Source organism: Felis catus, chromosome A1 (genome assembly GCF_018350175.1).
Source record: "Felis catus isolate Fca126 chromosome A1, F.catus_Fca126_mat1.0, whole genome shotgun sequence".
NCBI classification, from domain to species: Eukaryota; Metazoa; Chordata; class Mammalia; order Carnivora; family Felidae; genus Felis; species Felis catus.
In genome coordinates, this window is record NC_058368.1 from 147,986,222 (window position 1) to 148,130,400 (window position 144,179).

Below are 144,179 nucleotides of genomic sequence, written 5' to 3' on the forward strand. Positions count from 1 at the left end.
TTGAGAGAGAAGGAGAGATAAAGCACAAGTGGGGGAGGGGCAGAGAGATAAAGAGAGACACAGATTCTGCAATAGGCTCCAGGCTCTGAGCTGTAAGCACAGACCCTGACTCAGGCGGGGCTCAGACTCAAGAAGCTTGAGGTCATGAACTAAGCCAAAGTCCACTCTTAACCAACTGAGCCACTCATGTGCCCCAGGAAATGCTTATTTCTTAAGGTTCTTTTAGATTTTCTCTGTGAGTGGTTAGTGGAGTCTGTGGAGAAAGAACCTCCAAAATAATACAGACTCCCACAGTTTATTAGACTCAAAGATTTCATAATGCCCTACTAACGTATACTTGGTCTTGGATCATTCATCAATTATTGTAGCTCAACTTTTCATACTGCTATGTAGTTGGGTCTACCCTTAAGCAAGCACTTCTCACATCTTTCTCTGACAGTACCATCTCTCAATACATTTTTGGTCAGTTCATTGCTGTGCAACTTCAGTGATCCAGTGGGATTTTAAAAAAGTAATTTTCATTATGAAGGTGAGGCAAGGGTGCTACCTATCTTGATATCCCAAGGTGGCAGCTGGAAATGCTGTGCTGGAATTTTGTGGTACTAGGAACTATTAGGCTTGGTTGCCATCCCGTGTTCCCCATTAATCTGGTTGGCTAAAGCTAATTAATAATCATGGTTATTGACACAACATATGAAATATTTGAATTTTATGGTGGAAACTGAGTAAGATAGTAAAAAAGAAAAGCTCAAAATATGATCTATATTGTTCCTGAAGACTAAAATTCAGGAAATAAAATGTATATTGCTTTTTGCAACACTGCTTGGTGCTTTTTCAAATGTAATGGGTGTGTATACAATTAAATGCTAATTTTTAATAAAGATCTATTATGCTCTTTAACCATGCTGAATAATGGTGACCCCTCCCCCATACACACACATACAAAGATATATAATACCCTACTAAGAACTGGCTCTTACAATTCAACATTGAACAACGTTAGTTAACATATTTAAACTGCCACCTAATTCATATACTGCTACATTCACTCACGTCAAATATACTTCAGGAACCCTGAGATACTGTTTTAACAGCTCTACGAAGTTTCCAGAATTTGCTGCTGTGGCAGAGTGATGTCACACAAACTAATACCTTGTAAAGGGAAAATGACTGTAAAGTGACAGTACAATGCATGCAGAATTAGAAATGGAATGGATTATACATTCAGAAAACCTAGTTTTAGGATCTGCCAAAACATTTTTCTTCTCCCAGAAAGTAAGAGGATTGTATTTACATAACTTACATTTTTAAAAGAAATTTAACACTTGATTCTTTTTCTTGTTTGTTGTTGATCATGAAGAGCTCCCTCTTAAGAATGTCACTCAAAAAAAAAAATACTCTGCATACAAATACTACTGGGACATCACTGATATTGTACCTGGTTTCTTTCACATTAGGTATTCGATTTTCTATAAGACAGCATTTCTTCAAGTTTTTAAAACATAAAATTGCTTTTGCATTATTGAAAATTCTAATTTGAAAATGTGAAAACAGAATCAGAGATTAAAGGATAATGGTGATATGAATGTTTGCTTTTCTAATATGTTAGAAAGATATAATACACTATGGTGACCATGAAAATTCCTGGATTCAGAGAAAGTAGTTTACATTTAAAAGATGAATAATTTAATATTTATTTTACATTAAAATAAAATTGTACTTTATCATCTCCATTATTGAGTGTATCTACAGTAGTTTATCCATCAATACAAAATCTATATATCATTAAATCTATATCTAGATATGTATTTTCCTTTTTCTATTTCCATGATTTTAATATCAAGTTCTCAAATTAAAAATTATTTTCCCTGACTTTAGACATGAGTAATTTTTTCTTGGTTCTGTTTTCTATTCATGGGGACCACATATAACTCTTTGTTTTTTGTGTCTCAACTGGTGAATTTTGCTTATTGATTTGTTGACATACCTATAAAAGTTTTTTCATTTACAAAACATTTAATTCTCAAAAAGAAGTGCCTGCAAAGTAAAAACGTTATAAATACAAATAGCATAGAAAAGCCAAAAACATCTAATTTTGTCTTGAGAAAACAAAATTTTCTGCTCTAAAGTTGCCAACTAAATATTTGGTTTAGAAAATATTGAAATATTTTTATTCCCTGAGCACATCCTAAAATAGCTTTGAGTAGTAATCTCCATTAGGTTAAAAAAAGGGGGGGGACCTAAGAAAATAATGAATAGTTTCTGAAAGGTTGATTTTATATATTCGGGGTAGATTTTTTTTCTACTCTTATATGACTGTCAAACTTAACAAAAAATAAAAAATAAAAAAATAAAAAACTAAGCTAGGTGTCCAGGTTGTCTCAAGAAGATGAGGCTGAAGTATGGTAGATATAGCATGAAAAAAATAACCTGCCATATCCTGTAAAACATTGTTGAAGGCACCATTCTGACCTTTTTCTAAAGTATGTGCTGCCATTGTACTTCTAACATCATGGCTTGCATCATGACTGAGGATTTGTGAAGTAGATATAATTATATATAATTATAAAATAAAGGCTTGTTGGGAGAATTAATGATATTATTACCTTTATTTACCCAATGTTCTATAAAAAGTAAAATACTGACCATTTGGATACTCTACATACTTCTTCATATCTACACATATTTAATATTCTCAAGCATCTCTTAGTTTCCCATGTGTCTCACATTTTCATTCATCTTTTGATTTTCTTTCTTCAAAATTCTAGTATAATTTTTCAGGTTTTCCCTACTGAACTAATGTTATTCTCTCTAATATCAATATGCTGTTCAGTGCTTCTGTTACAATCTCTCATTTGGCAATCATCTTATTACAGAATGGTATGTGGTAAACTCACTTTACCTCTTGTTCTTTTTGTTTTAACTTCACAGATATTACGCTCTCATCATCTTTTTTAACAGTATAAACCAAATAGTGATCTTCCTTCAGTAAATCATATCTTCAACATGTCTATCCAAGAGTGCTCTCATCTTCAGTAACATGGTCCTTATACTCAGGAAGAGAAGCCCCTATCTTGTTCCCCTAACTTTGGAAGTCCCCACTTACATGTTCCAGGTATCTAGGAACCCAGCATTCCCTGCCGAAATAGGGACTTGCCTGGGTGGACAGACATGCCTATAGCAGGAGCAGGATAGAGTCGGGAGTGAGAAAAGAAGAGATACAGGCACTCCCTAATGAATGTTCTGGAACTTACAATGGAACAAGAATTTCTAATTATAATTTAGATTTAGAGATCTTTGTAGAATTATACTTTTTCAAAATAGGAGAGAAAATACATTAAAATTTTATTAGTTTGGCTTATGACTTTTAAATACTTAGACTTATGGCTTATGGACTTCAATTTGTACCCTTATTCTAGGCCCATCATAAAATTCAGATATGTAGATATCCCAGATAATCTACGCATCTGCAGAGGAAAAAAAAAAAGACTACTCATTTGGATGTTCCTTGAAGGAGGTACACAGAGGCTGGAATTATCTCTCATGCAACACACCTCATAGTACAAGGGCTTCCTAAATGATGTGTAGGTAAATATAAATACACTCTTCAGGAGTGGTAAGCTAGTCTCTTGGAAGAACGTATAGAACTTCTGCTGACCTGCACTCTTAAGTGACTCTCTGAAAGATTTATTTGTGTTTATGTTTTCTGTAACATTACTTTGGGATTCAAATTCCTTCTTCAATCAGAATCCTTTCACATGTAAGACAGACTATTTTAGATTTAAGTCATCCCTAATTTTTAGTCTTGCTGTAACTTGATCTTACTATTTCTACCCTTAACCTGCGATGATGGGCAAAAGCTTAGCAGTTGTTGAATATATGTCTCGTTTTGAGAAAAGACACCACTCTGATTAAAATTTGGGACAGGCAAGAAATGCCAAAGAAAGAGGAAATAGTATCATGAAGCTCTTTTAGTTCTAAAACTGTGTTTAAAAAATTGTTGTTCTTTGCAGTACAAGACTAAGACAGACAAGGGATATTTACAACCAAGTAAGCTAAGTAAAGATCCCTGCTAACTAAGGAGTGTGTCTGAGAAAATGGCCTTCAATAAGATTAAATATAATGACTAAGCTCTTTTCTTTATCCTAAGTTGGAGATTCTCATCCTATGCTTCCTCATTTCCAATACAAAGAAGAAAAGAATTCTGAAATGTCAAGTTGTTTCACCACAGCAACTCCTACATTTCATAGAATATAACTGATAAACTGAGTTGGTTGTTAATAACTAAATTTGCGAGTATTATCTCTATATACTCACTAATGTCTCTGGTGGGGGGTGCAAACAGAGTGCAAACAGTTGAGCTTTCTGTATCTTAGCAGCTAATTACAATAAGCTAATATTAAAAATGCCTGGAATGCCTATGTGGCTCAAATGGTTGAGCATCCAACTCTTGGTTTTGGCTCCAGTCACAATCTCACAGTTCTTCGTGAATTCAAGTCCTATGTCAGGCTGTGTACTGACAGCACAGAGCCTGCTTGTGATTCTCTGTCTCTCTCTCTCTCTCTGCCCCTCCCCAACTTGCTCTCTATCATTCTCTCTCAAAATAAATAAATATTTTTAAATGCATATAACAATTTTCTATACACACACACCACATATATACATACAAATTTTGTTCCTTCTACACCACATTCTTAGAAGGAATGACAGAATATAAATAAAGAAAAAAAACACAAAATTATATGTCAATAAGTTACCCTGCCCACAATTTAATGCATATTTTAGTCATGGAGAATACCTAAGTAATCATCAAATCATAATATCATATGCAGCAGGGCACATATGAACTTCAGCTCACTCATTGTATTAGTCATGTATATATAAAACCCGAATGAGCCAGGAACATACCAGAAAACTGAATTTTAAAAAAAGTCTGTAGTATCTGGAGAAAGGACACACTACAATTAAAAAGAACATGGGTCACGTGACTGGGTCTAAAAAGAATGATTTAGCATGGCATGGAATGAGTAATTATGAGCAAAATATTGAACCTATAACTCAGATGATCCTCTCCTCCTACGGACAGGGAACTTTGCTCAATACCTCTTTTCAGAAATGTACTATCTTGAAAAGCATTGAAACACAAAGAGACCAATATAAAAGATGTTTTATGTATATTTATACATATTACTTATTATTTCTTTTGACCATACTGTTTTTTAATGCTGTTTTATGTTTGGGAAAGTTCAAATTGATGAGTCTTGGTGAGGGAGAAATAAACATTTCTACACCCAGAAGTTAAAAGAAATCTGTGAAATCACTTTCTGAACTTCCGTTTACCAAAGGCAGACACATGACGTCAGCTCAGTTAATTACATCCAATTAACTACTGACATGGTAGGAGAGATGGAGTTATCTACCTCTTGCTCTCTCTCTGTAGCCACAATAGCTGCAAAGTTTGGTTGCTTTTATATAAGTGGAGGCAATGGAAACCTCTAGCATCTAGCTCTATTAAGCAGAAGATGCAATATTTTTTCCCAAAGATCAATTTTTAATGTTGCTTTGGAGGTTTTTTGGAAATGTAGTCTTGAGCCTTGTTCTCCAAGCCTCAAAAAATCTGAGTTGTCCTCATATCCTTGTAAATTCTTTATCTGCTAAATCACCCTGTTAGGCCTCAGTTATTACAAATATGAATCCTAACTGCAACAAAGCTATAAAACGAAGGTGAAATTTAAGGCTTGTTCTTTCTTCATCAAACAGGAATAAGTGTGCCTGGTGTTAGCATACTACAATTTACTCTGAATCAATGAAAGCTAGAGACAGCTAGTGGTATTAATGTCCACATTGGTTCTAGAAGCAGTGGCCACAAACTCTGATAATGTGGCACAGCAATGCCTGCAGTTTCAGCTGGTACATTTTGGTAGGAGTGACAGTTTCAGTAAGTGACTTTTGATCTAAATGGTTTAGTTGAAATCTGGCACAAATTGATACCAAAAGTGACAAACAAAACCGGTGGCTTTGAAAGCAAAGAGACATACAGGCACTAGCAGCACTGAAGGTAACTTTCTGTGACTATCAAAACACTCAGAGGTAAGCAGAAAAGGAAATTGCCACATCAATGGTAGTTAAGAGAACCTGCTTACTCATTATACAGTTCCTGTACTTATTAGACAGTTCCTGGTAAATCCCTGAAATATTTGAGGATGAAGGATAGTGTGGCTTTAAAGATAGACAGAAGTTCCAGTGAATTCTCTGCAGGGGACTAGAACTACAAAAATACTCTTTATTACTAAAAACAATCTGCATATTTTTATTGATTATAAAATCTCTGCATTTAGAGGCAGAGAGAGAGAGAGAGAGAGAAAGAGACAGAGAGACCTGAGAATATATTTGGTTGGAAAATAAAAGTTATTAAAGTTTTATGGGTGTCTTCCAACAACAACAACAACAACAAAAAATGGCTTCTGACCAAACTTTTATAGTGCTAAAGTGCTAAAGGGACATTCATTTCCTTTATAATTATTTATTAACAGACTTTTGCATGCTTTGTGCTGTGGTACATGTATGGAAATACATGAAGAATGGTATGCAGAAATGTGGTAAATGATAAGAGATGGCAGTAGAAAAGAGGAAGTGAGTATTACAGAAGACATTCAGAAAGGTAATCATATAAAAGAGTACATGATGCAAAATGAAAATAACTGGGTGGATGAGAAAGTGTCTTAAAACCAAAGAAATGAATAAAAACTTTCAAAAGGCTTTAATGTTTGTGTTGTCCAAGGATCTTTGAATGTTTAAAACTTATTTGTATGAACTACAGAATATATTAATCTGAGGAATTTGTATAAATGTCAAATGCAGATTTTCTATTGTTGTATTTTGTAAACTGATTTTCCTCAGACTTGCTTCTCATATGAATATTTTTCTGGTCTCTGCTTGTTGTTTATTGGATCGAATAATTGGCATTTTGATGACAAGTGCAAGTGCTACTTTCTGACTGAGCTGTTCCTATGGCATTCAAGTGCTGAATATGTTTGGAAGCCTTTCCCATTTCACATTCTAATTCAAATCACAAATCAAAGTTCTGAATATAAAGGATTATGAATAGAACAGCTCTGTATAGATTCATCACAAACTAAATTAACCCATAGACTAGAATGGAAAGCTAAGGACATCTTTCAATTAGAACCAATTGGCTGTTGAAATAAAATTCTGGCAGCTAAAGAATACAAAGCAGATTGCAGAAAATAAGCCCCTTGAGGGCTTTATTTGACATAAACACGAGTTTGTCATGTCATTCTTAGTATGTAACTATGGTGATTTCAATTACTTTTTAGCACTTTAAAGTGCTTGCCTTTTTCCAAAAATTTTCTATTTAAAAACTGTTATCTTCTTGAGACTTAATTTGTTATAATCTATTTTAGTTTTCCATAAGTTTAGGACAATGTTTTATTTTATGGAATATGCCTAAAAGTGTATTCTGAAATGAAAGTTATCTCTATCTTTTAGTGTGTACTATATAACTTTGAAAATTTAGAATTTTGCTTTGTAAAAATTTGCTTAACATATACAGTGAATTTAGTTTTAGTAATTTTTTTGAAACCTCAAGTTATCAAAATTTCTCTCAAATTACACCCATAGGCTAGTGATGCATTGTACTTGTAATTGTTGAGTTCCTGCGTACCTTTATCAGGGTATTGGGGAGGAGTAATGAAAGAAAATACATTTACTAGTAAAACAATGTCTCATTTTTAGTGCATTGAGTTGTTCTGTTGGAATAAAGAAATGTTTCCAATCACATAAATCCTTTATAAAGCTAGAAAAGTTTTCATATAAACAATATAGAAAATAGGCATCTTATGTATACTCTTAGTTTTTCATAGAAAAAAGAATTATTTTACCAAGCAGTATGTCTTTTCTCTCATCTCCATTTTTCCCTGATTATTTTACTTCTGATTCTCAGATTAGGAAGAGAGAAAGATAAAACTCTAATATAAACATTCTTGGGGCGCCTGGGTGGCGCAGTCGGTTAAGCGTCCGACATTGGCCAGGTCACAATCTCGCGGTCCGTGAGTTCGAGCCCCGCGTCGGGCTCTGGGCTGATGGCTCAGAGCCTGGAGCCTGCTTCCGATTCTGTGTCTCCCTCTCTCTCTGCCCCTCCCCCGTTCATGCTCTGTCTCTCTCTTTCCCAAAAATAAATAAAAAACGTTGAAAAAATAAAATAAAAAAAATAAACATTCTAAGCACAGATTCTGAAGGTGTACATGGTGCAACAAAACACTAAGTGAACCGAAATACTTGGAGCAACAGAATAAGTATTTACCCTAATGTTTATTGGTACCCTATAGAACTTACAAGATTTCTAGAAAAGATGCAGGATTTTTAAAATCTTTCCTGCAAATATTTTCCAAATGGTATTACAGTTTAAAATGTAAAACATTCAGGCCTGATTTTTTTTCATTTTGTTAGCATTATGCAATATCAGATGAAACTGGAGGAGTTTTAATATATTACCTTGAAAAATTAAAACATCAACATGAATTGCATAAATATACATAAATTTAAATTGACATGAAAGATATCTGATCTGAAGGTGTTTTTTTCCTTAATTTCCTTAAAATGATTATATTAAACTAAAGCCTATCAATAAAATTATCTTTGGTTTACAAAATGTAAGGTGCTAATATAAAAAATTCAAACTAGAAAATAAAGGAACATTTTAAAAATCAATGTCTACTAACTGTAACTATTTTACTTACATATATATCATTGGTATGATGAAAAATGGCAGTAAGTATAAATTGGGACTACAAAGGACAATAGCTAAAAATAAGGCATGCATAATTTACATTCTCTCATCTACTTCTAATGAGAATACTTTTATCTGATACTGATATATTCATCAGAATTTTGCAATAAAATGCAAATTCAGGGAATAATAATTACCTTGGAACTATAACTACAAATTGAACAAAAAAGAATAATATTTTCTTTTTTAGTCTACAAAGCATGACAGCTTTACACTTTAAATATATTTATTAATATATTAAGGCTAATTTAATTTTCAAATCAGATACCTGCCAGTTCCAATGCCATCTGATTGATGCTAATTTTGGTTAAATACTTCAAGAAAACTACTAGCTTTTTTATCTTTATGTTCATTCATTCATGTGGTCATTCATTCACAAAGGGGTTGCTGAAGACTTGCTAGAAGTCTAGTAGGATCTCTCTTGGAGTTTGTGTTTACTCCTATGACTCTAAGATAATGAGGTGTGCGCTAGGAATAGCAAAGGAGAAAGGTAAAAGGAATCTGGCTCTTTATGGTGTGGAGATCTACACTGTCAGTGGAATCACCAATCTCCAGACATTTTTTTTTTCCCCTGTGAGAGGAAAAAAAATTAACTTTGATTTCATTTAAGCTACTATTACTCTGCAGATTAATTGTGGCAAACAACACATTTTCTGATTTGTTGACTACTGTAAAACAAAACAAAAAAAAGGAAAGAGTGTTAACTGGATAAAGAAAGAAATCACAGAGTCTATGGAGTAATGAAATGAATCAAAGAAAGTAAAATTTAAGGGGAACAACTAAGAAAATAAAGACTTAGACTTTTTTGCTATCTTTCTCCCACCTTCTTGGCAAGTTAGGAGATACAAGGGAAATAAGTTTTAGAGTGAGGATGTTTTGAAACAGAATGAAATAAATATCAGAGTATTTGTTCTACTTAGAGGATATAGCAGAGAGGAACCCAGATCTGCTGATTTTCATTGCTGGATTAAGGGCAGGCTCCATCATCAGAGAAGAGTAAAGCTTTAATCAAAGGCTGGAGGAAGAAGATATATTCTGCCAACAATCAGTGATCTTCAAAGAGGACCTTGAATGACAAATGAGAATCTTAGTTCTAGTTACATACACTTCAATCAGTCTGCTAAAGACCCTAAGACAAGGACCCAACTAAATACACATGTCTTTTGGATAATGTGGTGATAGATGTCTTTAAAGAGGGTTCTTTATATTACCTGGAAATTCTTGGTCATCATGAAAAATATATATTCCCAGTACTGAGAAGTGTGATTAGCCCTTGGTATACACTAGAACAACTTTTGCTTAAAAAGGAGAAAAATCCATATCATATATAACTTTCATTCCTCCAAATGCCCTATTTCTGAAAATGAGGTCATATTAAAAGTCAAATTATATAGGAGTAATCTGAATATATGCATCATGTATTCTTTTTTTCTAAATATGAAGCTTATTTCATACTATAGGACTGGTTCAATAGCTATTTCAAAACATATACCAAATATTATCAGTTAATGTTCTCTAGTTCTCAGGAGGTTTCTACTGTTCTAAGTGTTATAGGAGGAAAAAAAAAGATTAAGAGAAGGAAATTCTCCACTCTACAAAGCTAAATATTTTCAAACATAACTTTTAAAATCCCCTGATTTTCTCCATTGTACTACCTTCTGGCAATCTGCTCTGAACAGTACCTTCAGAAAGTACTTCGTGCATCACCCTTTGGAGCCCTAGCAGCCTTCTCTTTGTGTTCTTCAGTGTCAGGCCTAATTTGAGGTGTTCTTTTAGTTGGAGGGGCCAAATACATCATTCCTACTACCAAGTTGTGGGGACAAGGGATCCATGCGGTGATACCATTTGGTCACTCTTTATTAAAAATTTAGGGGGCGCCTGGGTGGCGCAGTCGGTAAGCGCCCGACTTCAGCCAGGTCACGATCTCGCGGTCTGTGAGTTCAAGCCCCGCGTCGGGCTCTGGGCTGATGGCTCAGAGCCTGGAGCCTGTTTCCAATTCTTGTCTCCCTCTCTCTCTGACCCTCCCCCGTTCATGCTCTGTCTCTCTCTGTCCCAAAAATAAATAAACGTTGAAAAAAAAATTAAAAAAAATAAATAAAAATTTAGTACACTTACAAGGAAAGGGAGGAAAACAAGGCAAAGAAGCAACATGTTTTTCCTCTTTAAAATATCTTAACTTATGTTAAATGGAAAAAATATTTTAACTTCTCTGACTTGGAAATTATAATGGTGTGAATGAAGTCTTTGACCTCCTTCTATTTCATACTTGTACTACACTGCCCAGTTTTACTTTGAATTTATACTGAACACCAAGATACTGAGTCAACACCTACATACCTTTTCCCCAACCCTCATTAATTCTCTGCTTGCAACAGATGTTCCTCTCAAATATAGAAATGACCACCAATTCACAGATGAGGGAATTAGAATATGAATAAATCAATTTGCAAAGTATTTAGGAGTCAGCATTTCTGTCAATTTTCTTGAAGGCTTATTGCAATTCAAAACACACAATTTGGTTATATTGAAAATGCTGCCAATTTGATAAACAACAATAAAAGCATTAACAATTTTGTTGTTTACATTTGGTAGATCTAAATCTAAGTTAAATTTTAGTAAGACGGGGAACAGAATAATATTTTAACATTTTGAAGTCTATCATGATGATATAACATTTATCATCATTTTCATGTTCCTCAAATACAGAAACTGAACCTAAATATTACCAGGAAAATGCTAACAAGATAAAATAGCTAACACTTGTAAAGCATCAGTTCTTACATGTGACTTCATTAGCTTTCCTTACAACTTCCATAGCAACTATGGTAAAGTGTACAAACATAACTAGCCATGTGGAGGCTTAACAATAATCTTTAAACTTGCTGAATACATTCAAGTCTTTTGCCTTCACTACAGGCCTTTATTTATTTACATAATGTACTGTGTTAGGTAAGTTGCTCAAGTTATTATATTGACAAATCCATAACATTTAGAGCAACAGCATTCAGTTATTCAAATTCTACTTATGAGGCTTGTCTTAAGTAAGCTTTCTAAGTCAGGAGAGAAGAGGCACTTTGGCTTAAATTCATTTGAAACTTAAACAGCATTTACTGGTTAGACTGGCATGACGTGTTAATCTGTTATTGAGCTAGTTTTATGGAAGGCTTGTCACTTAGCTCTGTGAGAATGGGAAGAGTGAACAGTATTAGGGTTGCTATCTTCTCTAGGGCTTAACCCTCTGTTTGGGAATATAAAATGAGTAAAGTATCAGTTCCTTTCCCTGTGTGAAAGCAACACAGAAAACTCATTTAGCTGTATTGGTTCAGGCCCACCTCTAACATGCGCATATACACACCCACCACCACCACCATCACTATGTGCAATGACTCAACTTCAGAGGAATGAAGACAGATGCCTATTTCAATGACAAGAGTCAGAGATGGGGAATTTCTCATCATCTGCAGCATTTTTTTTCAACTTGAAGAACTGGATAAAAAAATCTTCAAATATGAACTTTGAAGGTCTCATAGTGAGAACACAGCAATGCAGTTCTTAACTCTTTGTCATTTATGGTCAAATATAAAATTTAAAACATGTGATTTGGCAATAATATTTACTGACATTTCTAGGTAATAAACAAAATATTTCCTTTTCTGTTATAAGCCTTTGAAAAAATATTACAAACAGCAGGTACTCATTTACAGATTTGACAGGAAAATTTCTGGCTAACCTTGGTATCTTTGAAAAGGAGCTAAATTGTTTCAAGGCTACATATGGAAATGTCTAGCAATATTTTCTGTTAGATCTTACAATAAAGAAAGCTAATAAATTCAGTGCATTTATTTCTTTACAGATGTGATCTGGAGACATTTCATGCAGAAGGAAAGTAAATGGGAATGGGGGCTTTGTGGTGATTGCTGCCAGCAGGTGGAAAGAGATCACAGTTAAGTGCATTTTTCTTTCTCTGTGTCCACCTTCTTGGGCCCAGTCATGTCAACCTGCAATTCTGTGCCCCAATGACCATTGCACTCATATCTTTTTAAATAGAGAAAATAGAAGACAGAATACTGTGTCTTTTCCTTAACTAGAAAAATATGAGTCTTCTCTTTTCCCAAGAGGGGAGAGAGTTTGGCTGATTCATTTAAGGATAAATATTTTAATTGACATTTATATATTCAATTACACCTATGAAATAGATAATAGTTATTATTGAGCAGATCTTTGTGGAATTAAAATATGTAAAATATTTTGGTGACTCTTAGTATAGTATCATTCATAAAATTCTATTCATGATGTAACAAAATTTCATGAATGTAGCTATTCATCCTAATAAATTATGAAGTAAATTATAAAGCAAGTTGTAAGAAGGTTTGATGGAAGATCATGATAAGCTATTATGCATACATTCAGGAAGTGAATGTAAGCTATTACCAAATACCTTGAATAGCAAGCAATTTAGTGTATTTATCTTAAGGGGAAACAGTCTCCATACCTTAAAGAAAGAATATTTGTACACCAACTGAATATTAATATTGCATTTGAACCAAGGAGTAGGGACACACTGCATACTAGAAGTCATTTAACCTACCTCCCTTTATCAAAGCACAAAGCAATCAAAGTCAGATCATTTTCTTTTACGTCCTTTACTATCTTGAAGAGAAAAGGTCATGTACCTTCTCTCAAAAGCATAGAGCTACCATTGCAATATTTTCAAAGATTATATCTTATGCAGTCATGAATTATTAGAGCTGAAAGAGACCGTAAATATTTATTTATTTTTTTTAATTTTAGAGATGACCACTTAAAAAGATTTACCCAAAGACATGCAAACCATTATTGTGAAGTAAATACTAGGACCGATAAATTCTTCTGGTCAGTCCTACAATATTTTTACAACATTCTACTTTTCCTCTGGCATATTTTTTTCAAGATAAGGGTAATCATTTGCATTAGTCTAGTTTGACTAAACTATGCTGCAGTAAAAGACAATCCTCAAAGACAAACCTAGTGATTTAATATAGCCAATTTATTCTCAGGCAACAATCCTGATAGGTTTAGGTAACATGCTTGGGCAGCTGCCCTCCAGCTTCTATCACACCTCCTTTGGTCTTCTGGGCTCTACCATCTCCCTGTGAGTCTCCATCACCATGACTGCGGGAGAAGGAGCATAAAGAGTTCACACCTGCCCTTCTATGCTTTGCTTTTGGTGTTAGCATCATTTTTGATTATAGTCCAAAAGACAGAATTAATCTTATTACCACATCTAACTACAAGGGTACTGGGGAAATTGTCATTCCTGTAACCAAGAAGGAGAAAACAAGTAGACTCTGGTTAAATACTAGTAATGTCTTACTAATAATATCTTCCTCACCATCTTATTTTATAAGCCATCATATCTATTTGAAGTTGGATATCCTCTGCTACTTTTTAGATGTGTAATTTGTATAATTTATGCTTCATATAGCTTTCTTCCCTACTATATATTAACTGGACCACTGGTCTTATATTAATCAGTTTGGTAGCTCTGGAACCATATTCTGATTTTCACATGGTAAATATCCACTAATGCTTTTTTAAATGAATAAATAAATAAGTAAATGAATGGTAGCTGGTCACTCAGCACTAGTTTCTTATGAGTAATTTTATCATACTGTTACTGCTCTGGCAACTTATATACATCTTACTTTGGCTTCAAATCAAATCTTCTCAGTACAGCCATATCTTAACTGGCCAATAGTATTGTCACCTCCGTCTAATGGAATTTTAGAATTCTGTGAGAAGTAATTACTTACCATTTTCCATGTATCACATGACAGTATGTAGCATTGGAAAAACAGAAATAAGCGGACAGCATAGGGTCTAATATCAAAGGACTGGAGACAGCAGCTAGATTCAAATCCTAGCTACTGTCAACCTTTGTGACCTTGGCAAATTATTTAAACTCTCTGTGCTTCAATTACATCATCTGTGATACAAGAATAAAAATAATGCAACTATTTAATAGACTTTAAAAATATTAAATGTGATACTCCATAAAACACTTTTAAAAAGCTTGAACCAGGTATGGAATAAATTATATCATACTTAGATATTATATATTTGACATATAGGTTTTCTCTCCAAAGCTACATAGTCCACCCTCAAGGTCGGGGACTACACTGAAGGAAACTCAAATACCAAGGTCAATGAATTCCCCTTAGAGACTTTCAAAAATATTTAATCAAAAGGATATTTCCAGAATATTGAAATCTTCCCAGGCAGACTAGGCATACCTTGAAATCAATGTAATTGAGCTAATTAGTTATAGGGGTAGCATAAAAGATATTTTAAAGGACTAAGATTTACCAAAACAAAGAATGGCAAGTGATTAACTTCTTAGCATACAGAATCAGACTTTTATTGAATTATGATTTTCATCTATTATTTTATGTAATACATTACTTTTATATTCTCCCTTTATAATCTATTTATGCAGAGAACACACTATACAAGTAATAAATAGACAAATAGTAGGTAAAAATATGGGAGAATTTTTAATACTTTAAAGGTTAGCCTTATATATCTCAGGTAATTTCAGCTCAGAATTGAGTGAAATAAATTCTATTAATTATTATTATTATTATTATTATTATTATTATTATTATTATTATTATTATCTTAATTTAAGTCCAAGTTAGTTAACATATAGTGTAATAATGATTTCAGGAATAGTATTTAGTGATTCATCACTTGCATATAATACCCAGCAAATTTCCTCCTTAATGCCCCTCACCCATTTAGCCCACCCACCTCCCCAGCACCCGCCAGCAACTCTGTTTGTTCTCTGTATTTAAGAGTCTCTTATGGTTTGTCTCCCTCTCTGTTTTTATATTATTTTTGCTTCCCTTATGTTCATCTGTTTTGTTTCTTAATTCCACATGATTGAAATCATGTATTTGTCTTTCTCGGACGTATTTTGCTTAGCATAATATACTCTAGTTGCATCCACGTTGTTGCAAATGGCAAGATTTCATTCTTCTTGATCGCCAAATAATATTCCATTATGTAATATATATATCTACATTCCTATACACGTATATATGCATGTAGATATATATATTACATAATGGAATATATATATTATATATACATATATATGCATATATATATGCATGTAGATATATCTATAGATTATCTATATATCTATCTATATCTATATCTATATCTATATATCTATATATCTTATTCTTTAAAATGACAATAAAATAACCTCTACACTCTAACCAGGAAGTAGAGCAACTGCATCATTTAATCCACACCTGGAGACATAGGTACTATTAATCAACACAAATATTTATGGATGAAGTAAATTAGGGTCAGAAATATTAAGTAACTTGCAACAAACACCTAGGTAGCAAATGGCAGAGTTAGAAATTAATATCATATCTACATTTGTGTACTTATTTTCAGTTAAGCTGCCAGGTACAAATAGGTTAATCATAAATATTGCCTCATGGTACACTAGTGATTGGTCTGTATAAAATGCTCTTTTTATTTATTTTATATAAGTAAAAATTTGTATATAATCAATTTATATGTATTATAACATAAGAACACAGAAACCCAACAAAAACAGAATCTAAGACTGCAAAAATATCTGTGTCATCTATCCCCATCTTGTACCCTCCTCTTTCTGCCCTTGAAGTAACCAACAGTCTGAACTCAATGATCATTATTACCCTACCTTCTTTTATATCCATTTATCTCCTAAAGAGTATATATAATAATGATTCTTTTACTTTGTAAGATGTGTGTCATGTTGCATGTAATATTTCAGATTTAGATTTTTCACTTATTGCCCATATTTAGTCGTACCATAGACTGTTACTGGATATTATATTCATTTTGAGTACTGATTATATTCTAAACAATGAATGTAACCCATAACTTCAAATTTCTACAAGTACATTTCTTTAAAAATCTGTAGCATGTTACCTAGAAATGAACAATTCAAAATATGCTAATAAGGATGAAATATTTTAAAAATTTCAATAACGCAAACAATGTAAAAGAAAAAATGCAGGGTTATCAGGCATTTACTGTTATTCATTGGTAATTAATTATGTTTTTTCCTTAAATAAGCTTATGACCTGATTACATTTGTAGATGAGTCCATTTATCTATGTGTAAACTGTATGGATGGACCAAGTGCAGAAATCAATCAGCATAATTACAAAACTTTTATCTGTGGTAAACTTCACTAAAATATTTCATTATATTTTATCATCAGATTTAAATGCTGTCTGTGCAAAGTATAGCAGACAAAATTTCAGAAGATTAGAAACTGCATGAGGAAACAGGTAGTTCCAGTTTAACTCAGGGGTAGCCTCCCCTGTAAGATCACTGTTGGAGCAGATAATAGTGTAGTCTTGGGTTTATTTGTAGGATAGATCACATGTTGCTAGGGATTACTTAGGAAGATCTCTGACAGCCCCAAATTCCCATGCTATTTTCTTATTCTGTGAAATGGAAAAATAATACCTTTACTGTGAGGAATCAATAAGAAAATACCCATAAATTTCCTGAGTGTCTCATTACACAATTTATAAGAACTGTGAATACTATGAAACCTCTGATACATATTTTCTATTGGAGGACTATAAATTTCCTAGATTAAGAAGAAGTATTGGCACTTTCAAAAATTAACTTTTAAGAATCATTGTTACAAAAGGAAGTAACCAATTGTACCAGACTGATTCTCAGCAATCAGGATTCCAGCATAAAGAATGGGTTCCAGAGTTTCAGGTCTTCACAGTATGACTTGAAGCACTCAGGATACTGCTTACAAATGGCCAGGTTCCACAGCAGCCACCCATTTATTAGCAAAAAAATTCTCCTTGGAGATTAACTGAAAGTCTCATATAGCTTCCATCCCACTTGGAATGCAGAGAAGCAATTAAGGACCATATGACTTATCCTTTCCTCCATCAGTCCTCTCCCCAAATCCAGCCCTTCCCACTATAGATAATTCACAATAGGCCTAAAAAAGGAAGAACTCTTACACACTGCATTTTGTATCTCATCTTGAAAAGAACTTTATTTTGTATTCATTGTGCATCTAAAGAAGAGAGAGCACACATAAAATAAGGGAAGACAAGGTATCCCTATGTTAGTTAGTGACATAGTGATTGGTAGGATCATTGAGGTGCAGTGTGAGGAACCTAGGTTTGCCTGCCTAAAACTACCATGAAATGCATTAAAATGGAGGTCCCCAGAGGGCAAAATAAAGTATGACAATAAAACTACTAGGTTTTATGTTCTTTTAAATTAACAGGAGAATTAAATGAAGCAAATTTAAAATGGCTTTAAAAGACTTTCAATACCATAAAGGCAAGAAGTTAGGACTTTGACTATGCTTTACTCTCCACCTTCTGTTAATGTGTGCCAGTACAAATTCCCCTTCACAGAGCACCTGTAAATCTCTGGTTAATAGGCAGTAGGATTTACTAAAAACAACTCTGAGAGGAAATTGCCTTAAGTTAGAACATTTTCTTAAAATACATCCAACTTTTTATTTTACAGAAAAATTGGGATTGTAAACTGACCTTTCACTCTTATTTTGACAAACTGTAAATTAATTCACTTGCAGTTGCATTCTTGGACATTATTCAGGCCCTTAAATCTCTACATTTTCATGCTTTCTTGCCCTCTACTCACCTCTGCAGTCCAGAATTTATTCACCTTCTTTTTAGGGTATGAATCTGTCCTATAATGAAGGGCAACCTGTTTAGAGCATGTTTACATTACCTGTGCCTAGCATACTAGAGGCACTACAGTAGCAGGAGACTCCCCTATTTATAAAGCTATGATGAGCCTAAATGTTTCTTCTTCATTCATGTGGCCCTCCAAGGGAGTGTAGCCCCAAAGAATGCATCATGCAGAACTACAAGCATTTTAACAATAGTAAATACATTATTTCTATCCTACTACACCCACCCCTCCATGTGTGGTAAATTGAGAAGCTTTTATGGTATTATAACATTATAACATTGTCTAACTCCACTCGAAACCTGAAACTTCACATTGGTTTTTGTTACCAGAATAAACAAACAAACAAGCCAACCTGGATCTATAATCCAAACAAAGCTTGGTGCAATAAAGTCCTAGAACAGAAAAATCTATTTATTCTTCCCATGATTTTTAGAAGGTTTAACTGAGGCAAGACATATCAAGTTCTTAGATACATGCATGCCTGCAACTGTAAGTGCTCACTGGGCTATTTTATATTAAAAATTATTATAAATTTTAAGAATAAATAGGAAACAAGGGTTGAGGGTTGAAAAAGTCTATGTGATCATGCTTTGTGCGATTTTCTTTCATACAATTGTTTCAATTTACAAATGACATAAAGTCTACATCTCCATTAGGAAAATAACCCTTACACATAAATTAAAATTAGTACTTCAAAATGTAGAAATGAAATGACCACAACAACATTCTTAAGGCCATGATCCTAAATTTCAACTCATTAACATTAAATCACAATTATATTTGGTATAGAAGGAAAGCATCTAAAGATTCCACTTAAATTAAGTGCACTTAGGCACAATTATCACTAGTATACAATTTGAATCACATGGGATAAAGCCTTAGCAATTGGCTTACCCACAGGCAAAATAGCAAGTGAAATCTAAAAATCAAAATTTAGATGACTAGTTTTGTACTTTACACTTAAATGCAAGCAGAATAAATTGTTTTCCAAAAGTCCATAGTATAGAGAAGAAATGAATACACATGTGTAAAGATTTTATCTAGAAACTTGGAATGAATTTAAGAGCTTAAAAACGTCAATTTTTCATCTATCTAATATGGGAACTATAATGCTAATTAATATATGAGAGTAAAGTTCTTTTTCTTTTTAAAAATACCATTTCTTTTGAACACAACAATCATATACATTTTTTTAAAAGATGACATTATACCTAAAAAGAAAATTTTTATAAAACTTTGTTTCTTGGAAGATCAAATGATAAAATTTTAAAGGCAAAGATAATTCATACAAAAGTCAATCAAATCTTCTCCCCAGTGCTGAAACCTGCATCAGAGCTGATCATCTCACATTCACTGAAATATTTCTTCCAGGGGTTAAAAAAAAAAAAAAAAAAAAAAAAAAAAACAAGCAACAAAACAAAATGAAAAAAAACCCACCTGTGCTTTTATCAGTAGCATATTCTAATTGTTCAATCTCTCTTACTGACCAAAAAAAAAAAAAAAAAAAAAAAATCTGCTTTCTTGATATAGAACGTGTAAGTTTTAATAACTTTAGTCAATTCATGTATTTGTGTTACTTAGTCTACCTTAAGAAAGCAGATTACTTCTCTAGCCTATGAAGCCTATTCCAACTATGGACTAACCAGTGGAGAGAAAACCAGGGCTGTTATCTTCCTTGATTTGAGAATGTTTGCTTGTACTAAAAGAGTCTTAAGTTTTATTACTTAGGTATTACTGGAAATCATAGTACGTTAGCATATATTACACTTGTAGTCCACCAAAACTTAGGACTTTTTTTCATATTATGTAGGTACCTATAAGTCAAGACTACACTAGGACTATGTAATAGATTTAGCATCCAGAAGTGGTATATTTCACTCACTTTGCTTCTTTTTAATTGATAATATTTTAGTGATTTCAAATCATCTAACTCATACAGGAAATTAATTTTTTCAACTCTCAATTGCTCTTTTATTTTTAGTACTGTTCCAGCCAAAATTATATTTATAAGGACAGTTGATATGTTTATTAAGGTCTTTCATAGAAATAGGATATATTAAAAACTTTTGCAAAGCTTCCTATTTTTGACTATGTAGTGTAATGCCATTATAAACATTTGTATTTATCATTCAACGTAAATGTGAAAGGATTTCTCTAGAGTATATAAGTCATATATAATACAAAACTTTTCTAGATAAACCCAAACTGTTTTTCAAATATACTCCCAACAGCATTGTAGAAAGCATTTTATTGGTTTATATCTTTGTCAACATTAGGTGTGGTCAAAATTTTAAATCTTTGCCAATCTGGTTGATATGTAATTACAACCTACTTTGGTTTTATATTGCATTTACTTAATTTTTTATAGTGTTGGCTCCTTTGCATTGGTTTATTGGCCCGTTGGAAATCATAGAGGGAAAAGAGGAAGCATACTGGTGTCAGGCAAAGTGGATTCCAGTAATGAGAAACCATTTGCTAACTAATGATTGTAAAAGATTTCCTTTCAAGATGATACAAGTTTTTGATTCATTTTCAGTTTGATTCATACATCTTTTTTCTTATTAAAATTTTGTCCATCTATCAATCCATTGATCTATATTGAATGATCTAGAACACTAGTCCTTTCTGATTATGTGTATTGGTTATATATGTTGGTTATCTATGCCTTATTTTTACTCTGTCTTTTGATAAAGGGAGATTTATAATTTTACTATGGACAAAGTTAACATATAGTTAGGAGTTATAGTTAGGAGTTGTTTTTGGAAAGTGTAATTTAACCAATGCCATTCATTATTAGTATCAGGGACTTGAACTAAAAGCCCTAGGTATGTAAAAAGGTATTCTCATAGTGTTAGAGTAGGCAGTTAAATAGTAATGAGCAGTGATGGAACCGAAATATACCTATTACTTACCAAAGGAGAGTGAGGCAAACTGGTGAGGTTGGGAAATCTCTGGGGCAAACAGGTGACTAAGGTCAGGTGTATCCTCAAATGATCCGTCCCCCATTATCATATCATTTACATTGCAGTTTTGGAGGATCTCTGCCTCTAAAATCAACATGACAGTTCTGATTAATCCAAATAAGGAAAGGGGTTGTACCTGAATTCCTGGAAAAGGCATGCCATTACCAAAAAAGATCCCACCTACTCAATGAATACTTCTCTCCTAATTATTCAAAATACAATAAAAGCTTGGAAACAAGGAATTTCAGGCAATTGTTCCCTCAAGTCTGTCTGGTCTTCTTCTAAGAATGTACATTCACATAAATAAACTTTCTGCTTGTACCACTCATCCGCTATGTCTAGTCTGTCCTTGAATTCATTCTTGTGAGCACCAAGGGACTTCTGCCGACTCTTTTAGATGGGTCAGGTCAAGTCCTCAGGGCCCAGGTATCCCCAGCAAACCAGGCAACAACAGGTAACTGTTTCTTTGGCTTTCTCCTACTTCATCATTTCTCTTATTCAAATATACTGAACCTTTATTTTTAGTTAGTAACTTTTGGGGAGTTCTCAACAACAAAAAAGTTTTGTTCTCTTTATCTTAATAATAGATATACAGCTGCCCACAGTGCTACCCAGCTGGACTAAAATTTTCAGCCTCTGCTGCAGTTATATATGACTATATTTTTATGTGGAATGTAAGCAGAAGCAATGTCTACAAACTTCAGGTCTAGTACTTACTTTTAGAGTCTGTCTGCATGATCTTCAACCCCTTTCTTCCTTTTAGGATAGGCAGAACAATCCTAGGGTACCAGGGTTACAAATTACTAATAAGCAGAGATATACTACTGAATTTTCTGGTCTCTTTCAAACTATTAAACATGAGATAACTGAAATTATATGGTTTTAAAGGTATATATTTGAGTCTCACTGTCAGAGAAATATAGTATTTAAACTAGTACTTGAATGTTTATAATAAAACTGGTAATTTTACTTTTTTAGCAGGAGGACCTATCCATGTAACCAACATGCATGTTCACCGTATTTAACTTCAGTTAACAGAAAACCAAGGTGTTTTTCAGGAAAAAAATGCAAAAGAAAGTACACTGGATCTCAAGTTAACTGGTTAGACAACCAGTTAATTCATATTAGCCAACTTTAACATGAAATGGTGCAACTATCACCTGATATCTTTCAGAGAATTATTCACAAGGAAAAAAGAATAAACTTCTTTGCAACAGCAGGTATTTTTTTCCCCGTCCAACTTTTAAGTGGTATTTGAACTGATGGGAAATTTAAAACTGTGCTATGGACTCTATCAAATAAGAAGTTGATGACTAGAAAATATGGTTGTTAAATGTCACATTACTGTCTTCTGACAATCTTCTGCCTTTTGGAGCAAGTTTTATAGCCTTGCTTCACTTGTTAAACAATAGAATGATTATAAATGTGTTAATCTAACATAAAGGATTTTAGGTTACTTTACAAAAATCTGAATAAAGCTTCAAGAACTTCAGTGGCAAAATGCAATGAAAAGTTATAAAACACTGGTGTTACTCTAAAAAGTTTGACATTAAATGTTTTATTGAAATTTTGCTGCTAATCCTTTATGAATTCATATTAAATGAGGAAGCTCTTTTATGCAAGAAAATAACCTACAGCTGTCTTCATATCCTTCCATGAAGCTGTCATTGAAAGGTTACTGATATCTTTCTATTTTACTTCAATGCATGACCAGTGACTACTGAGCTTTCAGTAACATTAAATTAAAAACCTCATAAAAGTTTTAGTCTTTAGAATGCTGATATCTCTCAGTTAATATATGAGAATATCCAGGAGGAGATGCATGTAAAAGGAGTTAACATAAACTAAAAAGCCTGCTTGAGTAACTAATTTGTCCTTAAGAGACAGTATATTGTTAGTGTCCAAAATCTTCAATATTTTTGAATATTTGAAGTTAGAAATAAGGTAGATAATCAAAAAATAAGCTATTTGGAAGTGTCAATTTTCTGGAAGAAAATACAGGTACATTTGGGGAAAAAAACGTATTAATACCTTCAAGTGGTCTATTTTAAACAAAGAAATTATTTATATTGTATTCAGACTTTATAAGGCTATTTCCATTAATTTTATGTAATATTCTCCTATTATGCCTTAATATTTTACAGGTTATTAAAGAAGCTTTTAACTGAAAACTACAGTTATATTCAATTACATTTTAAAACGTACTATTATGAGTATAATGAACCCACAGATTCAACAATTATCAGCTCATGACCAAACTTCTTTTACCTATAACCACACAGCTTTCTCCTCCTCTCATGGACATATACACTGGATTATTCTGAAGCAAATTCCATACATTATATAAGTTTATTCATAATATGTCAATATAAATAAACCTCTAAAACATAAGAACTCATTTATTAATGTATACCATAGTATAATTATCATACATACAAAGCTGAAAACTTCTTAATGTATACTATAGTACAATTACTGTACAAAATTAAAACTTTCTTAGCTTTTAATGAAAACAATTCTTATTTGAATCAGAGTCAAAATAAGGAATAAACATTGAATTTAAGTATGTGTCTTGTTACTTATTTTATATTTGGCCCTATCCCCAAGCTTTTACAATCAGACAAAGGGTCTTGAAACCTCTCAGAATTCCACAAGACTTGGGCTGATGTGAAGGAGTTTTAAAATAAAAGTTTTAATTAAATTTTATTATAATATAAAATTAATTCAGAAAAGCATTCACATCTGAAGAGCATAGGTTGCTTACTTTTTTTTTTTTTTTTGCAAATTGAACACACCTATGAAACCACTATTTTGATCAAGAAACACATTTCCCCATCCCTAGAAGCCCCCTCACAGCTCTCTTAGTGACAGCTCTTCTCATCTCCAAAGGTAACCACCTTCCTGACCTCTAATGCCATGGATGTGCACCCCCTGTATTTTAATTTTAAATTTATCTTCATGGCATCACACAGTAGATACTTTTCTGTATCTGTTTATTTCACCCCAAACCAGGTTCATGTGATTTATACATTTTGTTGTGCACAGGTCTTGTTTAGTCTCATTTTGAAATAGTATTCCACTGAAAAACACATATTACAATTTATCCATTTATCTATTAGTCTAATATTGATAGGCCTTTTGCTGTTTCCAAGACTTCACTATTATAAATATTCCCACTAAGAAAATACATTAATATATCTTTTGTTTCAGGGGTGCCTGGGTGACTCATTCGGTTAAGTGTCTGACTTCAGCTCAGGTCATGATCTCTTGGTTCATGAATTTTCATTGGGCTCTGTACTGACAGCTCAGAGCCTGGAGCCTGCTTGAGATCTGTGTTTCCTTCTCTCTGCCCCTCCATTGCTCATGCTCTTTCTCTCCCTCTCAAAAATAAATAAACATTGAAAAAATTAAAACATATCTTTTATTTCAAACGTTTCCATATTTATGTTGGCTATATTCCTAGGAGTGAAAGTGCTAGGTCATAGAGTGTTTGAGTTTTCAGCTTTAGTGGTGATCTCCAAACATTTTTCAAAGTAGTTACACCAATTTTTATTCCCACCAACAGTTTATTGAGCAGCCCAATTAATTCTCATTCTTGCCTAAAAATCATATTATCAGATTATTAGCCTTTTTACTTTGACCCAGGACTGAATGTTTCTACTACTATCACATTTAGGTTTATTTAAAATTTTTCTACGGCTCTTTAGATTAAGAAATTTATCATCTGTTTATTGGCCATTTGGGAATCAACCTGCATCTTGATATTGCTTAGGGTTCATTTTAACAAGAACATCTCATTGGTACAGTCATGTATTTCCACAAGGTGGCACATAACATCTACATATCTTCCTTTTTATATACTGATGGACTTGATAAGCATTGCCTAAAATCATTATTCTATTAGATGTTGGCAAAATATGATGTTCAGAATCATTTATCCTTCACTTTTATTTGGAACACTTCTTTAGAGAAACTTAAACTTTCCTTCATCAATTATTTGATTTTCATGAGATGTTGTTCAAGTAGGAACTGGAGGTTAAAAAAAGAGTATCATTATTATTTGCTACTTTTCAGAATAGTAACATTAAATTCTCAAGTTCTTGCCAACTTAGGAGACCTGCATTCCACTTTATTTTTCTCTAGGCCTACAAGACTGAAAATATCACCATTTCCCATCTTCCCTAGCATCTTACAAAGAGGAACAATTAATGAATTCTGACATATTTGATATACTTCAAATCACTGAAATTATTACTTTTATTGATGTTTAGGTCAGGCTGACATGACCTTAGTAGTCTTTGTAATCTCGACGGTTCTCTGCATGACAAGGTATTACAGGCTCACCCTATAAAACTCTTGTTCCAATTTTGGAATAAATAACATCCCCCCTCAAAGAGCCCTGTTTCCTTTTAGTTATAAATTACACCTGATGCTAAAAGTGCTCATCGTAAAGGCTTTAGTCATTGTTTCTAGGTCTGTTTGTTAAGTAGAAATGAGAATTATTAGTCCATTATTTATTTTTTTTTTTTTGGTAAGAGAAAATACATTATGGGCTCATCGTGACATTTCCAAAACAAATTTACATTTCAGTTATTTCATTTACATTCAGGGTTTTTTTGTTATGTTGACAATTTTGGGTATCGTCAACACTAACATAATTGCATTATCCTAATATAAAATCACTTGCAATACTTTGTGTGTGTGTGTGTGTGTGTGTGTGTAAGGTTAAGTTAAAATTTCATGGGCATATAGAAAAATGGACTCCAAAGATGTCTGTGCTCTGTTCTATAAAAACTTGTCTGCGACCATGTTACCTTCCATGACAAAAGAGATGCTGCAGAAGACAATATTCTGGATCATTCAGATGGACCATACAGTGCCTTAACAGTAGAACATTTTTAGTTGGGTCAGATTGATGAGATAGAAGAGAGAGAAATGACACATGACAAGGACTTGATCTGCTACTGTTATCTTTGAAGAGAGAAGAAGGAGGACATGAGTCAGGGCATGCAGAAGTCTGTAGAATATATGAACAAACCTAAGTTTACAGTCATCAAGAAAACAAGGACTTCAATCACGCAACCAGCAGAAACTAAATTTTGCCATAAATCTGGATGAGCAAGAAAATAGATTCTCCCCTTGGGCAACTTGGTTTTAGTCCAGTGACACACATACTGGACTTCTAACCTACAGAACTGTTAAGATAATAAATCTGAATTGTTTTAAGCCACTAATTTAATGGTCATTTATTATGGTGGCAATAAAAAACTACTATAGTTAACTTCAAATTTTTTTCTTTCTGCTTTTGGGATTTTTTTTCCATTTTGATTTTATGTACTTTGTTTTATGTAAAATGTTCAGAAGGTTACAACATAAAACAACATATTCATAGCGAAGTTTGGTTTCTCTGTCCCTTCCGCCCTTCCTTTTCTTTTTTACATCCTTAAAAATTTACATTTTAGCTTTCCAGAGTTATATTCACTCAAGTAAGAATACATAAACATTAATATTCCTATCTTAAATTTTCATTTTTTATTTTATTTATTAAAATAACATACTCTAAAATTGGCAATTTTGGTGTACAATTTTATGAATTTTAATACATGAATACATTCATTTAACCACTTTCACAATTAAGATACACATTGGTTCATGGTATCACTCGCAAAACTTTGTGCTAGTCACAACAACATCCTCTCTCCATCCATAACCCTAGTAACTGCTGATTTGTCCTCCTTCACTATATTTTTGTCTTTGAGAAAATGGAATAGCTACTTTCACTTAGTATGTAGTCAAACATGCAACTATTCTTACAACCAAAAGTCATATTCATGGGGGTTCATCTGAGAGAAATAAAATCATATCTCTAAAAGCTATGTAGAAAATTACTCATATTAGCCAATAATCGAAAACAACTCTAATAGTAGGCAAAAGAATAAAAAATCAAATTGTGTTATATTCATAGAATTGAATACCATAGTTCAATAAAAGGAATGGACTACTAATGTAACAATAATGTAAATATGTCAACATGTTAAATGAAAAAAGCCAGGAAAAAAGTTAACATACTGATAGATTTCTATATATTGCTAGTATACACACACACAAGCAAAATTATTCTATGGATGCAGAAATAAGCCCAGTAAGAATAGTGATTGCACTTTGGATGGAGGACTGAACTGGAAAGGAACGTAAGGAAGTTGCTTGAATTGATGAAAACATTCTATACTTTGACTGAGATGTCTTTAGAAAGTTGAAAAAGTTTCTCAAAATTGACCCAAATGTGCATATAACTTTTTTGGAATTTGCTATATGTAAATTACCACCTTTGTATCAAATAAAGAACTTCAAAAGAAGAAAAAACAGAACATGTCTGAGAAATTTCCAAAAATGATGATAGATGTGAAGGCACAGACAGAGAAAAATCCTAAAAGCAGAGAACAAAAGGGATATTACCTTCAAAGGAAGAACATCAAGACTGATAACTGACTTTTTAACAGAAATGATAAAAACTAAAGTCAAGCATGCTGGCATGCTTAGAAACTGGAAGCAAATAGCCACAATTCTAAAACATTAAATATTTTTAAAATCTGAATGAAATTAAAATTAAAAAATCAAATAAAAACTAGAGATATGTTGTCAATAGAACTACAGATAAAGGAAAAATATTCATGAATAAACCCATGAGAATCCAGGCAGAAATAAAGAGCCAAGTGAAAACATAAATACATTTTGACTATGGTCTTTTTTTTTAATTTAAATACATGGCAACAATAACCAGTGCTGGGGCTAAGTATTTTCTTTTCTAGTGTTATGAAATAGAGAGCACTGATACAAGGCCAAATAAATCTGAATACTCTTATGTATCTTAACTAAATTCAGTTACTAACATCCCCAAAAGCAGGATTAATTGGCTTCAAAAAGTAGTTTTCCAAATATTTAAGAGAGGAGGGAAAAAAAACAAACCAGAAACAAAAAAGACAAACGATAAGCTCACACAAATTCGCCAGAGAATTTTTTTTGAAGGCAAATCTTGAGTAGCACTTCACAAATGTGGCTATCCAAATGTCTCAGAGGGCCATGGACAGGGTATCTGACTTTATTAGACATAAGGGAAATTCTAATTAAAATCAAAATATTATACTACTACTGATCCATGAAATGCATAATATGAAAAAGATAATACCAAATTCTGGTAAGGATATGGAGCATCTGGAAATCATACACTCTTCATATGTAAAATGGAACAAACTCTTTGGAAAACTATCTTGCTAGTTTATGTTACTGCTAAATATATAGATGCCTCATAACCTAGCCATTATACTCCTAGTTATATATCCAATGGAAATGTACACTAATGCCCACCAAAAGAAATGTATATGCTTTTAATAGATAAAAAAGGGAACAATCAAATTACCCAACATCAACATATTTATCAATCATAGAATTGGCAATTTGTCATACAGTAATTGTGGTACATTCTATCAAAAAAGTATTACTCATCAATAAGACTAAATCAATTTTCCCCACACATAAAACCTTGGATGACTCTCACAAACAAAATATGAAGCAAACAAAGCTACTCACAAAAGACAAGAATCCATGTGTATCAACTTGCAAATAGGCAAGACCCTCTTATTAGAAACCAGGTGAGTGATTATTCTTAGATGAACAGCGAACAGGAGGGGTCATGATGGAAATTTCTGAGAATCTGTTTTTACTTATTCTGTTCTTTGTCTTAAGTTAAGTACTGACTATGCAATGCTTTCCCTTTATGAAAATTCAGGGAAAAATACATAAAGATTTTCTATATGTAGGTTATGCTATTAAAATGTTTACCTTCAAAAAATTTTTAATGTTTATTTTTGAGTGACAGAGAGAGAGAGACAGAGCACAAGCAGAGAGAGAGGGAGACACAGAATCTGAAGCAGGTTCCAAGCTCCGAGCTGTCAACACAGAGCCTGATGCGGGGCTTGAACTCAAAAGCTGTGAGATCATGACCTGAGCCAAAGTCAGATGCTTAACCGACTGAGCCACCCAGGTGCCCCTAAAATATTTACCTTAAAAGAAATAAATTTTATTTATACCTATCAAGTTCTCTCAAAAATATTAGCTTTTCTTTCTCTGTATAAATATATTGTTTCATCAGACAACTCCAAAATGGTTATAGGACGTTGTATTCTTGGTACTTTAAAATTATTTTTAAATGTTTACATATTCTTTTAGTTTTTAATAAAAAACTTATATCAAACTTTACAATAACTACAAATTTATACTAACCATCATACTGGATTCTATTCATTGTGCTTTCACATATCCTCACACACTCACACACCATATACACATGAGCACACTCCCAATGTGTGGGAGATATGCTACATATCAAACAATATCAATAATCCAAAAAACTGTATTTCAATAAAACAAATTTGTTACTTATTTTTAATTCCTTGTAAATTTATTTCTGATCACTCAGTACATAATTCTTACAGCTTTTATAGTAAAAGAATATAAATCCTGATAACTTTCTTCTCTGGTTATAAAGTAGTAAACATTAAAATTTGCATAAAACAGGCTATAATAATGTTTTATTATTTTGAATATATTTCTGAGGTTGAAGAAATTGGAAAATCAAGGTCAATGTAGTTATCTGACTTCATATCTGAAGACATAAAAATTTTTTAAGTGAAAATTATTTTAAAGATTTATATTTTCAACACCATAGCTTAATCATTAAACACTGCTGAATCAAATAAAAATATTCTCCAAATATCAAAGTTATCTCTTAAATCAATCTAATAGGTATATATACACGTGCATGAATGTGTATACATGCATATGTAAGTGAAAAGAGATTGTGTGTGTGTGTGTGTGTGTGTGTGTGTGTGTGTGTGTTTATAAAATCACAATTGGGCTAAATAAATTCTATTCTTCAATCACCAGTTATAAAAGCTTAAAAAAATTCTGCTTGTTTTTAAACTTGACACACATGGAATGATACATACTCCCTTCTCTGTTATTGAATGTTTGTTTAGTATTTTGCTTGTGAGAATCATTGATATTTTTGTTTGTAGCATTATTTATTTTTTTTATCTTGAAGTATAGCATTCCTTATATAAATACACTACAACTTATGTATCAATTCTCAAGTATGATCCTTCCATTTTGCAGTTTTTTCCTGGCTCTTCATTATTGCTTTATATTTTTTAGTTTTCACATTAAGCTATTATAAACTGGTAACACTGATGAAGTATTTCTTCCATAAAACTATAACCACATATTCTCAGACATGGTAAGTATATGACTGTGTGAACATTAATACTCATCATCACTGTATCAATTACATATTAAAAGAAAGTATCAAGAATTAAAATACTTAGTCACACAGTTCAAAGGCATATAAAATAATAAAGGTTTGTTAAACTTATTAACAGAAACCCAGTTCTTTTATACAAAGGAGATTTGGAGAAACGAAAAAAAACACACTTTACACAAAAATATTTGGTAAGTAACAAACACTAAATAAGTACCGGAAAAATATAGGATTTTCAGAAATTTGATGACTATTAATTTTTTTACAATAACAAAGAATCATTATCTTTTAAAAACTGTTAACTAGGCCAAAGGACACATTCTCTGAATACTCCACAAAACAAAGGCAACATTTTACTCACAGTATTAATTAGCTTCAGTACCATTCTTTTTTTTCTTTTTTTACACCCTCTCTGTTAAATTGTGCCCCAAAGTGCAAACATTAAGGCTTTGTTTTCCTTTCTGGATATAGTAAAGGCATGTGCTCTGTACAATGTAGATATGCCATAAACTTTCAAACAGGTGTTTATTTATTTTTTTAATGGAGGATCCACAAACTAAGATCTATAGAAAGATACTAAGTAATCACTGTGCACCTTGATAAAAATCAACAAAACAATGTTTGTACCAACCTGATATATACTGGAACAGACGTGGTAAATGTAAATAAAATGTGAGCAAATCAATAGATGTCACTTTCAATGAAAAAGATCTCAAGTGTTGTTCACAGTTCTTGGGGTCTTAATTGTATATAACACTAAAAGTATGCAGTATTGTGCTTCTTATTTTGTCACCTAATATAAATTTCATGTACATTCACGAGTGTTTCATATACATTCATGAGTGTTTACAAACTACCTACATTGCTACCCGTATTCTTTGTTCCCTAGGTACAACAGAATAAATGTTCCTGAGTCAATCAAAAGTCAAACCTATAACTCACAGTTGGAATCTAACTCCATTTTGACTTTTTAGACTTAGATATAACAGTCACTTATCTTTTCCCCTTTCTATCACCAATATCTCCCTCTCTCCTAGACTGTAGTCATCAGGAATATAAACATACTATAGAAACACTCACAATTCAAGATCCAGTGCTCCAATAGGCTATCGATCTATTTTGAGATTTATATATATAAAGAAAGAGAGGGGGATGAAGAGAGAGATTTAATATCCATGAGAAAATTTTGAACAAGTTCTACAACTGATGTTTGTACTTTCTCAGTGTCTGTTCACTCTAGAATCTAAATTAATCTCAATCCCATTCTCAACTTCTTCATCAAAACACTGCTACATCATGGTCTTTGACAATCTCTTTGTAGCCATAGCCACTATCCACCTCTTTTCCTTCATATTATTTGAGGTTTTAGTAGCTGTTATTCCAACATCCCTTAAAATATATCCTCTCTTGGGGCGCCTGGGTTGCGCAGTCGGTTAAGCGTCCGACTTCAGCCAGGTCACGATCTCGCGGTCCGTGAGTTCGAGCCCCGCGTCAGGCTCTGGGCTGATGGCTCAGAGCCTGGAGCCTGTTTCTGATTCTGTGTCTCCCTCTCTCTCTGCCCTTCCCCCGTTCATGCTCTGTCTCTCTCTGTCCCAAAAATAAATAAACGTTGAAAAAAAAAATTAAAAAAAAATATATCCTCTCTTAATTCTGAGAAACAGCCCTTTCCTTATCTGCTTCCTACTTCTACTCCTAATTTTCATTTTCATATCTTCATTCTCACTATTCCATTCTTCTGCAATGTCAAATTTTCTGTTAATGTCATCTATGGCATTTATCATATCGGATACTACACTTTCCTGAGAATTTGATATATATATTTTAAATATCTTCCATATCCCTGCTTATAATAATTTCCTCTGTTTGCACATGTGTAATAGTTATAACTGCTTTAATGTCCTAGTCAACTAATTCTATCGTTTGTGTTATTTGAATCAATTTTAATTGTCTCTTCATTATAAGCTGTTTCCTGTCTCCATGGCAATTGATGTTTTTTTTTTAATTTGATGTCAAACATTGTAAATTATACGTTTTAATGTGCTAGATAGTTTTCATTACTATGCATATCTCCTCAGCTTAGTTTGGGAAGTATTTAAGTTACTTTTAAACAGTTGGATTATTTGGTTCTTTCAAGCTCTGTTAGACAGGGCCAGAATAACATTCAATCTAGGGATAATTTTGTCTCACTACTAAGTTAAAACCTTATGCTGCATGTCTAGTGAATTCCAGAATTTTCTACTTTCGCTTGTATGATGATAATTTATTTCAAGCCTGGTGTAAAATACCTTTGCTGTCACTTGTAATCCTTCCAGGTAGTTCCTTCTCTAGCCTCAAGTAGTTTTCCTTAAATAGATGTACTGGTATACCTATAAGAATACTCAGCAGCCTCTCTGCAGATCTCTGGAAATACTTTCCATGCAGCTCTCTCCTTCCTGATACTCTACCTTAAGAACTCTAGTTTTAGTCTCCCCAGATCCTCAGCTCTGTCTGTTCAACTCAAAGTATCTGCCAGGCTCTTTCAGGTTTCCCAATACTTATTACATCCTGGAAACTCTCTTCTGGTAGGAAGCTGTGACAATAGTAGGGTTTATGTATTTTGTTCCCTAATTCTTACAGACCATTTACCTTTATTTATTAATCTTTAAATGATTTTTTTCATTTATTTTTCAGACAGAGAGAGACAGAGCATGAGTGGGAGAGGGGCAGAGAGAGAGGGAGACACAGCATCCTTTGCAGGCTCCAGGCCCTGAGCTGTCAGCACAGAGCCCAAGATGTGGGACTCAAACCCATAAACCATTAGATCATGACTCAAGCCAAAGTTGGACACTTAACCGACTGAGTCACGCAGGCACCCCGCATTTAGATTTATTGTATGGTGTCCACTTCAATATTTTTTCAAGTTCCTTGTCTGTTTTTTGTTTTTTGGTTTGTTTTTGTTTCTGTTTTGCATTTTCATTTTTTTAAGTTTCTTGTTGTCTTATATCAAAGGAGATATCTAGTCCCTATTCCTCATTTTTGCCAAGAACAAAAGTCCCAGTCTGAGTTCACCCTAATGCTGAGTCAGATAAATCTAGGAGAAAAGTCTGGCTTTGCAAGGGACCAAAGGATCTGAGAAGAGCTCATCTAGGATCCAAGGCTGTGCTAGTAACAAAAGGACAAGGAAAATCAATTTGACCCAGAAGAGACTGCCTAAGCTTTTAAATTGGTAAAGCACAAATTAGTTGGGTACTTATAAAATTTGTCCCAGCCAGTGGTTAGAACATACACTGAGTATAACATCTTTTTAAAGTTTTATTTCAGAGGAAGCATGTAAATCTAATAGAAAAAGGAAACATCACACTTTTCCTTCCCCAACAGGAAAATTAGAGTAGAAAATGGAGAGGTGCCTTGAAAAGGGGCTGCAAGAAGTTCCATATGTGAACTTCTAGCTCAAAACTGCTGTAAAGTTATCCATTCAATTACAAACAATATACTATGCTTTAAAGAAAAGGGAGGAAAACACCCTTTCTTCTCATCTGGGTTAATCCAGTGTGACCATAAGTCAACTAATATTTGAGAGATGACAAAATAAATAGATGGTATCAACAATGTGACATTTCACATAGTATATTATAGCAGCCATTGACTCAAAAGGACAATGAAAACATCACTGTTAAGGATTTTCTCCTCCAGATTTTGAGGCTCAGTAGATGAGGCTCATGACCTTATCACCAGGTTAGGCATGTTGGGTTATGGGAGGAAACCTTTTGTTGCTTTGAGGGGAGGAAGCCTTTGAGGTTCTGCAAACCTCCTGTAGTAGCAAAGACTCAATGTACATTTGCTTTATCTTTGCTCCACTTAGAACTTGAATTTTCTGAGACTAATTCATAAGTATTACAAGCTGTATCTATGGTTAGTACTTTCTTTTTTAATAAATGCTCATAAATCATATATTTGTAACAAGAGATTAATCACCACTCTTCTCTTATTCTAACATGTTAGGATGCATTTACATTGCATTGCTTTTTCCCTATCCATTCAATTCATTTAACCATTCATTCATTCATTCATTCATTCACCTACCCAATAATTTACCAAACATTAATACTGACTACCCACTCTCCTTTCCTATGACCTTATTATTGAAACTGAAATTTAACAAAATAATTGAAAATTCACCTTTGTTTAACTACATTCTTTTATTTAAACAATCAGATTAGCTTTTTTTTTTTTTTTTTTGTAGAAATGTTTCCTAAAACACAGCTTAGTTCATTATAAGTATATACAAAAGATGTTTGAATACAGGTTAAACTTTGGTTTTGGGGGATCAGTGTCCAAACTTTCTGAGATTCTAACCTAAGAGGGAAAGTAATAGTCTTTAACCTTGTACCTCTATCCATCAAGAGTAATTCATAGTCAGGTCTGAGGTTTTCAGGTAGCAGGATTTATCAAAGTTGGATGTACTGTCCAAACAAATCTTTAAAAGCAGCTATTCTTTATTGACTATTAACTATGTCAGGTATTGGCACAGTTTTTTTTTTTAATCTTTAAAATGGCTTCTTGAGCTAAGTACTATTCTTAACCATCATTTTGTAAATTAGAAGACCAAGACTCAAAAGAGTTAAGAAGCTTTCCTGTGTACCCATAGGACGTGTTAGAGTTGAACCCAGGGCATTTCACACAAGAGCCTGTACTCTTAACCAATTTGCTGTATTATCTCCTTAAGTCATTTATGGTGCCCCAAATCCTGGTCTTTCTATCTTTGATGGTGCTCTAGTTCTTGATTCTCTTGACGTATGAACTTGCTTCTTATTTCTTAAATCTCTTGTTTTGCGCTCATATTAATGTTATAATTTCTTTCACATCTTCAATTACTGATGACCTACTGCTTTTGCCTTTCAGGATTATCAAACAAACCAAATCAATTGGAATTCAGGCAGTTCAGGGCTTCTCTTCTAAACTCAGATGGCAACTCAGCAGAATTCTTTAAAAAAACAGATTCTCAAAGGAGTAAATTAAACAACTTTTCATATTTAGACCAGAAAAGAAAGGCTGGCATCTCATGGACTACAGCTTAATTAATATCACAGATCTGTTTCCACTAACAGTCAGGTAGGCCTTGAACAACTAGTAATTTTTAGTTAAGATGTTTGCTTACTTCTTTAAAGTCTTCATAAAATACTCCACAGCCTTCTTTTTCCTCCTCTTTAGCAGTTTACAAACTTGTCTGCATGAACTGTGGCAGAAGTCTAAATGCTGTTCTTCACATTCTCTCATGAGGTCAAGAAACCTCTCTTTATACCTACTCTCAGAACAACCTTAGTTATTAATAATTCCCTCAACTAACGATAAAGTCAACACTACTATTAACCCCAGGTTATATAACTATTGTGCTTGGATGTTCATCTGGAAAATATTTTCATTTTTAGCTTAATGAAATAGATTATTTATCTCCACGCTAGAGTCTCCTTTACCAAGTTCCTTTGGTAGGTCTTTTCATCTCTGTTTCCTTAAATCTTTTCTACATGAAATACTTAGCAATATAATAGTCATCATATTCTAAATATTTAAGAAAAAACAAGCAAATTACAAAACCCAAAACAAAAAGAATAAAAAAGTTTGTCTTGATTATGCCTATTTCTCCTTTTCCAGGGACAAATTTATTAACTGCATTTTTGAGTAGTTATTTTTTATCCTAAATATGATATCTACACAGTTTGGAAAGCAACAAAAAACAGAAATATGGAAAACACAACTCAGTCATATCACCCTCACACAAGTACAATTAATATTTCAGCAGTTCCCAAGTTTTCTTAGCAGAGCTTATTTTTAACTCAGTTTTAATCTTGTAATTCTTTGATTACAAATATTCTTAAATACATTTTAATCATGAAGTTTTAAATTACTTATCTATCATCGTATCACATATGTGTGAATGTTTAAACGTTCCAGGATTTCAAATAACTTTGAGACAATTTTTCACATTTGAATTTTTTTCCTTAATCTAGAACTCAGAAGTGAAATTTTTAGAGCAAAGTAAATGTGTCTGAGATGGTATTTAGGGAATTTTATGGTGCTATTAGGAAAGATACCTTACATTACAAGTAGATCTGATATTCATGAGAAACAGAGGTCCCACAGAAGAAGATGTCATGAAAGTCTTATAATTTCATGTAATTTACATGTGCCTTCTGATTCTGTTCTTTCCTGTACCTTAATATGAATTTCTACTGTGGAATGGTTAGCTATTGCTCCTTATGAACTTATGACTCAACAGATTTCATAATACAAGTTCATGATAAACAGTTATGTATTCTTTGTTGAGGCACTAAGCAACATGTTATATTTTTCCATACAGAAAAATAATATTTGGCAGCATGATGGCCCTACTCCAAAACCTTAGGAAACTGGGCTGAGAATTTCCTCCTGCGTTATCAGAGACCCCATACCACATTCTTATTTGCCACTTTTACTTTAGTCTCATCAGATGTGCTGGATCGTATGGCTGAGATGTCCAGAAGTTTGTACCATAAACCCGGAATTATTCCAAATCCTCTTATAATCTTAGTTCAAATCAATACTTGCAGCCTACAGAATCCTCTAATGGATCAGAGTAGTATTCTAAGTGTGGGATATGCTGCCTCCCAGCTTTAAACATCACACAATATGCTGTCTTTCTTAGTGGTAGGTGGTGAAAATGTAGACATCCACAAAGCTCTTTGCCTCATCCCAGTCCTTAGTGTTCCATTTTTTAAATATCACAATCCTAAGTCTAATATAAGTTACATGCCAAAGCTGTAATTCCAGCACTTTTCATGTCTTCCTGCCTTGACAATTAGACTCTGGCCCTGATTTTCCCTGCTGGTCTCCTTAAATGCCTCCATGGAGACCCTGTGGGTTTTACACCATGCCTTGAGTTGATAATTGGTTGATCAGAACTTACCATTTTCTTTTCCAAAACTTATTATGCAATTAACAAAAGTATTCTAATTAAACAATTCTTACTATTATTAGTATTTCTTCACATTGCTCAAGTGCTATAACAACCTCATAACCTACACTTCATTTTCTATCTATATATTACCTCAAACCACCAGATGAGATTCTTTGTAATTGTGATGGTACTATTTACTAAAGATTGTCTTTATTATAGGTAGCAATGGGGTCAGGATTTTCATCTAGTAGACAAATGACCCAGTCCCACAATTCCACTGTGACTATGTGCTTTCTAGGCCTACTCCTAGGTACTGACTTTCTCACTCTGGGTTTCCCTGAAAGTTGAGCCTGAAATTGCCACATATTGAAAATACTTTATTTGGAAGTTATCCCATATGTTCAAGTGAGGCATAAAGGCAATAATACAGAGAAGGAAGGAAAGCCAATAAAGGAGTACATTATTAAATTGGCCATTGCTATCTATTACTGGGGCTCAATCCCCTGGGATCTTGTTTAACAGTCTTATGCAATGGCTATCAGAACTATCTACCAGGGGAACAAAAGAAATGTTCACCCTTTTATTCCAATCCCACTTTTGTCAACAGTAGTCTTTTCAGGGGACATGGGAGGCTCAGCCAGCTAAGCTTTGGACTTTGGAGTTCAGGTCATGATCTCATGGCTCATGAGTTCAAGCTCCACCATCAGGCTCTGTGCTAAAAGCTCAGAGCCTGGAGCCTTCTTCAGATTCTGTCTCCATCTCTCTTTGCCCCTCCCCCACTCACATACTATCTCTTTCTCCCTCTCTCAAATATAAATAAACATTAAAAAAATTGTAAAAAGTAGTCTTTTCACAGGTAGCATTAATTCTCTAACTGGACTGCTCATGCTTGAGGAAGAAATGGTTCCTCAGACACCCCATACTAAGATCTCAAAAAGGATCAAAGGCAGTCAACAAGAACTGTGAATATCAGATTGCACCTGTGTGAATCCAGTCATAGTGAACAGAGAACTGTCTGGGATATGGGGTAACAAACTAAAGATTTGAAATGGCATGTGAGAAATATCAGGTGTAGGTCATTTTGTTCTCTTTTATCTCTCCTTCTTTTCCCTTATGGAAGACAAAAAAAGAAATATTCTACGAATTTTTTTACTTTCCTTCTTTCAAATTTTGTTTTCCTTTTTATTTCATGTGGTGTTAACATTCATTGTGTTTCTTTATTCTCATTTAAGAAAAACAGCAACTCTTACATGAACTCTGTTGAATCAAAGGGTGCCAGAATTCAGAGATTCAAGGTAGCATATGGGGAAATCAAATTACATACATAAGATATATTTTATATAGAATTTTATAGAAATATATGAGTATATTTATTTTTTAATGTTTTTGTTTATTTTTGAGACAGAGAAACAGAGAGCATGAGCAAGGGAGGGGCAGAGAGAGAGGGAGACACAGAATCTGAAGCAGGCTCCAGGCTCTGAGCTGTCAGCACAGAGCCCGATGCAGGTCTCAAACTCACAGACTGCGAGATCATGACCTGAGCTGAAGTCAGATGCTTAACCGACTGAGCCACCCAGGTGCCCTTGAATATATTTATATGTACATATATATTCAAACCTCTACAGATTTTTCTAGACTGGTATTTATTACCTTCCTTGTACATGTGGTATATTCACATTTATTTCAGTCAATTTTGACCTAGCTTGCATTCAGACTGAGCTCTTATTATCTTTTGCCTTCCTTTCTTGGATTGCTGCAATGATTCAATAATTCTTATTTCTACTTGCCAGCCATCACTCCATTGGTCATATCTATGTAATCATATTATACATTACCCCTTGATAAGCAATACTCACTGTCTTCACCACAGCCCTACCCTCAATTTGTGAAATGGTATTAATACTTTTTATAAACAAGACTGTGGTTATTCAAAAAAGGTAAATAACATAAATAAAAAATTGTAAATTAACTATGTAGCCAAGATGAAAGAGATAATTTGTATTAGTACTCAAAGAAGGTAAATATTTTATCTTATTGTATGAAAATTATTATATACTAATCTATAGCCAAGGTAAAAGAAAAAAATAATTGCACAAAGAAAGAAAAAAATGAATTAGTACCTCTGTGGTTTACTTTCTTGCTTGTGTGTGAGGAAATGAAAAATGATAACTTCATTAGATGATCTGAGTCCATTTCACCTCTAATATTCCGTATTTCTAAGTAACCCCTGACCTTGTTATTATAAGTACTCTGTTCTCTCTGACAATGACACTGATTAATAAACTGACCACTCCTTGCTGAGCTATGAGGGTGTATTCAAAGCTCTTTTGAATGAAAACATTAGAAATTTATTCTAATTAGCTTAAAGAAAGAGTGGATGAAGAGGAGAAAATGTATTGTCAGTATCTTATCCACAGGAAATCCAATAGCAGAAGGCAGTTGTATCTCACTAGTGACAGGAATGAGGAGCTCTTAAATGAGAAAATGAGACTGCCCTCTTTTAATTCTGAGCTACATGGTCCCCTTGGTCTGTATTTCTCCACATATGTGCTTCATTCTTTTCCTTGGGTACACAGATCGGCTTAGCATGCTCACAGCCAAATAAGTTATTTCAGCCAAGTTTTGTCACACTTACCAGTTTAAGTGCATTTACAGAGACTGAGTGAAATTGCTCTGTCCCAATTCCAAATTCAAGAAAAGAGTTTAGGATTGGTCTGATTTCAACTAGGCATCTGGAGAAATCAACTGAGACGGGGGGCAAGTCTCATTGTAAAAAATAACTGCCAGAGTGCAAATCTGTTCATAGAGCAGAGAGTTTTGTTAAAAGTCTATAAAGTGTGGATTGAGAACACACTCTAAACTGATTCTAGTACACATGGAAATGATAAGATTATTTCAAAAGGTGCAGACAATGGATTGCTAAAATTGATAATCTTCCAACCAGCAAATATAAAATTCACAAGGATAAAGAAAACTCAATGTGATGTATGATACTGGATTTCTATGAAAACAATAATCAATTTCCATGACATATTCTCTATTTGAACAATGAATTTTGTGTCCATATTTGTTCCATTCATCTACAGAAGAAATTCCTCCTATAAAAATGTATTCCAGGAGATTGGGGGGAAGATGGCAGCATAGGAGGACGCTGGGCTCACCGCGCGTCCTGCTGATCACTTAGATTCCATCTACACCTGCCTAAATAACCCAGAAAACCGCCAGAGGATTAGCAGAACGGAGTCTCCAGAGCCAAGCGCAGACGAGAGGCCCACAGAAGAGGGTAGGAAGGGCGGAGAGGCAGTGTCGCTGCATGGACTGGCGGGAGGGACCCGGACGGAGGGGCAGCCTGCCGGCCAAGCAGAGCCCCCCTGAGTCTGGCTTGCAAAAGCAGAGGGGCCAGACGGAGTGTGTTCCTATGGCAAGCGGGACTTAGCATCTGGGAGGTCATAAGTTAACAGCTCTGCCCAGAGAGCAGGAAGGCTGGAGGACAACGGGAGGGAGAGTTGCTGAGCCCCAGGATGACAGAGCTCAGTTTGGTGGGGAACAAAGGCGCTCGCCAGCGCCATCTCCCCCGCCCATCCCCCAGCCAAAATCCCAAAGGGAACCAGTTCCTGCCAGGGAACTTGCTTGCTCCTCTCAAATACCCAACACTGTGCTTCTGCGGAACCAACCCTCCAGCAGCGGGTCTGACTCCCTCTGGCTGCCACAGGGCCCCTCCTGAAGTGGATCACCTAAGGACAAGCGAGCTAAGCCTGCCCCTCCTGCCCCCGTGCACCTTGCCTACCCACCCCAGCTAATACGCCAGATCCCCAGCACCACAAGCCTTGCAGTGTGCAAGTAGCCCAGATGGCCATGCCACCCCACAGTGAATCCCGCCCCTAGGAGAGGGGAAGAGAAGGCACACACCAGTCTGACTGTGGCCCCAGCGATGGGCTGGGGGCAGACATCAGGTCTGACTGTGGCCCCGCACACCAACTCCAGTTATACACCACAGCACAGGGGAAGTACCCTACAGGACTGCACCACTCCAGGGACTATCCAAAATGACCAAATGGAAGAATTCCCTTCAAAAGAATCTCCAGGAAATAACAACAGCTAATGAGCTGATCAAAAAGGATTTAAATAATATAACAGAAAGTGAATTTAGAATAATAGTCATAAAATTAATGACTGGGCTTGAAAACAGTATACAGGACAGCAGAGAATCTCTTGCTACAGAGATCAAGGGACTAAGGAACAGTCAGGAGGAGCTGAAAAAATGCTTTAAACGACATGCAAAATAAAATGGAAACGACCATGCCTCAGATTGAAGAGGCAGAGGAGAGAATAGGTGAACTAGAAGATAAAATTATGGAAAAAGAGGAAGCTGAGAAAAAGAGAGATAAAAAAATCCAGGAGTATTAGGGGAAAATTGGAGAACTAAGTGATACACTAAAAAGAAATAATATATGCATAATTCCTCCAGAGGAAGAAGAGAGAGGGAAAGGTGCTGAAGGTGTACTTGAAGAAATAATAGCTGAGAACTTCCCTGAAATGGGGAAGGAAAAAGGCATTGAAATCCAAGAGGCACAGAGAACTCCCTTCAGACGTAACTTGAATCGATCTTCTGCACGACATATCATAGTGAAACTGGCAAAATACAAGGATAAAGAGAAAATTCTGAAAGCAGCAAGGGATAAATATGCCCTCACATATAAAGGGAGACCTATAAGACTCGTGACTGATCTCTCTTTTGAAACTTGGCAGGCCAGAAAGGATTGGCACGAGATCTTCAATGTGATGAACAGAAAAAAAAATATGCAGCCGAGAATCCTTTATCCAGCAAGTCTGTCATTTAGAATAGAAGGAGAGATAAAGGTCTTCCCAAACAAACAAAAACTGAAGGAATTCGTCACCACTAAACCAGCCCTACAAAAGATCCTAAGGAGAATCCTGTGAGACAAAGTACCAGAGACATTGCTACAAGCATAAAACATACAGACATCACAATGACTCTAAACCCGTATCTTTCTATAATAACACTGAATGTAAATGGACTAAATGCGCCAACCAAAAGACATAGGGTATCAGAATGGATAAAAAAACAAGACCCATCTATTTACTGTCTACAAGAGACTCATTTTAGACCTGAGGACACCTTTAGATTGAGAGTGAGGGGATGGAGAGGTATTTATCATGCTACTGGAAGCCAAAAGAAAGCTGGAGTAGCCATACTTATATCAGACAAACTAGACTTTAAATTAAAGGCTGTAAAAAGAGATGAAGAAGGGCATTATATACTAATTACAGGGTCTATCCATCAGGAAGAGCTAACAGTTATAAATGTCTATGCGCCGAATACGGGAGGCCCCAAATATATAAAACAATTACTCATAAACATAAGCATCCTTATTGATAAGAATGTGGTAATTGCAGGGGACTTTACCACTCCACTTACAGAAATGGATAGATCATCTAGACACACGGTCAATAAAGAAACAAGGGCCCTGAATGAGACATTGGATCAGATGGACTTGACAGATATATTTAGAACTCTGCATCCCAAAGCAACAGAATATACTTTCTTCTCAAGTGCACATGGAACATTCTCCAAGATAGATCATATACTGGGTCACAAAACAGCCCTTCATAAGTATACAAGAATTGAAATTATACCATGCATACTTTCAGACCACAATGCTATGAAGCTTGAGATCAACCACAGGAAAAAGTCTGGAAAACCTCCAAAAGCATGGAGGTAAAAGAACACCCTACTAAAGAATGAGTGGGTCAACCAGGCAATTAGAGAAGAAATTTAAAAATATATGGAAACAAAAGAAAATGAAAATACAACAATCCAAACGCTTTGGGATGCAGCGAAGGCAGTCCTGAGAGGAAAATACGTTGCAATCCAGGCCTATCTCAAGAAACAAGAAAAATCCCAAATACAAAATCTAACAGCACACCTAAAGGAATTAGAAGCAGAACAGCAAAGGCAGCCTAAACCCAGCAGAAGAAGAGAAATAATAAGGATCAGAGCAGAAATAAACAATATAGAATCTAAAAACACTGTAGAGCAGATCAACGAAACAAAGAGTTGTTTTTTTGAAAAAATAAACAAAATTGACAAAACTCTAGCCAGGCTTCTCAAAAAGAAAAGGGAGATGACCCAAATAGATAAAATCATGAATGAAAATGGAATTATTACAACCAATCCCTCAGAGATACAAGCAATTATCAAGGATACTATGAAAAATTATATGCCAACAAATTGGACAACCTGGAAGAAATGGACAAATTCCTAAATACCCACATGCTTCCAAAACTCATTCAGGAGGAAATAGAAAGCTTGAACAGACCCATAACCAGCGAAGAAATTGCATCGGTTATCAAAAATCTTCCAACAAATAAGAGTCCAGGACCAGATGGCTTCCCAGGGGAGTTCTACCAGACGTTTAAAGCAGAGATAATTCCTATCCTTCTCAAGCTATTCCAAGAAATAGAAAAGGAAGGAAAACTTCCAGACTCATTCTATGAAGCCAGTATTACTTTGATTCCTAAACCAGACAGAGACCCAGTAAAAAAAAGAGAACTACAGGCCAATATCCCTGATGAATATGGATGCAAAAAGTCTCAATAAGATACTAGCAAATCAAATTCAACAGCATATAAAAAGAATTATTCACCATGATCAAGTGGGATTCATTCCTGGGATGCAGGGCTGGTTCAACATTCGCAAATCAATCAACGTGATACATCACATTAATAAAAGAAAAGAATCATATGATCCTGTCAATTGATGCAGAAAAGGCCTTTGACAAAATCCAGCACCCTTTCTTAATAAAAACCCTTGAGAAAGTCGGGATAGAAGGAACATACTTAAACATCATAAAAGCCATTTATGAACAGCCCACAGCTAACATCATCCTCAACGGGGAAAAACTGAGAGCTTTCTCCCTGAGATCAGGAACACGACAGGAATGCCCACTCTCACCGCTGTTGTTTAACATAGTGTTGGAAGTTCTAGCATCAGCAAGCAGACAACAAAAGGAAATCAAAGACATCAAAATTGGCAAAGATTAAGTCAAGTTTTCACTTTTTGCAGATGACATGATATTATACATGAAAATCTGACAGACTCCACCAAAAGTCTGCTAGAACTGATACATGAATTCAGCAAAGTTGCAGGATACAAAATCAATGTACAGAAATCAGTTGCATTCTTATACACTAACAATGAAGCAACAGAAAGACAAATAAAGAAACTGATCCCATTCACAATTGCACCAAGAAGCATAAAATACCTAGGAATAAATCTAACCAAAGATGTAAAGGATCTGTATGCTGAAAACTATAGAAAGCTTATGAAGGAAATTGAAGAAGATATAAAGAAATGGAAAGACATTCCCTGCTCATGGATTGGAAAAATAAATATTGTCAAAATGTCAATACTACCCAAAGCTATCTACACATTCAATGCAATCCCAATCAAAATGGCACCAGCATTCTTCTTGAAGCTAGAACAAGCAATCATAAAATTCATATGGAACCACAAAAGGCCCCAAATAGCCAAAGTAATTTTGAAGAAGAAGACCAAAGCAGGAGGCATCACAATCCCAGACTTTAGCCTCTACTACAAAGCTGTCATCATCAAGACAGCATGGTATTGGCACAAAAACAGACACATAGACCAATGGAATAGAATAGAAACCCCAGAACTAGACCCACAAATGTATGGCCAACTAATCTTTGACAAAGCAGGAAAGAACATCCAATGGAAAAAAGACAGTCTCTTTAACAAATGATGCTGGGAGAACTGGACAGCAACATGCAGAAGGTTGAAACTAGACCACTTTCTCACACCATTCACAAAAATAAACTCAAAATGGATAAAGGACCTGAATGTGAGACAGGAAACCATCAAAACCCTAGAGGAGAAAGCAGGAAAAGACCTCTCTGACCTCAGCCGTAGCAATCTCTTACTCGACACATCCCCAAAGGCAAGGGAATTAAAAGCAAAAGTGAATTACTGGGACTTTATGAAGATAAAAAGCTTCTGCACAGCAAAGGAAATAGCCAACAAAACTAAAAGGCAACCAATGGAATGGGAAAAGATATTTGCAAATGACATATCGGACAAAGGGCTAGTATCCAAAATCTATAAAGAGCTCACCAAACTCCACACTCGAAAAACAAATACCCGGTGAAGAAATGGGCAGAAAACATGAATAGACACTTCTCTAAAGAAGACATCCGGATGGCCAACAGGCACATGAAAAGATGCTCAACGTCGCTCCTCATCAGGGAAATACAAATCAAAACCACACTCAGATATCACCTCACGCCAGTCAGAGTGGCCAAAATGAACAAATCAGGAGACTATAGATGCTGGAGAGGATGTGGAGAAATGGGAACCCTCTTCCACTGTTGGTGGGAATGCAAATTGGTGCAGCTACTCTGGAAAACAGTGTGGAGGTTCCTCACAAAATTAAAAATAGACCTACCCTATGACCCAGCAATAGCACTGCTAGGAATTTACCCAAGGGATACAGGAGTGCTGATGCATAGGGACACTTATTTTATAGCACAATGTTTATAGCAGCACTCTCAACAATAGCCAAATTATGGAAAGAGCCTAAATGTCCATCAACTGATGAATGGATAAAGAAATTGTGGTTTATATACACAATGGAGTACTACAGGGCAATGAGAAAGAACGAAATATGGCCCTTTGTAGCAACGTGGATGGAAATGGAAAATGTGATGCTAAGTGAAATAAGCCATACAAAGAAAGACAGATACCATATGTTTTCACTCTTATGTGGATCCTGAGAAACTTAACAGAAACCCATGGGGGAGGGGAAGGAAAAAAAAAAAGAGGTTAAAGTGGGAGAAAGCCAAAGCATAAGTGATTTTTAAAAACTGAGAACAAACTGAGGGTTGATGGGGGGTGGGAGGGGGGGAGGGTGGGTGATGGGTATTGAGGAGGGCACCTTTTGGGATGAGCACTGGGTGTTGTATGGAAACCAATTTGACAATAAATTTCATATATTGAAAAAAAAAGATTTATTCCAAGTAGTCATAGACGTGTGCAATACAAACTTGTAAAGCCTCAGTATCTCTGACTAATTAAATGTCTCTCTGATATAGCCAGTGGCAGGGGCACTCATGATGCTGTTAACGACCTGTGAAATCTAAGCAGCTCACAAGTTCTAAAAGCACAAATTAGGAGCTTGGAACCATAAAATAAAGACTCAGCTGTTCTTTTTAACATTTGGGTTTACTATAACCAAATTGAAATATAATAGTTATGAGCCAAATTCCTATATAAAAAACTCAAACTTAGTGTGAAATGAAATTTAACAAAGTAGATGTAATATGAATGTACTAAAACAAGTGGGGAGAATAGAAATGCTAATAGGCACTTAAGTGCATGCTCTTTAAAACATGAAAATGTAGAAAAAGTAAGGAATTCCTCAGAAAAAGTTAAAGTTATGTATCCAACTTACTATTACTGAATTCCATACATATCAAGAATTTGGATAGCTTTATGAGATTCTATTAGCATTAAATATCATATATATATGTATGTATGTATACACACACACACACATATATATACACACACACACATAGATTAAATTCAAGCAATTCTCTCCTTTCCTTTAGTAACCTGCTAATTACAGCTACTGATTCTTTTTCCTCAGTAAATAGAAGTCTCAACTGATATATCTATATCTATCAACTATATATTAGTAGCAAAGGGGAATGTGTGTGTGTAGATACATATATATGTATATATCTATATATACATATATATAGATACATGACATTTTTTGAAGATGACAGGGAAAACAAATACTTTAATAAAGAGGCTGGGCTAAATTCCCATTTTTGTTTACTGTATATAAAACATTTGGAAACTTTAGTTAGTGAGTTAGGAATACTATGGTTATAAAAATATATAAAGTATATGATAACCCCATGAGAAAGTAAAAGCTACTTGTGAAACATAGTATGATAAAATAAATTGTCTCACATATTCAAATCTCTCACTGCTATAGCATTCATCGGTATTCAAATCATGGACATACATGCAGTCTGAATTCTCTGAAACAGTATAATAGAGGAAGTATATGTAGACAAAGAAACTGAGTCAAAAGGGCTGAGTTGTCACTGGTTAAGGCTGGGGTCAGAATTTATAATCTCATGATTATCTTCTACATAAAACTGAAAACAATTTCCATTTGGATTTATAATATCTCTATTGCCTATTTTCTGAGATCTGACAATCCTATGAGAAGACACATAAAAAAATGAAAATGATAATCATTTTATGATGGCAGGCCACATCAGTGTTATTACATTCTTTATCATTACTACTTTAAGTGGCAGAGAAAATTAGTGTTTGTTTTATGAGAATGATCTTATTCTTCTTGAACTCAACAGCTTAATGTGAAGTGGAGTGTTAGAAAAATTTTCATTTTACTTCTAGTATTGTTCAGAAATAGAGAAGCTCCTGAAAACTGAATCAGTGTTGTTTGGCTGCAAATAATTTATATGTATTAATAAATTGAGTTTTGATGCTTACGTTACCGGCATTTTAAGAGATTATCTAACATTCACGCACATACACACACAGACAGGCAAAAGAAAGCGACACAGTAGCATCAAAGTCCACCTTCTCCTATATCCTACTTCCTGTTGCAAGATAGGACATTTTCATGGACTCTTCTTCTCCCTGGATATGGATGTGTTGAGTGTAACTGACACATCTTGTCTTTGCTATGTTCCTTTCAAATGGAATGGAATGTAAAATTAGACTCTTCCTATCTCCAAGAATGTCAATTAAAAGCTCAAATTCAGAGATGATTAATGGTATATGTCCCCACTTTCTAAAAGGAAACTTAGTCACATACTCAAAGGTCTCACTAAAAGGTAGCTAACTGGTCCAGTGATCATCAGCCTCAATAGCCTATATGAGAGAAGACTGGTTATTCAACAGGGGAGGAGCTTCTTTAAAAAGAATTTCGAAACCCATAACCAGTCTAATGTTTTTTTACTCTCTCTCTTAGTTATGAAGATAGAAGAAGACTGCATCTCCTATAATTCAAGCCAACTAAAAGGGTAGTCAAAAGAAGTGGTAATAGAGATTTTGATGGTTTATAAGAGGAGAAATATCTCACTGTCTACCTGAATGCTCGAAGAATGACAGAGATGTATAGGCCACACAGGTATTGGAATAGAGGATTCAGAGATATTCTTGGGAGAATTAACAAGAACCCTCTGACATTTGAGGGAGAATCATAGAGATTGGCACCTGGCTGATAAAGTCTGAAGGCAGAGGCTGACTTGAATATCCCTAAGTGGAAAGGAAATTAGAAAAAAGACCATTTGCATTCTGAGGTAGTAGGCAAAGGGTTGAATTTCCATACTCCAGCTCCGTGAAAGGCAACTGAATTTGGGTTGCTCAACAAAACTATCTTCTGGATAAGGTGATATTAGCAGGAGGAGGGAGATCACCACTGTATCAAAACTAAAGGAATATGACAAAGGTCAGTTGGAGAATACAATGGCTGTGTTAGAAAGTGGTTAAAAAGTCCAGAGGAATCTCCATTAATTGTCTTTGAAAGAATCATCTATATACTACTTAAAAGAGCCAGCATTTGAAAAAAAAATGTATGACTCAACCAAGAGAGAAATACACATTTAAAAAGGCTAAATTAATGGATCCTTATCTTGATGCTGAAATTTCTCCACACTGCTCAATATTGGAGGAGCTAAAATCAATAGATGAGGGTAAGGTCCTGGAGCTTGTAAGACTTGAGTGAAATAGATCATGTGTTCACTTTCCTACTGCTCTCAGAGAGAAAGCAATGAGGTATGAGAGCACTGGCCGGGATTCATGGAGGTGGGGTTGTGGAGAAAGAGGGAGGCTAACATTTTGAATTTAATGAGAGTTTCAAATTTAACATGAGATTTAGGTGGTACACTCTAATATGTGAAAATAAGACTGCTTTTAAAACTGCTTCATTCAATGGCTTCTGTACTCTCAAGGTCCAACCATCAGAGGTCCAACAATTTTTGGCTCAGCTGTATTTTCTTCTTTAGGAAGATGAAGTTTAGTAATAGTACTGTGGTCATTAGCACTGTTCACAAATTATTTTAGTTATCTACCTTCTCCACAATGCGCTTTGGCCAAAAACTGTATTACTGTAGCACAGTGACAGAAGGCTTAATGGACTTATTATCATTAATCATAGTTATTCTCCACTTCTTTAGTAATCAGAGATGAATATGTTGAGAAGATGTCCAGGAATGTCTGGGTCTCCAAGTCACTTGCCATGAATAGATTTAACAGTAAAACACATACCATTAGTATCTCCTAAAACCAACTTGGCTCATTTTGTCCTCTCAGATGTCAACATTAACTTTAATTTTCTTGAATTAATCTTTTTTATTGTTTTAAAAATTAATTAAAATATACTCTACCTCTTTTCTCTCATTTGTTATGTGACAAATTTCTGTTCCCTATATAATGAATCCTTCATCAATGATGACTCTGAAGCCATATATTCCATAATTAAAATTAACAAATAAAATTTCAGTATGGACATTTTTCTCATAAAGAACCTTTTTGCACTCAAAATTATTTTCATTCCTAATTTAAATAAAGTATTTCATAAATATAAAAATTTTAAAATAATATTTAATGAATAGAGTAGAAAAGAAGATATTACAATGGGTATGATATACAGGCTGCTAAAAAAAGACTGGAGTATAACAACTCTTATACATATGTTTTTTTCTAATATATTTGGATGTATATTCACATCTATATGCAGTTATATCATGTACGTGCACTGGTGGAAAAATATAATTAAAAACAAAATCTTCTACCAACTCAGAAAACTTCTCCACAAAGGCATAAAAGAAACCAATTTTGTTGCTGAATTAGAATTAAACCAGAATGTGATGTGCATCACAGGCAATCTGCTAAGAGATTGCCAAGACAGAGACAAATCTGACACTTTTATCCATGTAACCACATAGAACTCATTGCATGTATGTTCTCAAGATAATAAGAGAACTTGACAACACTGTCACACAGAGCTCATCCTAAATTCACTGAGGCAGTCACCTATGTTTAATTCGCTTACCTAAAAAAAGTAAAAATAAACTTCTCACATATTTATGACAGGAGGCAGTCTTAGAGCCAGGTGGCTTGCTGAAGTTAGGCTTCCATTCTCCCACGGAACCTGGTAATGGGGTGTCTCTGAAATGAAATTAAATGAAATGATTACATTTCAATGAGATGGTTCCCAGGCTCCTGAGAAAGGCATTCCTGAGTTGCAACACAGACACAATAAGTCTTATTTAGCTTTTAAGAGAAACTACATACATTTCCAGGACACAGGAAACGAAGTTACAAGTTATCTTAAGTAAGTACTCTAAGAAAAGGGAGAAAGAAAAGGGAGACATCTCTTCCCTTATTTCCAGCAAGGAGAATCAAGCTTCTCATTTTTAATTTATATTTGCCCTTAGAGTCTATCTGTAAGAACTTTCCTAGCCATTGCATTACAAGTAACAGCATTTCACCTTTTTTTTTTAATTTTAAGAAAAATAAAGAGTAATTTTATTCTTAAAATATTTTAAGGTTCCAGGCAAAATTAACTTTAATAAATTTATTTCACGGTAATCATTGAAATAGACTTTGCTTTCCCAAATTGTTGTTATGGTCTATTGTCAACAATGCTCATTAATATATAATTAAAAAATACCTCTCAGGGCACCTGGGTGGCTCAGTCAGTTAGGCATCCAACTCTTGATTTCAGCTCAGGTCATGATCTCACATTTCATGAGATGGAGCCCCACGTAGGGGCTCCGTACTGACAGTGCAGAGCCTGCTTGGAACTCTCTCTCTCCCTCTCTCTCTGCCCATCCCCTGCGCTTGTTCTCACTCTCTCAAAATAAATAATCTTAAAAAAAATACCTCTCTAAGCCGAGTATCAGAGTTTCTTATGGCGCAGGATGGCATTTTTATTTTTAGTTAAAATTTTTAAATATAAAAAAGGGAAATTTTATGTCGATGCATTTAATGTGCAAAATTTATGCAAAAATAATAAGTGCAAAAATAATAAGTGCAAAAACATAATAAGTGATTTTTTTTTTACAAAATTAACAGTGATGAAACCGGCACTTGGTAGGATAGAACATTACCAGAAGCTCCCCTCGTACCTGTTATTACTCACTATGCTTCATCAAAAGTAACTACTATCCTGAGCTCAGTAACCATAGGTTTCTTGTGCCAATTAATTTTTTGAAATGTATATAAATAGGATATAGGAAACTCACTCTCTTATATCTGGCTTCTTACACTTATAATCATGTTTGGGATTCTATCTATGCTGTGATGTGCAGAACGCAATGTTCATTGTCAGTGTTGAAAGGTAATTCACTGAATGAATCTTTCTGTTATCCTAACATTGATAGATATTTTGGTTATATTAACTTTAGGACTATAATGAATAACGCTAATACCAACATTTCTATATGCGCATTTCTGTTAGGTATATGCTGTAAGTTGAATTGCTAGGTAATAGGATATCAGCTCATTCACCTTTGGTTGATGGTGACAACTATTTTCTAATGTAATTATACCAATCTAACTTTCCTAAAACAGTGTATAATAGAATCAGTTTCTCTATATCTTAGGCAATAATTTTGTTTGTTCGTTTGTTTTTCATTTTATCTATTGTCTTACTCCATTTGGGCTACTAGAACAAAATACCACAGACTAGGTAACCTAAAAACAACAAAATGTTGCTGCTCACAATTCTAGAGACTGGGCAGACTGAGATCAGGCACCAGGATGATATGGTGAGGACCCTTTTCCTACTTCACTGACAGCACTCTTCTCATGGTGTCTCTACCTAGTAGAACCGGTAGAGAGCTTCATGGGGTATCTTTTATAAGTGTATAAATTCCATTTAATGAGATCTCCATTCCCAAGATCATGTCACCTCCCAAAGTCCCTACCTATTAAGATCACATTTGAAGGCTAGGGTTTCATCATATGAATTTGGGGTAGGTTATGGGAGGGACAACGTTCACAGAAAGCAGCCACTTTTTGCGTTGACAATGGTATTTCATCATAATTTTAACTTGCACTTCTCTAACAAAGGCACAAAAAGATAGAAGTAAAGATATAGATATCCTTTCGTGTACGTTTGCATGTGTATGTGTGTGTGTGTGTGAAGGATTTATTAATTTTTTTGTCTATTTTTTTCTTCTAGACTTAAATTATGAATGTAAGTTCCTTTTCAGGGGTACATATATTGCAATCATCTTCTCTAACTCAGAGACTTGCTTTTCACTCATAGCAGTGTCGTTTGATAAACCAAGTTATTAATATAGTACAATCTGCCAACTTTCTATATTTTCTGCCTTTAAGAGAAATTTTTTTACTATCCTAATTCATAAGGATATTCTCTCACATTTTACTCTAGAAGCTTTATTAGCTTCATGCTTCACATTTTGATGTGAAATTATTCTGGAATTTTTTTATTCTTTCAAATTTCCATATGGATATCTGACTGTGATTTATTGGAAGGATTATTCTCCCCAAGTGCACAGGAATACCTTTGTCATAATTCAAGATATTATATGTGTATGGGTCTTTCTTTTATAACTAGTCTGTTTCCTTGGTATACTTACTCACTATTACATGTTTACATAGTGTTAGTTACTGTAGCTTTATAAAGTATTTATCAGGAAGCATCTAGCTTTATTCCTCCTTTGGGTCCAACGGTTTCTGCTGAGAGATCTGCTGCCCATGTTATTGTTGCTCCTTTGAAAGTTGTCTTTTTTGTCTGACTGATTGTGATATTTTTCCTTTTTATTTGCTTTTTATCACTTTTCCACAATATGTGTAGATGTGCTTTTCCACGCATTTATCCTGATATGGTTCCTTAATGCTTTCTGAATATATAAATTGATGTGCTTTTGTCATTAAAAAGGAAATTCTGAGCCATTAACTCTTTGATGTTGTTTTTGCCCTCATTTCCTTTTCATCTCTTCCCTTCTGCATTTGCCCTGCTTTTATCTAGGCAATTCAGCCTGAATATTTTCTAATAATCTATCTTCTAGTCCATAAATCCTCTCTTCTTGTCTGTCCAATTTAGTTAATACCATACATTGATTTCCTAATTTCAGTTATTGTATTGGTTAGAAACAGAATTTCCCATTGATTGTTTTCATAATTTACTGTCCTCTGGCAAAATTATTCTTGCCTTCTATTTTCTTAGACATGTTAATCACAGTTAACTTAGAGTTTATATTTGAGGACACTAATAACCTGATCATCCCTATGTCTATTATCTGATTTTCTCCTCTTGGCTGTATTTTCTTAATATTCCAGTAGATTTCTAATTGAATAAAGGACACTGTTAATGAAATATACAAAGACTATATATTATATTATCTTTCTCCGAAGAGGGACTATCCCATCTTAATTCAATCATCACGAGCTGGGTTGCAATTTTTTATAAAATACTTGCGTAGGTGTGGTTTCTTGCCCTTACTGTACAATAACTCTCTAGGAGCCCTAAATGATGCTCTGAGGTGTTTACTACTAACAGCCTTAGCAGGCCTTGAAATTCAAAATTTGTCTATTTAGGGCCACTTGAGTAGCTCAGTCATTTCAGCATCTGACTTTGGCTCAGGTCATGATCTTGCAGTTCTTGAGTTCGATCCCAGCGTCAGGCTCTGTGCTGACAGCTCAGAGCCTGGTTCCTGCTTCAGATTCTGTGTTTCCATTTCTCTCTGCCCTTCCCATGCTTGCTCTCTCTCTCTCTCTCTCTCTCTCTTAAAAATAAATATTTTTTTTTAAAAAATGTCTATTTAATACTGTCAGACCCTAGAAAACTCCACAGATGAATCCAAAGTATTTGCATTTTTCATAAAGCACCTGATACTGAAAGTGGTCACAGTTTTGACTTCCTGCAGGACTTCTCCCATATGACATTAAAATTTCAAAATAGAAAACTCCCTCTGACACTGTTCTACTTTGTGAAAAAAAATCCACTATTTCAAAACAAGAGGTAATATATCATCCTGGTTAAAAGTACTGTTTGTAAATCAGGCAAACAAGGTGTGAATCCAAGTTCCATGATGAAATAAATCAATGACTACTGGTAAGTAACATGTCTGTGACACTCAGGTGTTTTTTGTTGTTGTTGTTGTTGTTGTTGTTAATAAATCACAAATAAAAATAGCAGTCATACATAAGTTATTTATAAAGTTAAATGTTGTTTAATTTTAAATTATTTTTTAGTTAATATATTATGATTCACATACTTTTTTATGTGTGGGAATACAGTGAAAAAAATAGTCAATAAATGCTGCCTTCAATGGAGTATATGTTCTAATGTGGGAAAGAGCCAATAAATACCAATAGACAAATAAATATGGTATGTCAAATTGTTGTAGGTGTTATGGAGGAAAATAGGTGACCATTATTCTGAAAGTCAGTCATCCTGCTCCCAGGCACTCCTTAAAATTGCCTAACTGGCTGATGAACAAATTGACCATGGCAGCAGTAGATGTTATAGTGGGAAGAGAATATAGGATTTCCACTCACCAGAAGAGAGCTGGTTACAGCCACTGGTGAGTACAAATGTGCCCACAGCAGAACCCAACACTTAGCCCCTATTATGGCACCATCCCCTAGGATTAGCAGTCAGGTCAACTGGTGGAAGAAGCAACAATCTGTTCTCACTAGAGCAGACATTTACTCTAGACCTAGATTTTTCTTCACTGTCTGCAATGCTTCCACCAAAGTCACTATCCATGGACTTACAGAATACCAAACTAACCAGGTTGATGTTATATACAACATCATTTTGGATCAACCAATGAAGTTTGCAAATGAGCCCAGTTCCATAAATTCAATGGATGTATATTTTCCTTATCATCTAGAAACACCTGGCTTGATAGAACAGAATAATTTCCTTATGAACTCTTACTTATGGTTATATCTCAGTTGTACAACCTTGCAGATGTGGGACATTTATCTCCAGGATGTGATACTTACTCTAAATCAGTAACACATATATGTTTCTCCCATAGCCAAGATTTATGGATCTGTGAATCAAAGGGTAAAAATGAAAAGTACCTCCTTTCACTATTACCACAAGTGATCCATTAGGGAAGGAAAAAAAAGAAAAGAAAATGAAACGAAACGAAACGAAACAAAACATAAGGAAAGGAAAGGAAAGGAAAGGAAAGGAAAGGAAAGGAAAGGAAAGGAAAGGAAAGGAAAGGAAAGGAAAGGAAAGGAAAGGAAAGGAAGGAAAGGATAATGAAAAGAAAAGGGCAGGGGAGAAGAGAGTGGAGGGGAGGTAAGATTTCCTATTCCCTATAACTTTAGGTTCTAATGGTGGAGAAGTCTTAAATCTGAAAGTTGGAATGATTATATCAATGACAAAATAATGATTCTACTGAACTAGAATTTGAGATGGCAACCTAACCACTTTTAGCTCCTCATGTCAATGAATCAGATAAAGCAAGGGGTTACAGTTCTGATTGAGTAAATGACTCGGACAATCAAGGAAATAGTGGGTTGCTACTACACAATGAGGACTCATAATAATATATCTAGAAGATAGGTGATTCCCCAGGAGGCCTCTCAATACCCTCAACTACTATGATTAAAGCCAGTGGAAAAGTTATATCATGTTAGGTAGAAGCATCACTTGATTGTTTTTATTGGAAATTAGTGTGTTTAAAGAGATATATATGGGTACTAAGTGACAAAAGGTAGACAAAAGGTACTAAGTGACAAGGGTAGATATGTATGAGTACTAATTAACAAAAAGTTAATTGAGCAAAGCTGATTACTTTCCTTGGAATAACCTTACCTGTAGGCTGTTGGTAAGAGTAGGCCATAAGACACATTGTTGCAAAGATGTGGAGGGAAGAAATAAAGCAGCAGGTTTATTGATCTTTATGTGCAGAAGGTATACCAAGGTAATGGGGCACTTTTGAGCTCACACGTGTTGCTGCTTTCTGCTGGCTAAACCTGTATGGTGGGGAAATGGGCAAGCAGCAGCAGCAGGCCTGCAAATGATTTACATCCCCCTAGATCTTCCTTCAGCTTCTATGAATCCTGGGCCAGATGTGTGTTTAGCTCCATAAAGAAGGACAACAGTTTCTCATGTAGGACAACAATCTCATCATAGTCAGAAGCAATGAAAACTGAAATGGGTTCCAGTTAACATATAAGGGTTCCAGTTTTTACCTGAGTCTCAGTTTCTCTTTGTTCTCTTTTTTATCCATCTTTCCTTCTTTGTCCATCTTTCCTTCCTAACTGCCTGCTCTGCAGACTTCAACTTCCAGCCTCAAATACGAAAACCAAAGTCTGAAAGAGCCCGCAATGGTTCTTCTGTTTGTCATATTGAACTCTAACTGATAAAAGTATAAAGGGATGTTTTCATTGAGGAGAACACAGTTGAATAAACACTGAAGAGGAGAGGGAATGAATTGATTTTTGAGTCTCAGGAGTTCAGTAGGATAAACTGAAGTTAAAAAATAGGTATTAAAGTTAAAACAAATATAATTATTCATAGTGGAATTATTAAAACAAGAATTTATTATTCATGAAAAAATTCATTATTCATTGATTCTGTATTTGTGAATGTGCCTACTCACTAAAATTTATTTATAATTCCCAAATCAGTACTGCCAGTGTTTTCATGGTCATTCACACACATGTGCACAGTGGCACAAATTTTGAGTTTTGTCACCACTGAAATAACTGGTTTGTTTCATGAGGACATTGTCAAATGAACCTATGTAATGGAAATGGTCTCCAAACCCCTGGCATAAGACCATGCAATCCATTATGTAAGATATATTAAATAAGGTGCCTTTAAACAGAAATGCATATAAAATAAAGCTAGTTGATGAAAATGTGACAAGTCTCTCAGGAACCTAACCCTATATTTTCCCTAGGAGCAAGAATTCCCTATTCACTAACTGTGTGTTTGTGGCAACTCTGTAGAATATTAACTATCCTGAATAATGAAAGTGAATAACAATAAATGAAACACACACACACACACACACACACGTGTGTGTGTGTGTGTGTGTGTGTGTGTGTGTGTCTGATATTATTACTCTTAGCTGAGACAGAAAATGATATTATATAAAAAATATAAAAAACAGCTATTTTAAGTTGGTAGAGATTTTAAATGAAGCTCTACCAAAATGTGGCACTGTTTATATGAAGTGGTATAACAGCTTTCTGAGAATCTCGGCATTTATATAAATGTTGGATTCTTATTTTATTCAGATGATTTAAACAAATACTTTAACAAATTATTTGTTTGATATATTTGCCTCCTCACAAATGTATCTGAAGAACTGGCAGTCATCAAAATTTAGAATTTATGAGATCACAGTTATTTTTATTAAGTCTCTGGATTAATAGACACAACTAAATTTTTAAGTACATCTTAGGTAGAGAGCAACAAGACAATGAGAACCTACTGTAGAGCTCATACTCAAATAATAATGTAATAGCTATATTTTTCCTCAGACTGTCTGTGTTCATCACACAAAGGCAGCATGTTTTCCTAGAGAAACAAGCTGATAAAGCAATGATGAGCTAATGAGTTATTTAGTAGGAGAAAGGATTCTATTATGTGTGGAATATGTCATTTTATAGTGCTTCTTATACCTATATAAGAAACCGTATATCTGTCTTATCTATCACAGAAGTGCTAAAGAGCATAACTTGTGCCCTGAAACTTTAGGGAAGTTCCATATAGCTAAGATCATTCTATTTTAGAAGCTAATAATAGAAATGTTTGCTATTTTAGTCATTAGACTCATTATTGGAATTAGTAAAGTGTGTGTTTCAAGGCATCACAAGTTTTAGGATCCATGAGTAAATGTCTTGTTTATTGAACGTTAGGTAATAACGTTAATAAGATACTGGATCACATGGAAATAATGAACAACAAATCAATCTCAAATAGCTAACCTATAAAATCATATTTTGCATCTGAACTCAATAAATTTTACAGAAGAACAGCATGAATTCAAAAGCATTAGCCAGTGTTTTTTGCATAGCTTCATCCCAGAGTTCAAGCCATCAAGACAAAAATTAGTACAGTGAAGGACTTTCTTACTGAATAGGGCTCTGATAGACTTTGTGGATTAATATAGTACTCAGACACTGGCTTAGAACTAGAAAAAGCTTATAAATTTGTTGATGATAATCACAATGTCGACAATGCCAAGTGACCTGCTTCATTTACTAAACAGCCATTAGGTGTTTAGTTATTAACAAAGAATATATACTGACAAGTTACCTGATACATTGATTAGATATTCTTCCCCTTATTATGCCACTGTTAGTAATCATTATTTATGTATTATCCTAAAAAGTTCTTGCTAGTCAGTAACAGTTATTGTACATTCATAAGTTCCTAAATGTCTACGATTGAGGAATTTAAACTCAGTGAAAAGAAGGTACTATTTGATGACAGAAAAAAGTAGAGGTTAATGGAACAGAAAAAAAAAAAGTCAGCCAGAAATAGACTAAATTCTCTAAGCAGAAGACAAAGAAAATAAGAGAAATAGGATACACATATAGGATTTGGTTTATATGTATGTGTAAGTGTACATTTCTGTTCACTTTTACATTTTGCGATGCCTAGCTGTAACTGTGCAGAACAGACAGTAAAGATTAGTGTGGACAACTCTGAGAATTAAAAACTCTACAGAGACCCAGTTATCTAGGGACTCCATTATTTGTGAGTTTACCTCCTGAATCTTTACCAGGTTTTCACAGTGAGTATTGGGGAAAAATCCCCTTGCACTTCTGGTAGGGGGAGAAGAAAAGGACCCATTTAGAAATAAACCTGAGCATTCTGTTCTTTTTAACAGGGTCTGACCTCATGAGGAATAATTTAACAGGAGCCTAATTTGGGTTTTATGAGAACTTAACTGATCTGGGAGAAGGGAAATACTAAACTTCAGCTCACTCTAGACATATTGTCCAACGTAGTATGGAAGTAGGGGAGGACTGATAATCATATGCATGTCACAGTCCAGGGGCACAGTCTCACTAAAAGACTGAGACCTATTCATTCTTCTCCACATGGCTTACCACCACATTACTAAAGGCCTACTTACAGCAGTTCCTTGTAAATGTATATTTACAAGACATACCAAAAAGGAAAAAAAAAAACAGATTTGAAAGAGATAATCAATAGAATCAGACTCAGATACAGCAGGAATGTTGGAATTAGCCTGGAAATTTAAAACACCTATGATTAATTTGATAAGGGCTTTAATGGATAAAGTAGACAGCATAAGAACAAATGATCAATATAGGCAATGAGATGGAAATTCTATGAAACAACCAAAAACAAATGCTAGAGAAAAAAAATAACAAATGAAAAATGTCTTTGATGGCATTTTTTTGCAGAAGGGTTAAGAGGAAAGTAAGCAAGCAAGCAAGAAACAAAGGAAAGAGGGAGGGAGGATGGACAAGGCACCTGGGTGGCTAAGTTGGTTAAGCATCTGAGTCTTGATTTAGGCTCAGGTCATGATCTAACAGTTTGTGGGACTGAGCCCAGCATCCCGCTCTGTGCTGTCAGCAAAGAGCCTGCTTGGGATTCTCTTTCTCCCTCTTTCTCTGCCCCTCCCCAACTCACATGCATGTTCTCTCTTTCTCTCTCTCTCTCTCTCTCTCTCTCTCTCTCTCTCTCTCTCTCTATATATATATATATATATATATATACACACACACACATATATATTTCCCTCAAAATAAATAAATAAACATTTAAAAAAAGAAAGAGAAAATATTTAAAATAATAAGTAACAATTTCCCTAAATTAATGACATATAAATCCACTCATCCAGGAAACTCAGAAAACACCAAGCAGGATACATGCCAAAAAACCGCACCTAAGTTTATCACTTCAGTCTATAAAAAAGCAAAGATAAAGAAAAAAAAAATTGAAAGAAGCCAGAGGGGGTAAAATTCTTACCTACTAAGTAGCAAAAGTAAGTATTAATTCAACTTCTCCTTTGAAAAAATGCAAGCGAGAAGTGAAGTGAAATATTTCAAGGGCTGAGAGAAAAAAAAAACAGCAAGCAACAAATCTGTATCTAAGAAATTGTTTTTTAAAAGTGAAGGATATATAAAGTTTTTCTCAGACAAATAAAAGTTAAGGGACTCTGTTGCCACCTGCCTCGAAGTAAACCTGATATGGTAAGAAAGGAGAGAAAATAGAATTATATACAATACTCCATTAAAACTAGAAAAGGCATAAAAAGAGTAGAAAACAAAAATAGAAACAAATAAGAGCAACAAATAGAAAACAGTAACAAATATGGTAGATAGTGTTCCAACTTTATCGATAAACACTAAATGTAATGATCTAATTGCATCAATGGAAAGACATTATCAGAGTGGATCAAAAAACAAGCTCCAGCTATAGGTAATCTATAAGAAACCCACTTCAAATATAAGACACATATGGACTAAAAGTAAGCAGATGGAGAAAGATAAGCCATGATAACACTAATTAAAAGAACGCAGGAGTAGCTATATTAATTTCAGATACAGAAAGGAAAGTTATCAGGAATAGAGTGTTACTATATAAGGGTAAAGGAGTCAATTCACCAAGAAAACACAATGATTTTTTTTTTTACAATTTTTTGACATTTATTCATTTTTGAGAGACAGGGTGCAAGCGGGGAAGGGGCAGAGAGAGAGGGAGACACAGAATCTGAAGCAGGCCCCAGGCTCTGAGCTGTCAGCATAGAGCCCAATGCGGGGCTCCAACTCACAAATCACGGTATCATAACCTGAGCTGAAGTCAGACGCTTAACTGACTCAGCCACCCAGGCACCCCAAGAAGACACAGTGATGTTTAATATCTATATGACTAACAACAGAGTGCCAAAACACATGAGGCAAAACTTATAGAACTGCAAGGAGAAATTGATAAACCCACTATTATAGCTGAGCACTTCAATCCCCACTCTCAGAAATGGACAGATCTAGCAGGCAGAAAACCATTAAAGACACAGATGAATTCAACAACAAAAACTGGATATAATGGACAACTTAGAACTACTTCATCCAACAAAAGCAGAATACACATTCTCCTCAAGATCACATGAAACATTTACCAAGATAGACATCATTCTGGGACATAAAACACACCTTGATATTCTTTAATATCATAGGTAAAACAAGGGTAATACTACCTATTCCATGGACATTCATGGAATATTAAGGGAATACAATGTAAAACTCTATGCCCACAAATTTAAATTTTTTTTTTTCAACGTTTTTTTATTTATTTTTGGGACAGAGAGAGACAGAGCATGAACGGGGGAGGGGCAGAGAGAGAGGGAGACACAGAATCGGAAACAGGCTCCAGGCCCTGAGCCGTCAGCCCAGAGCCCGACGTGGGGCTCGAACCCACGGACCGCGAGATCGTGACCTGGCTGAAGTCGGACGCTTAACCGACTGCGCCACCCAGGCGCCCCAATGCCCACAAATTTAATAATCTAATTGAAATAGAACAATTCCTTGAAAAATACAATTTACCAAAACTGACACCGGAATAGACAGTATGATAGGCCTATATCTCTTTAAAAAAAAATGAATCAACAATTAACAACCTTCCAAAACAGAAAGCATCAGGCCCAAATGTGTTCAAGGTGAATTCTACAAACATTTAAAGAAGAAATTCTACCAATTCTCTACAATCTGTTTCAGAATACGGAAGTAGAGGAATATTTCCTAACTCATTCTATTAGGCCACCCATACTGTAATATTAAAACCAGACATTACATTAATACTAAAAATAAACTACTACACACTGATACTTCTCATGACCATAGATGCAAAAATCCTCAAAATATTAGAAGATAAAATCCAGCAATGTATAAAAAATGTTTACACTATGAATGTATGAATGGTAGGATTTCTATCAACTATTCCAGGTTAGTTCAATATTCAAAAATAAAATAATGTAATAAACATCATATCAACAGGCTAAAAAAGAAAAACAATCACATGATCATATCAAAAGATGCAGAAAAAAACATCTGATAAAATCCAACACCCATTTATGATGTTAAACTAATAAACTAGGAATAGAAAGGAATTTTGTCAAAGAATATCTACAAAAAAACTGAAGATAACATCTTACTCAATAGTGAAAAGCTACAGGCCTTCCCACTACGATAAAGAACCAAGAAAGAATATCTCCTCTACCAATGCTTTTCAACATCATCCTGAAGTCCTAGCCAATGCAATAAAACAAGAAAAAAATATACAGGTATATAGATCAGGAAGAAATAAAACTGTATTAGTTCACAGATGGCATGAGGTCTATCTACTGTAGAAAATCTGAAATGATCAAGAACAACAAAAACTTCTAGAACTGATAATAAGTGATGTTAACAAGGATTCAGGATACAAGCTTAATATACAAAAGCCTACTGCTTTCCTATATACCAACAATAATCAAATGTAATCTGAAATTAAAAACATAATATCATTTATACTGGTATTCTAGAAGTGAAATACTTAGATATAAATTTAACAAAATGTGTACAGTTCTTTATTAGAAAACACCACAAAATTCTGATGAAAGATACCAGAGATAAAGAAAAAAAAATACTCTCTCTCCATAGATAGGAAGACTCAATATTGTCAAGGCATCAGTTCTTCCCAATTTGATTTACAGATTCAGTGTATTAACAATCAAAATTCCAGCAGGCTACTTTGCAAATATCAACATATTTATTCTAAAGAGTATAAGAAGAGGTAAAAAAAACCTAGAGTAAAAGACAGAGAATAGCAAAGTTAACACTTAAAAAGAAAAAAGAGTACTAATATTGACCAACTTCAAGACTTAAAATGTTACAGTATGCTATCCTTCAGTAAGTGAAAGGACAAATAAACTGTTATATCCAGTACATCCAGAAAATAAAGTATTATTCAGCCCTAAAAAAAAGAGCTATCAAGCTATGAAACTTCAGGAAAGCCTTAAATGCATATTACTAAGTGAAAGAAGGCATTCTGAAAAGTCATACTGTGTGACTCAAACTATATTCCATTCTAGAAAAGGCAAGGAATAGAGACAGTGAAAAAACCAAAACACAAAACAGGGATTGCTGTAATGTGGGGGATAGTGAAGGATGAACTGGTGGACCAATGAGGATCTTTAGGGCAGTGAAACTACACTGTATTATATTATAATGGTGAATAAATGTCTTTATATGTTTGTCCAAATCCATACAAGAGAACATTAAAGTGAATCCTAATGTAAAATATGACTTTTGAGTAAAAATGATGTGTCAACATAGGTTCATCAATTGTAACAAATGTACCAATCAGATGAGGGGATATGATAATAGAAAGGTTATGCATGAGTAAAGTGAGGGGCATATGGGAAATCTCTGTTCTTTTCTCTTAATTTTATTATGAACCTAAATCTGCTCTAAAAAAATAGACTATTAAAAAAATAATAAAACTTTCTGCATTCAGGGACACCTGGGTGGCTCAGTTGGTTAAGCATCTGAGTCTTGATATCATTCAGCTCAGGTCATGAACTCACACTTCATGGGTTCAAGCCATGGGTTCAAGCATGTTGGATTTGCAATGACTTCACTTGCACTGACTTCGATAAGCCTGCCTGGAATTCTCTCTCTCCCTCTCTCTCTGTCCCCTCCTCCATTTGTATTTTATCTCTCTCTCTCAAAATAAATAAATATATTTTTTTAATCTGTATTCAAAATATGATTTATAAGAATTAAATATTTTTTAAAAATAACTAATAAGCAAGGGTAATTTATATTTTAATTCTTAATAAGAAATGCAATATAGTTGTCTTTCCGGCTACATTGAACATAGTCATTTTTCAGTATAAAAACAACCTCTGAAAATCATAATTTTTAAAATATTTTTTTTTAGGAATTGAAAATCATAAGCCATTACACATGGCAACACACCTTTTTATTAGAACGTCCAAAGGTTAAGGCTAATCATGGCATTGGTGTTGACCACAAAGGATTTATACACAAAGAATATTAAATGTTTTCCTTCCCTGAGCAAAGAGAATTTTAACAGTTCTTAATTTGCTTTGTAAAAGCTACTGGTGACTGTGCCTTCATGCCAAGCTGCAGTGATAGTGATAAATGGTGTTGATGCCTTAGGGTGATACCTAACTAAATTAGCTGGTAAAGCTAAAACTGTGCTAATTTTCAATTTTTAATACTGTGTAGTAGTGATGGCTGTTCAGCCACCATTCAATTGGCTTTGCTTACTCTGTGATTTGTTTATAAGGAATTAATGAAAATTTAGAAATGTATAAAAAGGGAGAAATGTGCTTTAACTATAAATACTGAGAATAAAATATGCTAACAGAAGCCCATGGAGCCTTAGGAATGTTAAAACAATTCCATTTAAAAGCTTTTACTCCTTTTTTTTAAATTTTATTTTATTATAATTACTAAGATACAAAACTTGAGAATATAGAATCTCAAACTTGTGATGAAATATTATGAAATTATAAAGCTTGGAGATGTGAAGTATGCAAAAACATTCAGAAACAAACTGATAATGATATTCTTCTTAACTTTATCTTTTAGACTTACTCCTTTTCTGTACTCTTTCTTTTCAGGCTGCTACTAGGTGAATAACTATGGTTATGTTATTATTAACCATTTTTATGGTGCAGTATGTGTTTTTTAAAAAATTAAAAGGTAGCAATAATTATCCCCTTCATATCTGTGTTTACTTACTGTATTATCTACAAAAATAGAAAAGTAGAGGAATAAACTGCAAAGGATAAAAGTATAATTTGAAAACGAAATCTCAGTATATAACTATGAGGCAGAGATAATTACAGGCTGTAAGTTGTTCAAAAATTGTTAAACTGCACAGAATTCATACCAATAAGGAAGCATCATTATCTGTTCATTTATAAGCACATTTACAAAAGGCAAAAAAAAGCAAAAAGTTAGAAGAGGTAAGACTGTACAGAACTGGCACCCACAGACCATTAAGCAATATTTCAGGTCAAAGTGCTCTCCTACAAAATCTTTTTAAAATCCAAGGGAACATTAGAATGTGAGCTCTTTTCATCTTAAACCCAAATTTGTGCTTACTGCTTGCTGCTACATTTAAGAAGAGTTTTTTGGTTTTGTTTGTTTTGATGGCCTGGAGGGCAGTTTTGCTCACAGAAATGATTACTAGGGTTTATTCAGTTTAAATAATTTCCAATTTACTGAAGTTACAAATCTTAAAGTCTAGATGTACAAAACTTATTCTGGATAATTAGAGCTATAAAATTTAAAAGGTAAAAAATTACCTTTTGTAGCCTTTGCAAATGTTTGAGATTATAAAACTCATATACTTTCAACTATTTTCAACAATCTTTATATATTTAAAATATTTAATATCCTTTTTTAATATTTCTATTATATCCTCAGCTATTTAATCTGGTAAGTTTTATAAACTAAACTTGTACATATGATAAAAGTTGAGGTCTCTTAAATGTATCTGTATGATGCATTAATTAGTAAGTTTCTACACAAAAAGTAAACCTATAAGATTACTCCAAGATGTTGCCTGTTCGTTTTCTATCTTATTTCTCTGAGTATCCTAAATGGATTTACAAAAATTCTTTTTCTTTAATTTTTATCTCGAGGGATATTCTTTGTTCATTATTAATAAAACTCCTGTGAATATTTCGGGACACTCATTACTCCTGAGTATTAAATGAAAGAATAGTCACAAAAGAGTATATACTGTTACAATTTTTCAAAGTTAAAATTACTGAAGATACAAGGTTAACGCAACAATATTAACAGAGAGTTGTGACTCTTTTAAACATTTCTATATTTATATATCTTTCTGGGATGGAAAGATGTTAGCCTCTTAAGATAATAATTTGAACATTTCAAGCAATTTGGGCTTGGTGGATACAAACTGAGGTTACCTAAAAATCTATGCTGCTGCCAAGATTCTTTAGGCTATTCTGATTGGATAGCTGAATAGTATTTTTTTCATTCTATTATTTTTTTAAAAAAAAATTTTTTTTCAACGTTTATTTTTGGGACAGAGTGAGACAGAGCATGAACGGGGGAGGGGCAGAGAGAGAGGGAGACACAGAATCGGAAACAGGCTCCAGGCTCTGAGCCATCAGCCCAGAGCCTGACGCGGGGCTCGAACTCACGGACCGCGAGATCATGACCTGGCTGAAGTTGGACGCTTAACCGACTGCGCCACCCAGGCGCCCCATCTATTATTGACAGTAACGCAACAGAGATGGTTCTGTAGTCCAAAAGTCTTATATTCAAGTTATACTTACCCAATTCCTCATTCCCCAAATGGAATCTGTAACACTAACCTAGTTTTCTATATGATTTCATTAAATTTCTAATTCACTTGGTCCTTAGATATGTTAATACTTTCCTTGTTTAATTCTAGGGGTCTATGGATTTGTCAAAACCTTGAAGTTCTTTCATATGAGTCCCATTTCTTAAGATCATATAATTTTTATAAATAGTATCATTTCCTCATTTCTGATAACTGTATCTCTCCCATTGCATTTTTTTTTTTTTTTGGTTGTTGTTGTTACAATTCCCTAGGTGTATTTACTCATACTTACATTTCATTTTTTTAAATTAAAATATATTTTATAACCTACTTCTAATAAAATAATAAATAACACTTCTTCTCAAAAAATATATTTAGGCTCCATTTAAAACTTAATTCATTACTTTCAGATTCCGTGTCTCCCTCTCTCTCTGACCCTCCCTCGTTCATGCTCTGTCTCTCTGTCTCAAAAATAAATAAACATTAAAACAAAATAAAAATAATAAAAGGGGGGGGCAACTGGGTGGCTCAGTCGGTTAAGCGTCCGACTTCGGCTCCGGTCATGATCTCGCAGTCTGTGAGTTAGAGCCCCGCGTCGGGTTCTGTGCTGACAGCTTGGAGCCTGGAGCCCGTTTCAGATTCTGTGACTCCCTTTCTCTCTGACCCTCCTCTGTTCATGGTCTGTCTGTCTCTATCTTAAAAATAAATAAATGTTAAAATAATTCAAAACTTAATTCATTACCATGCTAAAAATTAAAAATAGTACTACCGTCTTTTTTTAATTTAATTACTTTTTAAATTTTTTATTTAAAAACAATTTTTTAAAATTTATTCATTTTTTTGAGAGACAGAGAGAGAGAGAGTGTGAGCAGGGGAAGGATAGAAAGGGAGACACAGAATCTAAAGCAGCTCCAGGCTCCAAGCTGTCAGCACAGAGCCCAATACAGGGCTCAAACCCAGAAACAGTGAGATCATGACTTGAGCAGAAGCCGGATGCTTAACTGACTGAGCTACCCAGGCGCCCCAATTTTTTTTAATGTTTATTCATTTTTGAGAGAGAGAGAGAGCATGAGTGAGGGAGAAGCACAGAGACTGGGAGACACAGAATCCAAAGCAGGCTCCAGGCTCTGGGCTGTCAGCACAGAGCCCGATGCAGGACTCAAACTCAGGAGCCATGAGATCATGACCTGAGCTGAAGTCCTTGGCTTAACTGACTGAGCCACCCAATCGCCCCTAAATTTAATTACTTTGAATAACTTCACAAGGCTGTCTTTGAGTTACTGGCCTATATCCAAAGATCCATAGTACAGGGTTTTATAAAGATTAAAGGAAATCATGTCTGTTAAGAGTTCAGAACAATGATTAGTACCTGTAAGGGCTCTGTAAAATTAGGTGCTTTTATTTAAGATGCTATTGCTGAGGTCCTAAAAAAATGATTGTTTACTTGCTATTTTACTTTTCTTCTGCATTCGACAACTACAGTCCAAACTTCCCAAAATAACTTTTTTAAAACTGTAATTCAATTTATTTAGAGGTCAGAAACAGGCAAAACTAAATTATACAAAGAAAACAAAGAGAAATGATTAACAAATTTAGAGGAACTCTTTCGTAAGGGCACATTCCTTCCAAGGAAGCAGGATTCAAAAGACTTTATTTTCCACCTAGAGGGTGGAAAGTGCAGCCAGGCTGCACTTGCTTTTGGATTTGTTGTCACTGTTTGCACTAGGATACACAGGTAGATTTAAAAGAAATCCCACATAGAAAGAGCCCAAACTAAATACGTGTGTTCAATTAAAAACATTTAACTTCTGACCATTTATATGAGATGAAAAATCCCTGAGGATGCTGGAAACTGGCAATAGCTTCATGGATATAGTCACCTATTATACAAGTCACATAACGGATATAAAGGTGGTTTTAAAATTAATAAATGTCTATGCTGCAGGGCCTAAATGAGACAAACTGCAAATGAACTATGCACACATCCTTTTCCTCTTTAATAATTCCAAAATGAATATTATAATTTTACTTTAATTTTACCATTAATATGAACACATCATAGCATGCTTTTGGATGTAAAAAGTTAAAATTAAAACTGAAAAGAATAATTTCATCAAAAAAGTTTTCCAAAATGCAATATCAATTAGGTACAGTATGTATCGTGAACTCTTCAGATTTTCATATTAAAGGTGAATAGGATATAAAGAGAATAAAAATGTAAACACAACAATAATTATTGTGTTATAATTATCAGCATGCCCAAGGCTTGGCTCTCAGAACTCATGTCTTCTCTATTCCCAGCGAGACCCTCCTCTGGAGTACAAACTTGTATATTCTAATACGCATTCTAGAATTCTACCTGGGAAGTGGTCTAACTAATAATCAATGGTTGCTACTTCCCTGCCATGTGTAATTAATTTTGAATGTACTTCTTCTGATTGTAGTACTGAATTTTAAATCAACATAAACTAGCCATATGAAAGTGTGTATAAACATGTTTTAAATTTTATAATGATGTATGTCATGCAATAATATATCAAGAAATTTGTAGTGATCCTGCCTTGGGTATTAATAAAATAAATGTGATACTGTGAAAACATCCTAACCCATTCATTAATTTTGGTCCACTACATTAAGAAAGTATGTCATTTATTTCTTTATTTTGAAAGAGGGAGACAGCAGGGAAGGGGGAGAGAGGGAGAGAGAAAAAAAAATCAAGCAGGTTCTGCGTCATCAGCATGGAGCCCAACACAGGGCTCAATCCCCTGAACCATGAGATCATAATCTGAGCTGAGATCAACAGTTGGATACTGAATCGACTGAGCCACCCAGGTGCCCCTATGAAAACTAGATTCTAAATAAATCTTTGAGTTTAGCCTTATGAAGTATGTGATCTCTAATGGCTATACATTTACTGACAAAGCTCCTTACCTCAAGCCACACTGTTATACAGAGAAGTTATAACCTCAAGTGCATAAGTATGATTACCAACATGCAAATGCTATTAATAACATAGTACATGTTGAATAGTCCTTTGAAATTGAACATCATTGGTTCCAGGGAATTTTTGAAATTTTTAAGGAAATTCTATTGTACACTGGATCTTAAAAAAATGAAATATGTATGTATAAAGGCGTAAGTATTTCACTTACAAAATATGTTATCAAAGACCTATCTCAACTGCATGTAACAATACGAAATACAGACAATTACAAATTAAATCCCGACATTTAGAATGTTAACAATAGTTCCAGGTGTTTAAATGCCTCAATCACTTTTCTCTGTTCTTTGATATTTGTTGCATGAAGCCTACCTGTCAAGGCATCTTGACCATTTATTAATGCACACAAAAATCTTAAAAAAGAGAGAGAGAGAGAGAGAGAGAGACAAAAAGTGTTTCATCATGCTGCACTATGCTTCTGCTTCTGCCTCTCCATCAAGTTTTACCAAACTCACATTTTCCAGTTATCCCTGTTTCATTTGGCTTTTTTATCTGATAAGTAAAAAAAAAAAAAAAAGAAAGAAAGTATGTCATTAGGTTACAGTTGTGTGTGTGTGTATGTATTTCCATCTTGAAGGGGATAGATAGATAGATAGATAGATAGATATAGATATATATACACACACACACACACATATATATATATATACATACATATATATACATATATACATACATATATATGTATGTATATATGTATATATATACATATATATACACACACATATATATATCCATCTTGAAGGAATATATAGGTGTGTGTATGTATTTATGTATGTATATATATGTGTGTGTATGTATATATATACATACATACACCTACATATACCCTTCAAGATGGAAATATATTTCCCAAATATCCAAATTTCTTAAATGACATTTATTTCTGACAGTAATATAATTCTAAAACAAGCGTTCACTCAGGTCAGCCTGCTTCTTCACAGAAATACATAATACACCTTTATTTATCATAAACTAAACTCTCTTAATATTTGTAAGCTTCTCTAGAAACTTTTGCCATTAAGTTTTGACAATATAGGGGAAATAAAATAAGTTGGAAAGATGCAAACTCCCCCATCTATAGATTTTAAAAATATGATGGCCAATTATGATTAAGAATAATATTTGTTAAATTTAACAAATTTTTCCAGTTTTTCTGTATTTCTTCTTTTGATATGCATCACATTTATGTATTTTATAGCTTTAACAAGATGAAGTTCATATATAACACTGTTTAAAGTATGCAGCATGTTGATTTGATACACTTACATACTGCAAAATGATTACCGCTATATTGTTAGCTAACACCTCCATTTTATTACATAAGCACCACTTCTTTTTTTGTGGTGAGAACATTTATGATTTACTCTCTTAGCAACTTTCAAGTATATAATACAGTCTTATTAACTATAATCACCATATTGTACATCAGATCCCCAGAACTTACTTTCATAAAACTGGAAGTTTATACTATTTGGCCAATGTCTCACCATTTCCCTAACCTCACAGCCCCTGGTAACCACCACTCTAATCTCTGTTCCTAAGATTTTATTGTTTTCAGATCCCACATATAAGTGAGGTCATGAAGTATTTATCTTTCTCTATTTTACTTAGCATAACGCCCTCAGGGTTCATCCATGTTGTTGCAAATGTCAGGATTTACTTCTTTCTCATGGATGAATAATGTCCCAGTGTGTATGTATGTGTGTGTATGTGTGTGTGTTGCAAAGTTTTTTGGTTTTTTTTTTAATCCATTCATCTTTTTATGGACACTTAGGTTGCTTCCATACCTTGGCTACCATGAATAATGCTGACATGAACAAAGGAGTGCAGATACCTCTTTGATGTCCTGTTTTCATTTTCTTTGCATACATACCCAAAATAGGGTTAGTGAAACATATGGTACTTTTATTTTTAATTTTTTTGAGGAACCTACATACCCTCTCCCATAATAGGTATATCAATTTACATTTCCATCAACAGGGCACAACGGTTCCCCTTACAAATTCTAGACAGCATCTGTTATATCTTGTCTTCTTGATAGGAGAAAGCCTAACAGGAATGAAGTGATAGATCATTGTGGATTTTATTTGCATTTCCCTGATGATTTTTCATACACCTGTTGGTCATTTGTATGTCTTGCTTGGGAAAGTGTCTATTCAGTTCCTCTGGTCATTTTTTAAAAATTGGATGGTTTGTATTATTTTTGCTATTGAATTATAAGAGTTTTTTCAAATATATTTTGTATGTTTACCCCTTATCAGATATATGATTTGTATATGTTTTTCCATTGTGCAGGTTGACTTTTCATTTAGTTGTTTCTTTTGCCGGGCAAAAGCTTTTTAGCTTCATGTAGTCCTATTTATTCATTTTTGTTTTGTTGCTTATGCTTTGAGTGTCATATCCAAAACTCACTGCCAAGATCAATATCAAGGAGATATTTTCCTGTGTTTTCTTCTGGGTGTTTTATGGTTTCAAGTCTTAAGTCTTTAATCCATTCTGACTTAATTGTTGTGAGTGATCTACAATTGGAGCCCAATTTCATTATTCCCTATGTGGTTATTCAGTTTTCCAAACACCATTGTTAGAGAGGCTATCCTTTCCCCATGGAGTATTCTTGGCTTCCTTGTCAAATATTAGTAGAATGTAAATGGGAGGATTTATTTCTGGGCTCTCAACTCTTCCATTGGCCTATGTGTCTGTTTTTATGTTAGTCCATACTGTATTGATTATTATAGCTTTGTAGTATAGTTTGAGGTGTATGATACCTCAGCTTGGTTTTATTTCCGAGGATTGTTTTGGCTATTCAGACACTTTTTTGATTACACAAAAATGTTAGGATTATTTTTTTCTATTTCTGTGAAAAATGCCATTAGAATTTTTTTGATGGCTTTGGGTACTGTGGGCATTTTAACAATATAAATTATTCCAATCCATAAACATGGGGTATCTTTCCATTTGTTTGTGTGTTCCTCAATTTCTTTCATCAAAGTCTTACAGTTTTCAGTGGACAGTTCTGTCACATTCATTGTATTCCAAAGGATTTTACTGTATCTGATGCTTTGTGAATGGAACTGTCTTATTTATTTTTCAGATAGTTCACTGCTAGTGTATGAAAACACAACTGATTCTATATTGATTTTGTATCTGGCAACTTCACTGAATTTGTTGATTAGTTTTAACAGATTTTGGTGGAGTTGATAGAATTTTCAGTATATAAATTCACGTCATCTAAAAAGAGACATTTTTGCTTACTTCTGATACGGATGCCTTTTCTTTTTCTTACTTGACTGCTCTGGCTAGGACTTCCACTACTAGATGAAAAGTAATGATGAGAGCAAGCACCATGGTTTGTCCCTGATCTTAGGGGAATGGCTTTCAACCTTTCAACACTGAGTATGATATCTGTGGATTTGTCATACATGGCCTTTATTATGTTGAGGTATAATCCTTGTATACCTAATTTCTTGATCATTTTTTATCATGGAAGGTCATTATACTTTGTCAAATGCTTATTCTACATCTTTCAAGGTAACAATATGAATTTCTCTTTCACTCTATTACTGTGCTATATAACAATTGTTGATGTTTATATGTTGAGCCATTCTTACAGGCTAGGGATAAAACCCTCTTGATCATGTGCTGTTTAATTTGGTTTGTTAATTCTGTACTGAGATTTATTTGCATCTCCATTCATCTGGATATCAATCTGCAGTTAGTGTTTTTTTGTTGTGTCCTTATTAACTTTGGTAAAAAGGTAATAATGGTCTTGTAAAATGAGTTTGGGAGTATTCCCTCCTCTTCAATTTTTTGCAAGAATTTGAGAAGAACTGGCATTATTTTTTCTTAAAATATTTGGTAGAATATTTTATCAGAGAACCATCTGGCTCTGGGTTTTTCTTTGTTGAGATCATTTTTATAACTGATTCAATTCCTTTGGTAGTAAGTTCAGACTTTCTATTTCTTTAAGATTTAGTCTTGGTAGGTTGTATGTTTCTATGAATTTGTCCATTTGTTCTAGGTTATCCAATATGTTGGCATATAATTGCTCTTAGTCATCTCTTATGATCTCTTGTGTTGTATCTGTATATTATGTTGCTCTTAGTCATCTCTTTGATTCTTTGTATCTGTCTCCTCTTTCATTTCTGACTTTGAGCCTTCTCTTTTTTTTTTAGTCTAGCTAAAGGTTTGTCAATTTTGTTTACCTTTACAAAACCCAATTTTTTCCTAAACCTATGTATGTATTCATGCTCTGACCTTTGTTATTTCCTTCTGCTAATTTTGTTCTTTTTCCTGGTTCCTTGAGGTATAAGGTTAGGTTGTTTATTTGAGATCTTTCTTCTCAATAAGGCATTTCTTGCTAAATTTTTCTCTTAGAACTGCTTTAGCAGCATCCCGTAAGTTTTGGTATGTTGTATTTCCAATTTTATTTGTTTCAGGTTATTTTTTTTTTATTTCTCTTCTGTTTTCTTTTTTTGACCTATCTGCTCTTCAGGAGTGTATAATTTCCATATATTTTTTTTAAAAACCCAGTCTTCTACCTGTTTTTATTTCTAGTTTCCTATCAGCATTGTTGGAAAAGATACTTGATTTGATTTCAATCTTCATAAATTTGCTAAGACTTGTTTTGTGACCTAACCTATAATATATCCTGGAGAATGTTCTGAGTGCACTTGAGAAGAATGTATATTGTGCTGCTGATAGATGAAATTTTCAGTATATGTCTGTTAAGTCCATTTGGTCTAAAGTGGAATTCATTTCCAATGTTTCCTTATTGATTTTATGTCTGGATTCCATTTTCTGTCTACCCATTCTTGAAAGTGGGTTATTGAAGTCCCACACTATTATTTTAATGCTGTCTATTTCTCCTTTCATTATTGTATTCTTTAGCTGCATAATGTTTTTGTTTCTGTTACTCTTTGTTAAACTTTTTTATTTTGTTTGTATATTATTTTTCTAATTTTGTTGAATTATCTGTGTTTTTTTTCTGCCTCATTGGGTTTCCCTAAAAGAGCTGTTTTGAATTCTTCACTGGGTGAATTGCAGATCTTAAAGCCTTTAGGTTTGGTTACTGAAAAACTATTGTGATCCTTTGGTAATGACGTGTTTCCTTGATTTTCATACTCCTTGAAGTTTTGTGATACATCATCACATCTGAATTAGCAGTCAACTCCTCGAGTCTTTATTTACTGCCTTCAGAATCAGCCCTACTAGAGATTCTGAGACCAACTCAGACCTTCTTTTATAGGTGCACTTGTTCCATGCTACTTGTTCCTTCTTGTGGCAAAATTCTTAACCTTGTTTCTCTGAATCATGCAGAGCATTATGCCAAGTGCTGAGAACATCTCTTATTTTTCAAAAGTTGGTACTAAAACCCAAGTTTGTAGTCTCTCCCTGGCTCTCAAATTTACACCAGCTTTCTACAGATTCTCAATGGCCATGTGTCAAAGCTTACCCTCACTGCCAAAGCTTATTCTCACTGCCATAGTCTGGTGTATACACAGAGAGGCAACCAGAAGGCAGGTGTGTGTAGGTGATGCACATAGAGCGCTAGGAACATCTGTGGACCACTTTAAGGGATCTTCACACAAAGCATACCCACTGGCTAGTAGGCAGGCTTCCTGATGGGAGTCCAAAAGGCTAGTAGTACCCACATCCATTTCGTGCCCTGAGAATCCTATCTACTGCTCTCTCAGCCTCTTCTGGACCCCTAGTCATGTAGCTTATGATTCAATACTTTTGATGGAGTAAGAGTGAAATGAGCCCTTTTGGCAGTGTCACACACAGCTGGAGAAGTTGGTGCTCACTTACAGGCTCTCCCTTTCCCCCATGGGGAAATCATAGGGTGATAAAGATCTGTCATGGCCCTAAGCTGTGTTGTTTTGAGGAAGGGATAATGAAGGTAATATCAAGCTGCTTTTCTTACCCACTCCAGGGCATTCAAACTCGAAAATACATATATGCATACATACATAAGATTTTTTCTTTTTTGCTACTATGGTGTTCTAGAACTTTCTTTGGAAACCCACACATAACCCCAAAGACTCCCTTGTCCATGAGTAGTTATATAAGACAATTTCCCTGTGGCTCCTGGATAAGAGCTGAGAAGGGCTGGAGCTGGTTCACAGGCAACTGCAAGTTCCATAGCCTGGACCTAGGTCTGTCTGCCTATTACCTACAGCACATATGAATGAGACTTCCTCTGGGTCCCTTGGTGTATAGAGCCCATTGTATGACTTCTTCAAAGGCACTTCTGTCAACAGACAAACGCTGAATTTTTGTTATTGGGTGGGAGTAGGGGTAAGATGAGGAATGTGTTTTGCCACCATTAGGCTGACATTGCTGACATCACCTTCCTGTTTCTTCTTTACTCTTGAAAAGTCATCATCATTGAAACCTGCCATACCATTAAAATGCACAAAATTTATATTCCTTAAACATATTCCCTAAACACTGAAACAATAAACTCAATTATCTGGTTCTTTCTACTCCTAAATGATAGGGAAGCACATTGCAATCTGTTGGTTCATAATTTAGAAATTAATTTTGGTTCCACATGGCTAAGAACAATTGGTTCTCACAGTGAACACAATGATTGCTAGAATGCAGCATCAGAGTTATCTCTGCTTCTATCAGATTATGGAAAATGTTCTTGTCAAGGCTGCGGTTTCCCACCTCTTGTTTTTATTTTCTTGGCAATTTGTAAAATGTTCTATTGTTAACCACTCCATCTGGTTCAAGTCCTTTTTCCTTGCTTTACATGTCCTTTTTACAGATCATTGACACTGAATAGATTGTTTCTAGTTAATGTGGCTACTCAGACTGAATTACAGAAATGGTAGTATCCACATGGGATCATTCCATCCTTCTACATAGGACTACACATCAACTATCATAACAAGATTCTTCTGAATATTTAAAACTGTTAATAAACTACAACCACTTTTTAAATTTGAACATAAGGTGCCTTGTTTACATGGCGCACAAAAGTTATTTTGACCCTATTGCTATCTGTATACCCTGAACTTGGAATTACTCCACACACCTGAAACAGGTTTGCGTCCTTGGTCTTGACATAGTCTATTTCTACATGGCTTTACCTTTGATTTGTCCCTTTCCAGACATTCTTCTGATGGTGCCTATACAATACTGTCTTCCAATTAAAAATAAAACATTGATTCCCTGCCAAAGTGCGTACTCACTAAGCCACTCAGATCAATCAGCTGACTCCTTCCCATGATTACCTAATAGCCAATGACACTCAGAAACCTGTTTGATAGGAATAAATAGTTTTATGGACAAGGGCTTATGTATAAAAAGTACAAAAAGTTGAGTTGAACTGGATCATTATGAATATTAAAAATGAAAAATCAAGTAAAATAAAAATAAGCAATAGTAAAACATAACCTTTGATTAATACTTTTACTTGCTTAATTATGTACACAAGTAATTTAAATCTCCAACTTCCTACTTATGTTTATTTATATTTTTAATTTCAAATTTTAATTCAATAAATAATTTATATCCTTCACATTGCAAGATTATTCTTTTCTTAGAAAAAAGAAAGATCTCCATTGGAATGTTAAAAATATATTTGCTCTGGTTCTTATCAATGTCAAACATATTTTTAACATTTAATATAACATTTTCAGAAGTCTTAAAAAAACTGCATTTTGAAACTTACTCCTATACTATCTTATTAAAAGGAGTTAATTGCTAAATAAAACCACTGAGCTCTTATTACCTGCCTGCCAGCAACTGTGATGGTAGGTTGACAATACACAGTCCTTTTCTTTTACCAGCTTTACTGAGTTACAAATGACAAATAAAATTGTAAAATATTTAGTGTACAATGTGATGATTTGATATATGTATGCATTATGAAAGGATCTCTACTAAGTTAATTAACACCTCCATCAGTTTGGTGAGAACACGTTAGTTCTATTTTCTTAGAAAGTTTCAATTACTTAGCACATATTTATCAACTATAGTCACTATGTTATACATTATATCCCCAGACCTTATCTCATAACAGGAAGTTTATACCCTTTTAACAGCCTCTCTCCATTTCCCACATCTCCCACATCCAGCAACCACCTTTCTACTTTGTTTCTATGACTTTGCTTCTTTTCTATGAGGTGGGTGGTGGGGGATGTTCCACATACAACTGACACCACACAGTATTTGTCTTTTTCTGTCATATTTCACTTGGTATAATGTCCTCCAAACTCATTAATGTTGCTGCAAATGACTGGATTTCCTTTGTTCTATTTTTCACATGATGGTATGTATATCATGGAATATTATTCAGCAAAGGAAATCCAGTCATTTGCAAAGGAACAAAGGAAATCCAGTGTTTCAGAATCTTCAATGTTTATAAATTACTCATATTTCCAAAATTTCTCTTTGGAAACAGTTTCATTCACCTGATCTTAACAACATAATGCCACCTAAAATTTGGCATCATTTACCAGTAAGTGGGAACCAAACTTGGTTATCTTTACAGAAAAATGAGTAAGTGGTTTCACATACTGTATTACGGATACAGAAAGTACTAATGAATAATTTTACTTGTTTGGCTTCAGAAGCCTTTTTTTTTTAATCACACCTTGCCAGTAAAAATCCCCAAATTATACTCTGGCCTTCTTTCGATGCTTAACACTGAGGTCTATGATTTTCCAATAGTGAATATAAAGTCAACAGAAAGCATATGAAATATCCCCATACAAGTCAAAGTGAATTATGCTTTTAAAGTGACTATAAGCTCATCTCTTACTGATCTTTTTTAAAAACTTTTTTCATTCTTTTTAGAGAATGTATTAAGGTCAGTATCAGGTACCAGGCAACTGTGATAAAAGTTTACAATTAAAAAAAACAATTAATAAAAATCCTCTACATGTAATTAGGTATGGCCTTGTCACTTATATGCAATTACATAAAATATATAATTTCATATATTAATATTTCCAGCCAGAAAGTAACAACAGTGTGAGTGTAAGAAGTACTACCTGGAAGATCTTTCTTTCGAATAAAACAGTGTGTTGAAAAAAAGCCTCATTCAAAAATCTTCTATATCTAAATATTTGTTGTCATTGTAGACAATACTCTCAATATACTATGTGCGAGGCACTGCACTAAGTACTAATTCATCTAATATATTAGTATTTCCACATTATAGGTGAGGAAACCGAGGAGAGATAAAATAATAATCCTACTGCAATGCATATACTAATTATATGTGCACTTAGTAGCTTCATGAGTATTTCTGTAAAGCAACTCAGACAAACCCCATGATTAGTCACTCCTCAGTAACAAGGAACCTTATCTTTCACAGTGTTCTTTAAGCTTTGCTTTAAAGTGTCTAAATCTATTTTATTTCATATACAATAATTTTATGTGGAACCCAATGAATAGGATAGACTAAAGTGGCAGAACTCAACACATTCTTGCCTATTCTGGTGGCCCATTCTGCTTAGAGATTAATTTTTTGAAAAATTAACTACAAGAAATTATTTCCAAGAAAAGACTCTAGTGAATTCTCTCTTAAAAAGATAAAGAAGCCAATGTTTCTGCTGAAAATAACTTTAAAATTCTGCTAATAGGTAAAAAGAGAGTAGTGCATATAAATTCAGTATAGTTATTTCTGTAATGATTTATTCAACTTCCAGACAGCCAAAGTAGTTTGGGAGATCCTGTGGCTAAGAAAATTTAAAATCTTCTTTTACTTTTTCTTTAAATATTGCTACAAAAATATTTAATTTAAATGTATTCACTTTACTATTTGTGTTTTGATTAATTTCGCCTTAAATATTAAATAGCCTTAAATGGCCTTAATTAAATATCATAAAATCCCTTGAGAATGTGATGTGTTGATAAAACAAATAAGAAGCTATAAATTCCTAACAAGCTTGAAAGAAGCTTATAAAGCAATTTCTGAAAAGAAGTGACTAAAATGGTAATGTAAGCCCAGTATGAAATAATGTAAAACCGGCCTTTTATGAAAGTCACTCTCCTTGCGGTTTGCTCTGTTATCTTTGACTTAAGGCATTACCTCCTGAAGATGACAATTTACAAATGATAAGAGAGATAAATATTGCATGCTTACCTGTTATATTAATACAGAATAATTTTTAAAATCTTCAGTTAAGATTTTAAGTCTTACCATTTTAATAATATCTTCACCTATTCATGAACATCTTTCCCTCTACTTTTTTATGACATCCTAGTCCCGACTGTACCCAAGAGGTAAATGCTTTCAGTGAGTAAGCTGAGCTTACTCTGCTAGAGAAATTTTAATATTAGAGTAGGTTGATAACACTGTAAACTCATGATCACAATTTCAAATCAGCACTCAACAGTGTACAGTAATACTGCTACATTTTTTTGTTCAGTTTAATCCCTTATTCTCCACAGCAGTGACTCACAACGTGTAGTCCATGGACCAGCACAACCTGCACCGACTCTGAACCTGTCACAAATGCAAATTAGTGCCTTCATCCAGGTCTACTAAATCACAAATTCTGGGCCTGGAGCCCACATCTTCAGATATGATTGCTTTGGTAACAGCTCTTGATTTCATGTTTCCTGTGCTTCAGATGCATATTTCCATTTACATATTGAAGGTGGCCTCTACGATATCTCATCAATAACTTCAAAATAGTGTATCAAAAATGTCTTCTTCCTCCCTGAGTGTCTTACCTTACGCACTTTTCTTGCTTTTACATAACAAGCCTCTACTAATATAATGTGGGTATCATTCTTAAAGCTTTTCTCTCCCTCTTTCACTGCTTCATTGTTCATAAATCCTATATATATTAACCCTAGATACATGTGTAGAAAACCTCTACACTTGTATAATATCATTACTGCTTTTTTTTAACTTAGCCCTATATAATATTTTCCTGGTATATTCCATTATTTTAAATATGGTTTTCTTGTTGCTAACTTATGGGGTCTTATCATCCATTATCTTTTTTACCATTATCTTCTCAAAAGAAAAAATCATCACCGTCTCTTACACAGAACCTCTGCTGACTTTTCATTTGTTAAATTCAAACTCATACTATAATGTCAAAAAAAAGAACAGAGAGGGACTTTTTCAATCTTTTTTAAACCATATAAGCTTGACTCCGGACATCATTCTGGAACATAGTGCCCACACATTTTATGCTCATTTGATACTACATACCGGAAAGAGTCTCACTGATTCATTTAGTTCATTAAACATGTGGATATTTGCCTTTGTACTCTTGGTAAAGAACAAATTGGTCACCTATCCAATCTTCTCCTTATCTTCCCTCCTTAAACAAAAGCAAAGCAAGGCAAAGCAAACAAAACAACACAAAACAAAAAACAAAACTCCTCCTTAGCTATTCATTCATGTCCCTCTAGACAAGATGACTGCTACCAGGATTCTAGGAATCTTCACTGATTAATCTGTCAGTCACCATGGCCCTGTTCTTTTCTCTATCATAAATTTGCCAATGGCATGTGATCCAATTTGGGAAGACCTGCTAAGAATTCCTTGACAGGAATTCTCTGTTGCTTGGAAAAATACTAAAGCAGAGAAGGCCTTTTCTATCTCTGAATGTGATTGTCTTTTCATTTAAACTGCTTTACATATCACATAAAGGGATTTGTACATGGTGAATTCTATATATTCTCTCCATATAAATGGATTATATGTGTATACAATACTATGTCCACATATATATGTATATATATAGTGGGAATATTCTAATTTCACTTTAAAATACTCTCAAAGTTCACTTTTATATATTTCTAGTTATATATTTTATCTTTTAAATACCTATTCTAAAATTATTTTTATTGATTATTTCCACAGGCCATCTTCCTTAAAGGAGTACAACACATATTATTTATGTTTCTATCTCTGCATGTTGTTGTGCCTGTAAGTGATGCCCCAAACTGCTTGAGGATGACACTTATGATTGAAGACATACTCTTACTTCTGAACCTGAATTTCTTTTATGTAACATGATAAATTTACTGTTTTTAAGCAAGTTTGAATTGGGATTTTCTGTAGCTTAGAACCAAGAGCATTCTGCTATCTTCTCTTAATAAACAAAACCTTACTCAGTTGTGTATCTTCGTTTCCCTTCTCCCACATGACACTATTAGTGAATGATGCCCAGGGTTTCTCACTGGTTTTGTTTGAGTCTTCTTTGATACTTTCCACAATGACCCTGGCCCAGAATATTGTTCCTTTTCTCTTTGAACAACTCATGATTCTCACTCATTTTTTAGTATGTATTTCAGATATCTCTCCTTAAATTCCTGTAATGCTTTACCCAATTCTCAGCTGCAAATTTTATAGTGATTCAACTGCAGAGATATTATATACTTCTTTATTCATAGCGTTGGTCCTATTTTACCTTTTTTTCAATTTCCAGATTTATTTTAATCTATCTACACAACGCCAGCATCTAGCACTGTAAGACATATCACATCTTCAATCAATATTTGTAAAATTTTCAATTAAGGGAAAGCAACTATTTGGGAAATTATTAAATATCTGATAATGAGAGTATTATGTATACCAATTACTCAAAAACTATTTTTATTCTCTCTCAACAAACTGAATAATCAAAAAGAATGAACACGACTTTAAAAATAATGTCTCCACAAAACTGTGAACAACTCTAATAAAAAAAATGCTTTCACAATTGCTGACTTTTTGAAAGAGGACAAGAACTGCTATTTGAGAATTGTGCTATAAAGGAACGAGTTAATGTTCCAATGAAAATTCCTAGGAGGCTGATACAGTCCATTAAAATGAGGGGTATTTGGTCACTTCACTGAATTACTTTAGAGAAAACCTCCGGTCTTGATGAGTTCTTCCAGAAAATAGAACATTTCAAAGTTCACACAATTGTGTTTAAGAATAATTTCAACCTTTTTTTCTACAAAGCTAACATACAATCTTTATTGCATGTAAGAGATTGTTGACAGTAACATATTCATTCCTTTTACTTAAAAATCCCAAAAAGAAAAAAGGGCCTCCTATAATGAGAAAAATTCCAAAAAGAGGAAGCATGAAAACAGGCTATAAAAAAATTTGGATTTGAGTTTGCTTTACTTTACAGTGAAGTCTAAGAGTAATATTATCATTAGCTTAATAATTTCATTCTTAAAGTTGAGCTTCAATCACTAAAAGTTTGTACAGTTTTAAATCAAAAGATAGTGTATCCATCTCATTGCCAAATAAAAATATACCATAAATAAAGGAAATGTACTGAATATGTCTAAATCAAGTCACTGTGCAGAGTGCTACTACAGTAGGCAAATATTTATTGAAATGTAGACTCCACTATTATATAACAACTGACAGGGAAAAAAATAAACACAAAATTAACATATTTTAAATACCACATGATAAACGTGAAAACTACACATGGAGTCAAAATTAGGGTCTTGAGCTTGTAAATAGTTTAGCAACAATTTTTCTTCAATCAACAGTGGCTTCCAACAAATTTAACTACAGTAAATAATATAATAGTCTTCTATTACTCCAGACAGAAGTTGAACTTATTCATTGTTTTCTCCAGTAACGGTCATGTAAGTGATGATACATCTCTGGTATCAAGTTAATTATGTACTTTTTTTTTTCAATTTAGCTTCTAAGTGTCTATAAATCATTTAAAACGTTTTTATGGCTTTGTTATGTTTTATTCTACTATACCCTTTATTTCCCCCCTTTCTCCCTCAGAGAACAAAGTGCCCCATTATTAATATAGGGAAAGGTTATAGTAAAAACAAAGTATGCACAAATACACTCATGTATGTAATGATATGTGATGTGCATGTAAAAAGTATATAATAATTGTACTGCATATATATGTAATTGTGTATATAATGTATATATAATATGTAAATGCAATGACTTTATTGTTTAGCAATCTCTTCCAAAATACAATGTAATCCTTGAGGGCAGAATCTATGGATTCAAACTGGATATCCAGTTTGTATACACTGGATATCATGCATCTTTCTACTGACTACATCACACATAATCAGTGAATATCTGTTTAATTTGAACAAGGGGTTATTGCTACAGTTTCTTGTTATGATATTCAGCACCAAAATCAACTATTTATTTATTTATGCACAGCCTGCGTCTATCCCAAATACAGTTTAGTTTTATTTTTTCATGATTATAAAGAAATTTTAAGATGTTCTTTATTCCAAAAATTTCTATTGTTTTTCTCCCAGCACAGAATCAAATCAAATGATTAAATCCACTCAAAATTCAAAGTACAAAATATAGACATATTTAAAGAATGTGATTAGGGTATTTTTTTTAAACCAACCTAATTTTGATAGCAAGAATAATTTGGGGAAAATGCAGAATACTTGAAAGATCTTCATTTAAATATCCACAGACAGGGGTGCCTGGGTGGCTCAGTCGGTTGAGTGTCCAACTTCAGCTCAGGTCATGATCTCACGGTTCGTGAGTTCAAGCCCCACATCAGTCTCTGTGCTGACAGCTCAGAGCCTGGAGCCTGCTTCTGATTCTGTGTCTCCCTCTCTCTCTGTTCCTCTCCCCCTCACACTCTGTCTCTTTCTCTCAAAAATAAATAAATGTTAAAAAAATTTAAATATCCACAGACAATACTAGAATTATATAGATTTTTATTGTATGTAGGCCACATTAAGTCCAAGTTTCAGTAAGCCAAATAATAAGCCAGTTGAGTCACCTCCAGTGCATAAGGTAATGCATTAAATTCAGAATCTCTAGAAAATTCACTTACATAAGTAGTATTTGTTTCCTCCTTAGCTCATTTAATATGGCCTCTGGGTTTCTACAGATATAATAGCAAACTCTTGAAAATCTTCTGGTGTTTAAGCTACTTCTTTCTGGGTCAAAGTGTTTATCTTTCCTCCTGGAACACTGTGAGATTTGACACTAGTCATGGATCTAACAGTAACAAGGAGTGACTGTGATATGTCTTGAGTAGAACTAGCATCCATTTCTTCTTAAGGATATAGAATTTACAAGCAAAGGAAACCTAATCCCCTCATACACAGGAGGGCAATCTACTTCTACTGACAGATGCGACTAAGAGTGACAGAGGAGATGAAGATTTCCTGTTTCATATATGTCTGCCAGATGTTTCTATTCCAAGTTTCAGTGTTTCCCAATCTATGCTCTAACTTTAACTAACAAAACGTAATTCAACTAATATTATAACTCCTCATGCCATATAAGTGCATTTTTGGTCTTTGATTCCTGTCTTTACATTTTATCTTTGATTTTTCAGCAACAACAGACCTGCAGGTCCTCAAGAAAATGCTCTATTTTTTCTTACCGTAACTTGAACTGACAGTTAAGGGACCTGAGCTTATCAATTTACTTTCTATAAGTCCTGCAGTGTACACAGTAGAATCTGTCTTACACCACAGTTCTTACGGTCATCACTACAGCTATAACAGACAAGGGAACAGTCATTGGACTCCCAAAGCACTTGTTTTAATTGGCACTTCACTACAATCAAATACTGACCATAGTTTAACTATAATGCCACTGAATGTCCTCAAATATTAGCATTCCACTTCTAATTAGGAGGGAATTTAGCAGTGTGTTAAAGCCTGAGAAACTTAACAGAAGACCATGGGGGAAGGGAAGAAAAAAAAAAAAAAAAGGTTACAGAGGGAGGGAGCCAAAAACATAAAAGACTCTTAAAAACTGAGAACAAACTGAGGGTTGATGGGGGGATGGGAGGGTGGGTGATGGGTACTGAGGAGGGCACCTGTTGGGATGAGCACTGGGTATTGTATGGAAACTAATCTGACAATAAATTTCATATTAAAAAAAAATCCCAATGATACATCAAAACCAATCCCCAGATACCATCTCTGTGGGTCTGTCTCCTGGGACCATTATTGCTATCATTTCTGTATTGGTTAAGGCCCTATCAAGAAACAGAAATCACACAGTACATTTGAATAGGGAGAGTTTATAATAAATATTTATTAACTAGTAACAGATTAAGTAGTAGAGTGTTAATAATAAAAAAAATATCATCAGATATTGGGGAATAGCTACTACCAATAAGGCTGAGGCAGAATACTCTAGGAAAGAAAATGTTTGAAAGAGGTTCCTCTACACATGGCTTAGGTTCTGATTTTACTGGGAGTACATGTCTGTAGCTCCTGGATAACAGAAAAGTTCACTATGGTACTGCAGGCCAAGCAGGCATGCAGGGAATTGCCTGCAGAGGCAAGGCATCAATGAAACTCTGCAGCAATTTGCCCACAGGCCTGCTGCTGAGCTAATGAGGTGATTGTAATGCTTGCAGAATTTACTGGGAAGATACTGGGTAGTGCAGTGAAATTCACTGCAGGTGAACAGCACTGGATGTTCAACATACTATCCACCATCAGGTCAGTGGGAAAAAGAGAAACAATTACAGATTCTAGCTCCCACATTATAAGCAGCTCAACAGAGAATGGACTAGGAGCTAAGAGGCAATAAATTGATTCACCAGCACAGAAGCAGGCCCAAAGTGGGTCTATACACTGATAACACATTCTTTAAAATAATTATGATAAATATGTTAAAGAAATAGTGGAAAAGGTAGAAACTATGAATATGATGGATAATTACAGAAGTAGTATAAAACGTATTTTGAAAGACTATGTGGAAATCCTAAAAATTAAAAAAAAAGTGATGTAACAAAAAATCTATTCCACAGACTCAACGGAGTCCTGAAGAAAGTATTTGAATAAAGTTTTAATGAACTTAAAGACAAGTCATAAAAATTACCTATATTAAAATAGAAAACAACAAATCAAAGAGCAAAAGAGAATTAAAAAAAAATCTTAGATCTGTAGGATCAAATAAAATAGTCAAGCATATCACACTCCAAAACATAAGAGAAAGAGATTTTACAGAAGATGTATTTGAAAAGTAATGGCTAAGAATGTTTCAATACTTTTGAAATGCCAATTCCCTCCAAATCAACTGATAAACTTATTACAAGCCAATGTAATCTCAGTAGAACTTTCATAGAAATTTGGAGAATGGATTTAAAATGTATATGAAAATGAAAAGATGTGTAATAGCCAACATAATATTAGAAAAGAAAAATGAAGAATTTATACTACTTAATTTCAACACTTACTATGGACCTACAATAATAATGAAAATAGATAACTGGAATGAGAAATTTCAGAAATAGACTTACATAATATAACTATCGTTACTATTATAACAATATAAACATATTGTTTTATAATGACAGGAACTGAATCAGTTCACTGGGGATATTCTTTCTTAAGAGTGGTGCCAGAAAAAAAATGAACTTTAGATTAAAATATACCTTAACTTTTCTCTCAGCTTATGCACAGACATTAATTGGATGAATCATACATATAAATGAAAAAGCTAAAAACATAAAGCTTGTAGAAGAAAATATAGGAAGATATTTTCTTGATTTTGAATGAGATAAGAATGGACAAAAAACCCCACATGAACACTTGATATATGTGACTTGATAATAAAACATTTCTCTGCTCATCAAGAGAAATGAAATCATATGCCTAAATGACTTACACAAGAAGATATACGTTTTATTCATAGATGTAAATTTGAATCACTGTAAATGCCCATTAAGTGGAAGAAAGGATAACATATTGTTATATATTCAACTATCAACAGAAAAGGACTAATGACATAAAAAGAAATATGGATGAGTTCCCCAAAATACTATGTTGATAAAGTATAAAAAATAAGAACACCATAATACTATCTAGAGTATTATATAGCACTCTATATTCTTCACTATGCTTCCAAAGATCCTTATATGTATATCAGTGTGTGTATATACATATGTGTATGTAAGTGTGTATTCATATAGTATATGTGTACATATACACACATATATGTATTCACTATTTTTCAAATAATTCATAGGATCTTAAAACATGCTTATAGAAGAGGTAAATTTGTTGAAAATAAGACTGGAAAAGTCTTATGCGTCAGTCTTCCCTTTTGTCCTTGTGAAACCATATTCTCCTTACAATTAAGCAACTTTATAACCAACACACTTGGATTTTAGTAGATATAGATTTATGAATCCATGGATTCACTCATTTAGTTCTCTGCTGTTTCCATAAACTCACTTTGTGAATTTCCCACTAAAGTGCAAGCATATGGGACAGAGATTTTATCTGATTTGTTTACTGTTATATTCTTAGCTTCTAATAAAGCCTGGGTCAGTAGGTATTTGTTGAACAAGTAAAAATTTACAAACAAAACTAACCAAAGGTGCAAAAATGTTTCTTTCCTCAAGCATTTTAAAATATTTTGGAGGAAATAAAGTTTTATATCCTTTTATGGCCTGTAGAGGACTTTCTGTTAAGAAATTAGGCTCTTCTAGGGGCGCCTGGGTGGCTCAGTTGGTTGAGCGTCTGACTTCGGCTCAGGTCATGATCTTGCGGTCCGTGAGTTCAAGCCCCGCGTCGGGCTCTGGGCTGATGGCTCAGAGCCTGGAGCCTGCTTCCGATTCTGTGTCTCCCTCTCTCTCTACCCCTCCCCCGTTCATGCTCTATCTCTCTGTCTCAAAAATAAATAAACGTTAAAAAAAAATTAAAAAAAAAGAAATTAGGTTCTTCTCTTATAGTTTACTTATTCCCTTACCCTCTATTCCCTGTGGGCAAACATATTTGTCACTAAACAAGAGAAGATGTATTACTTTTAATTAATAGTACACATGTTACAAGATAGCCAATAGGTAAAGCAGAGATAAGATACCAGTGGCCTTGATAGATAGCTGGTCTTACTGAGCAGCTCCCTTTTCTTATCTCACTTGCACATTTGTCAAAGGGTTAGCTTCCGGCCTTGAAGTGTGGCCATGAAAGAATCTCTGAGGCTGGTTATTCGATAGTGAGATTACATACTTATAGCTCTTCACCCTGAACACTCCAACAGTGTCCTAGCTTGTGTAAATTTTATAGTTCTTGAAGAGTTTGAAAAATGCCATTCAAAATGACTCCTGAACATTTTTTTAGTAAAAATAAAGAATATAATGACTCTGATAAATGGAGTATAAAGTGTGTTTTAGTTAGAATTGCAGGCAACAGTCCCAGTGACTTTGTGGCTATTCCCATTTTAATGTTTGGGTTAAAAGAAAAAAAGAGAGAAAATGAGTAATTCAACCAGCCATCCAGAGAAAAGCAAGGGATCTTGAAAACTTTATGCTCTTGTCCATTATTTTACTCGGTAGTCTCCCTTCAGTTTCTTAAAACTAAGATAAAGAGCCATTTCCTTGTCATAATGGCTGATGGGCTAATGGAATCTTGGTTGGACATATATATAAAATGCCAAATGAAAAGCCTTTTGTGAACAGAAGGCTGTGTATATGCAAAACTTTAAAAACAGACCATTAAAAATGGTAAACAAATAATATGTTATAAAGTAATAATCTTCAAATTAGAGTACATTAGGGTTACATGCAGATTTTCCAAGGGAATAAAACATAAATACACTTTCATGAACTTCACTTCCATAAGAACAAGTCAGTGTTTCTTCTTTCTCTTCTCCCCTTAAGCAGTCTTCCTTATTCATTTTTCAAAAGATAATTAACATCACAATTGTGAACTGCCCTACCACATAAAATTCGTTAAGGGCAGAAATAAGAGATGTTTCAAAATTGTGGTTTAGTGCCCAGAAAGTGAATGATAATAATGACAAATATTACATATATATCGTATATATATGTAATATATCATACATATATGTATGTAATATACATATATATACGATATATATGTAATATGCTATACATATGATATATATGATATATATGTAACATGCTATAAAGGGTGATAAGAAATTATAGATTGGTAATAAGCTATAAAGGCTGATTAGAAAAAGGCTTGAAAAATATAAACATATTAGAATACAATTTTATGCTAAAGGTAGAATAAAAATATAAATTCAAGGAGATAAAAGATATAAAATGATTGTTAAAGGAATAGTTTTTCATGTATTTTTAAGTGGATAACACTTAATATCAAAAAGATTGCTTAAAAATATCAATATTTGGGGCGCCTGGGTGGCGCAGTCGGTTAAGCGTCCGACTTCAGCCAGGTCACGATCTCGCGGTCGGGGAGTTCGAGCCCCGCGTCGGGCTCTGGGCTGATGGCTCGGAGCCTGGAGCCTGTTTCCGATTCTGTGTCTCCCTCTCTCTCTGCCCCTCCCCCGTTCATGCTCTGTCTCTCTCTGTCCCAAAAATAAATAAACGTTGAAAAAAAAATTTTTTTTAAATATCAATATTTGTAGTATGCTGAAATTTATAATCTCTGCACTTGTGTATATTTATGATAGTGTTTTCTATGTTAACTTAGAAATGTGAGAAAAACACTTTTTGTTTTCAAAAATCTTTTGGGATTTACCAGGGAAAAAAAAAGACTGAAGGTCACTGCATTCTGAGACAGACACTGCTACTTACTTTGTTACTTTGCATTCTTTATTTCTTTCTTGTCATAATTCTTGATTTTATCAAAGATCAATCACCTAGCTATTAATTTTATTTGCCCTTTCTCATGCATCTAGCTGTGACCATGCAGCCAAGAGTCAGTCAGCAGAGAAAGCAACTCTTGATCTCGGGATTATAAATCTGAGCCCTACATTCAGTGTTGGAGATTATTTAAAAATAAAATGAAGAAGAAGAAGGAGGAGGAGGAGGAGGAGGAGGAGGAGGGACAAATGGTGTATGCAACTTCTGCACGGTCTCTCTAAAGGAAATTGCTTGCCTGCCACTTTATCTTCATTGCTTCAAACTCTTTAGACTATGATAATCGTTGAATAGTCACTTGGACTCCAAAAAATAAACCACACGTGAGGGAGATCAGGGCCATTGGCCAATAAGCCCCAGATGGCTCACCTCTGACTGAAGCATGAGTGAAACGAATGGTCTCTTATTTAAGTCACTACTTGGAGGGTTTTTTATTTATAACATCAATGGACTCTAAATTATGTATATGCTAAGTATAAGAATAAATGGGAAAAAAGAAAAATAAATGGAAAAACAAATAGCTATATTATTTCAGAAGTTGTACAAAACGTCAATACAGCTTAGTGAGTAAATATCGTACTGAATTTTACCGAGCATAATGAGCTTGGAACCCAGTCCTACCTTTGACATGATAAGGTTGTTTTTCTTTGGACAAGAAATTTTGCTCTGTAAAGCTATTTCCCAAATAAGGAAAAAGGATCAGATATCCTTACAGTCTTATTACTTAAATTACAGTGCTTTTCTCCTTTTGTAGAAGACCAGGGAAGTTTCAAAAGACGTTGTTATTTAAACTGGGCCTTGAACAGTAATTAACAAATGCCCCCTAGGAGATCTGAATCACAGAATAAAAGTATAAATCTCCTGGTGTCTTCTAATAATCTACATAGGGTAGAATAAATGGAGTTCATAGGATAATCACATTCTTAGAGCAGAGATATGTTTATTGAATACAGCAGCTCAGATGGAAATGCAACGGTTGCTTAAAAGATTACTAACAATATCTAACCTATTCTTATATTTAAATGATCTTATAATTCTAACTCTAGCAGACTTCAGTACATGAGACAAATAATGCTAGCCTGACATGGATCATGGAAGTGATTAAGGTGATAACATTCTGTTAGAAACAAATAAGATCTTGGCAGTTTGCAGTTGAATATGAGAAAATTAAGAATAAGAGTACTAGAAAATGAGAGGAATGATTTGCAAGTTAATTTAAACATAGATACAATGTTAGTGGGGTTTATAATGAAAGTGCATTAGCTCTTTTAATTTTTAAATGATTTAAATTATGTAACACAATGAATTATTAAGCAACCTGATGTCTGAAATCATTTATAATTTGTGTCAACCACTAGTAAAAAAAAAAAGCAAGTTGTACAAAAATGTTGTAAGTACCTATGATGTACACTGATTCTTCATTAGGTACTGTAACATGTGCTCTTATTTAAATTTTAAAATAACACTATTAGATTATCTTCCATATCATTAGACATGATTAAACTGAAAATCAGAGAGCTATATAACTCCTTAACATTTCAAAGCTATTAAGTTCTAGCGGCAAGTTGTTTTTTTTTCGTTTGTTTGTTTTTTGGTTTTGTTTTTTTGTCTGTTTTTTTTTTAACCCAGGCTCTACTGAATTCTAAAGTTCATGTTTTTCCATTATAGCAAATTCTTTTACCCAGAACTATCTTCTTTCAACTTCTGTCCATTCTTATTTTTTCCATATCAACTTTATTCAGGAAACCGTAAACTGTACCTAATTTAAAAATACAATTTGAGGGGCTCCTGCAGCCATATACCATCAATAAACAGATCTTTCCATCCTTCTTAAGACTCTTCATAGTCCTCTATGGTCCACAATGCCCTCCTCACCTCTGGCCGCAAGAAAGAGTGACCTGCCTCTGCCACCATATGTTAACTGTTGTTTTATATAAATGGAATGCTACAGTATATGCTTTTGTGTTTCTTTGTCTTCTTTCAGTCAGCATAATGATTCTGAGATTCATCTACACTGTTGTGTGTCTCAGAGCTATTCCCTTTTATTGCTGAGGAGTATTAAGGTGTATGGATGTATCATATGTTATTTTTTCAGCCAACTGCTGATGGACATTTAGATTTTCACATTTTTGTATTTTTTGTATATTATAAAGTTTTTGTACATACTCCTGTACAAGACTCATGTGGATGTATGGTTTCATTTCTCTTGGAGAAATCATTAGAATGAGGAATGGCTGGGTCCTGCGGTAGGTATATACTTAAGTTTTTAAGAAACTGACAAAGGATTTTCCAAAGTGGTTGTGCATTTCACATTTTCACCAGCAGTGCATTACAGTCCAGCTCTGCTACATCTCATTGACGCTTGCTATGGTTGCTCTGTTTAGTTTTAGTCATTCTATTAGATATGCTGTGGTATCTCACTGTGGTTTTAATTTTTAATTTGGTGAAAGTTGTATGAGGTTGAACATATTGTCCCAGAATTACTGGCCATCTTGTACGCCTTTTAATCAAATAATTTACTAGTTTCAGTGGTTTTTGACTTACTTTTGTCAAATATTTATCTTTTACATCCTTTGTCAGATATATGTATTATGAATATTTTCTACCAACCTAAAACTTATTGATTTCTTAGTGATGAATACTGAAGAACAAACATTTCTAATGTGGATAAATCTGAATTTTGTTATTTGGCTCTTGGATGTTTCATGCTTTTTTGTAGTCTCTGAAATCTCTGCCTATCCAAATATGTCAAGATTTTCTTCTAGGCCTTTCTCTAAGATTTTCAGTGTTTATTTGTTTTTTACATTTTGTTCTCTGATATATTTCAAATTAACTTTTTATGTATGCTTGCATTGATTTTTATTGTTGTCATAACAAAATAACACACACTTTGTGGCTTAAACAATATAACTATGTCATCTTAAAGTTCTGGACATCAGAAATCCCAAATACTCCACCAAAAAACTGCAGTAACTGATAAATGAATTCAGCAAAATTGCAGGATACAAAATCAACATACAGAAATCGGTTGCATTTCTATACACCAATTAAAAAGCAGCAGAAAGAGAAATCAAGGAAATGTTCCCATTTACAATTGCACCAAAAACCAAAAGATACTTAGCAATAAACCTAACCAAAGAGGTAAAAGATGTGTATGCTAAAAACTATAGAAAGCTTATGAAAGAAAGTGAAGAGACACAAAGAAATGGAAAAACATTCCATGCTCATGGATTGGAAGAAAAAATAGTGTTAAGATGTCTGTACTACTCAAAGAACTCTACACATTCGATGCAATCCCTATCAAAATAACACCAGCATTCTTCACAGAGCTAGAACAAACAATTCTAAAATTTGTATGGACCAGAAAAGACCCCAAATGGCCAAAGTAATGATAAAAAAGAAAACCAAAGCTGGAGGCATCACAATTCCAGACTTCAAGCTGTATTGCAAAGCTGTAATTTTCAAGACAGTGCAGTATTGGCACAAAAAAAAAAAACAGACACAGATCAATAGAACAGAATAGGAAACCCAGAAATGGACTACACATGTATGGCCAACTAATCTTCGACAAAATGGGAAAGAATGTCCAATGGAAAAAAGACAGTGTCTTCAGCAAATGATGTTGTAAAAACCCCACAGTGACATGCAGAAGAACGAATCTGGACCACTTCTTACACTATACATAAAAATAAACTCAAAATGGATGAAAGACCTAAACATAGGACAGGAAACCATCAAATTCCAAGAGGAGAAAACAGGCAACACATCTTTGACCTCAGCCACAGCAACTTCATACTAAGTCTCCAGAGGCAAGGGAAACAAAAGTAAAAATGAACTCTTGGGACCTCATCACGATAAAAAGCTTCTGTAAAGTGAGGAAACAATCAACAAAACTAAAAGACAACCTACAGGAAGGGACATAACATACCTGATAAAGGGTTAGTATCCAAAATATATAAAGAACTTAACAAACCCACCACCCAAAAAACAAAACCTTAAATACAGAGAACAAACTGAAGTTTGATGGAAGCATGTTGGGGGGGGGGGGGATGGGCATTAAGAAGGGCATTTGTTGAGATGAGCACTGGGCGTTATATGTAAGTGACAGATCACTAAATACTACTCCTGAAACCACTGTTACACTATATGTTGACTACTTGAATTTAAATTAAAAAATAAAATAAAATAAAATAAAATAAAAATCTTAATTAAAAAAAAAGGAGGAGGAGGAGGAGGAGAATCCCCTCAGAAGAGTCCCATGTCTCTTAAGAACAAGTCTGCTTAGTATCCCTGACATGCTTGGTCACTGACTGGGAGCTAATGAACAATGGCTTTCAGGATGCGTCAGCTGGGGCTCATTGTCAACTTTGCTTCCTGTAGTTGGAAGAATTAAGGCACATCTTGTGGCTCCATAGTTTGACCTCAACTCTCTATATATCTATTGTTTCTTTTAAATAAACCCTTATTTTTAGAACAAATTTAGATTTACACAAAAATTAAAAAGATAATATAGAGTTCTCATACACTCCACACCCAATTTCCTCTAATGTTAACATCTTACACTAGTGTGGTATACAATGACTAAAATTGATAAACCAAATAGTGATACATGAGTAATAATTAAAGGCCATGCTTTATTAAGATTCCCTTAGTTTTCACCTAATGTCCTTTTACCGTTCCAGGATTCCACCTAGAACAGCTCATTATATTTAGTCACCAAGTCTTAATCAGTTCCTCTTGCATTTGCTATGCAAACCAAAATCACATGAAGCTCCTCCAAGGTTCCTGTGATAAATTAGTCTCTCCTGCTTCCATTCTTTACCTCCTGGACCCAAGCACAAGTAAAAGTTTAATATTTAGGAGATTATTCCTAATGCTGGATTATTAGGGATAATAATGAGAAATAATAATTTAATTATTAGATTATTCTTATTCTTTGTAAGAAAATAATGGGAAAGAATGGTATTCTAACATTTAAAAATCCATTGCACCCATGTAGGTGCTACACACATACTTCACCAAATAAAAGGAACAAATTCCTTTTTTTGTATTTTTGTAGCTTGTACAAAGCCCCAGATGGCCTACCTGCAGAATTTTTGTGTTAAACAAACAACTTTCTAACTTATTTTTTCAGTACTAGCCAGTTATTTGATTATTCTGTTCAAATACAATCCTAGTTGATATCATAGATTAAATTTTTAACATAGAGTCTGGTACAGATACTCTGACTTTCTTTAGTAGATATTATTATGAAGACATCTACCAGTTCAGAAAATTAAAACTACTATACCAAATATAAACATGCAAAATATAATAAAACTTGTTTTCTCTTAATATAAATTTACATTATTAAATATTCTGCACAAAATGAACAAGGTGGGTAATTAGCCACTTCCATGATAGACATTACTAAAAGAGAAAGCTACTCTCTTAAGGGTAATACGGGCTCACAGGGCAAAATACAACATAACTGAAGAACAGAGTACTTCAAAAGAAAAACACAAAGTGGATAATATTTATCATCTGAAGAAGAATTATTGAAGCAGTGAACAAATAATTTAAAATAAGTGTAAGTATATTTAATCAAGAAAAGGAAGATATTAACATGTTAGATACTAATGAAATGAAGAACACAGATAGAGAAAAAAACAGTGGAACAGAAACAGCTGAAGAATGAATTTATGAGTTAAATGATTATATGGGGTAAATTTCACAAAAAATGTTGGAATAAAGAACACAAAAGAAAAGTTAAATATAAATAAAAGAAGCATAAATATCCAAATATTATAGATATCTTAAAGAGAAATAAAAAATTGAAAGGATGATAAAAACAATAAAATTTAATTTTTTTTAAATAGAAAGGAGAAAATAATATAGTAATAATGGAGTCAAAATTTCCCAGATTCAGATAAATCTGAAGACCTAAAACTTAACTATTTATAGTCCCCCTGTTAGGTGAGAGAAAGAAAAAATTAACTTAAATATATAGTAATATTTTAGCATATTGGTTATAAATAGAAAATTCCAAACTTCTTAATAAAGTTAACTGATCATGAGTAAGAACATTTGTCAAATATAAAATCAACAAAGAATTAGTACTTAGACTATCCACGGATTTCCTTCAAAACAACAAGAATAAAACAGCAAACACAATTGAAAATCAGGTGAAAGATATGACCAAGATACTTACTGAGGAAGGTACCTGAAAGTCTTATGAGAATATGAAGGAGTGCTTAAAATTTTAATAATCATAAAAATGCAAATCAAAACAAAAATGAGAAATCACTTTCCATACATGCCTTATAATGGTAAAAAGCTAAAAGCTGAAAATATTATTTTTTGGGAAAAAGTGGGAGTATTGAAACTACCATGGATTATAGGTGGGAGGTATAGACTGGCCATTTGGAGTGCCAACTAGTACTATTTTGTAAGATAGCCTGTGACGTAGCATTTTGGCTTTTGAGTAAATGCCCCAAAGGCAAATATATTCAACAATATTCAATGAAGAATTATTTATAGTTGGGGACTTAAAAAAAAAGGTCAGTATTACCAATTAAGAGCGGAAAGGTAAAATAATGTGGATAAATATTATAGAATATAATGGAGAGTTAGAAGAAATAGATTAGATGTGTGTATAGCAATGTAGGCGAATAGGGCACCTGGGTGGCTCAGTAGGTTGAGCGTCTGACTTCGGCTCAGGTCATGATCTCAAGGTTAGTGACTCTGAGCCCAGCGTTGGGCTCTGTGCTGATAGCTCAGAGCCTGGAGACTGCTTTGGATTCTGTCTCCCTCTATTTCTGCCCCTCATCCCCCATTCACACTCTGTCCTCTCTCAAAAATAAATAAAATATATTTAAAAAAATGCAGGTGAACAGAATTTTTTAACATAATATTAAGTTGGGAAAAAAATGAAAATGATATATCATTTGCCAGAATAAATGCCTGCGAATAGGACACAAGACACAATTTACAAGAATGCACACAAAATAAAAAATTGATAATAAATATATCAGAATAACTGCCATAAAGAAACAGAAGGAAAATAGAAATAGGGGACAGAGACAAAAAGGCATAGGTAAACAAAATAAGAACACAGCCATTGCTCAGACCAATGTTCATAATACACCATGATGTGAGGAGTAGGATTAATTCAACTTTGTGCACTTGAGATTGAAGGCAAAAAAAAGAAGAAAAAGAGCCAAGATACTCCCTACTTTGACTAAGTGATTATACAAAGCTTTACTTTTAAGCAGAGTTAAAATACATATTTTTAAAACACTTAAAGCTTATATAATATTTAACAATCATATTTCAATTCATTTTATCACTTCTTATATAGACCTTGGCTATGGGTAAAACTACTTATTTATGCAAGTGTTTTGGGTGCTGTGAAGATTAAGCAATGCAGATAAAACACTTAGCAACCAAATTGAATAATAAACATTCAAAAATATTGGATATATAAATAAAATATAATGGGGCATTAGGACAGTAAAAATAAGCTAAATTTAATTTTTTTTAATTTTCCCTCAAAACATGGATAGTATGATCTCTTCATCCATATTTTACCATTTAAGTGTGTGACTAGTTCCAAAAGACAAACCTCCATTAGAAAGGGTATAGATGAAATTATAAGAATGAAACTTCCCATCTGTGTTCATTGGTTCTCATTTAATGTAAACTGTTATTTCAATTCTCTGAGTCATAATATGCTCCTAAAAATCAGCTCTTTAAACAAAACACCTAGTGAATTTTTTAAGTGATGGTACAGTTTGGATATTGCTTGCATGCTTTTTTTTTTTTTTTTTTGGTCTTATTTTGATTTTCTTCTACAATCACTAAAGTTTATATCTTCAAACAGTTTGCTTTGTATTTTCATGCAGTATTTCTTCTGAAATCATTAATAGGGATTAACAATTAAATATGAGAGACAGTGGATATATCTAAACTTCACAGTTAAGAAAAAGAATAGGCCTTAAGAAAAAGTTTGGAAAGGCATACAAAGATTATTATATTGTAAGTTGCTACACTCAAGGACTAACACAACTGAAGCATTTGAGTAACTTCCAGTTTTGACCCTAACTATCTAAATATGATGATTACTCACTTCTCATACAACACTTCAGCAGTTCTGGCCTTTGTGAGAATATATTTTCTACAAATTGCTAGGAGAAAATTTTTTTAGGCACAAATATTGTCTGCACTGTTATTCTTGATAAACTCCCAGAAATCTAGCTCGGTCTACTACCAGCTGATCCTGGAACACAAAATGCACTAAACAAGCAGATGTCAAATGTTCTCAGGCAAAAATTTGTGACAGATAATATTCTCACATACCCTTTAGGAATTCCCTCCTCTTACATTCATTCACACATCTCTCTCTCTCTCTCTCTCTCTCTCTCTCTCTCTCTCTATATATATATATATATATATATATATATATATATATTTCACTCTGTAGCCAGCCATAACTTGACATCATACTATTTCCTAAAATAATGTTCTCAAAGTATAGTGTTAAAAACCCATACAAGAATGACTTCTGGTTTATTAAAAATTCAGATCCTGGACTCCATAACAGACCTTATAATAAATAGTAACCCTATTCTATAAGATGTGAATATTTTTAAAAAAGTATCTCAGTTGCTATTATATACACTACATTGAGATTTTGCTCTAAGCAGTCAGGGCTAGTGACTGCAAAGAGTCCTCAAACGCATGAAGATCTCAAGGCACAATGCACCAAAATATAGCAGATACTATTTAAGAGTAAATTAGAAGAATTTGACTAGTCACTATATTACTATTAAAGAACAAAAGTTAATACTATTCACTGAAGAATTAAACTAACAATCATGAAAGGTTAAATGGTTTGACACACTGTCAGAGTACCTGAATTTATATTTATTCAATTGAAAATAAACTTAATTGAGCAGTTAATGATTACTTTACTCTGTCCCCTACAGCAAAGGAATATTCTCCTCAGCAAGAATAAAGTGGCTCTATACAGAATCCATATGTAAAATGAATACTTCAAAATAAAATCTATCCCTTTTAAAGAAGATTTAGAAAATGAGTGGTCAGAGAAGTTGGGGCTACACTCCTGAACTTTTTATGGAAGAGAGGTCAAAGTGGGATTTCTTGAGTACATTTTATCTTAAATGTTAGATAGGCAGAAGCTGTCACTTACAAAGATCAGAAATTTCTACTTTTAATTAATTTTTGGTAACTTTGAAGTATGTTTTAAATAATTAATCCATTTAAAATAATAGCTTTATGTCAACTGACACTTTGTCTTTTAAAAAATTACTGTGATATAATTGACATATAACATTGTGTATGTTTATGGTATACAACATATTGATTTCATCAGGGGCATATATTGTGAATGATTCCAGTGTAGCTTTACCTGATACTTTTCATCAACTCACATAATTACCATTTCTTTTTTGTGTTGAGAACATTTTTTGGGGGGTATTTCTATGTATTTTTTTAATTTATATCCAAGTTAGTTAACATATAGTGCAACAATGATTTCAGGAGTACATTCCTTAATGCTCCTAACCCATTTAACCCATCCTCCCTCCCACAACCCCTCCAGTAACCCTGTTTGTTCTCCATATTTAAAAGTCTCTTATGTTTTGTCCCCCTCTGTGTTTTCATATTATTTTTGCTTCCCTTCCCTTATGTTCATCTGTTTTTTATCTTAAAGTCCTCATATGAGTGAAGTCATATATTTGTCTTTAACTGCCTAATTTTTCACTTACCATAATACCCTTTAGTTCCATCCATGTAGTTGCAAATGGCAAGATTTCATTCATTTTGATTGCCAAGTAATACTCCACTGTATGTGTGTATGTGTATATGTGTGTGTGTGTGTGTGTGTGTGTGTGTGTGTATATACATACCACATCTTTCTTTAACCATTCAACCATCAATGGGCACTTGGGCTCTTTCCAAACTTTTACTATTGTTGATAGTGCTGCTATAAACACTGGGGTGCATGTGTCCCTTCGAAAAAGCATATCCGTATCCCTTGGAGAAATACCTAGCAGACGTAGTAGTGCAATTGTTGGGTCATAGGGTAGTTCTATTTATAACTTTTTGAGGAACCTCCATACTGTTTTCCAGAGTTGCACCAGCTGCATCGCCACCAGCAGTGCAAAAGAGATCATCTTTCCCCGCATTCTCATCAACACGTTGTTGCCTGACTTGTTAATGTTAGCCATTTCTGAAAGATGTGAGGAGGTATCTCATTGGAGTTTTGATTTGTATTTCCCTAATGATCAGTGATGTTGAGCATTTTCTCAGGTGTCGGTTGGCCATCTGGACCTTCTTCAGAGAAGTGTCTATTCATGTCTTTTCCCCATTTCTTCACTGGATTATTTGGTTTTGGGGTGGTGACTTTGATAAGTTCTTTATAGATTTTGGGTACTAACCCTTTATCTGATAGGTCATTTGCAAATATCTTCTCCCATTCCATCGGTTGCCTTTTAGCTTTGCTGATCATTTCCCTCACTGGGCAGAAGCTTTTGTTTTGATGGGGTCCCAACAGTTCATTTTTGTGTCCTTTGCCTCCAGAGAAGTATTGAGTAAGAAGTTGCTATGGTCAAGATCAAAGAGGTTTTTTCCTGCTTTCTCCTTGAGGATTTTGATGGCTTCCTGTCTTACATTTAAGTCATCCATTTTGAGTTTATTTTTGTGTATGGTATAAGAAAGTGGTCCAGGTTCATTTTTCTGCATGTCACTGTCCAGTTTTCCCAGCACCACTTGAAGAGACTGTCTTTATTCCATTGGGTATTCTTTCCTGCTTTGTCAAAGATTAGTTGCCCATATGCTTGTGGGTCCATTTCTGGGTTCTCTATTCTGCTCCATTGATCTGAGTGTCTGTTTTTGTGCCAGTACCATACTGTCTTGATGATTAAAGCTTTGTAATACATCTTGAAGCCTGGGATTATTCTGCCTCCTGCTTTGGTTTTCTTTTTCAAGATTGCTTTGGCTATCTGGGGTCTTTTGTGGTTCCATACAAATTTTAGGATGGTTTGTTCTAGCTCTGTGAAGAATGCTGATGTTATTTTGATAGGGATTACATTTGAATATGTAGATTGCTTTGGGTAGTATTGACTTTTAGCAATATTTTTCTTCCTATCCAGGAGCATGGAATCTTTTTCCATTCTTTTGTGTCTTCTTCAATTTTTTTCATAAGCTTTCTATAATTTTCAGTACACAGATTTTCCAACTATTTGGTTAGATTTATTCCCAGGTATTTTATGGTTTTTGGTGCAACTGTAAATGGGATCAATTCCTTGGTTTCTCTTTCTTTTGATTCATTATTAGTGTATAGGAATGCAACCAATTTCTGGACAATGATTTTATATACTGCCACTTGGCTGAATTGATGGATCAGTTCTAGCAGTGTTTGGGTGGAATCTTTTGAGTTTTCCATATAGAGTATCATGTCATCTGCAAAGAGTGAAAGTTTGACCTCTTCCTGGCCAATTTAGATGCCTTTTATTTCTTTGTGTGGTCTGATTGCTGAGGCTAAGATTTCCAATACTATATTGAATAACAGTGGTGAGAGTGGACATCCCTGTCTTATTCCTGACCTTAGGGGGAAAGCTCTCATTTTTTCCCCACTGAGGATGATATTAGTGTTGGGTGTTTCATAAATGGCTTTAATGATCTTGAGGAATGATCCTTCCATACCTATTTTCTTAAGGATTTTTATCAAGAAAGGATGCTGTATTTTGTCAAATGTTTTCTCTGCATCTATTGAGAGGATCATATGGTTCTTGTTCTTTCTGTTATTGATGTGATGAATCACATGGATTGTTTTGCGGATATTGAACCAGCCCCACATCCGAGGTATAAATCCCAGTTGGTTGTGGTGAATAATTTTTTTAATGTGTTATTGAATCTAGTTGGCTAATATCTTGTTGAGGATTTTTGTATCCGTGTTCATCAGGGAAAGTGGTCTATAGTTCTTTTTAGTGGGGTCTTTGGTTTTGGAATGAAGGTAATTCTGACTTCATAGAAAAGTTTGGAAGTTTTCCTTCCATTTCTATTTTTTGGAACAGCTTCAAGAGAATAGGTGTTAACTCTTCCTTAAATGTTTGGTAGAATTCCCCTGGAAAGCCATCGGGACCTGGACTCTTGTTTTTTGGGAGATTTTTGATTACTAATTCAGTTTCTTTCTGGTTATGGGTCTGTTCAAATTTTCTATTTCTTCCTGTTTCAGTTTTGGTAGTTTATGTTTCCATGTAGTAGTTTGGTAGTTTATGTTGTCCATGTCTTCCAGAGTGCCCATTTTATTGGCATATAATTGCTCATAATATTCTCTTATTACTGTTAGTATTTCTGCTGTGTTGGTTGTGATCTCTCCTCTTCCTTCTTGATTTTATTTATTTGGATACTTTCCTTTTTCTTTTTGATCAAACTTGCTATGGGCTTATCAATTTTGTTAATTCTTTCAAAGAACTAGCTCCTGGTTTCAGTGATCTGTTTTTTGTTTTGTTTTTTTGTTTTGTTTTGTCTTTGATAACATTAATTTCTGCTCTAATCATTATTATTTCCTGTCTTCTGCTGGTTTTGGATTTAATTTGTTGTTCTTTTTCCAGCTCTTTAAGGTATAAGGTTAGGTTGTATATCTGAGACCTTTCTTCCTTCTTTAGGAAGGCCTGGATTGCTATCTATATACTTCCCTCTTATGACTGCCTTTGCCATGTCCCAGAGGTTTTGGGCTGTGGTGTTATCACTTTCATTGGCTTCCACGTACCTTTTAATTTCCTCTTTAACTTCTTGGTTAGCCCATTCATTCTTTAGTAGGATGTTCTTTAGTCTCCAAGTATTTGTTATCATTCCAAATATTTTCTTGTGGTTGATTTCAAGTTTCATTGCGCTGTGGTCTGAAAATATGCATGGTATGATCTCGAACTCTTTGTACTTGTTGAGGGTTTATTTGTGTCCCAGTACATTGATCTATTCTGGGGAACGTTCCATGTGCACTTGAGAAGAATGCATATTCTGCTGCTTTAGGATGAAATGTTCTGAATATATCCATTAGTCCTTCTGATCCAGTCAACTGACAATTGTTTTAAGTCTGACTACCTTGTTTTGACAAGCCCTCTTCTCGATCAACATTTACTCACAAAATCAGTGCTGATTCTTACTAAATTCCTAGGTGAAAATAAGCAAATTAAAAAAAAAAATACAACAGATACTATGGATTAGTCAAAGAAAACCCAAATAGCTCAACATATTTATATATGTTGTATTTGTGCACATATGTGTGTGTCATATGCTGTTTTAATGTGTCAACTTGACAAAGATGAACTGTATTATTTTTTCTAGATTTACTTTTCTTATATGTTTTGGTTATGGGAGGCCACAAAGAGAATTCTTGGAGATCTGGAAAGCAAAAGGGACACAGCAGCCATTTTGTAGCAGAAATACACATTGTTGCTGATTAGCAGATTCACCTTATTAGTGTAAAGGGGAAGCTGGGCATGTAATAGCACTCCCTTCTCAAGATCAACCATCAGCTTCTCTCATTCCTCGACCAGGTGTGCTTATCTTTGTGACAAAGGGCCCTAGCATATACAGAATACTCTTGTACCAGACTTGAGTCCCACTGGGGCTCCAGCTCATGCTTGTAGGTTCCAGGCTGCCCTTGATTTTTTCCATTTGCATCCAACTTCCTTTCCTGACTACCTACGGACTCTGAGCTCTGGCAAGAGATGTGGGGATAACAGTAAGACAAATTTCCTGTAACAAATGCATTAACATATATGTATATTTATAGCTCCTACTGGTTCTGCTCCTCTGGTTGGATCCTAAGTGATAAGTATATGTGCATGTGTTCTCACAACTATCTTATGAAATAATTTCCTGTTTTATCCCCATTTGGAGAGGAGGATCAAAAAACTTGCATAAGGATGCATGGCAAGTAAGTAATGCAGTCAGGATCAGAACCAGTAATATAAGCTTTATTTTTAAAAAAAGAAGAAAAAATTGACCTTTGGCACAGTAACCCACTTAAGTATAACCTACTAATACATAGTAGGTACTCTCAAGATTTAATTTTTCCCTTTTGAGGAGACTTTCCACACCAAAATGTCTCAACTAACAGTGCAAGAATCCTTATGAACTGTATAGAGTATGCATCCACTAAACTTGCACATAATGAACAAGAAACACAGTCAATGTTTTGTTTTTGTTATCATTGTACTGCTCTCTCAAGGTGAACCAAAAATGAATGATTAATCACCTGGTTATATTTGGCTTTATTTATGGAATCTCACACAATCAATAATTTATTGCTCTCTGGAAAAAGTAACTCACAGACACTGAAAATGTAATGTTCTTTCCTTCCAGAAATAAAGAGAACATGTACTTGATTTTTTGGAGATAACAGGGTAGCAGATGAGTGTGAATTTGACACTGACTATGAAACCACCTAATCTTAAGTGGCAGAAAAGCCGCAGTAACATTTTGGGAGTTTTTGGTTTTACCCATTCAAACACAAAAAGCTCATTTGTAACTAACGTATAAAATAAATTCAATGAATGGTATCCATTAACTAGCAGTGACAGTACTGTTTTTATTTTTTTGTTTATTGTTTGTTCTTTTTTTAATTAGAATTTAACTGGCCTAGAAATAATGGAAATAAAGTATTTAACATGGCCATTGACTCTAATTGTTCACATGTTCCATCATGTTGATTTTTTTTCTTAGGCCAATTTAACAAGGACAAGTTTATGGCATTTTTTACTCATTCTTTTTGGTTTCTTATTTCATTGTCAGAGAATCATTTAAAACAAAGGAAAAATGGGTATTTTAGCCTGATGAAGGCAAGTAAGTAGTATCATATGTGGCGTGTTATACAAAAGGAAAGCTGAGAGATCAGGCAGAATGCAAGGCATATAATCTAAATGTCTCACAACAGCAAACAATACACGACAATTTCACACATTGGGGCACCTAAGTTAAATTAACTTGGGTTCCATGATTCTGTCCAGAGACACCCTGGCAAGGGTAAGATACAGCTGGTCATGCAATATTTCCCCAGAAAATTCTCTGTATGTGCTAAAGACAGGGAATCAAGAAGAATGGGTTTAGGAGAGAAAGAGGGAGAGAGAGAAGGGTAGTGGGGAGAGCGAAAAGGCATGTTCATTGGAAAACTTCATTCAGACTTCATTTTCAGGACTCTATTCAGACTCTTGTCTATTTCTGTGCCAGACTGCTAGCCATAGTGAGGCCTAAACCCAATCCTGCAGCTAACTGTGATAATGATGGCTCTCTCACTAGCAAAACCAGGAGGATAAAATCTGTGGGGCCTATATCACAGCTTGTTTCACTACTTCCTTCTCTAACTTCACAAATCCCACTTTCACAGCTTCAACCCACTATTTCAAGGAGTGACTTCCGTGTGGAATGGGTCCTACTTGCCTTATAAGGTATTATATCCCCATAGCCTGGCACATGGGAGGAATAATTATTTACTTACTGAAAAAGTTATTTTTTTAATTAACGAATGAGTTAATCAAAAAAGGATTATGTATTTTATTGTTTGTTTCAGAAAGGGCGGATCTACATTTAACTTTGCATCTGAATTCATCTTTTTTTTTTTCCAAATTAAATGACTGCTTTCACACTTCACTATAATCCTAAAAGGAGGCACATTAGAATTTGTTTTCAGTTACTGGTAACAATTATAGATTAACACTAAGCAGTGGCAGAGGTCCAAACAGCTACATCAAAAAGATATATGAAGGTGGAGAAAGTATTGTCCATTTTAGTACCAATGATAGCATACTCTACCCTTATAAAGACAAAAAAAAAAAAACACAAGAAAAAAGAAAGAGAACTTCTTGGCATTAAAAATAAACGTACTTTCATGTTAAAATGTTTAAAAGTAAAACAATAATGTGGGTAAATGGAAGATAGTAATGATTTATTTCCAATGATTTTGGCAGTTGTTGATGGTCTTAATTATATAGTTATTTTCCATTTTGGGCTATATTAATGAACTTAGGATATTTTAATTGTAATTTTTTTCCTAGTTAACTTTTGTCCTCTGATATGTGTCTGCTAGTCTGTGAGATGATATATCTCAGAACAGCATGCCTAAATGCCACCTGTAAAAACAGCAGGAAAGCAATATAGTGAGGAACAAAACAGCAGGTAAGATACTGTTTGTGTAAGTGCCAGCTACTTATTTGTTAAAGCTAATGAGGTGTAAAAGATAATGCGACTTATCCTCATCTTGTCCAGAATCTGGAGGCAAGTTGAGAAGTCAGTCCCAAGAGTAAAGGATGGAAAATTGCCTAGAATGAATAAAATCAATGGACAACAGGAAATAATGACATTTATGTCCTGAGTTTACAATAACCAGGTGCCAAGTTAGAAGAGATTTTGGCCGTATGTGATTAAAGGAGTTTATTCTCTTAAGTTTTAATTTAATGCCTATCAATGCTGAAGAGAGATCTAGATGGATGTGTGAAGTTTCTCTTTTTTTTTTTTTTAATTTTTTAATGTTTATTTATGAGACGGGGAGGAGAGGAGCAGAAAAAGAGGGAGACACAGAATCTGAAGCAGGCTGCAAGGCTCCAGGCTCTGAGATGTCAGCACCAAGCCCAAAGTGGGGATCAAACTCACAAACTGTAACATCATGACCTGAGCCGAAGTCAGATGCTTAACCAACTGAGCCAACCAGGTGCCCCTGAAGTTTCTCTCTGAAGCAGGGCAGTGAGGAGTGCAATGTGATGGTTCCATCTTCAGAAATTAAAGTGCCAAAGTAAAGTGAGGTATTATCTCATTTCTTATCATCAGCTAAATCAGGAGACATTGTGAGATCAAGTCCTAAATATTTTTTTTTAATTCTTTTGGTAATATTAGAAATTATCTCTTTTTGCTCCAGTAAGATACATCTGTGCTTACTCTTCATAAAATCAAACTCTATTAATACATATTAAGGTAACAGAGACAATACTAAAAAAAGTGGTGTGTGCAAGTTTGTAATTCTCTGTGTATCACCTACTCACTATTGGGGATTTCATGAAGGAGTCTTAAAGACAAAATGTTTTGAAAATTCAAACCTCTGTTGATAGACATTTTTTTCTTTAATTCTCCTTTTGTAGCTCATAATTCTCAAATTTTGGCATACATTTACACTATGGAAGTTGTATATATAAAACCATGTATACTTTGAATGGTTTAAAATGCTTTATTTTGGCCCACATGCAAACTCTTTGGCCTAATTCCATCTAAAATGCAATCTAGGGATATCTGGGTGCCTCAATCTGTGAGTGTCTGACTCTTGATTTTGCCTCAGGTCATGATGACAGTTTGTGGGTTCGAGACCCATGTCTGGCTCCACACCAGCAGTGTGGAGCCTGCTTGGGATTCTCTCTCTGCCCCTCCCATGTCAGCACTCTCTCTCTCAAAATAAATAAGTAAACCTCAAAAAAATAAAATAAAAATAAAACACTAAAATCCATCCTAGGTTGTGTGAATCTGGGAACAAAAATTTAAGAATTTTACAAAATCCCTAAACCTTTACAATGCTTTCTCACTTTTGTAATTCTAGCAATTATGGACTTGGCTTACCTGATTTTAAGCAATGCCTTCGAAATTCCAAAATCCATACAACAGGCCATTGAAGGCTGAAGGAACACACAGACTTTCTCTTTTGAGGAAACTTCAGGTCTGTTTTTAAGGCCTTTCAACTGACTGAAACAATTACCCCCACCCCCCCACCCCCAGATAACTGGGGACTACAATCTAGCGAAAGTGATACATGAACTAATGCAACTGTTATTTCCTGCAAATTAGAATAAACTATATTTTTTCCAAGGAACAAGTAAATGATACGGATGACCTGTTTTATAGAGCATGTAGAATGGAAACCATACTTTGTTTTTCCCATATGTTTTTGGAATAATCATTTGTTCTTTGAAGGACCATGGAGTGTACTTGCATTTTTATTACAAGTTTTAGCTTGTATCACAGAAAATTTCAAGCATATATTATAATGCAGACAACAATACAATAAAGCCCGATGTAGCCATAATCCAACTTCAGCAATTATCAACATTCTGCTAGTCTTAATATACTTATACATATGTACTCCTGCCTGGATTTGATTCTCAATCTAAGGAAAGTATGAGGAAATCTACCTGGTTGAGAGAATAGCCGAGTTACGTTTTTCATTTCAATCCAGATGATAACCCTTGTGAGTACAAGATGGTCAGAATAAACTGCACTACTGTTTTCTTTCTATTTTAACTTTTCCCCCCCTGGCAAATGTAGTTGAATTTTATGACACCACCATTTACTGAATGTATGTAATTTTCCTACTGAATAATAATATATTAATAAAATACTAGAGAAAGACAACAGAGAGTAATAAGAAACCTAGGTAGATAGTAGGGTTCTTTACCTGTTATTTTTTTAAACAAGGTAATTTAAAAGTATATGAAAATAATCCTTTAATAATATAGCAAAAATAAGGTTAGTGTTTGAAATGGCATTGGAAAGTAAGGTGGGAGACGAGACAAGAAATTTACTTATTTATTCTTTGTAAGTTTTCAGGCTACAGCACAGTTGATGAAATGGTGGAAAGCCACATTGCTTTTAGCCAGTGCTGTATTGCTTTAATGTAAAACTCATGCTCAATTGCCATTTTCCCTCTGAAGATTTAAATGAGCCAATGGATTCTGAAAAATGGCCTGGCAGTGAGTCTAACAAAGTTACGGTGTTAACAGCAGTTGAGATCTCTATTTTGTACCAGAAATAGGTATGTTAGAGTCCATGGAGAAGGGAGGGGAGGGGAAGGGAGAGGCTCCTTAAAATTATTTAGTAACAGAAATGAATGCCACATGATTATTACCCTTGTCTTAGGGAAATATGCATGATAATGTATTCATTATTGATTCTTTCTCTGTAGGACTCCTGCTTTGGCTCATTGCTCATTTTAAATGGCTCAGTAAGTCACAAGAGTTGTCAGTGCTTCCTCACTTAGCTTTACATCATTTGTTTACTGCATCTGCTCAATAATAGTCTGCTTTATGAATGAGCTCCTATAGATTGTGAGGATTTAATGCATAATGCAGGTGTATATTAAATCTGTTACACATATGTCATGACCACAATGGAATTGTTTGGAGACAACTATAGATAACTGTGCATTATTTTATTTCGTATCCCAAAGGTTTAGCATGGTTCCTAGAACACAGTATGTACCCTATGAATGCTTACTGAATGATGGATCTGCAAATGAATGAATGAAATAAAAATACAGAAAAAAAAGCTGATTTTAAAAACAAAACTGCACAGTGGCATACACTGATGTTCTCTGCCTGAAAATCAAAATAATTTACAATGAAACCTCCTCTTCAAGGACTAGCTTGATTCTCATATTCTTCATAGGTCTTACTTGATCACTTCATCAAATGTTATTATATCCTTTGATTAATTAGCTGCCACTTTAGAGTAACTTAGTTGGAGAAAGAAGATAAACAAATGACGCCTTAAATAATCATGTATAAATAGAAAAATAAGACCAACATAATTCTTGGTTTGCACTGTGTTTTACCTTTAAAAAATTCAATATTAATGTTCGTATTCATGTGCATTGAACTTACATCACTACTAACCATGAGTAGAAGTTCCCCAAGCACCTTGTAAACAGGATACACAGCAGGTTCTCACCACGAGGCAAATCTGTTTGAAATATAAAATTTTACAAGACCCCATTTAAAAATTTCCCTGTTTTAGAAAGACTCTTATTTCAATTAAGTATTTTTCTATGCAACAGACATACACTTGAGAGGGGATAAATATTGAGAAGTTAGCATTTTTCACATTTGAGGGCTAACACTGGAATGACAGCAATCTTTTTTTTTTTTCCAAAAACAAAATAAAAGATACAATAAGTCACATCAATATATTTAAATTTATGTTTTAAAATAAATTAGAGTAACTATTAGTTCTCTCACTATTCCTCCAAAATTTTTGTGTTAAAATCCTGTATTAATTATTTCTAAAAACGGTGTATTTGTTTTGATACGCGTGAAATATATCTGCATCATGAATTAATCTGAGAAAATTTCACTGGAGTCGTGCCAAAGCCACATTCATTGATTAACCCATTTAATCCACAAATATTTATTGATATGCTAATTGCTGGGTTTAAATAGCTTTTATTTTTAACCACCCCTGCACTGCCTTTGGACCAGAGCCCTTTCCTCCGGACCTTACCTCGCCGCGCCCCTTGGAAGAGGAACCGCTGAACTATGACTCGAGTGGGGAGTAGGGTAGCAAGGCCTCCACCAGAACTGGGGCTTGCTTCTTAGGTGGGGTGCGCCAGACGTTTTTATGGAAAACACAGAGAGAAGGAGCCTCGGGGACCCACGGCTCCCGGCAGATTCTCCTCCCAGGATTCCCCTGGCATGCCTCTGGAACTCGTGAGATCCCGCGAGAGCCACTTCCTCTGGGAAGAGCCGCGAGTGGAAGAACTAGCAGTAACTTGTTCCTGATTCCTATTTTCTGAGCCGCCCCTGACGCAACGCGCCTCCAACCCTATCTTTTCCTGCCCTTCCATCTGGTTTCTCCTACTCTCCCTAAACACTGCGTGTCCTACCTTAAGAGCTCCAGCTGCTACATTTTCCTTCCTTGAAATCGCACACTCCACCCACCACCTGGACCACGCCTAGTGGGGACAAAGGGCTTCACCTGTGGTGCCGCCCCTCCCCCTAAAGAAAAGAACAGGGAAGACAAATGGAGGTGAGGGATAGGGGTGAACAGGATAAGGAAGAAGTATTGTGTCTTCACTATCTAGCCCTACAAACAGGTCAAGGAATCAGAACCCTGGTGCATGGTAATAGCAGGCAGTTCATGCTGGGACAGGGTGGCAACTCCAGGTCTGGGTCTAAGGCATCATTCTCCACCATCTGAAGGCAAGGGGGACCTAGTAGATGTTGACACAGGTAGAGAAGTTTCTGATGTTGCTCAGGTAGCACAGTCATTAATAAAGGTACATTTCAAATCCAAGGGCCCCAAAAAGTAGCAAATCTTTTTGAGACAGTAAGTACTCTTGATGTTTCCATGTTACTTGATGTAAATAAAACATCCAGAATTCTAAGACCTGTAGTAAAAACTTACCTAGAGTGATTTCCACAATAATTGCACTAAACACAATTGCAAGTTTAAAATATGAATTTAATGAGATGATTTATCAAGGTTTTCATGAGATCACAACTAAGGTGAAGATTGTAAATTACCATGTGAATTTGCACTTGATTATTCTTTGAGAAATCACAGATGCACCTGCTTTACAAAACCAATGAGATCATAAAAATACAAGTTTTGTCTTTCATCTCTAACTCCTCCCTTTAGATACACCCTCATTGCAACTGTTTTTGTTTTTGTTTTTGTTTCCCACTCATGATTCTGACTCATCTTCTGTTTAGCCTCTTGTTCTAGCTTTCAGGCAGTTGTCTACATCATATTCTCAGCTACATGGATCGGGTCATATGGGTGCGAGGGGGAAGTGAAGATGCAGCTTTTCCTGTTTATAGATCTTGCAGTCTTTAAAAGGAAGAAAAGCAAGATGGGATTAAAGAGAGGCTTTCTCATGATGCAACTTCAGAGTGAGAAAATTAAAGTCTGTAGGCTAACATACTTTTCTGCTAATTCTGACAGTGTCGATTCTTCTTGGCATAATACCCACTCTCGTTATGCTTACACAACCTCTGACATTTTGCTTTGTTCCTCCAAACTTGGTATTGACCACGACTACAGAAGATAGAATACTAAATATCCTTCCTCAGGAAGGAAGTAGAAAAAGAAAGACTGGAAGAAAATCCCATCCTGCTAAAGACAGAAAATCTTTAAAAGTTATCCTCAGAAGAGGGGTGCCTGGGGGACTCAGTGGGTTGAGCGTCCCACTTCGGCTCAGGTGATGATCTCACAGGCTCAGGTCGTGATCTCACAGTTCGTGAGTTCGAGCCCCACATTGGGCTGACAGCTCAGAGGCTGTACCCTGCTTATCATTCTGTGTCTCTCGCTCTCTCTCTCTCTGCTCCTTCCCTGCTCACATGCTGTCTCTCTCTCTCTCATTAATTAATTAATTAATTAATTTTAAAATTATCCTCAGAAGAGACCTTTGGGATAGTTATACTTAATTACAGTAAGTTTATTATGCTTTATAGAAGAAGAGATGGACTAAAGAAGTTGCAAGTAGGCCACTATAGCCTGCTTTAGTCCTCAGTTATAGAAGCAGTTTTAAAGGAAGCATTTTTGTTTTAATTACTAATACAGAGACGCAGTGCAGTTGAGCCATTGCAAAAGTGGCTATGTTTTTATACAGGTGGGTGACCTGGTTGAGAATCACTGGCTGAATCTGCAGGGTAGCTTCTGGGAATACTTGCCTGGATGAGGGATTCAAATAAAGACACAAAGATTAGATTGTGCTGCGCAAATGCTTAGTCTCCAGCTGAATGTTTCCATTAGGTTTGGTGGGCAACTGAGATATATAAAGGATCATAGCCCCATCACAATGAACCATTTAAACAAGGAAGCTTTGTTTTCCTTATACACACAGAAATAATTGACTATTTTTGTCATAATTGTGCTAGTTTCTCATCAGGTGAATATAATACGGGCTTCTGAAGCATAGCAAGATAACCTACAAGTAGGTAATACTGAGAAAAAGTGAATATGCTCCCCTCCCCCTTTTGCTGATCCTTATGTAAGTCAGGTGGAGTGAAGGAATGTTGAGGGGGTAATTAAGTCTCTAATACCAGTAATAAACCTTTCAGACCAATCCATATAGAAAATTTCACATTCTCCTCTAACAACTAAATGACACAGGTCTTGAGGATAAAACAGAAGCTTAATAGATAAAGAGTCTAGATGTTGATTAATAAGGAAGCTGTCTGAAATGGGTAACAGATTTCATTTGGAAGTGAGTTTTATCTTTATCTTTTAAAACTAATGGCAGAATTTCTTGCTAGAAATATAGAGGTGCTAGCTACAGTGAATTTACCTCCTATTTCTTAATCAATGAAATTTAAACAAAAGGAATAGATAAAACAGGTGAGTTTTTTCTGCTAGATTGCAAATAGAGTTAAGAATGAAAGGAAGGGAAACAGGTGAAAGTACAAGCCACAGAAATAAATCGTGTCATATCTAATTAGTGCAAGTAACTAATTGAAAATTGAACCAGTGCTAGAATAAATCCAGGACCTTTCCTTGTATATCATTAAAACAGTGTAATCACAATAGCTTTGGGGAGGATTAATAGTCAGGTCATTTAATGGTACAGTTTTAAAAATATCAGCATTTGAAAAATCATTTGAAAATAATCAACAGGGATTGAAAGATGCTTATTTATTTTTGACAGAGAGTAAGAGAGTGTGAGCGGGGGAGGGGCAGAGAGAGCAGGAGAGACAGAATCCAAAGCAGGTTCCAGGCTCCAAGCTGTCAGCACAGAGCCCAATGCAGCCCTCAAACTCAGGAACCTTGAGATCATGACTTGAGCCGAAGTTGAACACTTAACTGACTGAGCCACCCAGGCATCCAGATGTTTATTTTTTAATTATTAACACTCCATTACTTCAAATAATAATGGTAAATAAAGTTAATTCCCATGTTAATAGACATGACTTCTATGGATAAGAATTCTGAGGGGTGCCTGGGTGGCTCAGTCTTTTGAGAGTTGGACTCTTGATTTCAGCTCAGGTCATGATCCCAGGGTTCAGGTCGTGATCCCAGGGTCATGATATGGAGCCCCATGTCAGGGTCCACACTGAGCATGGAGTCTGCTTAAGATCCTCTCCCTCTGCCCCTCTCCCCACTCATGTGCTCTCTCTCTATAAAATAATTAAAAAAAACAATTTTAATTGCCACTAAAATTCAAATAGTATATTTTAGTATTAAACTTCATGGAATACTATAGAAGCATCATCATTATAAGTTCCTTTCTACAATTGGGTTATTGCTTTTAAAATATTCAAGGCAAAAACCACACTGTTGTTGCTGTCTGGTTAGAAATCAAGACATACAAAACCTTTAAAAAAAAAGGATGTGAGGGCAATCTGGCAACATCTGTCACCCCATGGGTCAGTTTGGCTGATGTGACTGGCTAGGCTGGTGTCCCCTTCCTTCCTCACCACTCCCTGTACATCCTTTCTGAAATTGCAGGCTCGGTTGAAGAGGACCATCTTTCCTGATAGAGGAGGATTGTTCTTTGGTCAAGGGTATGGGATTAGCTGCACTCCCCCACTAGAACTTCCCAACAGGCTCTCAAGGTCCATTTGTAGTGGAACATAAGATAGTCAAGCTTCCAGGATTCCAGACACATCCAAATGAGGTGCTGCATGTGGCAGTCTGCCGTTCTTTAAATTAAAAGAAAAAAAAAAAAGAAGAGAAAAAAAAGATGCTCTGGACTGCAAGCCCTGGGATGAATCCAGTTTTCCAGCTTTCTCTTGAACTGAACAACACCGAAATGACATATCACACTGCTGACTGTGAGGTGTGTATTCTCTTTCTTTTATCCCTTTGAAACAAAAATTGTAGAATAGTTATATTTGGAATGGAAATTACAGAAATCAACAAATATAGAAATTATATGTTTATAAAAATTATGGTATATTTCAGTCTTTTGAGTAGTCACAAAAGTGGTGTCTTTTAAAATGACTTTTATTGTTGTTTATTTTTCATAGTACAATATAGTTTTAATTGCTAAAGATTTTCCCAAGCTTGCTTTTAGGGACAGCTTGTGTACAATATATAATTCTAATTTAAGTGTCATATAAAACCATTGTTTTTATTATTATTATTATTATAACAAAACTTATTTGAAAAGTAAGTAAGAACAGATATTTGCTCTTCTTTCTTTATTGTGGTGGGGTTGGAGGAGTTTTTTGTTAGGTGAGATTGCCATAAGCATGAAAATCTTTTTACTCCTTTCTCATCTGTTCTCAGAGAAAATAAGAAGCTCTTTTACTTGTACAGAAGCAAGAAAACAAAGATTAAACAGAAAATAATTAGAAATTCTGAATCAACAGGAAAAAAAATACTTATATTGGAGTAACCAACGTGGATATAATAAAAATTAGTTTCTTGGATAAAATTCTTGTTTAGGAAGCCTTCATTGGATGTTTAGGATGGATGAGACCTATTTCATAAGTCTAACTCCACCCGTTTATTTTTCATAAACACACGCCCAAATCTTAATAAGTTTCCTAATTTTAAGGCCTTTCATCATAACATAGTTTGACTTTACATGTGAGGTAATATATTTGAAATATATGATTGTTTCTGATAAGGATTTATTATCCAAAATGTATAAATAACTCTCACAACTGAATTACAAAACACAACCCAATTAAAAAACAGGTAAATAACTAAAATAGACTTTTTCCAAGTAAGATGTACAAATAGCCAAGAAGCACATGAAAAGACGAAATGACAATCAAAAGCTCAATGAGGTACCATATCATATCCACTATGATGATTATAATCAAAAGGTCCATTGCTGATGGGAAACCAAAATGGTACAACCATAGTCACTGTGGAAAACCGTTTGATGGTTCATCAAATAGTCAAACATAAAATTACCAAATGACCTCCACAATTCCACCATTAAATCTATACATGCTCTCCCACAAAAAAATTTAAAATAGATACACAAACAAGTACATGTATATGCATGTTAATAGCATTACTATCCAAAATAGCCAAAAGGTAGAAACAGCCTAAAAAATCTATCAATGGGTGAATGGATAAACAAAATGTGGTATATACTTGCAATTAAATATTATTCAGCCTTAAAAAGAAACAAAGTACTGATCCATGCTACAATGTGGATGAATCTCCAAAATATTATCCTAAGTGATAAAAGCCAGGCACAAAATGCCATATAGTGTATGATTCAATTTATATGAAATATACAAAAATATAAATCAATAGAGATAAAATACACATTGATGGGTGCTGTGCTTGAGGGTGAGTGGAAAATGAGAGAAACCATGTAAGGTTATGGAGCTTCACTTTGGAATGGTGGATATTTTGGAACTGGATAGAAGTGTCATTATAAGAAACTGCAAAATGTGCTAAATGCCACTAAATTGTTGCATATTAAAGAGTTAATTTTATGTCATGTGAATTTTGTTGCAGTAGCATCAGTAAGTAATACTTCCTCTAAATATTTCATCATACTTCAAGAGTATACTAACCTGGTATACTATATATCTGTCTTTTTCACATTATGTTTATTGATTGTAATCAATACAATGTCTAAGTATTGAATTTACCTGCCTGACTGAAGTGATGATTGATGTAAATACATGACAGTGTACTGAGTCCATATTTACTAGAGATTACATACATAAAATGTGTGGAATTACTGCCTCTTTAACTGGTGTTAGCCTTGCATCCTAGATTGTAATATCAAAGAGTTAAATGCCTTAAATATCCACACTCTTAACTAAGAGGGTCAATTGGGTTATTAATTCTGCCTGTTCTTACAGTGAATTATTTCTAAGACCTACAATTCATCAAGGTTTAAAAAATAGAGAATTTGGAAAGGTATTGATGAAGAATGTTTCTTGTGCCTCTCCTCACTTTCCCCAACCCAAGTAGGTGATGTCTTAGCTTCAGAGATATGGTGTGATGTTACTTCTGAATAAAAACTGGAACAGGAGACTTCAATAGAGTACTTTGAAATTCTATGGTACATAAAAATAAATATTATGACCTAGCAGACTTTTTTTTTTAATTTTGACTTTCAAATATCAAAGAAACAGAGTAACAAACAATGGACACCAATGCCTATTCCCAGCAATTTACCCAAATTCTTTTTCATCTGTATACTTTGACAGGATAGCCTCATCCATATCTATCCATCCTTTACATGTAGGTGTTCAAGTATCTCACGACTTGTTTTGCAATTTTTATTTCCATGTTGATCTTAGTACCAATACATACAACTGTCATCTGGACATAATTAGATAGATGTAGCATAGATTCTTTGAACTTCGTATGTCTGAAAAATTAATTTACAAAAATTCAGTTCTGGTTCCATCTATCTATTATGACTTAATATTCCTGTCCCCCTAAATTCATATGATGAGATCCTAATCTTTAATGTGATAGTGTCAGAAGATGGAGCCTTCAGGAGGTGATTAGATCATGAAGGTAAGGCCCTCATGAATGGAATTAGTGTACTAAAAAAACAAACACAGACACAGACACAAAAACAAAACAAAACAAAACAAAACAAACAAAAAGAACAAACAAAAAAACCTCCCAGCGTTCTCTAGCCTCTTCTGCCACATGAGAAGCACACAGTGAGTTGACAGCCATGTGAGGCAGAAAGCAGACTCTCACCAAAAACTCAATCTACTAGCTCCTTGATCCTAGACTTCCAGCCTCTAAACCTATGAGAAATAAATATTTATTGCTTAAGCCACCCAGTCTATGGTATTTTTGTTACAGCAGCCCAAACAGACTAAAACAACATATAAGGATTTAGTGCCAAGTATTGTATTAGGTATTAGGGATACAGCAGTAGACAAGACAGATATGACCCTGAATCATAGACATCATCACAATACAGACACTGTTTCATGGAAATTTGGATGATTTTCAGTTGATTGTACCATCTTGAGGACTTTGTATATGTAGTAACTTACACAGCGTAGTTCCTTAATAAATATACCTAAATAAAATTTAGAAAATTTTGAAGAAATTAAGAATGACATAATTAGTTCAGTGAAAATGATACTGATTATTTAAACAATTTTAATTTGCCTACTTTAATTGCCTTTGTGAAGTTCTGGAGGTCCCCAAACCATTCTCACTTCTCAATACCAACCACAAGTTTTGGAATTCCCAAGACTATAGGCAAGATTAATTATTCACTAGAAGTACTCGCAGAACTCAGAAAAGCCATTATACTCATGGTTATGATTGATTACAACAAAAGGATAAGTTAACACCAGAGAGGAAATATGCACACAGGGCAGAGTCCTGGAAACACCAGGACATTGGAGCTTCCAGTTGTCCTCTCCCAGTGGCACTGTGCAGACAGCACCCATTTTTCCCAGCAATGATGTGTAGTAATACACATAGAGTACTGACAGAGAGATGCACCTGAGTCTTAGCGTCCAGAGTTTTATTGGAAATGGGTCACATAGATATGGTTAACTACTTTTGTTGCTGAACTCATACTCCATTCCCTCCAGAGGTACAGCTGATACCATGTGGCCAAAGACTCCCCACCATAAATCACGTTGTTAGTACAGATTATCAGGAATGGCCCAAGCCTCCAAGTAAACAAGGATTCTTTAATTAGGTAGGACATTCCAAGAGCTTATAGGTTACCTCTCAGGAGCTGAAGCCAATGCCCAAACTTCTTTTGGGCAAGTTATACATTGTTAGAGTATTTGTGCAGAAAAAAACATTGATGACACCATTCATTGTTTTGCACTCCTCTGGAATCTGATTGTTTACAAAAGTATTGCAGGTTAAGCTACAGAATCACTTGTGCCACTTTCATTAAAGAATAATTAGAACACAGAGTATATACATGTGTGTTTATTTATATTTAATTAACTGTTATATATTTAGATTAAATTTAATTATAATTAAAACCTTCAATTCTCAATTTAGAAAATAGCCTAAATTGTTGATAAATAACTAGAAATTTGCATATCAGGGGAACTTTTTACCTCTCTAGACATTTTTTCTTAGTAAGTAATAAATGAAAGCTGAAAAAAATCTAGTTTCATGCTTGTCTGCCCTCCATAGAGCAGGACCTCTTATAATAGTAGCATTTCACACACAGTAGTTCAACTTAGATTTTATTGGAGAAAGAATGTTAAGAACCTTGTCTAACTTGTGTGTATTGGTGTATTGGAAAATGAAGAAAAGTAGTTACAACTTCACAGTCCATTGCTCAATTGTTCTAGGACTGTGGAATTGAAAAAACAAAATTGACTTCTGGAAAATTTTTCAAAAGTAAGGATGAATAAAAGCAAATATGGAAACCTTTTTATCAAAACGATCTAGTAAATCCTGATCCTGTGCTTTTTATAACAGATTTCAATTGTCACACCTGCTAATACTCTCTTAGTGTAGGTAAAAATAATATTACTTTCCAATCTCATGAGAAGTAGAAAAATAAAAGAAACTCTACTCACATAAATAAAACTTTGATCTTTACATTTTTCCAAATAGAAAAAAAATAACTCAAAATACATTTTATTTGTCAAAGTCTCTTTTATAACATGATCTAAATAGTCTTAAAAGTTTGGCATTTTTTATTATAAAAATTAACTCACTGGAGAGGAGTCAACATGGCAGAGAAGTAGGGAGACCCAAAGTTTCTTCGTCCTTTAAACACAGCAGTATTGAGGACAGAATATTTGGAATTCCAGGAATCCAGGCTACAGAGTGACAGAAACATCTACAGGGGTCTATGGGAACAACTTGGCGGGCCATAGGTGCATGATTGTAAATTGGGAGAGATAAAATGGGCAGCATAGGCACAGGGAGGAGGAATCCCTTCCTATGGAGAGAGAAAATGAAGAGAAAGAGAGGCTGTGGAAGTGTAGGATTGTGTTTGGACAAGAGAAAAACCATGGACTTGGGGGTGGGGGGAACAGAGTAAGAACCAACTACTAACATGATCCAGGTTGTAGGGCTTTCTGTGGACTGGGGCCTGCCGCCCTGAACACACCTGGAAAGGAGGAAGCCAGCCCTGGGCTTGGTAGTGAACTCAGAGGCTCAGTCAAAGAGAGCAGTCCCTCCCTTGAATGCTGTGGGAAGAAGGTATAGAGCCACTCCAACGACAAAAGACCCTGCTGACACCCACCAGCCAGAAGCCCTTAGTCAGCTGGGTTGACTGGAACTTCCCTGAAACCAGGGTACATGGAGTGGGATCCTTTAAAACATCAGGGTATGAATCCAAGATGAGCTCCTGGGAGGTGCAGGAGACTGAGGAGTGGGTCAAACTGGCCTACTCGAGTTCACGCAGTACTGTGAGGATGATCTGAACAGAGTGGTTTGGGTCACCCAGTCTGGGGAGGAGAGACTGGTAAACCAGAGCAAGATTGACACTGACCTAACCAGACCAGCACAGCTACTGGTTCCAAGGCAGCATCAGATATCTGTACAGCATTTTGCATTTTCTGATTTGATTCTTGGTCAATTCTTATTTTATATATATTTTTCCTTCCTTTTCTTCCTCTTATTTCTTCCCTTCTCTATTCTGGTTGTTAGTTTGTTAAAGCAGGCATTTAAAAAAAAAATTTAACGTTTATTTATTTTTGAGACAGAGAGAGACAGAGCATGAATGGGGGACGGTCAAAGAGAGAGGGAGACGCAGAATCTGAAACAGGCTCCAGGCTCTGAGTGGTCAGCACAGTCACAGACCACGAGATCATGACCTGAGCCGAAGTCGGACACTCAACCGACTGAGCCACCCACACGCCCCTAAGCAGGCATTTTTAATCTAATTTTTTACACCTCTTCTTCATCTCCTTCTACTTTATTTTCCCCTCCATTTCTGGATTAAGCTGTATAGTTTCTCTGAGTCTCTGCCTGGTCATTTTTTTTCTTTTTCCCCACCATGTCATTTCTCTCTTTGTATGGAATAAGGCTTCTTCCACCATCACCCCCTTTATAAATTTTTCCAGGATTAGTTCAACCAACAAATCAAAGCACACCTGGTAGAAGGTGCAAAGCACCATTATGACTAGGGAGATAAAGCAACCAGAGCCACAACAGAGAGCACACAACCCACTCCAAAACCACCTCCTGAAGGTCCAGGCCCTGAAGAGTATATGACCCCTTTTTAATATAGTAGTGCTCGCAGGTGCAGGACATATAATAAGCTACTAAAACACCAAAAGGATAGCAAACTGGCCAAAATCATAAAATGGAAGAATTCTCTTCAAAAGAAATTCCAGGAAGAAATGACAGCTAGAGAATTCCTCAAAACAGATATAAACAATATATCTGATCAAGAATTTAGAATAATAGTCTTATGATTAATAGGTGGGCTTGAAAAAAGCATACAACACAGCAGAGAATCTGTTGCTACAGAGATCAAGGAACTAAATAATAGTCATGACTAATTAAGGAATGTTATAAATAAGGTACAAAATAGATGCAGTGACAGCAAGGATGGAGGAAGCAGAGGGGAGAATAAGTGAAATAGAAGATAAAATTATGGAAAATGATGAAGCCAAGGAAAAAAAAAGAGGTTAAAAAAATACTAGACCACAAGGGGAGAATTAGAGAACTAAGTGATTCAATGACACATAATAATTTCCATATGATAGGAGTTCCAGAAGAAGAGAGAGAGAGAAAGAGGCAGAAGGTTTACTTGAACAAATTATAGCTGAGAATTCCCTAATCTGGGGAAGGAAGCAGACCTCCAAACCCAGGAGGCACAGAGAACCCCCTTCAGAATCAAAAAGAATAGGTGTTCTCCATGGAATTTTCTGGTGAAACTGGCAAAATGCAAAGATAAAGAGAGAATTCTGAAAGCAGCTAGGGACAAAAAGGCCTTAAGCTACAAGGGTAGACACATGAGGGTAATAGCAGACCTGTCCACTGAAACTTAGCAGGCCAGAAGGGAGTAGCAGGAAATATTCAAAGTGCTGAATAGGAAAAATATACAACCAGGAATTCTTTCTCCAGCAAGGCTGTCATTCAGGATAGAAGGAGAGATAAAGGCTTTCCCAGACAAAAACTGAAGGAGTTCATGACTGCTAAACCAGCCCTACAAGAGATCCTAAGGGGGTGCTCTGTGAGTGTAATGCTGCAAAGACTACAAAGGAGCAGAGACATCATCACAAGCATAAAGCCTACAGATAATACAATGACACTAAATCCATATATTTCAATAATAACTCTGAATGTAAATGGACTAAATGCCCGTTCAAAAGACATAGAGTACCATAATGGATTTAAAAAACAACATACATCTATATTCTGTCTATAAGACTCATTTTAGACATGAGGGCACTTTCAGATTGAAAGTGAGGGGATAGAGAACTACCTATCATGCTATTAGAAGTCAAAAGAAAGCTGGAGTAGCCATATTTATATCAGACAAACTAGATTTTAAGCTAGCCCCTGTAACAAGAGATGATGAAGGGCATTATATCATAATTACAGGTCTTTCCATCAAGAAGAGCTATCAATTATAAATGTTCATGCCCCCAACTTGAAAAATCCAAATATATAAATCAATTAATCACAAACATAAGCAATCGTATTGATGAGAATGTGGTAATTGCAGGGGACTGTAATACTCCACTTACAACAATGGACAGATCATCTAGGCATAAAATCAATAAAGAAACAATGGCCTTGAATGATACACTGGACCAGATGGACTTGACAGATATATTCAGAACTTTTCATCCAAAAGCAAAAGAATACCCATTCTTCTCACGTGCACATGGAACATTCTCCAAGATAGATCATATACTAGGTCACCAAACAGCCCTCAATAAATATAAAAGAACTGAAATCTTACCATACATATTTTTAGATTACAACACTATTAAACTTGAAATCAACCACAAGAAAAAATTTGGAAATCCTCCAAATGCATGGAGGTTAGAGAACATCCTATGAAATAATGAATGGGCCAACCAGGCATTAAAGAAGAAATTAAAACATATATGAAAGCAAATAAAAATGAAAACACAATAGTCTAAACCCTTTGAGATATAGCAAAGGCAGTCAGAAGAGGAAAATACATTGCAATCCAGGTTTATCTCATGATTCAAGAAAAATCCCCAATACAAAACCTAATGGCACACCTAAAGGAACTAGAAGGAGAACCAAGAAAAACCCCCAATACAAAACCTAATGGCACACCTAAAGGAACTAGAAGGAGAACAGCAAAGAAACCCAAAAGCCAGCAGTAGAAGAGAAATAATAAAGATCAGAGGAGAATTAAACAATATAGAATCCAAACACAAAACAAAACAAAACAAAAACAGTAGAACATATCAATGAATTTAAGAGCTGTTTTCTTGAAAAAAACAAAATCAATAACCCCCTAGCCAGACTTCTCAAAAAGAAAAGAGAACCCTAGTAGATAAAATCACAAATGAATGAGGAAAGATCACAACCAAATCCACAATTATTAGAGAATACTATGAAAAATTATATTCCAAAAAACTGGACAACCTGGAAAAAATGGACAAATTCCTAGACACTCACATACTACCAAACCTCAAACAGGAAGAAACAGAAAATTTGAACAGATCCATAACCAGAGAAGAAATTGAATCTGTTATCAAAAATCTTCCAACAAATAATAGTCCTGGGCCAGATGGCTTCCCAGGGAAATCCTACCAGACATTTGAAGCAGAGGTATCCTTCACAAGCTGATCCTTCACAAGCTGATCTAAAAAGTAGAAATGGAAGGCAAGCTTCTGGACTCATTCTATGAAGTCAGCATTACCTTGATTCCCAAACCAGACAGAGGCCCCATTAATAAGGAGACTTACAGGCCAATCTCCCTGATGAACATGGATGCAAAAATTCTCAACAATATACTAGCAAATCGAATTCAACAGTATATTAAAAGAACCATTCAACATGATTAAGTGGGATTCATTCCTGGGCTGCAGGGCTGATTCAATATTCAGAAATCAATCAGTGTGATACATCACATTAATAAAAGAAAAGATAAGAACCATATGATCCCGTCAATAGATGCAGAAAAAGCATGTGACAAAATGCAGCATTGTTTCTTAATAAAAACCTTCAAGAAAGTCAGGATAGAAGGAACATAACTTAACACCATGAAAGCCATGTATGAAAAGTCCACAGCTAATAACATCTTCAATGGGGAAAAACTGAGAGCTTTCCAAACCCTGAGATCAGGAACATGACAGTTATGTCCACTCTCACCACTGTTGTTTAACATAGTGTTGGAAGTCCTAGCCTCAGCAATCAGACAACAAAATGAAATAAAATGTGTCCAAATTTGCAAACAAGAAGTCAAACTTTCACTCTTTGCACAGGACATGATACTCTACATGGAAAACCTGAAAGACTCCATCAAAAAGCTACTAGAACTAGTACATGAATTCAGCAAAGTCACAGGACACAAAATCAATATACAGATATTGGTTGAATTTCTATACAATAATGAAGCAACAGAAAGACAAATCAAGAAACTGATCCCATTTACAATTGCACCAAGAACCGTAAAATACCTAGGAATAAACCTAACTAAAGGTGTAAAAGATCTGTATGCTGAAAACTATAGAAAACTTATGAAACAAATTGAATCAGACACAAAGAAATGGAGAAACATCCCATGCTCATGGATTGGGAGAACAAATATTGTTAAAATGTCAATACAACCTAAAGCAATCTACACATTCAATCCAATCCCAATCGCAATTGCACTGGCATTCTTTTCAGAGCTAGAACAAACAATGCTAAAACTTGTATGGAACCACGAAAGACCCCAAATAGCCAAAGTAATGTTGAAAAGAAAACCAAAGCGAGAGGTATCACAATCCCAGACTTTAGCCTCTACTACAAAGCTGTAATTATCAAGACAGTATGGTACTGGCACAAAAACAGACACATAGACCAATGGAATATAATAGAGAACCCAGAATGGGACCCCCAAATGTACGGCCAACTAATCTGTGACAAAGCAGGAAAGACCATCTGATGGAAAAAAAGACAATCTCTTCAATAAATGGTACTGGGAGAACTGGACTGCAACATGCAGAAAAGTGAAACTGGACCACTTTCTTACACCATACACAAAAATAAACTCAAAATTGGTGAAAGACCTAAATGTGAGACAGGAAACCATCAAAACTCTAGAAGAGAAAACAGGAAACAACCTCTTTGACCTCAGCCACAGCAACTCCTTACTCAACACATGTCTAAAGGCAAGGAAAATAAAAGCAAAACTGAACTATTGGGACCTCATTAGGTTAAAATAAGCTTCTGCACTGCAAAGGAAACAGTCAACAAAACTAAAAGGCAACAGACAGAATGAGAGAAGATATTTGCAAATGACATATCAGATAAAGGGTTACTATACAAAATCTATAAAGAATTTACCAAATTCAACACCTGGAAAACAAATTATCCAGTAAAGAAATGGGCAGAAGACATGAAAAGACACTTTTCCAAAGAAGACATCTAGATGGCCAACAGACACATGAAATAACATCACTCATCATCAGGTAAATACAAATCAAAATTACATTGAGATACAATCTCACACTAGTCATAATGACTAAAATTAATAACTCAGGAAACAACAGATGTTGACAACTATGTGGAGAGATGGAACTCTCTTGCACTGTTGGTGGGAATGCAAATTGGTGCAGCCACTCTGGAAAACAGTGTGGAAGGTCCTCAAAAAATTAAAAATAGAATTACCCTACAACCCATCAATGGCACTAGTAGGAATTTATCCAAAGGATACAGTAGTGCTGATGCATAAGGGCACATGTATCCCAATGTTTATAGCAGCAGTTTCGACAAGAGCCAAATTATAGAGTCCAAATTTCCATCAACTAACAAATGGATAAAGAAGATGTTGTTTATACATACAATGGAATACTGCTTAGCAATGAGAAAGAATGAAATCTTGTCATTTGGAACAATGTGGATGAAACTGGAGGGTACTATGCTAAGTGAAATAAATTAGTTAGAGAAAGACACATATCATACATTTTCATTTATATGTGGAACTTGAGAAACTTAGCAGAAGACCATGGGGGGAGGGAAGGGATAAAAATAGTGTCAAACAGAGAGGGAGGCAAACCATAAGAGACTCTGAAATACAGAGAACAAACTGAGCATTGATAAGGAGGCGGAGAGGGGAAAATGGATGATTGTCACTGAGGAGGGTACTTTTTGGGATAGCACTGGGTGTTGTATGGAAGCAATGAATCATGGGAATCTACCTCCGAAGCCAAGAGCACACTGTGTATACTGTATATTAGCTAACTTGACAATAAAATTATGTTAAAAAAATTAACTCACTGATGAGTACATCAGAAATGTCTATTAGTTCAGAATTGAGATGCTGTAGATATAGAACAGAAACAGGGAAAGAGAGGGGGGGTGGAGGGAAAAAGAGAGGTAGAAGGGAGAGAGAAAGAGAATCAAAATTGTCTGTCTGTCCCTGGTCTTCATGTATCAATATTCTTAAGAGAAGTTATATTCTCTAAGGACAATATTCATCCTTAAACAAAACAAAACAAAGCTATCAGTTTTTTTAAATAGTCATAACTCTGATAAATATGTAAATTTAAAGCATACAATAAATACATTCTTCTAATTTTTCCCTTCCTTGAGCAAATAATTAATAAATAAGTTCAATAAAAAATATTTCTTTTCTACAAAATTACAGAAATTTAGCCCAATCACTCTACAAAGCTTGGCACTTTTTTCTAGCCTTAAAAAGTATCAATTCCAAATAAAACAACTTTATTTTGAATTTATTAATTTAAGAAGGAAGAGAAGAAATGGAGCCAGCACTTTTTAAATAAATTAAGTTTGTTATGAGTCAAATTAACTTGAAAAATTTTTTAAAGTGATACCCAACTTACATGTCATCTCATTGTAAGGAAAAGAGAAAATATACTTTGAAAAAGTATTTAGACACTTAAGTGTTTATTTTTACTTTGGACTTTATCAAGGGTAAGAATATCAGCAGCAACACTGAAATAATTTTCAAAGTTCCAAACCATAGTCTTTAGCATATGATTAAAATGTAGACACTTCATAAGTGGGATCTTAGGGACAAATAAACTATTGGAAGCTTAGAAAGGGGGGTTAATTTCATTTTCTTTGAAATAAAAGTAGTTATATTGATAAAATCTGCACAATAGCTATCAGTTCAGAAGTTTGTTTTTTTTCAAAATTTTTAATGTTTATTTTATTTTTGAGAGAGAGAGAGAGAGAGAGAGAGAGAGAGAGAGAGAGAGAGAGACTGTTAGTGGGGTAGGGGCAGAGACAGGGGGAGACACAGAATCCGAAGCAGGTTCTAGGCTCTGAGCTATCAGCATAGAGCCCGACTGCAGGGCTCAAACTCACAAACCATGAGATCGTGACATGAGCTGAAGTCACACACTCAACCGACTGAGCCCACCAGATGCCCTCAGTTCAGAAGTTTTATAATTGGATGAAAATGACAGAAAATATGGGACATGCAAGGATACATATCAATCATATGGATATAGAAAACTAATATTCATTTAAAGCTTTCAATTTTAGGAGGAACTTTAAAATAAAACATCTCCTTTGTTCTCCACAGCAAACTTCTTATTAAGATCTAACAAAATACATTAGGTAAGATAATGTTTTCAGTATCCACATTTTACTGCTGTTTATACCAAGAATCAGAGATTAAATAGCTAGTTCAAGGTCATCCAACCAGGTAAGCAGTATACCAGGGTTTAATATGAATTTCTTTCAAAACTCGACTTTTCTATTAAACAAAACTGACTTTATCATACTTGATGATCACAAAATCAATACACTCATCAGGAGAGAAAATTAAGACTAGTCTGTGTTAGCTATTACTAGTCTTCAGCTCTCTAACACTTTGGGCAAGGCAAATATTTACTCCAACATTATGTAATTTATTCCAAGATATTTATCATGACAAGTAAAACAAAGGAAAACTGAGTGCAAAATAAAAGTTTAAATTGCAAATATTCTGTGCATTAGATCTTCTGACATATGGTTATAGAAATTTTTTAAACAAATTACATTGGAATGAAAATACCAAAACAAGTTTTCCTTTATTTTTTAAATTTATATAAAGACTTCTTAAGTTCCTTTTATTTTCTTCTTGTCATCATGAGAAACAGAATATATTTTAAATGAATTCTAAGGACGTTTTCTACCTTTTTATGATAACCAGAAGTAGTGTCCATTTTATCTTCCTATATGACAAAACAACTTAATCATTACTAATTTTGTAAGAAGCTGCCATGTGCCAGAAAATTCTATTATAATTACTCACAACAATTGAAGAGATATTCAGGATGTTATTCATTAGCCAGTTCAATTTTTCTAGATTCTAACAGTTCATTTTAATATGAATGACAGTTTCTTTGCTTGGTCAGCAAAAGATATTTGTACAATCAGTTAGCAATGTAAGTACAAATATGACACTAGGTTAGGCATTCATTTCTACTGACACCATAAGCCTTTCAGATATTTAGCCAATAACCTCTCCACTGGATATAGAAGAATTATAGAGTTAACACAGTTGGAATTTGCTAATGTTTAATAATCCATTAAATTAATCATCATTTGGACCAGAGCTAGCAAGCTAATACTAGTTTGAGCATTAAAGGACTATAATATGATAAAAGGGATCTTAATCTTATAAAAATCAGAAAAAAAATCTTTAAAAATACTTAAAAACATACATCCTCCTTCTTGTCATTTTTTTGGTAATTTAATTTCTCACACAGCCATGACTTCTAAATTGCTACCATAAGTGATTTGTAAACTGATACATGAATAATTGACATGTATGTTATGGCTGACAAATGGTTGAACTGGTTCAAGGTGAAATTCCTTATCTTTCTATTTATGGTTCTGCCACTTGGTTCCAGTCTAATTTAATCATAAATTGTATTCCAGGAAATGGAATTGGGAAGCTAAATAATCATTCAGATGTTCAATTATGGTAGAGAATGACGTTTAAATAGTATTGGTCTGATCCTTATTTATTTTTCAATTTAAATTATTAAAGTTATATGTGGGATTTTTCCCTATTTAGATAATAGAGTTTGGGCTTAGTACAATAACAACTATTACCATACTGAAAATAATATACCAAGATCAAAGAGACAGGGATTTTCTCCTTTCTGTAATGGTGAAAGGATCATACTGAAGCTGCTTTATGCTGAAGTTCTACTATTGGTGAAAAGTGTTTGATATTTTTAGTATCTTGAGGAAATTACAAAAATACACCATAATCCTGCATTTTAAAAATTTAACATTTACTCAACTACTAATTTATAAAGAAATATACTGACCTATAAAACAATGAAGGTACTATACATATCCCTTGATTTTAAATCTAGCAGAAAATGTAATAGAAGGTCAGTGACAAAGGGTTCCAGAAATTCAAACATTAAAGGATGAGTTCCAATGGGGGGTGTAGTAGATAGTCATATGGCCACAATTATTTCTTTACCTCTATCCATGTCCCCAATGTGATTTTGCAGCTTCTCCCAGTAGTAGGTAAAGTTTCTTTTCCAGCTCCTTGCATATGTACTAGTTTAGTGATTACTTTGGTCAATGCGATGTGACGGAAGTGATGTGCCAGCTTGAGCCCAGGCCTTACATGGTTCCTCTTTCTCTGCAAGAACTTGGTGATACAACCATGTAAGCAAGACTAGACCAGCCTTCTGAAAAATAAGGTAACATGGGAGAGAATCAAAGCAGCCAATACCAGGCTGACTCCCAGAGCAGAGCCATTCAGCTGTCAGTGGATATACGAGAGAGCTCAGCTAGGCATGACCAAAAGAGCCACACAGCTGGACATAGATTCACAGTAATTATAAATGGTTACTGTTTCAAACCACTAGATATGAGGTGGATTGTTAGGGAACAGTAAGCAAATATAGAAGATTAGCAAAATATTTTTAAAGGTGTCAAAATGTAAGTTAGAAATTAAAAGTCTGGTGCACAGAGATGAAGAAGATGTGCTAGAAGGAGGACTTCATTTTTCAATTATACTGTGGAGCAAATATCCTAAAAAAATAAGACTTCATTTTTTAAAAATTTTCTGTTGATATTTTTCATAGATTCTTTAAAAAAAGTTTTATATTTCCTTTGGAAAGATAATATAGAGAGTTTCCACATACTCTGTGTCTAACCTCCCCCTTTAAAAAAAATCTTGTTAGTATATTTATTATGATTAATAGATGATAATAGTCCATACTTTATTCAAATTTAATTAGCTTAGCCTAACAACTTTTGCAGTTTCATGCCTAGGATATCATGTTACATTCAGTCATCTGGTCTTAGGTTTCTCTTTGTTGGGACATATGGCAGACTTCCTTGTCTCAGATGACTTGATTGTCTTGAGGTCATGTATTTTGTAGAGGGCCTACCAACCTGAATTTTTCTGGTGTGTTATTTTGTTGTTGTTGTTGTTGTTGCTGCTGCTGCTGCTGCTGCTGCTGTATCATGGCTTACTGGGTTTATAGGTTTGGAGGGGAATACTACAGAGGTAAAGTGCCATTTTTATCATATCATATGCGGTATATGATGATGATACCAGGGTATCAACATAATTTTTCATTGTTGGTGTTGACTTTGATCACCTGGATTAGGTGGTATTTGTCAGAGTTTTCTACAGTAAAGTAACTCTTCTCTTTTATCTGTACTTATTAGAAGACAGTCACTATGGGGGTGCCTGGGTGGCTCAGTCGGTTGAGCGTCTGACTTCAGCTCAGGTCACAATCTTGCGGTCCGTGAGTTCGAGCCCCACGTCAGGCTCTGGGCTGATGGCCCAGAGCCTGGAGCCTGCCTCCGATTCTGTGTCTCCCTGTCTCTCTGCCCCTCCCCCGTTCATGCTCTGTCTCTCTCTGTCTCAAAAATAAATAAATGTTAAAAAAAATTTTTTTTAAAAAGACAGTCACTATGCCCAGCGAACACTGAAGGAGTGGGGAATTAGGCTTCCCATACTTTAAAGCACAGTATCTACATAAATTATCTGGACTTTTTTTGCATGGGAAATTTGCCACTTCTCCAATTCTTTTTTATTTATTCAGTCATTTGTTTATATTACCATGGACTCATAAATATCATTTTATACTGTGGGTTATAACCCAATACTACATTATTTATTTTGTTGCTCACATTTTTCTCACTTTGGCCATTAGAGAATACGTCATTTGGCTATTTTACTTTGCCATATCCTCTTTAATGTAGGTTTTCTGTTTGTTTGGTTTTGGTTTGTAGGGGAAGTTCTCTACTTTCTGGCACAGCAAGATGTTCCAGGCTCATCTTGAATATTTTCTGCCTCAGGTATTAGAATCAGACATTTCTCCAGGGAGCCTTAGCTTCTTTTATTAGAGAATGGCATTAAAACCTAAGATCTGGGAATGCCTGAGTGGCTCAGTTGGTTAAGCATTCAACTCTTGATTTTGGCTCAGGTCATGATCTCACGGTTTGTGAGCTGACCTTGGGCTCTGTGCTGACAGCAACAGTGCAGAGCCTGCTTGGGATTCTGAGTTTCTCTCTCTCTCTCTCTCTGTCCCTCACCCTCAGCCCCGACTCACTCTCTCTTTCAAAATAAATAAACATAAAAAAAACCCTAAGATCTAGGTTCAAGATTTGCTTGTTGCTACTTGGATGTCCTTGCTTCTAAACCCTTTCAGCTAGCAAAGTAATGACATACATGTGTGCGTATTAATGCTCTATATAAACGTATCTATAAACAGCTCTATATGTAACCATCCGTATCTACAATAAGCTAAACATGAGTTCATACCAATGCCATCAAGTCTATCGCAGTACCACATAGATCATTCTAGATCCCTTTCCCTGTTTACATGTCAACTTTAACTCCAACAGAAACCTGTTTCCAACCAATATCCATTTTTAATTGTTCAATTTCAGTATACACGTATAGCACATACAACAAGAAACAGACTTACTAACCTATATTCCCATAGGAAACAAGTTTTATCAACTAGAGTACAATCATTATGCACATAACAGCAAGGACCTTATTTACAGCAAATCTCTAAACACAATTATGGAAGTCTCTTACTTTTAATATTATCTTACCTTTTATTACGTATACTGGGGAAGTTTTTTTTTAACATTGAGCCACAAAAATTTTATGCTCTTACCAAAAACCTAATATTCCAAAATAAAATTTCAATAAGAAATACAATTTACTTTAAAAAGCTTTTGATTTTTAAATATGCAAACATATTTGATTGTTTTCCCTATTCACTGGGAAATTGTAGGCACTATTATTCTCTGCTGCCTCCCAATCCTCTGTAACAGGTACTAATATGAGTTAACACTCTTGGTCCATTTGAACTTCCTGGAAAAAATAAGCCTTGTTTTATATAACTCATAGTCTTCTAATTTTCATTGTCACAATCTGCTGTCATTCAGAGCAGTTCTTTTAATTAGCCCCATGTTTTTAAATAACATGCAAAAATCAATGACCCAAATTTAGAAAGCTATGTCTGTTGCTCTCCCACAAAATCTCCCACAAAATCTTAAGGAAGATATCCAACAGTTTAGTTGACAGTAAAGTTAACTAAGATCCACCCCTATCTAAAAACTTCCCTCCACCTCCACTGCTAGAACTTTTGCACAAGCAGTGAACACCCCTTACATGAACAAACTGAGACACTGATCTAAAATGATCTAAAATGGCCTCTTATCTCAAATGATAGTTGCAAATCCCTCCTGGACATTACAAACTATCCACACACAGCAGAGTAGATATCTTAAAACATAATTGAGATCACACTTCTACCATATTTGAACTCCTTCATTTGCTTCTCACTGAATTTGGAATCAAATCCAGACTTTTAACCATCACTTAAAAGGTCCTACGTGAGTTCGCTCCAGCTATTCCCTACATCGCACTGACATTTCAAGAAATATGACTTCATTGTGCTTTTCGAAAATGCCCAGCCCAAGCCCTAACTCTTCAGAGTGAATTGCAAACAGCGTCAAAAACTCTCTTCCCAGGTCCTTTCCATCCAATTATCCTGCTTATTTACAACATATTCAAATTAAGCTTCTAAACAATCTTGTGTGCTAAACAGTACATTCTAATTTGTTCTCTGTCACCTCGTACTGGGACATGGCCCCCACGAGAGGTTCTGGTTGTCACTGTGAGTGTAATATCTAGAGCGAGGACTACTATACATGGTCACAGATCACAGATTAGCTATTGAAGAGCTATTACTGCATGAATGAATGAATGAATGAATGAATGAATGAATGAATGAATGAATGAAATACACTAACTCTGTCCTAAAACCTTGGATATGGAGCTTGGATATCAAAAATGTGCTCATTATTTTTGTGCCTGTTTTCAAACTTAGAAAAGTTTTTTGTGAACTTAATTTTTGTTACAGCTTAAATTAATAAAGGATGACTTACGTTGAACAGAGAGGTAAAACTTTACCATATAACTTTCTTTCTTTCTTTCTTTCTTTCTCTTTCTTTCTTTCTTTCTTTCTTTCTTTCTTTCTTTCTTCTTTAAATTTTTTTTTTTCAACGTTTATTTATTTTTGGGACAGAGAGAGACAGAACATGAACGGGGGAGGGGCAGAGAGAGAGGGAGACACAGAATTGGAAACAGGCTCCAGGCTCTGAGCCATCAGCCCAGAGCCCGACGCGGGGCTCGAACTCACGGATCTCGAGATCGTGACCTGGCTGAAGTCGGACGCTTAGCCGACTGCACCACCCAGGCGCCCCTCTTTCCTTTCTTTCTAAGTGCACTGGAAATTGACAGGTGAGGTCATACTATCTGGGAAATAATTCAGCAACTTTACTAAAAATCATGAAGGCCTTTACTTTAAATGGGGAAAGAAAGTATTGCTTTTATTTATTTTTTTCTTAAAAAAATTTTTTTTAAACGTTTATTTATTTTTGAGACAGAGAGAGACAGAGCATGAATGGGGGAGGGGCCGAGAGAGAGGGAGACACAGAATCGGAAGCAGGCTCCAGGCTCTGAGCCATCAGCCCAGAGCCCTACACGGGGCCTCGAACTCACGGACTGCGAGATCGTGACCTGAGCTGAAGTCGGATGCCCAACCGACTGAGCCACCCAGGCGCCCCCTGAAAGTATTGCTTTTAAAATAAATTCATCTACAATAGAGGAGGTTATTTACCTAATGATACTAAACCTTAACAAATCTGATACATACAAAAGCTACTCTTATTTGAATGTATGGAATGAAGCTTAATTTTTTTTTTAATTTGGCTTCATTTCATTACAGTTTGCAGACCAACTCTAAAAAAATTTACATTTGTGTAGTTGGTTTTATGTGTTTTGTCCTTGCTATATTTAAATATTCTAGGAAAATATTCCCTAGAATTTTTATTTTTGAATTGATGACTTTCCTTGTTCATTGGTTTGTGTGGTTTTGTTTTCTTTTTTCTTTTCTTTTCATCTCTTTTCTTTTTTCTTTAAATATAGACAGGTTGAGATATTTAAACTCAGTAAAATCCACTTTTTTAAAAGTGTACAAATCAGTGAGTTTAAACAAATACATGCAGTGACATAACCACATCTGCAATCAAGATGCAGAATATTTCTGAAACCTCAAAAAGCTTCTTCATGTTTTTCATAGGTAATTTTCTCTCCCCAAACCCAGGCCCTGGGAAACAGTGATAGGATGTCTTTTTCCTATGGTTTTGTCATAGAGAAACTTAATTAAATGGCATTATAGTTTTCTTTAAATGTTTATTTTTGAGAGAGAGAGAGAGACAGAGAGTGAGCAAGGGAGGGGCAGAGAGAGAGGGAGACACAGAATCTGAAGTAGCCTCCAGTCTCCGAGCTGTCAGCACAGATCCCAACTAGGGGCTCAAACCCATGAACCACAAGATCATAACCTGAGCAGAAGTGGACGCTTAACTGACTATGCCACCCAGTCACCCCACCCCCCTTTTAAAATCATATTACAGTTTTACCCTTTTCTACATGTTTTGTTCAAATTTCCTGCCATTTTTGAGATTCTTTCACATGGTTACATTTTGCAGTAGTATGATCTTTCTATTGTTGAGTAGCAACTCAATGGATCGATGTACCCCAGTGAGTCACCAATGGATATTTGCATTCTGCACTTTTGGTAATTATGAATAAATCTGCTGTGTATATCAATACAGATGTGCTTTTGTGGACTTTTGTTTTCATTTACTTAGGAGTATGGTTGTTACTATATTATACGTGTAACTTTATAAAAACTGGGTCCTGGAAAGTTTTATAATGGGAAGAGCTATATAAAACTTTTCTTACATGCCTCCTTCAACATCATCGACAGCCAACATATTTAGCATTCCTTTTTTTCTTTTAGACTTGAGGTGAGAGCTGGCCACCAGTGAATAGACAGATGCCTGGAAACATATTTAAGTTATTTGATATAAATCATTTCCTTAGTTCATTAATTGTGCCTCTAAAGGCAACGTTCACATGCTTAGTATAGTCAGGAAATGATCTATTCAAAATAAATATAACTGGGTATAGAAAACAAAAATTTAATTCATCTGGTGATTTAATTTGTTCTTTCAAATAAACAGGTAAGTTTACATATACATTTACTTAATCCTTATTTTAGATTTCAAGTCTATAACATTTTTTTTTTCTAAGAAGAGATGCTAGAATGCTTTCCCTCCTGGGATAGCAATATTTCAACAGGAACGAATTTTACTTCTTGCATCAGTAACTATGCCAGGGAAATCAAACTAAATAGGAAATTATCTACAACACTAGAATTTCCTTGTCATACCATTTCTTGCATAAAGAAATAACTCTGGGAATATAATATATATGAATATTGTGTGATTAATTTATATATAATAAGAGAATATATTACCATAAAATCAAAGAGAAAAAGCTAAATTTTAACACAAAAATATTATGAGATTAAAAGAGCAACTCTAGTACAATTATTCTTCAAAATTTTCACCCTAACGTACTAGAATGATTTTCCCATAGTATTAGAATAATATTATTCTGAATAATTACATGTAAGCCATTCAATTACAAATCCAGGATAAAATGTCAATTTTTGGTAATTCTATGAGCTATTCCACTCTACTTTCTAGCCTAACGCTACATCACTACATGCATATATCTTACAGTCTAGGCATTGTTTGGTTCATGATTTCTGAACAAGCCATTCTATTTTTCTGCTTTATCAGTATGGAATGACCTTAGTTATATTCCCACTTTAAATCCATGCAAATCCACCTAAGAAAAACTTGAATGTCAGCCGCATTTTCTGCTTTCTCTTTCCAATACCTTACTTTTTTCCATTCCAACCCAGAACCTGTGGCTTATAATTTCAGGATGTATTTCACTGACATCTGGTAAAATTAGCTGTTTAAACACAATCCTTTATCTCTCCAACTGGAGTATAATATAGTTGAAGGCCACTTTTTGAAGGGATGAATGCTCTGCAAAGGGATCTACTAAAGAGTGAACACAGAAGTAACTATCTTTTAATTTAATAAGTGCATGCAGTGAGGGAGTTACCCTGGTAAACACAGGTAATTTAATGCTATTTCGACTTTATTTATTTTTAATTTGTTTTTAATTTTTTAATGTTTATTTTTGAGAGAGAGAGAGGGAGAGAGAGCGCGCACGAGCGAGCATGGGTAGGGGAGGGGCAGAGAGAGAGGGAGACACAGAATCTGAAACAAGCCCGAACTCACGAACTGCGAGATGCTGACCTGAGCCAAAGTTAGACACTTAACTGACTGAGCCACCCAGGTGCCCCAACATAGATCTGTCGTTAAGATGCACACACGATGTATCGTGGAAAACACACAATTTACACTAGAACATAATACACTTAATAGGGAAATGCACCATGTTGAATAGTTTAAAACTTCTCAGAATAGATGGCTGAGTTGCATCATGCAAAGGAGTAAAAATATGGCAGATGAGGGGCGCCTGGGTGGCGCAGTCGGTTAAGCATCTGACTTCAGCCAGGTCAGGATCTTGCGGTCTGTGAGTTCGAGCCCCACGTCAGGCTCTGGGCTGATGGCTCAGAGCCTGGAGCCTGTTTCCGATTCTGTGTCTCCCTCTCTCTCTGCCCCTCCCCCGTTCATGCTCTGTCTCTCTCTGTCCCAAAAATAAATAAACGTTGAAAAAAAAATAAAAAAAAATATGGCAGATGAATGAGGAAGAGAATGCTAATTTTTGTCTAATTATACAAACCTGAATCATTTTTCACTGGTATGATAATTAGTTGAATAGGGAAGGTGGCAGGGGCAGAGCAAGCTAGTTATTTTAAAATGTAGGTATGATTCAGGGGTGCCTGGGTGGCTCAGTCGGTTGAGCGTCTGACTTCGGCGCAGGTCATGATCTCACAGTTTGTGAGTTCAAGCCCCGCACCCGGCTCTGTGCTGACAGCTTGGGGCCTGGAGCATGCTTCGGATTCTGTGTCTCCCTCTGTCTCTGCCCCAAACCCACTCGCATTCTGTCTCTATCTCAAAAATAAATGAAAACATTAAATAAAAAATATTAAAATGTATATATGATTCAGTGGTATAAATCTTTCCTGAACAAGCCTGTTCTACATCACCTCATGCCTTCTTGTGGCTAGAAAATAAATTAATTAAGTTTTATTACCAAAGATGGACATGCAAATTAAGATTACTAAGGTATAACCTTTATACACACCATATATGCATCAATTAAGAAGTCTAATGTTACCATAGGCAAACAATTAGAAATAGATAATTCTTACTCATTGAAAACAAGAGCATAAACTGATACAAATTCTTTAAAAAATAATTTGGAATTATATTAGGTGAACATTTATAAACTTCTTACACAGTCATTTTGCTGTTCAGTATATGGCTTAGAATAATTGTTCTATGTTTACCAAGGTGCATGTGCAAAACGTATTTGCCTGTGCATTTCATATTAGCAACAACAACAACAAAAAAAAACCACCAACAAGACAAATTTTCATTGACTGGAAATGGATAAGTGAATAATTGTGTTTATACACAATGAAATATTTAAGGCAGTGAAAATGAATGCATAATCTTCTCTAATAACAACATGGATGAGTTGTGGAAACTCAATGTTGAACGAAAGGAATAATAACAGAACATTATATACAGTATGATAACATAATATCACATTTTTCAACCTCAAAGCGAAGAAACACTACGTGATATATTCTTTAGAAATACCAGATATATGGAACTTTTTCTAATCCAACTGAGTAATGGAAACAAAACTGCAGGTATTGGTTTATCTCCTTAGGAAGGCACATAAGGCATCAGAAATGAGTCTCACTTCAAGAGCACCAAAAGTGTTCTGCTTTGTTATTGTTGCTGTTACTCTGCTTCACATCTCATATGCCTTTTCATAATTTATTTTAAATATTTTAAATACCGCAAAAATTTTAGAAGAGAGTATCTAAAAAGGTAGCCTCTTAATAGTCATTTACCATTTCTGTGAATCAAATATCAAAAATAAAAATCAAGCGGCGCCTGGGTGGTTGAGTCGCTTAAGCATCTGACTCTTGATCTTGGCTCAGGTCATGATCTCATGGTTCTTGAGATGGAACCGCATATCTGGCTCTTTTCTGTTTTTTTTTTCTTTTTTTTTTCAACGTTTATTTATTTTTGGGGGGACAGAGAGAGACAGAGCATGAACGGGGGAGGGGCAGAGAGAGGGAGACACAGAATCAGAAACAGGCTCCGAGCCATCAGCCCAGATGCCTGGCGCGGGGCTCGAACTCACGGACCGCGAGATCGTGACCTGGCTGAAGCCGGATGCTTAACCAACTGCGCCACCCAGGCGCCCCATATCTGGCTCTTTTCTGACAGCACACTAAACCTGCTTGGGATTTTCTTTCTCCCTCTGTCTCTGTCCCTCCTCTGCTTGTGCACACATTCTCTCTCTCTCTCTCTCTCTCTCTCTCTCTCTCTCTCTCTCTCAAAATAAATAACTAAACTTTAAAAGAAAATCCAAATGCATTGTTCAATAGAAAATTGAAATATAAAGTAAATAAAACTTAATATTTATTTTTGCATATGTGCTTGGAATGGAGCTATGCCTTCAACTGTTTGTATTCTTACTTCAATTAAGTTATTAACTTCTAACACAATCCAAAATAACAAATGTAAATACTACAGGAATGCCTGGGTGGCTCAGTCAGTTAAGTGACTCTGGATTTCGGCTCAGGTTATGATCTCATGGTTTGGGAGTTCAAACCCCACCTCAGGCTCTGGGCTGACAGGGCGGAGCGTGCTTGGGACTCTTTCCCTGCCTCTCTCTCTCTGTATCTTCTCCACTTGAATGCACATGTGCTCTCCCTGTCTCTGGCTCTCTCTCAAAAATAAACTTAAAAAACTTAAAGAATAATAAATACAACAAAAATTATAACACAGCAAAAGATATTATTTGTATGTAGTAAAAATAAACACAGCAATGACAAAATGACACATACTAAGTAATGTCTACTTGTGCAACTACAGTGGTAGATCTGAAATATTTCTTCAGTTTTGCGTTTGGCCTATTAATCATATTAAGGATGAAAAGACATGCAATAATGTAAATATACAGCAATTTCACAATAGATTTAGAGACATAAATGGATTGTGTTATAAAGAGAAGTGGATATTTTAAACAAACTTTTTTGAGGAACAGCTAATATACTGATCTAAAAGATAAATAGTTCTCAATATGCCTTGATTAATAAGTAAATGTCATAAATTTTTATTAAATATATTACCAAACATAGGACCACAAAGTGCTTCTCAAATATAATTATCAAATATGATAATTTTTAAGGTGAAAATACTTCTCAGATAAATCTTTAATACTAAAAGCCCTAATCACAAGAAAAAATATTTGAGAAGAAAATACCGCAGAAAGAAAAATTTTGTTACACCACAATACATAAAATTAAAATTGATCTTTAAAATTCAAAGCTTGTAAATATGCTTCAAGATTGTTAACATATAAACAAATGCCAGTCTGTAGAAGGACAAAGGATCCTGTAAAATTCATAATAAGGGAAAGGTAGGGGCAGAGCGATGGGAGAGAGAGGGTGAGGGGAGAAACAGGATGGCAGAAGGAGGAAGAGAGAGAAGGAGAAAAGCAAGGAAACAAAGTTGAAAATATTTTGCACTTTTTTAAAATGTTTGTTTGTTTGTTTGTTTATTTATTTATTTATTTAGAGATAGAGTACAAGCGGGGAAAGGGCAGAGAGAGAAGGAGATACAGAATCCAAAGCAGGCTCCAGGCTCTGAGCTGTCAGCACAGAGCATGATGCAGGGCTTGAACCCATAAAACCATGAGATCATGACCTGAGCCAAAATTGGATGCTTAATCGACTGAGCCAGCCAGGAGCCCTGAAAATATTTTGCTTTAACATCTGGTTACTCAAGATGTCATTTGCATTAAAACAAAAAGGTCATTAAAGTAATACTACAACTTCTGGCATTTGGATGAAACATTTCCATATCAAATTATCAAAGATGTAAGGATGAACTCATGGAGAAGCAAATAAAATACATATTCATATGCACAAAGCTGTAATTTTTCCATTGAAGGAAATGAAAGAATCATTCACTAGCTAGCCTATATCTAGCTCAGTGGCTTCAGAAATTTTATAATAATTTTTATGTCCCCATATAATGAGGTGATACACACACACACACACACATACACCCCACATACATAATAATCACCAGATTGAAACAGTTTCAGCATGCTCCTTTGGAAACAGCAAGAATGTGGGAGAGACCATACATAATTCTATTATATGAAAATAATACATTATTCTGCTGAATTTGAAAATAAAATTATTATATAGAAATGCAGAAATGAATCCCAGATGTGAAGTAATTCAAGGTCACACAGCTAATTAAGGAACCAAATGGAAATTTGAATGAGTCTCACATAACTTTTTTTTTTTTTTTAAGGCCTCTTACCACTCTGGTCTATTTTTGAGAACAATAATTGTCAGTGTGATGCCTCCAGACAAATAGTCTCAGCATCACTTGGCAACTTGATAGAAATGCAAATTTTGAGGTCCCACCCAAAACTCCTGAAATAGAAACTCTGAAAGGGAAGTCTAGGAATATGTTTTTAACAAGCCCTTCAGGTGATTCTGATGTATACTAATGTACAAGAATGCTTGGCTCAGCTTTTGACAACAGCCAACAATAAATTCTGCACTCACGAATTCATCCAGTCTTAGTGTCTTGTGGAGTACCATGCACCTGTTACTAATCAGGAAAAATTCCACACACTTCCGCCCACTGCCTCTTGGTATCTGACAGAACTTTACTCACAAAGGGAAGAGACAAAGCAGGATCTGCTTCAACAGTGGGCGTGGGTTCCCCATGGCCAGCAGGTCTCTTGGCAGTGGGAGGCCCATACAGGGAATTCAGCCTAAACATATCGCTATCAGGGCTACAGTGGAAGAAAGCCCCTTCTGTTGCCTCAGGGGACAGATTTAACAGTGGGATGGGCCAGATATTGTGACATGTGACACATTACCTCACAGGATGATAAATCCAGCACAGGCTGTTGGGGCTCTTTCTCTCTTGATAAGCAAGTGTTCCAGGACCAAGGCTCATTCCTGTGCAGGGAGAGGAAGTTGAGAGACTGCACTTGTGAGACTGCCTTTCCAACGCACCTAACACATATTTGTAGAGGCACATTTTATGGAAAAGGTATCCTCTTAGAGGGAACAGAACCAATCAAGACATTCCTTCAAATAATAGTCATATATACAAGAGATGAGAAAGGAGTTCTAACAATAGGATCTAACTCTAATTTTTTGAATTTTTTTTTGTAATTTCGTTTTTTAATTGAAGTTTAGCTGACATATATAATGTTATATTAATTTCAGGTGTGCAAAATAGTGACTCCATACCACAGGTTACACGGTGCTCACCACTTAAGTACAATCGCCACCACAATACAATATTATTGCAATATTATTGACTATATGCCCTATGCTGTATTTTCATCCCATAACATGGTTATTTTAGAACTAATTTTTTATTCATTAATTATCCCTTTATAAATAGTACATTTTGTTTCTCATTCAGATTTATTTTGGCTGTCTTGCTATACACTCCTATAAGGATGAGCATTTTTCCATTTGACCATTTTATATTAAAAATTACATTTGAGCATTTTATATTAAAAATTACACTTTGTTAAAATGGCAAATGAACTTATTTTTTTCTGATTTGAAGACTGCAACTTAAAAAACAATGGTATAGGGGCTTCTGGGTGGCTCAGTTGGTTAAGCCTCTGACTTTGGATCAGGTCATGATCTCACAGTTGTTGGGTTCGAGCCCCATCTCAGGCCCTTTGCTGACAGCCCAGCTGCTTTGGATTCTGTGTCTCTCAAAAATAAATAAACACTAAAACAATTTAAAAAACAACAACACTATACAACACACTAAATAGTTTTATAAATGAAATAAAAATAGAACAAATAGACAATAACTAGTTGGTGAGAAGGTACAGCAACAGGAACATCAGAAACTTTACATGTTAACTTTTTGACAATGTCTAGAAGGCTATACATATATCCTATATGTATGTATAATAGGTAAATATACGATCCTAGGAATACACTCAAAAGAAATCTGTGCATGTATTCACTAAAAGACCTGTAGAAGAATGTTCATAGAACTGTTTTTCTTCCAGTCTCTGAAACAGTATGTTATGGAACGTGGTCTGGATCAGTGGGTGGAAGAACAAAGCAGCACTCTGAGATCTTGTAAGGCAGGAGGTTTATTTTACACCAGGAGGCTCAGAGGAGATCACTTTCCAAAGGTCTAAGTCCAGAGCATAAGCAAAGGGGACAATTTATGGTCTGTTACTTCTGCATTCCGCATTAGTGGTAATTTGGCAAGGGCAGCAAGCAGGGTGGGAAGAAAAACCCGGAAGCGGAGTCTTTGGGCAGGGACTGGAATTCTCCTATCAGTCCTGTCAGCCATCTTCTAACAGATTTTTCCCTACCAAGTAAAAACCCAAATGCCCATTAACAGAATAATGGATAAACAAACTATGGTATATCCACACAATGGGCTACTATACAGCAAAGAGAATCATTGACCTATTACTACATCAAAAAACAAGGGGGAATTGTAAGATTCTAACATTGAGGCAAATAAACCAAACACACAAATGAGTCCATTTAGTATAATTTATTTATGTTTTAAAACAGGCAAAACTTTTCTAAGGTGTTAGAAGTCAGGATAATGCTTATTCTTATTATAACACAAAGTGGCTAGAAGAGGGTGGTGTGCTGTTACATGGCTGTATTTATCTGGGTGTTGGTTCCTCTAGTGTATACACTTTGTGGAATATCACTGAGCTGAACATATGATTTGAACTCTTCTGTTTATTTATTGTACTTCAATGCAATACATAAAAAGCAAAAATAAAATAGGTCTCCTATAGGTCTCCTATATAGTATAAAACATATCAAAAAGTAATTTGACAAATAAATTTTGAAAATAATTGCCCAGACCCTTTTGTTTACACATTTACTAGCTAGAATATGTCATTCCATATCTACCTTCAGGATGTGGATTCATCATTTAACTGCAAAAAATGAAAAATAAAACAAATAAATATATATATTATATAATATATATATTTATATATGTATATATTATATAAATTATATTAAATAAATATATATTTTATAATTTTATATTATATTTTATA

At 34.7% G+C, this 144,179-nt stretch overlaps 1 long non-coding RNA gene across 1 annotated transcript; it reads right to left on the minus strand.

The window, feature by feature from the left end:
* Positions 1–20,080: 20,080 nt before the first annotated feature.
* LOC109502801 lies at positions 20,081–111,656 on the minus strand. Its single transcript, XR_002743775.2, has 5 exons — positions 110,957–111,656; positions 110,353–110,419; positions 50,891–51,006; positions 22,240–22,301; positions 20,081–21,606 (listed from the first exon to the last, which is right to left on the minus strand). It is a non-coding gene; the product is annotated as an uncharacterized LOC109502801 (long non-coding RNA).
* Positions 111,657–144,179: the final 32,523 nt, after the last annotated feature.